The sequence below is a fragment of the Aspergillus caelatus genome, assembly GCF_009193585.1.
Source record: "Aspergillus caelatus strain CBS 763.97 unplaced genomic scaffold BDV27scaffold_12, whole genome shotgun sequence".
Classification (NCBI taxonomy): Eukaryota; Fungi; Ascomycota; class Eurotiomycetes; order Eurotiales; family Aspergillaceae; genus Aspergillus; species Aspergillus caelatus.
This window is the reverse complement of record NW_022475275.1, coordinates 101,333-228,174: the sequence shown is the minus strand read 5'-3', so window position 1 is coordinate 228,174 and position 126,842 is coordinate 101,333. Positions and strand designations below refer to the sequence as shown.

Below are 126,842 nucleotides of genomic sequence, written 5' to 3'. Positions count from 1 at the left end.
TCTACTCCAAAAAAAAGGGCGGAGATTGAGCACTTACCTTTCCACCCCTCCACCCCTAGATTATCCCATCACCATCCCCCACACCACCTATAGAACCAAAATACACTACCCACGACCCCCAAAGTAACATCCTCACCCAAAACATCCCATCCCCCAAAAGAAAAAAGCTAAACCAATCCACCCAAGATGAAACCAATACAATCCCTTTCTATTCAATTGACTCATCCCATTAACCGTTAGCATCAAAATCTCCTATCCCTCCCACGCAGAAAAATCCCCGATAATCAACGTCCCCACCACCCTTGCTTCGACCTCCTCCACCCCTTCGTAGGTAATGCATAACCCTGTCCTGCCCTACGCTGCACGACTCAAACACAGCCAAAACAGTGAAAGAGAGAGGTGGGGAGAGAGAAAGTAAAACCTCACCGCCAGAGCATGATTTACGTGCCTTACAGCCCAGTGCACATCCATTCCTACAAGATAGAGCATGTGGATCCCAGTGTAACGGTGACTCTTCTTCCCAATAGGGGTTTGGGTGGGGTTGTGTTCCATACTGGGATTCTTGTCAAACCAATACGTTGGTTGAAAAGAGAAGGTGGATCTAGTATGGAGAGTATTAGAAGTATGCGATTGATAGGAGATTTCAAACCCCCGGGGAAATAGAGTTCCAATGTTCCAAGGCCTAGATAGACGAGAATCCTGGAGAAGTGGCTGGGAGAGCCATCATACTGGTATATCCAGACCTGCAGAACCTATACACTAGTAACTACGTACATTCAAAATAGACTTCTGTTAGATGGAACGTTAGCTGACGTTAGGAGATATCTAACGGATATCCTATCTTGGTCAATCAGTCAGTCAGTGTCAACGGGCCCGCATTCTGCATGCCAGGCTGGATTATCCGGCCAACGAGCGGTGGCTTTCATTCGTGGAATGTTCAATGACGATGCGTTCCTGGCCTTATCTCTTGTGGCGTTGACATAGAAGGTATGCATGTTATGGGCGAGGTCGACGTGAATTAGGGCCGTGAGTAGTTTGCATTCTTGGTGATAGACTCTGAACTAAGGAGTAAGGGGGTCGTGGATTACCTGGTTATATTGTCCATCTGATAGCAGTATTCACCATTGACTGGGAGTATATGCTTGCTATAGGGTAAGGATTAGCGTGTAGGGACTGACTAGGACGTTGCAAGGGGGTTTTTGGCCCTGTTGGTAGTCTTGGGATGGGCTTGACTGGAGCTTCTCTGATGCTTGGTAGTGGGGTTAGGGACGCTGAGAAGGATACATTGTTGTCGATGGAGTGGCATTTGTTTAAGTGTTTGTTGATGGTTTGGGCTGGAGAGGAGATAGGGGCGTGATTGATGGGGGCTTGGTTGAGAGCTTTACTCAGGTTGTGTTTTTAACCAGGTTGAGAAAACATTCCGTGGCTGTTTTTTGTCTAGATGTACGGTAGGGGTTCTGGACATGCTGCCTTGGGGCTCAGGGAATTGCCAGGTCTATGGGCTACGGAGGAGGGCATTGTCAATTGTTTGTTATGGTGAATCCATGACAGCCTTGATAGCTCCTAGAATCTGATGTGATATTCCTGTGGGAAGCCATCTGGTTTGTGAAACTGTAAAATAATGGAGGATAACTGTGTTGTCAGAGCAAACGCGTAGTGTCTCGAATAGTTTGGCTATCTCAATATATATATGTAACCAACCAGAACTTTTTCCTAATAGAACATCATGTCAGTATTCACACATGTGTGTGTTTTCATATAAGTACCGCTAGCATGTGTGCCATTCATCCAGAATATCAGCTGGCATTGACTCTAGCTTTGTGCCATAAACTGTCAGACACATCAACAAAGACCACCGGTAAAAGACTACCCCGATAAGATATGTCTCGAAATAACGTAGTAGAGCAGCTATGTTACACGTCTTTTTACGTGAATTACTTAACATCTACTCTATTGTCTGACGGTCATGATCTGTCATATACTTGGCTCCACCCACCAACGTGTGGTGTTTTTTATGGGAGACTAACATTGCCTTATAAACATATACTTCCTGCTCTCAATCTTCGCACAATGGACTATTCAGCACCGGACGATACAATATGCGACATATACCTTTTAAGGAAAATGTTGCACTTCTAGAACACTTTCCCTGCCATCATCACTTGGCACCTGGCTCTCCTGCTCAGCTAACCGGAGCATCTAAGCCTATGTTTGCTGTTCATGGGAAAGTTGCCAGGACAGTCCTACTTAGAAGTGTTTAGGATACCTGACGATATCCCAGCCCAGTGTACTCTTATCATAACAGCAAGTCTTTCTCGGTATATACATATTCGCTGCTTATGGTGCTCAAGGACTCGTTAATGCCACCTTACTCAAAGACTTTCTGTGCTAAGCTGATCCCAGCAGGTTTCCATGCCAAACTGGCTACGATTGTGGCAGAAAATGCCACTGACATCGGATCGAGCGTAACTCAATGCAGAGTTGGGGATACTGTCTACACTAGGCTTCCAGAGTCCTGCCGACACACGTATATGAAGAGCACAATATTGTCCTGTACCCAGCCAGGTAACCGAACGTTTCTCATCCTAGGCCCATGAAGCGGATATATAGCCTGCCCGGAAGATGTTATCCTCTCAAGCTATATACTCATTATGCTCTGCGGATGCAGTGTCGCTCCCTCTGGCCGCTCTAACTTCCCTTCAAGCGCTCCAGAAGTTCCACGGTGATCTATACGACAATACCGTTTTTATCCCTTCCAGTCGTATGTATTTACCTATTCCAACAAAAGAATTATTTTAATATTCTACTTACAGCGAGTGGAACCATGTCATATGCACGCCAACTAGCCAAGAACGTTTTCAAAACAGGGAAACTAATCACTAGAGTCTCCACATCGAAAGCCCCGAAAGTTGAAGAATTGACAGGTGACCCGACAGAAGTATTGTCTGCTAGTGCCTTTTCTCAGCCACAGTTGCTGACCTCACATCTGCAGTTGCTGCTTCTGCGACCGCGTGGATGTATCATCTCGATTTCTACATTGCCGCCTGGTGACCTGCTACGAGTTCGGATCTGATGCATCTATCGCAAATCTCAACAATACGGATCTATGCTTTGGTGGCGCTCAATCTGCAGGATTGCTTCCCTAAAAGGCGAACACGGTTCCAGAATGTTCGTTATGGATTTATTTGGGTGGAGCCAAGCAGGATCTCGATATGCTGAGCAACTCGGTTGAGGAAGGAAAAGTGAGGCCGGTCTTAAAAGATGTTGTTAACTTTTATGGCATTGAGGCGGTTCAACAAAATATCAAGCTGGGTATGATGCCAAAGGGGGGGGGAGGGGGGGGGGAGGACTGGTAAGTCGTTATCAAATGGAGGATTGACAGTGAACCGCGGGAAGAATAGACAAAGTGTCATCTCCTTTTTCCTTAAGCCAGATATGACAGACTTCTCAACTAGTATATCGTACTTATTTTGTAAAATACGGTCAGTACAACTTAGTATTGCCTGTCATACATCAATTTTCAGTTTGGTATTAGAATATATCGAGCAAATTCTACTATTGAGGCGGTACATACAACGGCAAGTTGAAGGCCTGTGCATTGTGATATATAGTGTGGCAAGAAAGAGTTTTTTGTGACCTATTTGTTGCATAGCTTATACAATTTGACAGGTAATTGTTTACACAAGCCAGATATGAGAGACTATCTTAAGTATCGCATTTGGTATATAGTACACATCATCACAAACGTAATCCCTTCACTGAAAGAAGAGTCTCGCTCTTTGCAACTTGTTCAAATCCCGAGTACGGAAAAGAGTTTTCGGTCTCGAACACGGATCCATGCGAGCACATCGATATATTGGGCCACATTGAATATCAAGAAGAAAAGTTACATAACCTGGAAAGATCTTCGATCCTTTCATGATATTCAATGGACGTTGTGCTATACTTAAAAATGTTTATATTGTATCGGCGTTGCTGTAGAAATAGAAACCTTACGCAAAACAGCAGGCGGTGGAGGATTTAAAGCGGTGATCGATTGCTTTTATCAGATAACGCTAACCCAAACCGGTAAGTAACCTTGTCGCAAAATGAATTTTCGTTGGGTCAAACCATCGACATTACATAGTAAATCTTCAAACAACATCAATCTAAACATATTCAAACTCTTCTTTCTTTCGCGCGGTGTCATTGTGTATTTCGAGAGCCTGTGAGGCCTGATCAACTGAACCCACTTTCCCGCTGCAATGGCGCAAAATCAGGCCGGTTCTAAGAAGAGACGCCGCGAGCCAGTCAACGTTGATACCAAGCTGGTGGAAATATATGAAGATCTCGCGAGCGAGAAAGATGAAATCAGATTGAAAGCTGCACAAGCGCTGGTATCGCAATTTACGCCCGACAAGAATGCCACAGATGAGCAAATCCAAAAGACCTTGCGGAGACTCTTCCGCGGCCTCTGCAGTAGCAGAAAAGCTGCGCGCATTGGTTTTTCTATCGCCTTGACTGAGATTCTGTCTCAAGTTCTTTCTAACCCCAGAGAGTCTTCAGAGATTGATATCCCGAAAGTAGTAGGGTTCTGGGAGTCACAGTCTAGCGCTTCCGGAAGTGAGTCGGGCCAGGTATGTATAACGATATTCCTATTCGTGTCCCGTTGCTAATTAAAATATAAAGGAACAAAGAGATCATCATTTTGGACGTCTATTCGGTGCAGAGGCTATTATCAAGTCTGGTATTCTTTTCAAGCCTAACGCACCTTTCTCTGAGTGGACAAAGCTCCTCGATCTGGTCTTTGATCTGGCCAAGAAGAAGCCATGGATCAGGGAAGAATGCGGCTGGATAGTCTACCGCTGTGTCTACGAATTATCTGCTCAGAAAGCCGACGCAAAGTTTGTGGACTCCACTCTTGAGCGCCTTTGCACGAATGATCTGGCACGGACGCCAGAGGGAGTTGCTATTTGGCTAGCAGTCAAGGACTTATTCCCTAAAGTGAAACTTCCTAGTAAAGTATGGAAACATGAAGACCCACTGGACACCAAGGAGAGGAGTCAGCTGGCAAAGGTCATGAAGGAATCCTCTGTGTCCGAGGCCGAAGGTGAAAATAAGGGTAGCAACCCCAAGTCATCGGGCGTGTGGAATTCAAAGCTTCACTTTGCTTGGGATGCTGTGTTGTCCAGGCTCAGCGAAACCTCAGCCAAGGAGAGCAAGTCGAAGTCCTCTCGTCTTAGCTTCGTTGATTTCTGGACAGAGGTTGTCGACAGTAGGTTGTCCTGTTTGCTCCAACAAAGGTACTGGCTCTAACTAGTCTTAAACAGATGGTCTCTTTGCCGCTTCTTCCTCGGACGAGCGTAAATACTGGGGATTCCTCCTCTTCGTCAAGGTGTTGAATGAGAGTCCCTTGCCACTGGCTTCCCTTGTGTTCACAAAGAACCTTGTGAGGTGCCTGACAAACCAGCTCGCTGTTGAGGACCGGTATCTTCACCGTATGGCGACTAAGGCTGCAAAGACTATCCAGACCCGCGTATCAAAGGAACCCGAGTTTGCCGCAGCTTCGATCAATGGTTTGATGGGCTCGGCGGGCTCAGTGAACTTTGACCAAGTTACTAAGACTAAGACGGTGGAGAAGATTGTGGTTGAGGCCAACCTAGATGCACTCAAGCAGATTGTACCCCTCTTCGAAAAGCTCGTCGCATGCCCGGGTACAAGTGACAGCAAAGCTGCTGCCTCGAGCCGCCAGTTCCTTGCTGGCTTGCTTCTGTCCATTGTTAGGTCTCGGGCTTCCGCCAGCGATGAGTCGGAAGAGGGTGCCAAGGAAGTGCTCGAACACATCCTGTTCACTTTCGTGCGATTTGCCTACTTTGTGGAGAAAGACGGTGGAAGCCGTGATCAGACCGCTGCTGAGCCAGCTCTCACCCAGCAGACTCAGGAGCTCTTCCGGAGCAGGATCAACTCTTGCCTGAACAGTCTGATCGCCAACCAGAAGTACGCAACTGATCTCCCTTATGCAGTTGTCCGCAAAATTCGGGATGTAGCCAAATCGGAGGAGTATGGCAAGTTTATCATCGCTATGGATGATACTCTGCAGGACTCAGTGAAGGGCGCATTCAAATCGCTGAAGAAATTGTCAAGCACGGTACGTCAACCCGAAACTCGCTTTTTACCCTGTTTGGAAACCCAGTCTAACAATATACAGGAGAAGAAGGGTGATGCCGCTGGCGTTGATGCGTTCAAGCTACTTTACTCTATGACCATCCTTCAGGTGTACAACGGTGATGCTGATGCTGTTTCCATGCTGGATGAACTGGACTTCTGCTTCTCAAAGATTTTTGGAGACAAGAAGTCTAAGAAGGAAGAGACAGCAGATGCTTCCGATGCGCTTGTGGAAATTCTTTTGAGTTTCGCTTCGAAGCCTTCCCAGCTCTTCCGCCGTATGAGTGAACAAGTCTTCGGTGCTTTTGCCGATAAGATTTCTGAGAATGGACTGGATTCTTTGGTTTCCGTATGTGCTTTGTTCCTTTCCATTCTGATGTTCATCGAAACTAATTATATTATCTCTAGATCTTGGAAGCGAAGGAGAGTCTTGCGGGTCAGCAAGAGATGTTCGAACAGGACGATGAAGGTGAAGAAGACGAGGAAATGATGGATGTTGACGAAGACGACAGTGACGTCGAAGTCGTCGACGCAGAGGGCTCAGATGATGACGACGAAGACGACGAGGAGGAAGGATCCGAGGAGGAAGAAGAAGAAGAAGAAGATGGAAACGATGACGAGGAAGCTATCTTCGAGGCGAAGCTTGCTGAAGCACTCGGGCCGCACCGTGCAAATCAAGACCTGAACGATGACGAGGAGGGCTCAGATGCCGATATGAACGACGACGAGATGGAACAGGTAGACCAGCAGCTCGCTAAGGTGTTCCAGGCACGCCGGGATGCCCTGAGCAAGAACAAAGACAAGAAAGACGCCAAGGGGAACATGGTTAACTTCAAGAACCGTGTTCTTGACCTCCTTGAAATCTACGTCAAGAAGTGCCACTCGAAACTCTTGGCTCTCGACCTCCTTCTCCCCCTTCTACGTCTTACTCGCAAGTCTACCGTCAAACAGATCTCGAACAAGGCCAACTCTGTGCTGCGCGATTACACGAGACTGTGCAAGGGCTCTGCTCTGCCCAAGTTAGAGTCCGTTGAGCCTGCCTGGGAGCTCCTGAACTCGATCCACAAGGAGGCCAGCCACAGCGGCCCGCCCTCGCATGCTTCGGCTTGCAGCCAGGCAAGTCTTCTTATGGTTAAGGTTCTCGTCGCACACGACAAGAATAACATCTCGGGCATCGTGGATGTCTACGCCGAGACCCGAAAGCAGCAGTTCCTCAGCAAGAAATGCCATGTCCAGCCTTCGTTCTTCAGCGAGTGGAGCAACTGGTGTGTTTCCGCCAGCAAGCAGATGAAGAACTGAGCTTTGCCTCCAGACTAGAACATAGATTTCTTTAATGAAAGCACCAACCTTTATGATATTGTAACATATTCCAACATATCCAGAACACAGAATCAAAGGTATCCCAAACATAGACATCGACTACGCAGAAACCAAGCGAACAAGCCATCGTTCGCTCATTAGATTAACCACCAACTCACACACCCAAAACCATCAAAAACCCTGAATATACCGATGATCGCTCGTAACCTCAAGCACATCAAACCTCATCCCGACCTCCAAAGCGCCCTCCCCCCTGGGCGCACAAAGCATCCCAAAACAAGGCTTATACTTCATGCCCTCATCCACCCTCCGATAACTCATAAGCGTATCCCACGGCTGCCTCTTATGCTTCTCCGCCGTATCAGGATCAACATTCGGCACCTGACACCTGGTACACCTCGCCAGGACATCAAACTCCAGCACCTTCCCTTCCCCATCGGCAACCCTAACAACCTTCCACTCATCCTCCACCCAAGGCTCACCCCCCTTAATAATAACATTAGCCCGAAACCGCTCAACCCCAATCGGCTCGACGCCCTTCTCCACAAGCCGAGAATTCAGCTCCGCCATCGACGCCTCTGAAGCAACAAGTACAGGATGCACATCGGGGAAATTCACACTCTGCTCACGACCCAGAAGCCTGGGGTCCCCGTTACCACGCATCACCCTCGGTGTAGGACCCTTATACACGAGACAGACATCACGGCCCAGGAACTCACTAAACGGGCCATTAACCTCAGGCCCGTAGATGTAGGCGTCCGTCTCAATGTCCCAGATCTTGACCTGGCCCAGGGTCGTGTGGGTATCTAGCCACTGAGTGTCTGGGCGGAGGGGGATGCGGACCTCCTTATCAGCAACAACCCCTGTGAATGTGACCACTAGGGACTGGTTGTCGGCGCTGAGAGCGGTGTTGATGAGCGTCATCTGCGGGATTTGGCGGATGGTCAGGAACTCGTGGGTTTTGGCGTCGATGAGCATCCACCGGCGGTCAAACTCGAGGCCTTCCATATGTAGAGTTGTCTTTTCTAGACTGAGGCCGCGGCATGATTTGATGGGGTAGATTCTCAGAGAGGTGATTTCGCTGCTGGGGTGCTTCTTTGTGTGTGTGTTGGGGAGGAGTTTGTATGTGGTGGTTTTGAGCCAGGTTGGGATTTGGGGGTATAAGATGGGGATGGTTAGGAGAGCTAGGATGGTGGTGGCTATTGTGAGGGTTTTGGGGGTGTCTAGGTCTGGCATCTTTTCTTTTTCCTTTTCTTTTTGTTTGCTTTTAGGCTGATCTTTTATATGGGGTTTTGAGTTTGGGATGCTGTAGATAGACTACGCTCGCAGTCTTTTTATTATAGTGTTGCAAAAATGACCCGAGTTTAGTTATGGAGACGGATGAGTAAGCTTGGGATCCACCTTCCGGTGGATTTGGTTTAGGGCTGATCGCTGTTGTCCCTTATACTTGATCCTTGTTATATGGCACTTTTCCGATAGTGGTTTGGGGTGTTGTCGGTATTTATATCGGATCATGTGTCTCGGGATCTGATGGGTGTCATCGGAAGGCGTTTGGGAACTTTTCCCCGACGGGAAAATCTATACATATACGAATACGCTAGAACCGAGTATCATGCTTGATAGCTGTTTATATTCATCGGTAGTAGTCAGAGGGTAAATAGTGTATCCAAATCCCGATAAACATGTATAAATCAAACCGAAAAGACCGGGGGCAGTAGTCCTTTATAAACAAATGATCACTCGAGAAATCGAGTGACTGCAACTAAAAGCGCATCCGGAACCTAGATAGTGCACCGCGCCATACAAAATGCAAGTATATATATCGTCCAGTGCACATGCTCTTGCTTTGCATAAAGATACCAGCAACCAGCATGCCGCTCTATGCCTGCCCGCTAACCCAGCATGTTACAAGAGCTTTGATCAGTCCAGCCGCAATATCCGTTCCTTTCTCGATGTCCTCGTCGGCGCAAGACCCAGGCACATGAAAGAACACGACGTTCCGGTGCTGACCTTGTTGAAACGCTTGTGCCAGGCTTGTATAAAAGATGAACTCGCAGAGGTAGCGTCCAGCGTCCTCTGATATCCGGACGTCTGCTCCGGGAGATACAAACGACTTCCACGTGCTGAGAAAGTCGTTATTGGGAGGTTGAGGGTTCAGGCTTTTCTGTACTACGTCTGTGGAATCCGCCGCAGGACCAGCTTGGAGTACTGGCGGGAGCTGGTGCTCCCTCCATACCTTCTCTCCATCTTCGTAACCGATTCTGCCTTTGATATCGGACAAATGGTAATAATCTCGATGTGCCTTGGTCTCAATCGAGTAGTACGATCTTGTGGCTGCTATTCCTATATGAACCACGATGTCTGGTCGTCGACCTCCATGGGACTTGACATAATCCTCTAGGATGGCTGGAATGGTTGTTCGCACTGTTGAGTAGGCGACGGGAATGGGAGATGGATGCACATGAATTGAGATCCGACGAGAAGTAGGCCCAGATCCAGACGGCTTCGCCAAAGGAAGGTCAAGCGACTGTGGCAGAGACGAGGCAATCAAATACGAGGCATTGACTACGTTGGTCTTGAATGGCTAGTACGTTGTTAGTATGAAGGTCACATCGGAAGTCAAGACAGTCGAAGGACCCTAAGTCAAGCATAAGACAGATTAACTTACACCAAATCCTGTTACCAGTACTGAGACTTCCTCTGGATCTGTCAAAGATGACGGAACAGGACCAGTTACCTCCGTCTCGGGTACCGGCACGGGTGGGCCAAAGTCTCCCATGACTGGTGGATAGATTAAGGCAAGCTAGGGAATATGCGGTGGGAACAACGCCTCTATAATTATATACACGGTAGCGACTTAAGCCACAATATGAAATAGAGATGAGGGATCAAAGATATTTTAAAGATATCGAAGGAAGCTTCCCCCGCATTACAACCACCGCATGCGGGTCTTGGCATCACGCGATATCGATATCGATAAGGTGATAAGGCACATGACTTCCTACCTCCCTTCATCTTGACCACCAACAAAAGCTTGAAGTATCGACATGCTCTCGACAATTGTGCAATTGATTTGATCCTGTGTGTTATTGCCCTGGGTTGATTGATATGAAATGCTCTCGCGTCGCATGCCTTCTGGCCACCGCCGATTCTGCTCTTCGCTTCCAAGTCCTGACCGACCATTCCCCCCTTGCTTCAGCTGGGTCAAACCGCAGACTGTCCTTGTTCATGGGGCTTTTTAGAAAGTTCAATAGTGAGAATGACTTTTGCTCGATAGTTGAGAATCACCGCTCGCTTGGTTGATACCGCTGGTCTTCCACCCAATTACCTTGCGATTAGGAATCAAGGAAGTAGAGTTAGGCAGGGATCCATCTAAGCGAACAAATCAGGGGGTTTCGGTATGTTATTTCAGAACTGACATACGACCCACTTCTTCCATCCCGAACATCTCAATATTAGATACAACTACTCACGGTGGCTCCTCCTGTCCAAGTACATACAACAATATGGGGCCAGTGTTGAACAGTCCTCTCTTTGAGTTTGAGCATAAATGAGCATTGAATTATGCTGACAACGTCTGAAACCATACGACTAATCCTCCGAGAAACTCCCGCAGCCGATGTGGCGCACTCAAGTATGGAAGACAAACCTGAAGACAACGACATGCCTATTTAGGAAATTCGATTGCCTATCATCATTCTCCGCCCTGGAAGCCACCCCATGAACCAAACAAAGAACCAATTCTTTGCGGGGATGGCCTGTCTGACAAAGTGGTTGATTGACGGTCTCGACCCACCATCGGGGCCCAGCCGAGCCACTGTAGTTCATTGTTCTGTAGTCGAGGTTTCCTCGTCGTATTCAGCGTATCGAATATATCCCCACTTCGGGTGTCACGGATTCCGTGCAGAGGGGGCCATAGAACCAGTCAATTGGAGGGCAGTTGTGCACTTAGTGTGGGTATATAAGGCCACAGCAAAAGCAGCAGTACAGGGGCACATTCTCTGATTGATTGGCACGGGAGGCTATTACAAGATGCCTGTACTTGTTGATTTTCTAGAAAGCCACTACTTCTTCCGAGGTATTGCAGTGGCGTTGACTCTGATATTTGTGTCAAACTTTTACAGAGAACTCGCAGATGGCTTGCCATACCGTAAAATTCCCCTCGTGGGGAGAAGTAGATGGGAACTCTCGAACACAAAGGCCAAAAAGCTCTTCGTCACCTCTGCAAAAGATTTGATGGTGCAAGGATTTAGCCAGGTATGGGATGTGCCTTGCCCTATCCTAGAACGCAGAAAGACAAAAAGAGATTTAGGACACTGACGCTTGAGTTTAGGGTAGAACCGTCTTTCAGGCCATGTTTACTTCTGGTCCGACCATAGTTCTGCACCCTCGTTATGTGAATGAGATGAAAAACCATCCACATTTAGACTTCAGAGAGGCAGTTAGAAAGGTAGCCACCTATATCGGTCGGCAAAGACGAGTACTGACAATCTCAGGCTTTCTTTGGTGCAACCATACCGGGGTTTGAGCCATTCGGCGACCAAACGAGGGAAGAAATTGCTATAGAAGTGATCAATAAAAAACTAACGCATTCGCTCGGTACGGATATGTTGCTGGTTAAGAAATGCTTTTGTTCTCTAATGACTTTGTCTTGTCTTTAGGCCAGTTGACTATCCCCTTGTCAAAGGAAACCGCTGCTGTTTTGACGGACAAGCTACCTGGATCTGACGGTATGTGGTATGGCAGCAAAATTTAGAAAGACACTCACTGATGGCAACTGCTGAACGCTAGAATGGAAGCCCTTTACTTTCGCACAGGAGATCCCGCATATGGTGGCTCGGTTGTCATCGCTGGTGTTTTTGGGAGAGAAGATATGTCGGAATGAAACATGGCTAAATGTATCAGTTAATTACACCATCGACGCGTTCAACGCGGCTCGTGGACTCAGAGACTGGCCGGCAATTGCTCGGCCATTCATACACTGGTTTATGCCATCGATGCAAAAGCTTCGGCACCACAGAAAAGTGGCGGCTGAGATTGTTCAACAAGAGATCATTAAGAGAGACATGATCCGGGAGGGTAAACTGCCAGGGGAGAACCCCCCTAGAGCGCATGCAGATGCCCTAGATTGGTTTCGAGAGGTTGCGGCAGGCCGTCCCTACGATGAAACAGTATCGCAGATTGGTCTTTCTGTGGCGGCAATTCACACGACATCGAATATGCTGACAAATGTGATGTATGATTTGACGGCCCATCCGGAATACATCCAACCATTGAGAGATGAGATCAAGGTCATCGTTGAACAAGACAGCATCCTGAAAAAGACTAGTCTCACTAAGATGAAGTTGATGGACAGTGTCATGAAAGAGAGTCAACGCACAAACCCTGTGTCTATCGGTAAGTGACTTTACAGCCGTCTGTTCGGTTAAACCGCTCGTAGTATTAGCCTACTGACGTGCTTCCCTTCAAATAGCCTTTTTCAATCGCATTGCAACGGAGGCGGTCGTGCTCTCCGACGGTACCTATATTCCCAAAGGTGCCAATGTAGTTGTTTCGGCCCATGTTATGGAAGATGAGTCGATTTATCCCAATGCCAAGGTATATGACGGCTTTCGGTTTTACAACAAACGCCAGGAACCTGGCAACGAGCATCGATACCAGTTCGTCACGACCAGTCCGGAGCACCTCGGTTTCGGTCACGGCATGCATGCATGCCCTGGCCGCTTCTTCGCCAATAACGAGATTAAAATTCTCCTTGTACACCTGCTGATGAAATACGACTGGAAATTTGCCGACCACGTTGACCGGCCCAAGTCGATCGTGCACGGAACTGAGATTATATGCGATCCAACGGTGAAACTACTTTATAAGTCACGCCAGCCAGAGATTGACTTGTCGGCGTTTGGAGAGGGAGCTACTGACTAGTTAATTTCTCCTTTAATTTGCACGTCTGTTCTTGATGTGGCATGAATATCTTCCGTCTTTCCTTAACCGCCGTTTCTCCCCATCGACGGCCAAATGCTGTGCTGCTGGACTGTACAGAAACAATGAAAATAGGGCATTGCTTATAACGGCAAGTAAGGAGTAATCAAGTTTTGCCTCCATCTGCCAATTGTATGCATGTCCTGGACGCATTAGGGCAAGGTCTCCAACAGTTGGGCAACAAAGCACGTAAGGAGCTTTGACACCGAGCACGAGACTAAATGTCGCAACGATCTCATAGAAAAGTAGTTGTTATCGTCGTTCATAAAAGACGCTTGGGGAGTTACTCGACCAACATTATTACCTACTATGATATCTTGCAGATGGTCTATATGTTTTACATCGCATGCACTGTATCCTGCTAAATTGGGCATCGTTAGTCTCGCATATGCGATTCCAACATAGGGTAATTCATGATCCATGGGTAAATCACTGCAGCTGTGGCCATAGTTCTGACTGTAATTATTTAAAAACCTACTGGTGCATTTGCATGAGAGGTAAGGAGCATGCAACATGTTGGGCTGGACACCATTGGCGGCGAGACCCAAAATACAAAGCAACACCGAAAAGGGAAGTAAACAGTACTAGGTTCTGCATTGTTTATATCGACGCGTAGTCCCGAGTTTATAACAAGTGTCATAGAACTATGGTAACAGGCCGGGTGGATTCGAGCTAAATGGAAGCTATCTCTCGCCTATGGATACACTATGGAGCCGTAGACCTCCATTTACTAAAATTAACACCCATTCCCGTCCCCCAAGATTCACACGAGGCCACCGAGGTATTGGGGGGTTGATATTATTAGCATATTCCGGTGGACTTTTCACCTAGTTCCTGCATAGGATTTAAGCGATGGAAGTATGGACTCCATCCCCAGCCTCCTGGATTTCGGAGGTTCTTTTTTTGGAGATAGAAAGAGGAGAACCATTGTTTATATGGTCCATGCTTTTTTAGTCGATGGAGAAGTGGTTGATAGTGCCGATTCTGCTCAGGAACAGAAGCCTACTAAGGTTAGCCGCCTCAGGTAACCTCCCGCTAACGACTTAACTACTTTTGGGATGAAATTAGTTCATGTAACCCGTTGGTAAATTCCAGGGTACAAGTGGACCACGGGAGAAGGTTCAACTATAATTCATTGGACGGGAGCCTGAGAATATACAGTAATGTTACCAAACGCGCGAGCTACGCGCGAGTGACGCGTTGGCACGCGACACCCCACCTTCCACGCGTTTGGAGCCCGTGGGCCTCGGAAATCGATGGGCGATAAGCCGAAAAAAAAAAAGACACCCCAGATTCATATTACCGAGGATGTTTGGATGGGTTTCTATAACCTGATCACTAGTATCAATTGCTAAGGATTATATGGTTTCTGTCGAAAAAGCCAGTGTAGCCTAAAAAAAAAAAAAAAAAAAAAGAGAGACCTAAGATCACTATTCCGTAACTTATCGGCAAATGTCAATGCTTTCGCGCCGTCTTCGTTAGGGACAACGGCATCTACTGCCCTTGACCCTTATTTCAACCTCTTACACTACAGGACATTTTCGGCACCCTTTGGTGAACCTCGTGCTTCCGGAGGGCGGATCCAAAACGTCTCAATCCGGCGGCGAGGCGGTTAGTCGCGTCTGTCCATCCTCCTAATGCCGGGTGTGGTAAGACTAATGCAAGCCCAGTCTCTGTTGGTTTGTTTGTGACGGTGGTGGAGTACGCTTCTGCATGAGACTGGAGTTCGAGATTTCCAAAACCACTTGGAATCTCTTATGACACTGGCACGAACCACTCACCGTGTCTCTCCGAAATTCCTGGCCCGAAAATTTCTCCCAGCCACCGACTTTGATCACACGGTTTTTCTGAAATTTAAGTTTTCCTTTCTTTTTCTTTCCCCCCGGCTGTTCTTGGGGGAGAGCTCTTGTAGAAAACTTCTCCGAGGACTGGATGTAGATCAGTTGACGTTGTGTGAAAATTTGGATGTGATGATCTGATAACTATACGCACACGTCGGTCACATCAATAGGGTTCCATGACAGTGTGATTTTCCATGCATTCCCCCAATGGGAACGAGGTGTAATAAAAAAGACTAATAATTACTCCTGATCGGTGAACTGATTCGCCAGCAGTGGTGGTAGTGGACATCCCCCCGTATGTACCTTTCTACCACCTTACAGTTGGGGAGAAATACCACGCAATTGTAGACTCAGAGGAGAGGGAGCGAAAGTAAGAATAAATTTTTTTTTTTTTAAAAAAAAAATTAAAACCAGGATCAAATCAAGACCAGTGTAACCATACTAGACGTTCAAGCGGGCAATGTATTTATTATGATCCAGTTCGTGCAGCATAACTTGAGGCCATAACTGACTGCGGATGATTTGTTCGATGGAATGGTTGGGCAACGCGGTGAGGCGGTTGAATATGACCCGCCAGTTACTACTACTAGGTGCTTCTGACTCTTACCACTAGTACTAGGGGTACTGATGCTTGCTTGTTAATTTGTGAGTGGAGGACGTCCGCGTTTTTAGAAACTGGAGGAGATTCTTCTATGCAGCTTTCGAGATATTAAACTAAATGATGGTTTTTCCACTTTGATCTACTTTTTTTTTTCCTTGGGTCAACCTGCATTTGCCATCGAGGGGGGAAAAGTAAAATTAAAGAAAATAACAAAATCGAAGACGATGGCAAAAAAAAAAAAAGAAAAAGAGAAAGAACTGGAGAGTCAGATGGCGGACTTGAGCAGTAACAATTCTCCGCATTCCACAAAACCAAGGCATCATTCGTTATTTATTTGGAAATTTCCCCATTCCGCGCATTGTGATTTGCTCGATGGCAAAAGATCTCTCTCTGCATAAATTTAATAACCAGAAGGTCCCTAGTTGAAGATATCTTGTTCACATTAATAACATACATCATCGGTATCTTGGATGGATACTGACTTAGGGACGTCACATCAATACTGTACACTGTACACAGTACTTCGACGTTTCCAAATAATTAATTAGCATCAACGCCAGCTAATTACCTCTGGAACTAAGGCTGTTAGTGCTTGACGTGGTTCCTTTTCCGATCCTGACTCGGGCTCCGTTGAGTGGAGACCGTTGCAAAAGCAAAGCCAAAGAACACTCTTGCGCACCGCCAGATTCTGCGCGCTGTCCCGGCGCCTTAGGCTTTGGGGGACCAACGGCCTTAGGCGTTCCCCCCTCTGTGTGATCCTCCCGTCCCGTCCTCGTTCCCTTTCCTGCCTCCCTTTCCTGTCCCGTTTTCTCCCTCGCTTCCTCGTGCACAACCATTTGTTGCTTCTTCCTTTTTATTTTTCCTTGATTTATTTTTTTTTGGCCTACGAGCGCGTGGCTCGTAGATTCCGTCCCTTTCAATTTCCTTGTCGTTTCTTTTGTGTTGGTCTGGCGTTTTGTGTGTCAATGACGGGTTTGCCTTCTCTATAGTCCCCGGCTATCTTCAGGTACCAATGAAGCGCGGGAGCTCCTAGATGTGATCACAAGTCAAGATTATATCGCATCGCGTCGACATTCACACAAATACGATCGCTTGCTATCCTTCCGACCACTCACACCTTGACGAGTTTGATTTCCTTGTTTGTTTTCCGCATACTTGTTACGATTTAACGAAACGAATCCCTCCCCGAAATTACGCGCCTGGTCAACCTGCCTCAAGTTTGACCAAAGAAGCTGCACCATTGACGAAAACCAATATATTTCCTTCTAAAAAACCCCTTATTGTCTCTTACGAACTACTAGTGGACTGCTAGGATAGGAATTTCGGGTGCGCATTCAATTGGGCTAAAGAGCGTGTGCGACATTGGATCGAAAGTCCGCGCTTCCCTTGACGCCGAAGATTATACCTCTCAGGACGTGCGAAAGCTTTAAAAGAAGCGAAATGATATTGGCATAGGAAAATTGGAACTGATACAACCGAATCAACCGAGAATTTTTAATCATCGCTACCCCGGCTTGATTCTATACCGGTGAGAGATATAACGGGAACGCCGCACATCATGACTCACCGACGGCAAGGTCTTTCTCGCACCTTGCCGAAAGACTTCACTTTTCCTTCAATAGGGGAGCCCAGGACTCCGGAACGCAACTCAATCCAGCTGGACGTTCCGCCGCCGCCCCCGCGCCATTCCAGTTGCCGCTTGCGCAGGCCCCGCGTGCGCTCAGGGACAGATGTCTTTGCGCAGGCTGAATACGATCGCAATATTTTCCACCCTAACCCATCCGATATCCCGCTGCCATCTATTGAATTTTCTTCTTCTCACGATGCGACAGACCCTGAGGCATGTCTATCCATACCCACGAGCAATGACCGCTTCTTGGCCCCTCCGCGGGATCGTGTAGCGTTAAAGACCCCACCTGCCCAGATCCGCGCGGCCCCAGTCGATCAATCTACAGGATACTGGTCTACGGATGATCCTCAAACTATAGGAGAGACCATCGAACGCCCTGGCTCCGCCTGTTCTGATTCTTCAGTTTCATCAATTGAAACATTTGCCTCCCGGCGCTCAGTGGGTGGAAGCTGTACAAGCATGGAAAGCGACAGTTTTGACCCATTTTTCCTTGAAATCCAGCCAAAACACGTGGAATCAACTCCAGTGCCCAAGTTCCGGCGGAACAAACCCCCGACTCGAGAACGATGGACAAGGGATATGGACAATCACTTATGGAATACGTATCAGATTTACCTCCAGGATCCTACAATCACCCCCTTCAAAATGACGCCGGGAAGCATCCCGCCCTTGGGGGTCACTCACCGAGTAGCGCGAGAGGCAAAGAAGACGTGGGAAAGAATGCGTTACAGACTGACCAAACAGCTTCCTTCCACATCGCAACAATATGCGAGCGGTAACTCAACACCAACTCCAAAAACTGACACCCCAAAGAATATATGGCCCAGATCGGAGGCGTCGACCAGGAGGAGATTAAAATATTTGTGCAAGAGGAAATTCTGTATCGCGCCGCATTACCAAAGACTGATGATGTCCCGAAGCCCGACACCCGCCTTGGATATGGTTTCTCACTCATCACGAGAATCGTCCCAAGCAGAGGTCCCCACAAGTAGCTCAGCAGTTTACGCCACGCGCGATCTAGGCATATCTCTTGTCTCCAGCTCAGTTCCTGGGCCCTTAACGCAGCTGGCGATGGAGGAACCACCCAGTAATAATAGTGGCGAATGGTTCAGTCAACCTGTACCGTGTAACGCTCCTCATGGCACGGTGGACCCATTCGCAAATAGACCGTTTAGCTTTGATGAACGGGAGATGGCACCTCGACTGGGATCTCCGTTTACCTATCACACGTGGGGTCCTAATAACTCGAAAAAACGAGTCCAACGCCATACGCCTAGAGCTCGAAGAGAAACAATTCATGTTACAGGCTCTCGGTTGCGGTCACCTCCCCGTATGGACTTATTGGCAAATGCGGACAACCGTAATATTGCTCGCGATTCAATGGCAACCGCAGAATCTCCGAGTGATGAAGAAACACGACAAAACTTGGAGGAGCTTTTCCGACAAGGAAAACTCAACGACATTGGCCAGCGTCGCATACGAATTCGAAACCGTGGAGCCACGATGAGTTCGGTTAATTCTGGTGGCCTTAACCAGCTCTTTTCCCCGCCATCGTCTTCATCTAAAAATGATGAGAGCCATCGCGAGGAAAAGCCCGCTCCTCACCTGCGGAACCTTAGCGGGGAAGCCATCAAACGACTTGGCTCACCTTTCAAGATCGACCCACCTAAACGAGCCGGCGATTCACCGGCCAGGTTTATCAGGCATGCGCCTTCCCGTTCAGAGCCATTCGCACGTGGGCTTCTGCCTCAGGCCAGACAGACAACTCAGGTTGGCGGACAGGGAACGTCGAATACCCTGCCATACGATCCGACTGAGCCTGGTCTATCGGATGCAGAGCGGATCCGGAGACAGATTTTGAACATGTCTTACTCAAGACAATAAGCCTGGTATTGCTTTGCCCCAGCGCAATCGGCTGTTTAAGAGCATGTCTTGATGAGTCTGTTTTGATTATCGTGTCGACTTCGAATTACTCCTTGACTAATGACCTGGACGATCTTAAGTGACTTGGCTTTTGTAGACCAAGCGAAATAATGACAGAAATGGCATTAACGACTAATGATATTGAAAGACAAAAACGAAACAAAAAAAGAACAACATTCTCCTGCTCTCACAATCTAAGACAAACAACGACACAGAACGATAATAAAAAAAAAGAAAAAAGAAAAAAGCCAAAAAACCAAAACCATGACAACTTCGAGATTACCTTCGATATCTGGGCAGTCCAACGATGCAAGCCCTAACCCACTTTGATGTCGGATTTCGTGACAAGTGCAATGTGTTCAGAAAAGCTTCGTTATGCTTCTTCAAAGCAGGACACAGATGTGCGAGTTAACTTTGGCCGATTATTCAACCGAGTCGACAGAACTTCACAGTTTTCCTTTCCATTTTCTTTTGAGTTCGAACATCAACTACTCTCTTTTTTTCTCTTTACTATCTCTCATCAGCATCGGATATCGAACGACCCAATGTACGGCCGCCTTGGATAGCATGCATGCTCCATGCTGCATTATCAACATTCTCCGGTCTCGTTTCATTGGGGTTCCACCGAACATGCAGTCATACACTCTCTGAATTTCCTTTTCTCCAAACCGACCAATTCACTCTCTTCAACACACAAGATACATCGACAGAATACAGGCTACATCAACCAAAAATCAAAAAAGAAATAAAAACAAAAATCACCCACCCACGTCTATCTTTGAACCGTCTTCATCTTTCCCCATTCCCTCTATCTCCCATTGGAAACCCCTCCACCAACATTTGCAAAAATCATCACGCCGTTTGTTTTGTCTTATGATGAGCAGTGTTGCATCTTTTCTCTCAGCATGCGTGATGATTGGAATGGAGAGACGCCGATATTGATTGAAACGACATAGACGAAACGACCATGATGCTGCTGAGTGACGAAAGCGTTTTTACGGCCTTGTGCAGCGTTCAGTTCAGTCCCAGTCTGATTGATTTACACTAAGCTGTTTTTTTTTCAGTTGAACCTTTTTCTTTTTTTCTCTTTTCTTTTCTTTACATTCTCATTTATCTTTTAACATGCATTGCATTCAACTTAACCAACCTATTTGACTTACTCAATCATCTCGAGAAAATCAGATAACATCTTAAACAAAGCCAATCTCTTGATTACTTTTCTCTCGCCCGTCTTTGAAAGAATCACATTACATTTAGCCTCTTTCTGCAGTTCCCATTTTTATTTCCATTTTCATTCAACTCTTTTGCATCTAGGATTCTTTAGATGAACTGAACCGAACCAGACGTTTTGATATGATGACATGAGGGATGAGCCGATGTCTTGAAGTACCTGAGCGTTTGATATCTGAAATGAGATCACTCTTTTACAATCTTCTTTTTCTTGGTACCGTTGCTCTTTTTAAGTAATTGTAATTTGGTAGATATTTTGTAGTGTTTCTTGTATCTTTTTACTTTTTACCTTGTGTTGGAAGGAAGTTGAGAAAGTGGAGCTGAGTTACGGTTAGTGGTTTGCTGAGATTTCACTAGTGAACTATAACTCCCACGACACCCAGCCAAACACAGGCAGAGCCCATGGTCCAACAAACTACAAGGACTTCCTCAAGCCAGACTATACCTCGGGGTCTCTGTCCGCTATAGATATATGAAATTGAAAGTAATATGATGGTGGTGGGATGAGAGTATAAGGATACCGGAGCTTCGGTACTTCAGCCGAACTGAATGTCGGTTCTAGTATGAATATAGCACCTTTGCTCTCTTTATCCTTTCGGGAATTCTATATATCAACACAAAGATCAGCTCTTGGATCCTCGCTCTAATGATCCTGATCAGATGAGGACGATACTCTGTCTCTCCAGCGTTTGAAAATGAGACATTTCCAGCTCCCAGATATGACCTACCCGTCGGTACGTGTGTTCCTGGCCCTGGACGGGGACTAGGGGCTAGACCGATACCGCCCCTAGGATCACTGGTGAAAAGAGGGTTACACCACACCACTTGCAATGATTGGCTCTCGGCCTCGACACCAAATTCCATCTGTCCATACCACTTATTCACCGTGTCGTGGGGACCGCGAAGGTAATAATACGAGGCAGCCGAGTGGTAGTCAAGAATCGCCTGTCAGGATTTGGGCAGTCATATGCAATTCTGCCGTTGCGATCTGGCCGAAGGGATCTCGAGTCAAATGCGTGATCCTCCAGCCGCCAATAACGGTAGCAGTCTCGTCGGATACATCGCGAGATGACGCCTTGGCCTTGTAAAAATTGATCGTTCCCATCATCGACGCCCAGGACCAAGTAGGAGCAACGTACGTGGTATGTCGCGAGGTTGAGAAGCGGGTGTCATTCATGTGTCTGCCGGGTGCCCATGCGATGCTCCTCCGCAGGTCAGCAGCCCACATGCCCGCCACATAGTCGCAGTGGACATATCCATGCACGATGTGAGCGAGGCCACTGAGGGCGGGGAACGTGTCCTCGTATTTGGTCAGACTGCGAGAGGTGTAATCCCGAACGGTGTTTAACCACGAGGCGTAGACCTCATGAGTATCTAGTACCTGGATGCGGTCGAGGATTCGGAGGTTATGTCCGGAGTGGCCCTCAGAAAGTTCACTGGAGATATCCCTCGTTGGCCAGCCTTCCGATGCTTTGAACGCGCGACACTCCCAAAGAACCTGCGATGGAGTGTACCACAAGACCAGGTGACTGATGGTGAAGCCTTTGTAGGCTTGAGGAACCACACGAGGCTGAGTTCGTCAATTCCAGCATCCAAAACAGAAGTGATCTACCCGGGCGCAATCTAGAAATTCTTACTTCTTTAGTGGATGCTTTCGCAACTGCACTTTTCAGTCCTTATATCGGTGCTGTTTCTGCCTTCTCGGCGTACTAGTATGAAGGGTGGGGGTGGATGATAGGTTGATTGATTTATACCCCCCGCGCTAGAACGTCCCTTCCATCCACTCACGCGTGATTACTGCTAGTTGACATATTCCCACATACTAAGCTATAGATTACTATAATATTATTAGATTAGTAGAATTGAAGTAAACATAAAATAAACTAGTTTGTTATACGTGACTTCATGCAAGGGCAGCAAGGCAAGAGTTTAATCATGAAACCTTGAATACTGAGTAATGTGCAAATATGCAGCTGAAAATGCGAGAACGAACATTAAAAGGTATGTAACAATGACCAGAAAGAAGTTAGGTACAAGACAAGGAAAAAGACATCAACCAAAACGCCAACGCTGGAGTGGAAACCAAGGGGGGTATAGAGAATCATGAAGCAATCGTGAGAAAGTAGATACAACGGGTGAGAGACAGGCAGGTCAAGCTGAAGCAGATCAAGACCTTTCTAGCTTCTTCTTTCTCTCGTTAAAGATAGCCTCGAGCTTTCGGAGCTGGAGACCCAGGCCTTTCTTTTCCGCGTTGGCGACCAGCCAGGCTTCCATTTTCTCTCGGACGTATCTCATGGAGTTGACAACGGGGAGGATAGGCGAAGTGGGCGTGTTCTCATCGAACAGAGTTGCGGCGGGGTTGTTGTTGCCTTCAAGTTCTATCTGAACCCATCGCTCTGCACTAGGGTTTAGAAGCAGATCGAAGACATCGGTCCAGATCTCCCGCTCCCAGTACCGTTTTAAGGATTCTCGGATTCGATACGTTCTAGGCCCATTGGGAGATGCACCTTCACTTTGACGGAGAGGGGATGACTCGATGTACTTCCCGAAAAGCATGACATGGACGGTGCCGGCAAGCCCATAGAGATCGATTTGGTGAGTCCATGGCCGCATCTCCTGAATCTCGTTACACTCATGTTTTCTGGCCTCCCAGTCGGCAACAAATTGAACGGATGGCTGGAAAGCGTGCATGTCTATGCCACGACCGAAGTCGATAAGAGAAAGGCCCTTGTTGCCCCAGCCGTATGATCCGCGAGGGGAATAATGCACTTCGCGTGGATCATATGCGTTCTGATCGCCAAGATCGATGAGTGATGGATGTTCTGCTTTCTCTTCGAGCCGCACAAGGCAATTATCGGCTTTGATGTCGCCATGCAGTATACCACATGAGTGAAGTGCCTCCACGGTGCGGAATAACTCCACGGTAAAAAACATAGCAAGGACCTCATCTAAGCCTCCTTCGCCGTGGCCGCCACCTATGACTTGCTCATTTCGGACAAGATTGACAAGATCCAGCAGGGTTCCTTGGCTGCGATAGTCTTCGACAAGGATGCTTTCCCTCTTATACACATGCATCTCGTGAGCATCGATGATACTGTCCGCCGCGCGCGACAAACTGGGTCGTTGGTTCAGGCGGTCATGCGCAGTCCGGATCATGTAAAATTCCCATGGGCTTGGAGGGCCGACTTCCATCTTAATAGCTTCAAAGCCATAGCGAGGCTTGCGTCGTGTTGATTTGTTACTGTTGGTCAGCTGCGAGCCTCCACTGTTACTATCTTCGGATTCGTCGTCAGAATCGGCGGGCAAGCTGTCGATACTCTCCGCTAGGTATACTGGGGCAAATGCACCGGCTCCAAGCTCCCGCCGGATGATATAGCTTCTTTCCGCACCAGGAAGCTCAAGGATGGGCAATTCAAATGACGCTTCGTCACCACTTCGGGAACGCTTTGGCTGAGCCTTCATAAATTTCTGAATGTCAGAGGCATAATGGGCATCCGTCTCCATATGACCGTGATATCCTGCGTATGACGCAAGTGGTGGGTGCAAGGCTGAGAGAATTGTGTTCCGGATGGCTTTGTCCGTAGGATTGCATTGTGCGTCCTGGATGATCGGTCCCTGTCGATGTTTACGGCCGAAAGGAGAGGCTGATTTAACACTAGACAATGCTTTCTTTGCAGTCGGACTCAGCGCAACGTCTTCAGGCAAACCAATCGTAGTATCTCCTTGACGAGGTGTTCCATCGATCAGTGGGGTCGACAGAAGATCTGCCATCTGAGGCTTGGACGGAGTCTTCGCATTGTACAAGTGGTTCCTAGCTGCTGTCAGGGATGCGAGGGAATACTCAGTTTGTTCTACGATGGGGGTCATGAAGGGCAAGCGATTCTGGGCAACTATCGCTGGATCTCGGTATGGGCCGCATGGTGGATTGTAATCGTCAGGCATTTCTGGGATAAACCTTTGTCGATTTTGGTTATCTTCAAAATCATCGCCGTCGATGCTGTCCCTCTCATCTGTGGGGCGTTGCGACACCGACTCCAGGCCCGGGGAGCGAAGACCGGCCAAATCGTCGGCAGCGGAGAACTGAGTCCATTCACCGTCCACAACACTTTCAGCTCGAGTGTTATCGTCAAAACCATCCCCAACGGTTTCATCAAGGGGCCTGTGAAACGTATTGTCGTCATCACCGAAGTCGCTCGAAGCAGCCGATATGTGACCAGTTACGGTACTCTCCCCAGCGCTTGTGTAGTCATCGTCATCGAAGTCGCTACTTTCGGCTGCCTCCGTCTCTGCCTTGAGTGGCTGGTTGAAAATACTGTAGATTTCGTCCGTTGCTGCGCGAGTATGAATCGTCATGGTTGGCTCGGCTGTGCTCTTGCGACGAATTTTGCCCCCCGTCGGAGAGTCGAACTTCATTTTGACTACGCGAACGATCAGTATTACCACAATATGCAGGAATTGGGCCTATGCAAAGCAGTCTTACCCGTCTGTGTCTCCTGTTTAACTTCACGAAGCTTCAACTTTCGTGCTTTACCAGCCTTTGCCTCATGGTGGGCATCTGATTCCGGAGCTTGCTGCTGCGCCGAAATATCTGCTTCCTTGATAGTCAACTTCTCATTGAACTCATCAGGTAGTGCTCGGGCTGATCCAATTCCAACTGAGTTTTCATTGCCCGATATCTGCCTCAAAGGCTCTTTCTGTGGTCGCCATTTCTTGTCCATCCAGCCACGGCGCATGGCTCGCAGCTCCTCAAAGCTGACTTCAATATTGGGGTTTTTATAATCTGGGTATACTGCCTCAAGATTGACGAAAACACGCTCTCGTCTTCCTGTACGCGGGTTTACCGCTTCCCTTACACGATGCTCTGGAACATGCTTTGATTGCATTGACTCTTTCAACTGTGAATTTTGATTTGACTGCATACACATAATCGTAAACCAAGCCGGGTTCATGCCACCAATTAGTCCTGTGATCGTAAATATATGGAATATAAAAACAAAATTTAGAAAATCGTTACTTACCTCATCCCTGAAAATGGTCATCTTCTCCTTCGGAGCAGGCTTCTTTCCAGCCTTCAAAGTCTCTCCCGCCCATGGTTTCGCTTCCACCTTGTTCTCCTTCCGGCGGTCACTCATTGACCCAATACTATCCCATCCCTTGGTCTGTCCAGAGACAGCAGGCTGGCTTGCCGAGTCGGCATCAGAGAAAATGGCCATTTTGGGTTTACCAGATTTGGTCTTCGGCGCTGCAGCAGCTGGGGCCGTTCGTTGTGCCTGGGGATCCGGTGAGGGGGCTGCTGCCGAAGCAAAGGGGTCCACCTTGGCAGCCAGTGCCGGTCGAACTGCGGGTAATGCAGGAGATGAGGGTCCATTATCTTGTGTTCGTTGTTCATAGCGTTGTTGGAATTCACGATACTTCCGAACCAGCCGTTCAACAGGGCGGGCCTCCCGGTCGACACCAAGTCTATACACTTCATCCGCCTGCGTCCATCGTCCCGCGCCTTCGAGCCAGGCGGCGAATTCCTCATAGAATAGCGCGAGTCCTTCTCCGATCTGATGCCGTGCCAGGAATGCAAATGTTTCTCTTGGCGAGTCGGAGAAAAGTCGGATGTAATGGACCCATAACCGAAGGTAACGAGGATCGTTCTTATAGTGAGGCGAAGTCAGGAAGGATTTCACTGCCCGTTCCAGTAATGGGAGAAGACCTGATTCAGGAGTAGCCTGTGAGGAAGGGTATGCGTCCAATGTCCATTTTACATAACGGTCGTAAATATCGAGCGGGTCGTCTGACTCTCCTATTGCCTGCAGTTCTGCTTCATAGTCTTGCCTGATGGCATCGTTGACAGTCCTCGTGTCGTTCGGTGATGGGGAATATAGTTTGTCTTCGGGGCCTTTTGGCGAAAAGATGCGGGCCAGCTCCCTTGCTGAGCGACCACCGGGCAAGGACTGAATGTTCTCTTTCTGATTCTCGATGATATCGAAGTCGACGATCTCTTCTTGGGCCGCCATGGCGGCGAGATGTGCTGATTATATTGCGTCCAAGCGCGAATTGCCGAGTATGTTTTCGAGAAACTGATTGATAAAATCCGAAGATCGCTAGATGAAGGTCGCTGTCGAAGATTTGTTGTAGGGTCGTGGATGGTGATTGTCGTCAGGGATTTGCGGAGGGATCGAAAACGAGCGGAGATTCTTTTTCTTGAGTTTATCGATAAACAGCATCCCTCCCGTTGTCCCGGTAACCGGTCACGTGGGCGTTATGCCATATGAGGCAATATTGGCTCCAGGAACTGCCGACAAGACAGTCTCGACCTTATGGATACCTGGGGGCATTTGGTGTGATATTTAGATAAAAGCTTGATGTTCTAAGTCTCATCCGTAGACCACCGCATCAACCATGTACCTGAAATATGTGTTGTACCTTTGATACGTGGCTCTAGTAAGCATTGTAGCTAACACAGGTCACTGATTCCCAAAGACCTTTTGTATGTAGACGCATTTTACGTCTCTGATATCCAAAACAAGATGCTACTTTGGGGCACTCAATATTTTCCTAGTGTAGCGACCTATTAGGGCCCTTAATTATCAGTGCGGCTTGCGGCGGTCACCCGGTACGCTACGCGCAAACGCGTCATTAAAACCGGCAGAATCATCTCTCGTTCATTAACACCTCCCCAGCAAGGTCGAGATATTCCACCAGCTCCTTGACGTCAAGGGAATTAAAAGCTACTTTGGATAGTAGCGCATACCAAACAACGCTGCTATGCCTCCCCGTGGATCCCGTAAAGCAGCGACTAGTGCTGTCTCTCAATCGCCACCACGCTCGCCTCAAAGCCCTGGAGCTAATAAACGAAAGATTGAGGGCAACCACGAGCCGAAATCCCCGTTAAGGAGATCGAAACGCGTCAAATCAACAGAAGCTCTAGGAAATCCGCCTTCGCCGGCGAAAGAAAAGGTTACTTCCAGAGGACGAAAGACGCAGAAGAGTGCGCCAAAAAGCAACGAGGAGGGTGCAGTTCTCTCCGTCAAAGAAGAGGCCGAGGAGGAAGTAAAGGTCAACGTCAAGGCAGAGCTTGATCAGGGAGGTGCGACAAAGCATGAAGAAGCAGATGTAAAGACGGCAGTGACAGGAACAGTTTCAAAGAAAAGAAAAACGAAGAAGGAAAAAGAATTAGAGATGGTACCCTTGAGGGCCAGGACACAGGGGCTGCGCATGTGCGTAGGGGCCCATGTTAGTGCAGCCAAAGGCGTCTTCAATGCCATCAACAACAGCATGCACATTGGCGGCAACGCATTTGCCTTGTTCCTGAAGTCGCAAAGGAAATGGGACAACCCACCTCTGCAAGATGACCACAGAGATAATTTCCGCCGTTTATGCATAGAAAACAAATATGACGCTGCAAAGCATATCCTCCCTCACGGCTCATATCTCGTCAACCTGGCCCAAGAAGATAAAGCCAAGGCGAAGCAAGCCTACGATTCCTTCCTGGATGACCTTCGTCGCTGTGAAGCACTCGGCATCAACCTATACAACTTCCAGTAAGTACATACCAACCGATCTTAATTACGTTTCCGTCACCCTGAAGCTAACTGAGCAAACAGCCCAGGAAGTGCAAACCAGAGCAATTTCTCCGATGCCTTATCACGACTGGCTAAAGCACTTACAAATGCCCTTGCCGCTACGTCAACAGTCACGCCTGTTCTTGAGACGATGTGCGGCCACGGAACCACGATCGGTGGCAAGCTGACTGAATTCCGTGATCTCCTCGCCATGATTCCACAAGAGTATCATCCTCGCATCGGAATCTGCATTGATACCTGCCACAGCTTCGCAGCAGGATATGACCTTGCTTCGCCCGAAGGATTCAAAGCCTTTATGAAAGAGTTCGAAGATGTGATTGGTCTGCAGCATCTCCGTGCTCTTCACTTAAACGACTCCAAAGCACCACGGGGTAGCAAACGTGATCTTCATGCAAACATCGGGACAGGATTCTTGGGCCTCCGGGCTTTTCACAATGTCATGAACGAACCCCGCTTCGAGGGACTGCCTATGGTCCTTGAGACGCCTATCGATCGACCAGTGTCCTCCATATCTAAGGGTTCCGCGCAAAAGGGTGGCGAAGAAGACAGCGATAGCGCAGCCGACACTTTGAAAAACAAGAAGAAACAGCCGAAAAAACCAGCTAGTGCAAAGGAGCCTACGGTCGCTGATCCCTCCGTCTGGGCCCGGGAGATTGAACTCCTCGAATCCCTGATCGGGATGGACCCCGAAAGTCCAGAATTTCGTGCCCTTGAAGCTCAATTAGCTGAAGAAGGATGCGAAATGCGAGAGAAACAGCAGGAGCAATACGAACGGAAATTAGAGGCCGTGGAGAAAAAGAAAACAAAGAGTCCCGGGAAGAAAAGCCAGAAAACGTTGATGGAAATGATGAACGGAGCAGGAAAGAAGGGCAAAGCAAACAAGGTTTCGAATGATGACAGTGAAGATGAGGGATGTCAAAGTCACACCGAGTAGCGGTGGGCAACAATTTATAATCGTCACAATCTGAAGCACAAATGGTGTCCATTACATATCTACAAATGTATTTATACTCAGCTTGGTGACTCTTAAGGTGCAATGGCACGTGATATAGCTCCATCGGTTTCTGAATCAGATTAATGCAAACTACCAACTACAGATGCAGCAGCCTGCAGAATCCATTAATGAAGTTTTGTCATTCAGGATAACTTAGTTCCTGAATTGTAATTGAAGTGGGTATTGTGTATGAAGAACTCAAAGCCACAAAACTGGGGCCCAAATGCTAAAAAGACGTAGATACACCTCCTATTTCGATGGAAGACACGGTAAACATGGTATCACACAAATCGCTGTCTATATGAGTGACTCTGCCAATATATGCGAGACTCCCTGGGCACTTCAAGGCAATCCTTCTTGAAGTGTTTCATTTGATATAAAAGATATGAGAGCGCCATGCCTCGATATCGCACTTGGAAATTCTGAATCCAAGCGATTATATCGGTCCCTCGACCTATTCGTTCTGATTTGATCGGGCCGAACCCTAAAACAACCAGATGAAACCTGGGCATGGAGGGAAAGCGCAAGTGCGGGACGAACCATAGCCGTGGCGTCCAGCACAATGGAATATAGAAGAACCGCTAAAACGAGGTAGCAGCCCAGCCTAACGCCTCTCGCGAGAGGATGCTCTTTCAGGCGACGATTGAAGCTGACTTCCCGTACCGAGGCTTCGTCCCGCTTTCTGTAGTTCGGATTCGGCAGACACCACGACCGGTGGCGCTGACTTCAAGGGAGATGGGGCAGACACTCGTGGCGAGTACACTTTATCTTGGTCACTTAAGTTAGCGGTAGAAATGGTAAGCCCTTGTGTGCTGCTGCTGGCACCGCTGGCTCGAACGCGGAATGACCGCCGACCAAGAATCGAATCATCAGCAGGCGTAATGTTGACATTTTGATCGCCACGTGTATCCGACGAAGCGCGTAGCATACTTGTTTCCGGATTTGCAACGCGGTGATATCCTCCGCGACCTCGGGAGGGATCCGAGTCTTCTGTTTCCGAGTCCGACTCTAGCTCAGGCTCCCACGTGCCCTTCCGAGCTTCGGCACGCATCTTGGAAATCTTCATATAATTGTAGGAACCGATACTGCTGATGGTAATGACCAGACCCACAATATTTATGAGTGTGAGCTGGTCATGGAATACCACACCTGCAGCGCTTATCGTGACCACTTCTTTGAAGATACCACAGATGCTCAATGTGACGACTGATGAGCGCTTGAGAAGCGCAAATTCTGATGAGATCATACAAAACGCCAGGATACCAGGGAATATGAGGAGAAAGGTCGCAAGCATGCCACCATGAGCGTCACTGAGAGCGACGAAGCCCGTAACAATCTGAGATGGGCCTTCCACGGCCAGCGCGATAGTGATCAAGGAGATAAACATGACGGGAGTAAGGAAAAAGAGGGTAGAGAAAGGGTTAGCCGTAGCCGGATGCCGCAGCAAAAGGATTTGTGTCAAGCCCCATCGGAAGCCCGAGAAGAAAGCGGATGCGATGACTAGCAGGAATCCAAGAATGTTGAAAGCAGTCTCGCCTGCGACCATCATGACGACACCGATAGTCATTGTAGCAATGATGACGATCAACCTGGCCGACGGAGTTTCTAGGCGGAAGAGGAAAGCAAATAGTAGGACGAAAGCTAGAGCAGATGATTTACACATAGTAAGGAACGTGAGAGAGATGAATTTCAACGACATATTGCCCAGGCCAATATCAAGGGAAGTTGCTGCACCGCAAGGAACGAGACGTGTGAAATAGAATGCTTTCGATACGACACTATTCTCGGACCCATCTTGCTGCCTCATCGGTGATCCGGAAGGCGATGACGCGGGCGCCCGCGGGCGCAGCGAAGGAATCAAGTATAGGATGAAGGATGATAGTGAGAACTGAACGAGCATGTGTAAACTGGTGGTAAATAACGGAAAGGGAAAGACGACATCATCCTCGGAAAACATCCATTTATTGTACTGCAACACACATTGCCACGGTCAGTTGTGTCACGTTCCTTGAATGCTATCTTATGTCCCAGGGACACCAGGGTACTCACGATTGATATCGCCAACGAAAAGAAATACCACATCAGAATCAACCCTGCGTTGACCAACAGTCTCCTCATCACGTTTCGATCCGCCAATCCAACCGAGAACACATCGCTCTGGGAACCCTTGACTCCGGCGATCCGAGCATCCAACTGTCTCCGTTGCTTTCTTCGCCGCCGTCGCTGGCGTCTCTGTTTTGCAGTCAGACCGGTCTCTTCATCATCTTGGAGGTCGTCCTCGGAGCTCTCAGCGATCGACGAGAGGTCGGACACGTCTGCGTCCTCGGCGGCTTTCTGTTCTTCCCGTTTATAGCTGACAGAGTCGCCATTGGTGCGCGGGTTATCGTCCCTCTGCTCGGTCGGGCCTACCTGTGACGGGCCCCCGGTACCCGTGAGCACTGAGCTCCGCCGGCGATGGTGATTTCCCGAGGGAGAGAGACCCATCCTGGAATGCTAGCTTGTTGAAAGAGGGGGAGGGTCTTCAGGGGGGGAGGGAAGAGTTCAAGGAAAGTGGTTAGAGGAGGGGGAAAAAAAAGAAAGTTTTCGCTAGAATGTAAATGACTCCATCAGTGGTAGATCAACGTGAAATATACACTCGTGGTCCAACGTTCAATTGTCGCAGCAACTGAGGATGGACACGGAAGGGGAGCACACGAAGTCCGGAAAGGAACGAGGAGAATCGGTGAGGAAATCAACAGGACTAGCCCGGATAGGTGTCAAAGGAGATGAAACTGAGAGAAAAGGGAACTAATGAAAGGAGGGAGGGACAGGAAAGGAAAGGAAAGGAATTCAAGACAAAAGGAGCAAGAAAGGCCCGTGGAGCAGCATGCAAGGGCGAGAGAAAGAAGCATAAGATGGGTAGTAGTAGCAAGCAGAAGCAGCAGCAGTAGTAGCAGCAGCAACAGCAATAGCCCAGCAGCGCAAAACAGCCTTTCAGACGCGATGGAAAAAGGAAAAACAAAAAAAAAAAAAAATAAGTATGTATATGTATTGTAAGGAGCGTCAATTTTCATGGAAATTTCGGGGTTTGGGGAAACAAAAAGGAAGGGAGTTGCAGTGGTTTTGGTCGATTTGCAGGGTCAGCCGTCAGTTTAGTTTTGGTTTTTGAAGAGAGCAAAGCAGTGACACTAGACCCGAACTAGACCTGCTCTCCTGAAATTTTAATGAAAATTATTCCTGTCGGCATTGTTGGTATGAAATGCTAGACTAGTATGATGACTTATTGACTTATCGCTGAATCCACTTAATCTTACTCTCCACCACCGCCACCACCGATAAATGCGAATACGAACCAGAACGTCCGTCTTGAATTTGAGTCCACTGCACTAACACTTTAGCAAACCTGATCCAGTAATCTAAACAACAACTTCAAACAGGGGTCATGTTTTGTAAGTATGTATAGAAATAATAATAATAAGTAACAATCACAATAAAAATAAAAAAAATAAAAAATAAAAAACAAATATACATAAGTAAGAAGAGGGGGTTAAACAAACTACTTGTAAACTATACAACAAACTTCATACTAGACTAATTTTGATAGTGATCAGTGATCACACACATCCTTCAGGGTCTTCTCTGGTATCGTGCTCTTGGACCTCTCATCTTCCGGGAATCCTCGTCTGTTGGAAGCGGGGGTTGCAGATATCTGGGTCCCTAATTTAATTTGGTTTTTTTTGGTCCCTTTCCGGACGATCCGGGGTCGTCCATTTATTGTTACTTATGCCGGTGCCTTAAGAAGAGATGTCCACGGACTGTTGATCCCACGATTGGTTAGGCCAGCGACCGAAGGTTCAACGAAAGGTCGAACTATTGGAGTGGGTGAATCAGATACACCATATTTTTTTTTGTTGTTGTTGTTGTTGTTGCAAGTGACCTTTCAATCCTTCCGCCAACTCATGATTTCTCATTAGGCATCAGTTTTGGCCTGAACTCCATTTCGTTGCACACCGACTTCTTGGCTTCGAAGAACCGGCTCAATTTCTTTAGTTCCATTTTGGTCCCGTCCCGATGGACAATGTCTGTGATTCGCCACAGGGAAAACACCCACTGGGTTCCAGACAATGACATATGATCGGTACGATCTTCCAGACTCCCATGCTTTGGACATATCGGACCCGAGGGTCGATGGTTGATGATGTTGTGATTCCATCACCACGGGGACATCGTCAGCAAGGATAACCATCATCATGTCATTGTACATGCGTCCCCAGGTATCCTACCCGCTGGTGTCATAGTTTGCCATGGTCGCCCTTGCATTCGCCGAAAGGGAGTATGATGCATTCTATCGCAACAACTTGTACATTTCTCATAAATTGCCATTTATCGTCAATCGAAACCACTCTAAAACGCAAGCTAAGGGGGACGAGGCCGTGGTAAACATGCATTCCCGTGTCCCCTGTTAGCAAGGAATGTACCTTGGATCACATTTGCTAACCTTGTCTTTGACTTTCATGCCGTTCCCCGGTTCGCTTGCCCGAAAGACAAAAGGAAACACGGCGCACTTCTCCAGATCGCAAGCTTAAGCAAGCAGCAGTGCTGACCTCATTCGACCTGTCAAGTGATGACAATGGTTTTGTTGAGACTTCAGGTCATCTGCCTTTTTGCCCAAGAGAACTGCTCGGCAGCCGATGTGCAGGCGAAAAAAATAATAATAAAAAAAATAATAAAATCAAATCAAATCATATAAAACTAAATTGATAGGTCAATAAACCAGTGGCCGGCCACTTCAATACTTAAACTGCAACATCCTGTTAAGATTGGGACGAGTATGGGCAATAGCCTTCCCTCCCGCCTTTCCTCCCGGGTATAGTCCTGGCAACTATACTGCATGGGCTAAGCTCGGTGGCAAAGTGAGTACATAATATTGCAAACAACTCATGTTGGAAGAGAAACTAGCAATTATCAATGAGCCGGATATACCAAGGTACCTCCGGTATAAATCAATGCGGAACAGGGCTACAAAGGGCCAGTGTTCGTCTCCCCGGGCTTTTATAAGACATACATACCCCTTAACACACCTTAACAGAAGCTTAAATGCAACGTGTGTCCCACGGTCAATGCCGGCGAATTAATGTGAACTCACATGTTAAATCCATAAAATCACCACTTGCAGTACCATATACTCTTCGGAAGAACATGGATAGCCGTTAAAGCTGGCACTACGAATATAGTCGTCGACGGTTACTTTCTCCAACCTTCAAGCCAGTAGTACTATTATTATTAGTAGTAGTAGTAGACGTACCAAACACAAAACCAGAACAACTAAGTTCCCCAGAAACCATAACAGCATCCCACAACACCCATAAAAACCTAGTCCATGCGATCAAGGAAAACCCCTGAGCACAAGATAATCCAATATCACAAGCCCCAGTACACCCTATTATACTATGTAAAACCGAACCCCGGAATAAACGACACGCCAAATCCCTACACAAACGAAAAACCAGCATAGAATCACTACAGACCACAACCGCCAACCTAGGGCTGGCTAGTACCGGAGTAATAAAAGAATACACCATCTAAAACCCCCCATGACCCTCCCTCCTCAAAACAAACACACCCAGAATAGCACCTTACCTAGATTTCCCTCGTCCCTGTCCTACCTCTCTGTAATAGTACAGCTTGCCAGAAACCCATCTACTTAATGTTGAGGGTAGTTTCCATGGACAGACAAACAGGTAACACGCTGTCGGCACTCAGGCTCCATGCATGCATTAGCGTGGACTTTAGTGTCTTCATAGGGTGAGCTGCAGGGGGGCGTGTGAAGATCATGGTGATCGTGGGGTGACTTTGTTTTAGTTTTATGGTTGGGGTTTATTATATCACTTCTACTTTTATGTTATAATTCCTTAGGGAGGTTTGGATGATTGTTTGGGGGTTTTTTTTACTAGTGTTTTTTGCTTCTAATCTCCCTTGATAGGGTTAAATTTAGCAGGATTGACTCAAATGCCTATGGTCGTAGGTTGGAACAAAAAAGAAAAAAAAAAAAAAATGCAAAGTCGGTCATCTCATTCATAAAGATCTGTTTCTAAGAGTAAATCTAATGGATAAGCCAAACCATATGTTAAGGCTCCAATCCAACACCATCTCATCGTATCAGATACTACACACTCCCGGGCTGCAGACATACAGGACACATACAGGAGGCAGCCTTGTATCCCAACACCGGCAACCCCCGCACATTCTCTCAGTTAAATAACAAAGTATTCCCTACTTCGTTTATATCACGTGTACCTTCCTCGTGGTTCCTTCAAAATAAAAGAAAAAAAAAAAAAAAAAAAAGTGGCTCCGCACAACCATTAGTATGCTTCACATGGAGGGGTACGTATGCATTCCCTCTGCCGCGGTAGTCCCCTTTCCCGGTGTGGCGCTCATGGGTAGTTTCATCCCCTGCGACTTATATGGAAAGGGGTCCCTTCAGTTTGGCAGTTGGTTTGAAGCGTTATATTCAACCGCCCTTCCGTGGTCCAGCAGCTCCAGGCCCTGGAGATGGGTTTGGGTTGGTAGATGCCTTTGCGGAAACCGACCGCGAGAAAGCATTGGCTGTACCAATCGTCGCACTGGCGTTACGCAGCTCGATCTTCTTACGTTCCATTTCAAGCTACTTGTAATTAGCGTTTCCTTCGTAAGATATTCAGCGAAAGGAGTAAAAGAGCGTCACATACCACCTTGCGCACTCTAGCAAGAGCAGCCGTGTCACCCGCCACCAATGGCTGACAGTCGTCCACAAGGTACGGCGCGGCGATTGACACCGCATCGGCCACAATTATGCTTGTTCCATCCCACCTTGTGGGCATTGTGCGGCTAAATGCATCAAACAGATCCTGAGCTTCGCGAGTAACTCCCTTGCCACGCTTCGCCTCACCCTCTTGCAGTTTACCCACTGCATTAGCCTCTCGGGTCTTCAAAGCCCGAATGTCGAGCGCATGCACAGATGGCACGGCATCAGCGAAAGAAGGTCCCTCCGCACTGTTGGATGATGGAGCAAGCGAGAGAAGTTGGAAGGACTGTATACGCGAGATCGGGATGATGCGATAATCAGCTGCGGTCTGCTTGGTGTCGGCGGCAGTGTTAATAGCAACAAGGTTCGTGATTGGGCATGCCGTAAACAAAGTTCCCTCAATCGTCGTGGAGACCGGGGCGGTAGTGATGCGAACGCTGTTAAGATAACAATAGAGTTAGCACCAACAAGCGATGATCATTTTGTCGTGTACGAGCGTTTTCTGTTCAGAGGGCATCGTGTCCTTTGAAAAGTCGCCGTAGCAGACAGAAGTTTAAAGCAAGTAGCTGCTTACCGTGCACCAATTGCACCGCTCAAGGCGACCTCCAAAGGAACCATAGATCCGGCCATTCCCTGACCTGTGGCACTAGAAGCTCCTTGCGATGACGCTCTCACTCCGGCACCGTGACGCTTTTTCTCTGCCATAAGCCACCCTCTCAGACTAAGCAATTTTCAAGCTTTGTCACTTGGGATGAAAGGGAGATTCAGATCCCGCTTATGCAAGAGTGCAGCTGAATTGCTTCTCGGAAGGCAACGAAAGATCGCCTTGGACAATCAGCCCAGCAGGGAGAATACACTACACCAGGCGATTTTTGCAGTTGTAGCAGGCAACAATTTCCCGGCCGCGGGGTTATAAGCTACTGACTGTCGATTCGCAGTAACAACAGGAGCTGGTGCCCCAATTAAGCAAGGTGGGACGTAGCCGGAAGCTGGGAACCTGATAAAAGGAGCGACGGAAGCAACACGGAAGGAGAAAAGAAGCCTGTCGACAAGGGTATGGCCAAACAGACGAGGATATTGTCTCAGACTGCTGGCGCGTAGTCTAAGAGAGGTGTGGTAGTGCTCCGTCAAAGGATGCCAGCTAACCCACTAACGATAAGTTGGGTGAGGTCGACGTTCAGGTGCACAACCAATCAATCCCAATTCGGCTTAGTCCGGGCGGAGACTACCGTGACGACGGCCTGCCCTCATCAGTCTTCAGACTTTAGTACTAGAGAGGGGCTGCAAGTCGCCCTTTGATTTCTACATTGAAGTCAATACTTCTTACTCTTCTTAACCTAACAGAATCAGCTATCCGTTGCGCTATCCATCATGAACAATATCAGAACATATTCATTCAATCCGTTTCCATCAGTAAATAGCGGACTAAAACATTTAAATACAGGGTGATGAACCGATTTCTTTTTTAATTTATCATAATCATTCTATGTGATGCGGGAGCCCGACAAGCCCTCGCACTTTTGCCTTATCCTATTACCATCTCGGTCCAGGGTAGAGTTTCACGTCCAGCGCAGTGTCGTATCCTCGTTTAATTTAAGCAATGTAGGTAGAGGCGGACACGTTACCACCGCGTCCAGTCCAGTTAACGTGGATGTCCTTGCCCTCAGGGTAGGTCTCGCTGGCGTGCTCGGGCTTGACGCGGAAGGTGTGGGCACCGAAGTAGTCACGCTGAGCCTGCAGCAGGTTGGCGGGGAGGTCCCGAGTGCGGTATCCGTCGTAGAAGCTGAGAGCAGTGCTGAAAGCAGGAGTAGGGATACCCCAGAGAGCACCCTTGCTGACAACGTTTCTCCAGCCATTCTGGGCCTTGGCGATGGCTTCGTTGAAGAACTTGTCGAAGAGGAGGTTCTCAAGGTCGGGGTTCTGGCGGTAGGCGTTGGTGATGTCCTTCAGGAAGACAGAGCGGATGATACAGCCACCACGCCACATAAGGGCGATGGAAGGCTTGTTAAGCTTCCAGCCGTACTCCTTGGCAGCCTAGATTTTAAATAAGTAACTGCCAAAACTAATGTTACGTGAGTCAGGTTAAAGTGGACTTACCTCCTGCATGAGCATGAAGCCCTGGGCATAGGAGATGATCTTAGAAGCATAAAGGGCCTGCTCCAGGTCATCGATGAAAGCCTGCTTGTCACCGGTGAACTGAGGAGTGGGGCCTGGGAGAAGGCCGCTAGCGCGGACACGTTCGTCCTTAATGGCACTGAGGCAACGAGAGAAGACAGCCTCGCCGATCAGGGTGACAGGCATACCAAGGTCAAGAGCGTTGATGGCGGTCCACTTGCCAGTTCCCTTCTGACCGGCCTTGTCAAGGATCTTCTCAACGAGAGGAGTGCCGTCGTCGTCGTTGAAGCGAAGGACATCGCGGGTAATTTCGATCAAGAAGGAGTCCAAGACACCCTTGTTCCACTGGGCGAAGACTTCGGCGATTTCGCTGACAGGCATGCCAACACCACGCTTGAGAATATCATAGGCCTAAAGACAGTGCATGTTAGGGTCTGTGTCTGATAGAAGAGTAGTTCTGACTCTAAGATGACGTACCTCGCAGATCAGCTGCATGTCACCATACTCGATACCGTTGTGGACCATCTTGACGTAGTGGCCGGCACCCTCATCACCGACCCAGTCGCAGCAAGCCTCGCCGTCGCTCTTGGCGGCAATACTCTGGAAGATATCCTTGATGTGAGGCCAGGCCTGCTCGTTACCACCGGGCATGAGAGAGGGGCCGTAACGGGCACCCTCCTCACCACCAGAGACACCGCTGCCGACGAAGCGGATGCCCTTCTCGGCAAGGTACTTGGTACGGCGGTTGCTGTCGGGGAAGTGGGAGTTACCACCATCAATGATGATATCGCCCTCCTCAAGGTGGGGCAGGAGAGACTCAATGAACTGGTCGACGGGCTTTCCAGCCATAACCAGGAGCATGATACGACGGGGACGCTTCAGCTTGGCGCAGAACTCCTCAATGGAGTGAGCACCGACAATGTTCTTTTTACCTGAATAGTAGTCAGCTTGGCTAATCTTTCTAACAACTAATCGGTGAGTTTGGGATCCCACCCTTGGCCTCATTGTCAAGGAAGCGGTCAACCTTGGAAGTTGTGCGGTTGTAAGCGCAAACAGTGAAACCGTGATCGGCGACGTTCATGATCAGGTTCTGACCCATGACGGCCAAACCGATCAGACCGAAGTCAGCACTAGGAAGAGGGCGCGCCGGTGCGCCGACATTGATGCCGGCCAAGCGGGCGCTGAAGTCAGTGGGTAAATTCTTCTGTCAATGAATGGGCAAAGACAAGGCAGAAATGGGGAGAATAATAAAATAGGGTAAGATAAGAGGGAATTGTATGAAGATGGATGCAATCCCATATCAGGCTATGACATTGGGAGAGAACCAGAACGTCATCTGATCGATTGTCGCAAAGCTATCAATCGTCTTGGACCATGGTTCATAACCCCCAAGTTCCCACGCCAAATGCGTGAGGGTTGTTGCGAAGGAGGGCGACGCCCACCATAAACGGGGAGGACGATATCGGAAGTGCAGCAGGGAGGGGGATGGTCGTGATGACCTCAAGGATACTTACACTGCCTGGTCAGCCATTATGAGAGAGTGGGGAGGACTTTTCCTGAGGGGGTATTAAGGAAATAGTATGTATAGCAGTATCAATATGACTGCCCCAAAGAAGGTAGATGGAAGGATGAAGATATAGGTAAGAGAAAGAGGAAAGGAAGAAAGGAGAGAGAAGAGACGGAAGAAAAGGGAGAAGCAGTTCGAAGATGTCAGACCCGAAAAGGCTTACGGAGCAACTCTTCCGTCATTCGGTGGGACAGAAGAGGGCGAAAGGCGGGGCAGTAGAAGACCATGAGGAGCAGAGTCGTCCGGTCCGGTGAAATAGTTGGTACTTAGTATACATGGGAATCCCACGGAATGCGAATGATTGATTTTCAAACAATATTGGCTTTAGAATGATTATTTTAGATTGTCTACAATGCCTATTCTATGTCAATTGTGTCCCTTCGATATAATGCCTTCAAAGAAAAATTATTTACAGCCAGTGACGCATACATAACTTTTTTTTTTTTTTAACGGTACAGTAGCTTGCTTCGGAGATGACGGAGCATTGCAGCTGTACCGATGGCGGGGCACATGGAGGGGCAGAAGCGCTGCTGCAGTGAAAGGAAAAGCAACAAAAACCGCCGCAGCGAATGTCCAGGGTCGCCAAAAAAAAAAAAAAAAAAAATCAGGTACCTTCGGTGAAGCAGATTCGGGCACGGATCAAATCATTGTCCGCCCTTCTACACCAACCATCGTCCCCTCCGGAATTTTGTCTCTTCGGGCTTTATCTATCGGCAATCAATGTGTACCCCCGTAGATAAACACTCCCTCCCATTAGCCGTGGGATAATTTAATGAGCTTACGGGATTATTATCCCACTCTCAGGACCGTCTGATCACATTAATGGTCGGCTATTGCCTTGCCGAAAGAGGAATAGGGTGGGGGTGCAAATCCGTTGGGGCTGATGAGACAATGACGCTTTTGTGAAAAAAAAATGCTGACAAAGACACTGTGGCTGCACATGTGTGGCTAAGGAACATTATTTCTCCGTAGATAACTCTATCTCTACGGCAAGCAGGACGGACCACTTGGGCCTTTTTTTCCACTCCAACGCCTAAAACAAGCCTTCTTCCCTGTTAACATCTTGATCAAGATCTGGGTGGCCAACTTCATTTTCGAATCCATATCGGAACAATCCCCATCCTTGATAACACAAACCATACATCTTGTTCTTTATACGTCAGCCACTTATTTGATTGCCCTTCTGCTCAACTCCATACCTCGAAGGGAACTTCAATACTCCCATCGCCTCAACCACCCCGTGAAGTCGCAATACCATCCAGTAATACCTCAAACATCAAATATTCCCCCTTCGGGTCACCGACCTTCCGTCTACATTTGAACTCAGGACCCTTTTCAGGCGTGACGTCTGGCGTGAGACTGCTACGTCAGTCAAGCCCTGAAGGTACGTGTCTGGCTAATTTGCATACGGCGCATCACATCCATCGTCTCTATTCGAACTCTCCATTCATCATGTCCTTTCCGCCACCTCCAGGTCTGAAGCAAGCACCGTCTTCGCTGCCACCGCGGCCACCAAATACAGCATCCCCTTCCCCTGCATCGTTTCAGCCCGCATACTCGGCTGCGCCATCGTATTCGTCCGCAGGGACCAGCAATGGATATGGCAGCAGCGGGCCTCGGACAGGCTACAATGCTTTCACAGCATTTGCGCCACGCTCCGTAGCTTCTAGTCAACCTTACCGTACCAGCAGCCCCGTCGTATCTGCTCCACCAGCCGCCTCAGCCGGATACTCCACCCCCACTACGGCAGGCTACGGTAGCTACTATTCGCAGCCACAACAAACATACCAAAGCGGAGCCTCGTACTATGGCTCTGCCCAGTATAATGAAAACACATATGGTCCGTCCGTGCCTCGGATTCAGAATCCCTTCTCCGCTCCGGGAGCTGACCAAGCAAACAATTATGGTATGCGCGGGAAGAACTTTGGGCGCAATGAGTCTGGTTTAGATCCGGAGACAGAAGCACAGATTGCACAGTGGCAAAGTGCCTATGCGAACAGAGACGAAACACAGGCGACGAGCAAGGTTCCTGGCCGCCGAGACGGATACACGGTGTCCGGCGCCGGCTCCGGGGTCAATACCCCCTCCGGCACCGCTACAGCAGCTACCACTCCGGCACCCGTTACAGGCCAGGCCGAGCCACAGACGACCGTTGCTCGGGCTGGTGGTGGCCAGACCTGGACCGACTCAACTCTTTTGGAATGGGACCCCGCACATTTCCGTCTTTTTGTAGGAAACCTTGCCGGCGAAGTCACGGACGATTCGTTGCTGAAGGCGTTTGCGAAGTACACGTCCGTCCAGAAAGCCCGGGTGATCCGCGACAAACGCACTCAGAAGAGCAAAGGGTATGGGTTCGTCAGTTTCAGTGACGGAGATGACTATTTCAAAGCCGCGAGGGAAATGCAAGGGAAGTATATTGGGTCCCATCCTGTCCTACTCCGCCGTGCCACTACTGAGGTCCGTCCGGTGGCTAACGCAAAGAATGGTAAAAAGCACGGCGGTGGGGGTGGCTCGGGAGGCAGCCACGGTGGAGGAAAAGTTAAGCATGATGGAATTAGAAAGCCTGGAAAGACCAAGGGTGGGCTTAAAATCATCGGATAGTGCGCAGGTATTTAGATTGTATTCGTACGCTGAGCGTTCTTAACATAAAATTATAATGATACACATTTGAGTCCTTTATACTAGTATCAAATGGTCAACTCCTGAAAATCAACATGCAGCATAAAATCCATCTCATTATCTCATCAAAGAAATCTGATATATCTCAAATCTAACAAACATATGATACAATTCCATCAATCCACCTAGAAAATATGCACATCCTAAAATCATGTCAACGTATCCCAAAATTGATATATAACCACAGAACAAGAACAATATGAACACCAATACGTACTTTTCCAACAAAAGCCACCGACAACGGAAAGCAACATGAAAGGAATACCCAAAAGTCATATAAACTCATATCAAACCATAAGACATAACCATAAACATAAACATAATCAGCATAAGAGTTCCTCGCATCGCAGTTCGTGATCCCATAATCAAAACCCATCTGTCCCCGATATTTATAGGTCGTATGTATAGCGTAGCGTAGCATAATAGAGAAAGTTCGATCGGCAGTATCCGCGATGAATTAAGGGTAGTGGGAGAAAAGCAATCCATAGCGGCTCGGGGGGGTTGGAATGCGTGTTCCGGTGGGGGGAGGGGGGGGCATGGAGTCAATAGCCCGAGTCGGGTCGTCCCGAGGTATGAATGAACAGTTGCGACATCGTGCGTCGTCAGATAAAAGTTGAGTAAAAATTCAGAGTTCGGAAATTTTTTATCGCAAACTATCCTCCTTCTTCTGCACTTTCTTCATCGACGGCTCTCTTCTTCGAGAAGAACGAGACGTGGTTTTGCATGGCGTAGATTCCGAAGCCGGCGATGGCGAGGATGAGGAAAAGGATGATGATGATGAGTGCGATGGCGTCGTTCTTTTTCATTTTGGTGGACCGTAGATATATTTAATTATTTGTCTCGCAATTGAAGACTAGAATAAAGCCCGTCGGAATTAAGATCGCTGGGATAAAGAAGAACAGGTGAAGATCGGAACCAAAAGACCGATGGTAAATAGTTCGATCTATGCAATCGGGTTATCGATAGATGAGTTGGTGGGGTGAATTGATTTTCTCGAAATCCCCAGAAGCATTCCAAGGGATATCAGAGGAAGAAAGGAATGGAATGTATGGGAGCCTTCAGTATAAGAGGGGAAAACGAGGTAGCACGACGTGGCCCAGCCATGTTGATTTCAGTCCTTGTGGTGGTGGCTGGACGGATTGGAAATTAGTTTAGTATCTTGGATGGATCTCTCCATTAGTTGGAGGATTAGAGTGAGTGGGTCGATAAGCACGTGCTGATTGGGTATCTGATACATAAGCTGTCGGGCTAATTATTAGGGGGCCCAGGTACCAGGGACTTGCTTGGTCCCAGCCTCCAGATTTTTGCCCTAACACGGGATGAGAACTTGCTTCGGCTTACTGAGTTGGCCCCATCATAGCGCCTGTTTACCCTGTTTTGTGGTCAATGGGCCGACTTTTATCTAAAGTTAGTAGCTCGCTCGAGTGTCGATCTTCGTTAGATCGTGTACCATTTTGCCTGGAGATTTGAAGTTGTCATGGGTCCAGGTGAAGTGGAAGCCTTCAACAACCAGAACCATTCGATGGTTTTTCAAGCCGGCTCTCTTGCATGCCCTATAATATCAACCATCGACTACATATCATCAATTAGTCTAACTACTCATTACAGTATTTCTGTATAATGATGTGTCTACACAGCAGAGAATATATGATCCTAACTTAATTATATATATCTTCAGCGTCTGCTCTAGTTGTTCTTTTATAGGCTATACTAATACGGAGTAACTGTGGGTGACGGTGGAAAGACCATACCAGTTGTGCGTGGTCTTTCCACGCTGTGCATTGCTGCCTTACACAGTTAGATTTGACAATATCTAGTTTGTCTTAGTTTATATTTGCTTCGAAGCAGGGATCAATACTCTGTCTATTAACACTGTTGAGGGTCGATACGTGTGGGCCACTCTTTAAACGAGTGCACAATTAAGTAAAAGAACTAACAGCATATTGCATTGAATTGCCAAACAAAAATGATCCCCAGTACGAAACGCAGAGCGCATTAAAAGCGATAGACAGCAAATTTCACGGTCAGTTCGCCAAAATGACAGAAATACCAAGGCTCACTTAAACAAAACGCGTAATGGTGCGAAAGCCCTGGTCGTTGATAACTATATCGCCTTCTGCCCCCGTAGGCTGCCGATTAAACATGGCTCTGAAAGGGATTACAAGAGGTCCTCCTGTAATCGATGTCGGCGTGATGATTACTTCCTGAATACAGAAGGCGAGTTGGCTGTTCGCCTGCTGCCGGACAAGGGGGGGCATCTGGTTGGGTTGTTGGCGTAGCTGATGGATTGCTTGCCTTGTAACGGGCCTTGGAATGCTTGGAGGCGCGAGTTGCCATTTTTGGAACTTGATTTTCCTAGTGGGTGCGTTTATTGAGAGGAGAATAACTATTCTGGTGTCCCCAGAGGAATTTTGAAACCACCAAGTGGCGTCTCGCTGAAGCTTTGCCAAAGACTCTGAAACACCCGTTTCTATCACGAGCGACGGCCAGCCATTGAACTGGCCACCCAGGGGCTGGCGGTTGGGAGGGTAAAAACAGTCGTCCGGCTGTTTACCATGGGTAGTAACAGCGCCAGGTGTCGTAACTGTATGTCCCCAAACAAGATCGCTGTCTGCCACCCCCATTCGAATGCACTGCCGGTCGATGTAGTGGTCCACACTAGATGTGGTCAGATCATATGGAATAGATGGGACTACTTTGATAAGTCCCGTTGTCCCAATCCACATAAACCGAAACGCGATGCCCGACAGGCAGTCGGGGTCATTGCTCAGCTTGTCAATGGCGGCTTGTGACATGGCCCTGATAAGGAGCCATTGATTTCCTTGCCAATCATTCTGCTCCAACTGCCCATAGATAAATTTCACCGCGCTCTGCAATTGCTCTAGGGTGGAGTATGATGAAAATGACCGGAGCTGGTAGCCTTGTGGCAAGCCAGCCCCAAGGTCGTACCTATCACTGATCACAGTAGGGGATGTCCCGCTTAGGGTACGCTGATGAGTTTGACTCGTAGCCGGCTCTGACAAAGCATCAGTACCGTAGGTAGCCATTGTTGCGGAATTAAGTCAAGAGTTGAGTGAGAGTAAACTGAGAGTAAACTGAGAGTAAACTGAGAGTAAACTGAGAGTAAACTGAGAGTAAACTGAGAGTAAACTGAGAGTAAACTGAGGAGAAGTACTGTGAATCGAGGTCCAACAAAGTAGGTGTGATGCTATTGAGAAAGAAATGTACAAGAGGCAGATATGAAGATCCAAAAGGTACGTATGGAGTAGGGAAGTAGGGCAAGTCGTAAAAGAGAGGCCACGGGTATATTTACATTTGAAGGGCTATATTCACATACCATTCTCCATTGTTGGATCAACAAGAATATGCAGCGGATTGGATTAAGATTGAAACGTGAATCCTGTAGGTTGTTCTCTACAGAGTAGATTAAGTGCCTTAGTAGGTAGTCGTCAACCCCAAATCATACATGCGCAATGATGTAGTAGTAGTAGTAATGTTTATTATGGTTCAGGGCCGGATAAAATAATTATCCTATGTCAAGGCAAGCGATCCTAAAGAAACTCATGAATGACTACTGCCTAAAAGAGGTTAAAGGTCATAAGTAAGCTGATATCTAGCATGTCGTCGGTCAAGGCGATCGTAATCCTGCAAGTTAAATGCGTGCGACAAGCCCTTCACCCGACGAATACGCCTTCATATAAGTCTATTGACTACATTCAAGTAGAAGTACGGTTAGCTCTAGATCTAGATAAGGTATAATTTCGGTATTAACATGCAACTGAGAATTTACTTTGTAAACTTTCAAAAGTTTACCCCGTAACTCTATGCCCTTAGGAAATGTATTCTAGGCCCGATCCACCTATAACGGGGAATTGTCGGAGCTTTCGTGCCCACAGCAAACTGTCGAACCCGTGGTTGGCTTCTAGAAAAGCTGCAGTGGTGACCTTAATTCCTTATCCAACAGGGAAAGTGGGTCCGAGAAACACGATATCGTCCACCCTGAATGCCGTTTGCGATCCGCACAGCAAGAGCCTAATTGACCCCAAGTGGCCAATCCTCGTATTTGTCTAGATTATCAGGGGCTAGTATGTACGATATTATACGAAGGAGGCCATATCTGCGGAATTTTACTCGAATCCAGCCTTTCTTGCTAGCCCAGCGTGCGTCTGTCTTCTACGCTTGATGCTGCCCTGCGAAAAGAATGCAGCCATTATTAGTCTGCCAAACAGCCGTGCAATATGGCTCCCCTGGCAGGCGATCGCAAATCAGTCCTGGAGGGAACATGGGCCCTTGCTGCGGTAGCGATGGTGGTTATGGTCCTTCGGGTTGTGGCGAAACTAAAGCTTCACCACTTCGGGGGAGATGATTGTGCAATGATTACAGCTCTGGTAAGAATAGCATCTCAAGGATTTTGTACGTGGTAAAAACAGACGAGTGGATTCGGCTAACTATTTAAATCTCATATAACAGCTCCTTGCACTCGTCGCATCCATCCTTTTCAGCGTTGCTGTCCTCGTCTACGGCTTCGGTGATGGCTTGGATACGCACAGCCACTCGGACCAGGTCAATGCCTTGAAATACTATGCCATTTTGCATGTTTTCGGTATAGCCAGTACCTGTATGGGCCGAGTGGCATTCATCCTCTACCTGCTGCCTATTCTCTCGACGACGAAGATCTCTAAGATCATCTTGCGAGGGCTTCTGGCACTGCAGGTGGTGAACTTCGTTGCAATTGTACTGCTCCTCACACAGTGTCGCGATATACGAGGCATATGGGATCCCATGTTTGAGGGAAGAACAGAGTGCATGGATAATTACGTTCAAATCTATTATGGATACTTCCAATGCTGTAAGTCATTCATCTCGAATTCCCGCCGGTTTCTTCAAGAAACTCAGAAGAAATCTAGCCTGCAACGGTTTAACCGATTTGATCCTCTCCGTCTACCCATCCTATATCTTTTGGAATCTTAAACTACGACGCCGGGTCAAGATCAGCTTAGTTATTCTAACAAGTCTGGGTTTGATGTAAGTAAGGATCTGATCTGTGGTGGAGGCATTCATCAATCCTTGAAACTTGAAAGTAAAAATACCTACTTCAAAGCTCACCACAAATAGCGCCATGGTGGCAACCATACTGAAAGCCACGTATCTCGAGCAGATCATTACCTGGGGCAGCACAGCGCGCGCCATCGACCTCACATGTTGGGCGATGATCGAAAGCTATCTCGTCATCATCACCGCGTCAATTCCCTGTCTGCGGTCGTTTATTATTTCCTCCGCGCGACAGCTCTTCGCCAGCGACCATTCCGGTACCTTCCACCTTACCTCGTCATCTAGAAAAAGAGGTACTGCTCGCCGACTGCATTCGAGACGACCAGGGCATAAAATGAAGTCCGAGGCTACCCAGCCAAACCCTGAGGCCTCGGGTAGTACGCAGAATTTCTTTGGCGAGACGCCAATCGAGGAGATCGAGTTGGGTAGCAAGACGTCGGAGAATATTCATGAGAGCTTGGATGCACCGGAAAGGCCTAGAGGCGGGATCGCTAAAAGCGTGAGCGTTTCTGTTACTTGGGATGGGGACCACGATAGAGTGGATATTAGGAGGTGATTTTGAAAGGCCTTTCCTATGTAAAATAAGTTGACGAAGCCTGGTATCTTTGAGATGAGATCTTATGATACAAATACCTTCAAAGAACTGAACTACCCTATTCAAACAAGAAGAATAAAAAAAAAAGCGGCTTTATATTCATAATTTGCGCCACTGAAAACAACATATACAAATTCGCTCACTATATACAACCACGACGATATCAAATCACTGTCCCATCGTAGACTTGAACAATTCCACCCGTTCCTTCATCTTCTGAATATTCTCATGACCCGCCACTGCAGCCGCCTCATAAGCTAATCGATAAGTATGAATCGCCTCAGTAAATAACGGCCGAACATCACGCCAACCAGTCACGGCCCTCAACTTCTCCGACCCCGTCCACTGCGGGAAATCAATCAAAGCCGGAGGCCACAGATTCTCAGCCGGCGCCACCGACTCAGAATCAACATACTTCACTCCAGCAGTGATACCAAACTCAGCAACCAGGTTCTTAGCAATCTCATCGACGGTCTCGTATCTTCGCGAGGAGATATTAAAGATCTCCCCCTCTACCTCCTCTCGACGCGGATGCTCCGCAATAGTAACATAGGCATCTCCACAATCGTCAACATGAAGCGCATGATAAATCGAGCTAGGAGGCACGGGTATCAACAACGGTTGCTTCGCATCAGCACTCTGGGCTGCAGCCTCGAAGAATCCTTGGTAGTAGCTCGCCGATCTACCGTATACGTTCGTCGGTCGGACGACAACAGGGGAGAAAACATCCCTGTGTTCGAGGAACTTCAACGAGTGATATGTTCTATCGGCGAGGAGACCCGGGGGGTTAAGAGGGCTTTCTTCAGTATGAGGTGCTAACGCAACGTCCCCATCATAATGGGGTCCTATGCCGTAGTCTTTGCACCCAGATGAAAATATGACAATCGGGCGGACACCGTTCGCAGAACTAGCTGTGGCCAAGGTTCGCAGGAGATGAACTGTGTTGGTGTAGTGCGGGATGTAGTCGTTGATGTTTTCTGTGGTGGAGATGATGGCGTCTAGTGTTTTGGGAAGTGCGTTGCGGATGGTTTCGTGTGAAGCGGTGTCGTCGATGCTGCCGATTACGGGGATGATTTCTTCCACGGCGAGGGATGTTGCTGTGGTCTTGGATCGGATGAGTCCGTATGTGATCCATCCGGCTCGGACGAAGGCGCGGGCTACGGCATTGCCGATGTAGCCGTTGGCGCCGGTGATGAGGACTTTGGGCATGGTTGATTGGGGGGTTCTTTTTGTGTTGTCTAATTGGGAATATGGTTATGGATGTGTTGTTGAAGGGATATTGTAATGTGAGTCTCTTATAGATGTGAAAATGGTGGTGTATTAGAAATCTAAGTGGGCGCTGGTTACAAATCAATGGTCAGCGATTGATTTATTGAATGCTGGGGTTGGGGCCAAAATGATTGTTATGACACACATTTATATACTCTGGTAACAGATGGATATGGGAATTACTAGCAAGAAACTCATTGAATCTATTTATAAATGCGCTGGTAATATGCGCTTATGAATGTTTTGTGCTACTTATTCACCTCTCACCTTATGTTGTTTACAATTGGCTCTAGCAGTAATATAGTACTCTTCCTCCAAGCCCTAACCGTCGCCTTATGTATCCTCCCATAACTACCTAAGTTAAAGCCCTAATGAGATATATATCTTTAGTTGAACCCATCCTTGATATAGAGCTATTAGTACATTTTACTATAATTATGCCATATAATACATTAGACAGGCTTCGAGCATGATAAAAACAAAGAGAAATGATCCGAACCATTTTACGCCTGTACCCCCCTTTTGGCTTTCCTTGTACTAAACCACTTCTTGATATCCCTTATGCCATGCAGATAAAGCCACGAGAACACATAAACAGCAGCAAAGTTAAACATGACAAATGCCCAAAAGATACCCTGTTATAAGTAGAAGCATCAGCTTAACTGGAAGCTAATAGAGAATGATCAAGTGGAAGTAAGGAAATTTTAGACTTACATAGTCTCTCCACTTGTGAGAGTAATATATATTGAAGCTTTCGGCAGCCTTGTAAATAACTCAGTATATGTGACATTTAATAAAAGAACTCGAGAGAAAGGGACCCAACTTACAAAAGTATCGCCATCCGAGTACGGACAGTAGGAGCAAAGTCCATTGCCCGCATCCTGTACGTAACCTCCAGCTTGCTGCGCAAAGGGACCGGCATAACTTTGGCAGGTCTCTCCTGGCGGCGGACTGAACTGTGACTCTTCTCTCGAGACGCATCGCAACGGGACATTATGGGTTACAACTCCGAGAAACCCTTCCAGGAGGTAGTGGAACGGGGTGAGCCAGTACATCCAGGACCGCCAGAAGTGGATCAAAGCCCTGTATGGGACAACAACTCCGCAGAAGGATACGACAAATATAAAGAAACAAGGTACGAGGAGGGAGGCGAAGAGTTCGTTAGGGGCAAGGGCAGCAATAAACTGGCCGAACCCCACATAGAACATCTCAAATAGCATTAGAAGCATCCAGACATAGCCCGAAGAGAATGAGTCTCGGGGGAACCAGACGCCCCAGTACCTGTTATCTGAATGAGTGCCCGTATACTTTTTGGCTAGGAATTGGAATGCCATGCGTACCAGCAATTGAAGTAAATAGAGCCGGCAACGATTGAATACGGCAGTTCGGGGAGAATAGCACTAGTTACAAATGCAACCCATGAGTATATCTTGGAATTTGCCTCGCGAGACTCGTATAGATTCCGGAAATGGAGGAACCGCGGCTGCAGTTGCTGGATTAGCGGTGGCGCTATGGTGAGCGTCATAAATATAGAAAACAGTCGAGATTGCATGTCAATGTAGCTGTTTCCTAAATGCCAGAAAGTGAAAGTATTGAATAAACCAGTGAATATGTGTAAAAGGAATTTTCCCTATTGAGATGGTTAGAAACTCGTAGAGGGAGAGTCTTGGAGTCTGCATACGAGATTGTATTCAGGAGATCTCCAATAAGCAACAAAGGCACGTTTTGTTACTGCTACGATCTGTACCCTGATGGGCATAGCATACTCGCGGCGGTCGTCATCATTGTCTCCCTCACTTTTATTCCGGCGTGATTGAATGATGCTCTCAATTTCCTCTGTCAATTGCTTGTTCTCAGAGCTTTTGGCCCAGACTTCGGACCAATCTTGGCCTTCATAATCAGGATTTCCGGCACCGATGACCTCAAGCATGTACTAAGAGGTGTGTCAGTTCGAACAATATTTATCTCGTGACAGATCATTGGGTACAGTACCTCTGCAGGATTCGCGTGGGGTGGACACTTCTTGCCTCCGTTCCGCTCGAAGTAACTAATGAGCTTGCTGGAATCTTGCCCCAGTTCGCCATTATAGACAACCTTGCCCCCACTTTGCAGCAGTAATAGGTCGTCAAAGTGCTCGAACAACACAGCAGAAGGCTGGTGAATTGTACAAAGAATTGCCTGACCAGCGTCTGCAAGCCGTCGAAGGAAGCGCACAATATTGAAGGCGGCCAGAGAATCAAGACCAGAGGTTGGCTCGTCCAGGAAGAGTAATAACTGCGGTTTACTTGCTAGTTCAACGGCTATTGTCAGTCTCTTACGCTGTTCTTCACTCAGTCCGATGCCCCCAGAGCCAACGGTAGCTCCTGCAATTGATCTCATTTCTAAGAGGTCGAGAATTTTCTCGCAGTAGTCATTTTTCTCGTGAATGGGTACCTCCTTAGGTTGGCGAAGAAGCGCTGAAAACCGCAAGGATTCTCTCACGGTAGCTGTAGGCTCATGAATATCCATCTGCTCGGCAAACCCAGTTGCTCTTTGGAAGCTTCTTGGAAGAGGCCTGAGAAAGCGAGTTAGAGAAACAAAGAAGCAGAGAAGCAATATATATAGTACTCACCTCCCATCAACTAAGAACTCACCAGTAACGACACCAAAGTTTATTCGTTGTGCCAATGTGTTGAGAAGTGTAGTCTTCCTATTCAATATCGAATTAGTTAGTAACTTCCTCGTACTGTCTTGATGAAAAACATATAACTGACCCTGCCCCAGAAGCGCCCACTAGAGCTGTAAGGCGACCAGGCTTGACATAGCCCTGCACATCTTGCAAAAGCTGTTTCTCTCCACCTTTGTATGGGATCGTATAGTTCACGTTTCTCCAAGTAAATATTGATGTACTCCGAGCAATGCCTGTGACCTCTCCAGAGCCCTCTGACGTAGATTCATTCATGTTACCGCCAACGCCCTTCTCCTTATTCCCAGTTTCCACGTCCTCTGGCAGTTCCTTATTCTCGAGGGCTCGTTTCACAGTTTCTGGCTCCTCGCCTCTTTTGAAAATAGTGGCGGCACTACCCCCTTTGTTGGGCTTTTGAAGCTCCATTCCAAGCATGGTCAATGCAATGAACAGAGCTAACCACGCGATTATGATACCGAAGTTGCGCCACAAATGAGACCTACTGTATGTAAATGCGCTCTTGATATAATTGGAGCCTCTAACAATTAGTTGGTTGACATCACTCCCTTGAATGGCGCAGGTTTGGTGTCCAGATGCTGCATTCGGGCCATCCGGTACAATGCTCGGTGGCTCACATTGAATGTCCAAATTATAGAATTCGTTTGACATAATCCCTTCAAAAGCATATTGTACGGGATTAATCCAGATAAGCCATTTCAGCCATGGGTGCATTTTCCAAGGTGGTATAAGATAGCCTAAAGCAAAGTAGTCAGATAGTTGCTTAGAAGCACAATCCTTGCTAGTCTTACCTGTATAGACGATGAGTGCTTGGATAGCAACACCAGTAACACGAGTGGCTTTTAATATCAGTAAGCATCCTTCTTTATCGAAATAAGGAGAAGAGCTTCTAGCATACCAATGTCAAGGGAACCGCATAATGCTCCTATAGTGCGAAAGAAGGAGTACATAGTCATCGTCAGGGTGAATATGAACAGAAAATTGATGAAGAACTGAGAAGCGGTTCTTGAAAGGTTGGCCATGCTAGACAAACGGTTAGTAACCTAGCCATGTGAGTATCCTCGAGTTCAATTGGACGCACAAATATACAATTAGCTCAAACAGCGTAACTTGGACGAATATTATGGGAATATCAACGATCACCTGTGCCAGAGCGAAAGCAGAAGGTCGATAGAAAGAGCTGAGTCTGTCAGCATTTTGCTAGAATCGAAAGACATCCTTTATACATACAAGCTTTTGTGTTTTAGAATAACTGGCCGGGTATCGAAAAACGACGTTAGTTCGGCCATCGCAAGTAGAGCATTAAAGAGTAAAACATAAAACATCACACCCCCTCTTGTGAAAACGCCGGCACTAGATTGAAAATCAGCTGCATATATACATCAAGAAAAAACATATATCATACTAACTGACCTTGTCTGGGGCAAATCATAAAACAATGAGCCAGTTATGAGGGCTTGTCCGGTCAAGATCACCCATTTACCTATTAGGGTCGTCTTGTCGCCATACATGATGAGAAATTGACGATGCGTTAGAATAGCAACCTGGTGGTAGAATGAAACAGTGTAGTTTTTCTTCTCCGATTCTTTCCTGGCAGCTTCGCGTTCCTCTTTATGAGACTCTAGTTCTTCCTCGAAACCTTCATTGTCAGCTAGGGTGGCCTTATAGACATCACTCTTGCGGTAGATATTCCGAAACTCTTCTGCAGTTCGAGGGATACGGTCTTCCCATCCCTGTCGGACACGACGAGCTTGTGGGTCAGTGACCGATAACAAAAAGTCTGGGGTCGTCCACCTAGGGGCGCACTCGAACCCCAGGCTCTCAAAATAGTGGCGGGCAGACTCAGCACGGCCGTAGTAGACACATTTGCCTTCTTCTATGAAGATCACCTTATCGAAGAGTTTGTATAGATTCTCAGAAGCTTGATAAAGAGCGACAAGTGTGGAGACGTGTGCCATATCAGTCAGGCTTCTCAAGCTTTGCACATACTCCAGTGCTGTACTTGCGTCGAGTCCCTTCGTTGAATTATCCCAAGACTGGGTGGATGCGCGAGTCACCATTGCCTCTGCAATAGAGACACGCTTTTTTTCACCTCCAGAAATTCCACGGATTAGCTCGTTGCCCACCTTTGTGTCAAGGGCATGCTCAATCCAGAATAGCTTAGCAATGGCAGATAAGAATGTCTCCTGATACTCCTTTCGAGACTCCCCGGGGAGGCGTGATTTCTTATCTGGAGTCCGAGTCTTCAAAGCGAATAACAAAGTATCCCGTACCGTCAAGGTTGGGTAGTGAAGATCATCCTCGGGATTGTAGAGCACTGAAGAATCTGAGTGGTCTATTCATCCAGAGGTCCAAACTGGGGAGAGTTACGACATACCCTCAGAGCGGTACTTATCCGCCATTGTTTGAGCATCAGTACCCCCATAGCGTACGTCACCTTTGACGCTTTTGTACCCTGATCTTTGGTTCCCAATCGCTTTTAAAAAAGTTGAGCACCCAGAGCCGGGCCGGCCAAGAACCAGCAGCATTTCCCCAGGCCGCACGCAACCCTGTCAAAGAATACGTGAGATCTCTATTGCCCGGCCACCATACTAGTGACTTACTGTAAAATCATCTATGATAGTCCGCAATGGAGGTTTATTCCTGCCACGAGTTAAAAGGCTCTTGATCTTTCGAGGCAAAGCAAGGAGTATCTCGGAGTTCGTTGGTTGAATGGCAGCACCCTAAAAAGTATCAGAGCTTTGCGTTTGCTTCAGCGTAATAGTGAGAAACTGCTTACAAGTCCAACACCCTTCACAGTTAGGTGCTTCCATACGACCCCAAGATGCCTCGTCTTTTCTTCGTCGGAGTTACTCTTCCTCTCATGACCAAACATTCGCGAAACAAGTTTCATGATCTGAGTCATATCCTCGGTCTCCCCTTCTGTATTTTCCCCAGATCCGCCGGTACGTCGCCGAGAGAGTACACGCACGATCTCGTCTTCAGTGAGGCGTCTGTTCAACGATCCTGGCTGACTTGACTTTTCGGTCTCATTGAACTCTGCATTCTGGGCTGGGCTTGAATCTGAAGGTATACTAGAGCTGGAGGCTGACACAGATGACAGATCAGAGGCAGTATCTCGAGATAGGTGTCCTTCTTGCTGCACGTCCATCGTGACGTTGCTATTGATGGTATTCTTATGTCAAAATTGATCTTCTATCATTGAGGTTAATTCTGACACTCGTAACAATATGTGCCGAGTCCAAAGAATAATGGGATAATCAATGGTAAAAATTAGTTTTGGGTGATATTAATAACCGTGCATGGAACCATAGAAAGTGACGAGAAATGGTATGTATATGATAAAAGGGAACTGAGATTGTACCAAATTGAAACTAGAGAAATTGAGACTAAATACGTCAGAATATTGTATGGAGACAAGTATTACGCATGGTGTATATCAGATGTGGAATGAAAACCTGCCTCAATGTCTTCATTTTTTTTCCTTTTTCTTTTTTCCATTTTTTATAGTGGCTCTTTGATCGCTTGGTGTAGTATATGACAGGTGCGGATGTAATGCTAATATCCATCCGATGTGACAGCAGAGCAATCGGACGTTCCGAAGCCCGAGTTTCCGAGCCAGGGTTGAACGTGGGAAGGAAGTTCAATTGCGAGGAGGTTCAAGGACCTTAGTCCATGGTTGTTGATCACTATGAAGTCATTGTCCCTCGATGGCGAATGTTCCTTGGGTTCCCGACTCGGTCTTAAATCGGTGGTTTTCCTTTATTCCCGATTCCGGTCGTAAAGCGATCGAGAACATTTCTAATTCAATCATGACCTGCTATGCGCATTTGAATGACATTTTTATAGATCAATGCATACGAAGGTCCCTTTCACCTGACCATTTTGAGCATGATTCCGAATGTCCGACTTCGAAGAACAATCGCCGGAAATGCAGCTCCGCCTGGGTAGGCAACTGTCGTCGTTCTCGCCGTTATCGAGAGACTGTTGATCACTGCATCACTCCATCCGTATGTCATATTGGGAGGAATCCCAAACCTCATTCGGGATAATGGCAGATATCTATCTATCTATGGTCAAAGCATGTGAAATGTATTATTGAGAAAGCCACATCGGGTGAAGATTACCGAGTAAGGACTCACCTTTCATGGCTACAAGCATCAAATCCCACGGTATGACTCCTGATGCTACCAGGTAATTAACCCCACCAACCAAAGGCTCGTTGAATAACCTCGTACGCCAGTAGTGGCTTGTAGTGACGAGTTTATGGACAGTTCTCGGGGATGCTAGCCTGAGGTGTACTACATAGTCAGGTAGACTCAGAGCCTAGACGTACGGCATTTATAATACTTGTGACGCAAGTGAGAAGAACTTCCGTAATGGCAAAACCCGCCAGAAGCCTCCAGAAGTGGAATATCTAGGGTATGCAATGACGATGCTCGCGGGCTCACAGACTAGCTGGATGGTCATAACCTCGATAGCTGCTCCATCGTGTTATAGCTCTCCTTCTTGGTACATTGTTTCCTCATCTATCAAGGGGACTCACAATGATACCCTAAATATGACCATTTTAGGTTTAATCTATCTTTGTTAGGAAAACTCACAATCAGGTTCCAAAGGTCTTAGTAGCTGGACCTAAACTAACGCACGAATATTTTAAGGTTGAAGGAAAGATGACTCTAATGATTTACCTATAGTTACAAGTTGAATGATGAGGTAGAAGCGGAGAATACCATACAGCCTGAATTTTCGCTTGGTCGGTCACTTCCCTAAAGTGAAGTGGGCGTGGAAGCTGCCAATTGCCATTGAATCAAGTATATATCTCCTTATCTCAAGCAGCGGGCTTCACAGTGTCTGACTGTCCTTCTAGTAATGAGATGTCTTGCCTTGCCAGTGATTCATCTCTTAGATATAAATTCTATTCATGTTTGCCCGTGCTGTTGCAAAGGGAAGGAGTAGATGTATGGGTTATCAACGTCCGATTTAGAATCTTAAGAAAATCTGGCTTAACTGTGCAGGATAGTATGGTTGTATTGGAACTGTATTGGATGAGTTCACATATACGGACAGTCACATTATAGTTACACATTAACTTGATGAAGTTGAGAAGATGTACAAGAAAATATTCCAAAAATCCAATCTGACCAGGTTGCAGTCATACTATTTTATTTACTGGACTATATGTCGAGCCCCATAACACTACACCCACAATGTTCTGGCAAAGATTTCGTAGATACCTCGATTGGGAAGGCAGCAACAAACTTTTGGAATGTGCTGGTAACAATGAAAGCATTCATTTTTGTGACTGCAAATGGCGCGCGTGAGAAAAGTATACAGAGGAGGGTGTGTGAATATGCTATGGCTATCCGAAATACCCAACTTACGGGCCGGAGGATGATGGTGGAGGGGTAGGACCCGAAGGCCCAGTGAGATTAGAAACTGTGAGGGATTGCTGAGGATTCCAGGGCTTGGAGACTCCAGTAGGCTGACTTGTTGACGGGCTATTGGATCCTTCAGGAGCGGCCCCTGAATGATGACCATTCATCAGACGAGGGCGCTTGGCCTGAGGCCCTGCATTAGGACTTCGGGTGACATCATGTGGTAAGTATGGAGAAGTCTGTTGGCTAGAAGATGCAGATGGCCCCCCTGTCTGGATGGGTGACGGGGCAGGTGGGCTCATAGCCGCTGGGGGTTGCAGTATTCTTGACCTGGACATGCTTCCCGAGTCATCACCAACACGTTTGCTATCCGCAGTCCCATAATCATCCAAGACGGGACTAAAGTGTCCCACACCGACACGGCCCATGCTCTTGTCGTGCATCACCACGCGCTTCCACTTCGCCACCACACTATCATAGTCCCAGCGGGAGGAATCGGGGCTGATCTTGCTTTCTTTGGTGTCCAAATCTCGGGCTACATCCCGAGGTAGAGGTAACGTGTCTGGAGGAAAGAGAGCGAACTCCCTTGGCCATTGACATGAGCCTAATCTTTCTACTTGGGCACGAAGCTGATTTGCTTCTTGTTGCACCCGCGCTAGCTGGTCATCCAATGACTTGCGCTTTTCCATCTCCCGGGCGAAAGCTCGAGTAATCTCGAGCTGCCATGCATCTCGCCTAGTGTCAGAAGGGAGCGAAGCCCAATGCTTGAATGCCAACTCTAGATGCCGCAGACTGATATCTTCATGCTGTTGCGCACTTCGGGCGATCATGTTCGCATCCAGACCAATACTTGGCCTCCCCGACTGGGAATTGCTCATAGAGTCGGTAGAAAGTTGATCTGACTGCCACTGATCGATCTTAGCACGGAGAGCCTGGCGAATGATCTCAACATGTTCTACACCAGGAGGCTGGAGCGGGAAGGAAGAAGGCGACGGGAACGGGCTAGTCGCGAATAAGCTTGGAGGCGGGGGTAGCAGTTGCAGACAGAGTGAAGGAAACGTTTGCGACTGAATATCAAAGTCGAATGGCGACAATCGAGGGCGCATTCTTGAACTGTTATCCGTATAATTGGTCAGTGTATCGATACGCAGCAGGGCAACTGGAAAAGCCCATGGCAAGCAGCGCCATGGAGTGGAAAACGTACGTCGCAGCCTTGATATTGTCCAGTACTTCCCGCAAAGCCAGCTCCAGCGCCCTCATCGTATCAGGATTGTTAGCGCTAGCGCCTCTGCTCGCATAATCAGGGAGGGGCTTAGGGGCCCGAGTTTGCGAAGCGGAATACCGTGATGTGTTGGAAACATCGTGCGACTGACTAGGGTTTGGAATATCGTTGATGACACCAGTCGCATGCCAGGTGGGGGTGTTAAACATCATTCTAACACCATCGCGTGGCTTCGCACCTGAGTCACTCGCATACGGATCCAACTGGCCTTTCCCTATGATTCGTTCAGGAGTGTCCCGTTTGCCAGACGAGGTGCGAGCCTGTCGTCGAGTGATGCCGCTTCGAATGCGCCGGATTTCCTCGACATCATGAACACCGTCTGGTTTCTTCTTGAAGAGGAACTGGTCGAGGTGACGGCCTAGGGAAGACGAGGTAAATGCCTGGTGACAATATTGACACTTCCGATCTTTGGCAGCTGCATTCTTTGCAGCACCCGACTGCGCGTTATCATCGGCCCCAGCAGAGCCTTCCGGGGTATCTGTCGGACGATTAGACACGCTTTCTTCCATGTTTCACAAAGGACGCTATGGTTGTGGCTGCAGGTAAATGTAGAATCGCGGTGGGACGGAGCGAGACGCGTTCACGAAACAAAGGATAAATCGCCTTCCAACAGTATTACCCAGTTCAAGGCATGACAAGAATCAAGCATGCGTAGACGCTGGCGGTGAAGAGGCTATGGGGTAGATTATTAGAATGCAAGGGACTCGGCAAGCCACAGTATCATCGAATGGTAGAGTGGGCAGAGAGGAGAAGAGGAGACCGACCAAAGGGAGAGGAGAGAAATAACGAGGGAACGTGACGATCAACCGACCGCCAAGCTTTTGTTGTGGGGGACATTTATTTCAGCCTCTTATTTCTCCGATTAAGACAAGCTCCTTCCTGACCACCACTTGGAACGATAGAGAGCATGGTTTGAGCGTTTTCTTTCAATGAAAACAGATTTATGAGATATACAATACTCTCCCCCCTTGCATCGGGGTGTAACAACTAAGCATACAAAGCAATGCGGAAGCTAGTCGTGACTAGTCACCCCGATGGCACTAACCACAATACTCGACCAACAGAGGCAGATAGAAAACTCAAGGTATAATAGATTTATTAATTCAAGCTTAATCAGGCTAAGATGATGGATAGTATTGAAAATACTACTGGTATAGACATTGAAAATCCCACCAGCATCATTAATACCTCTTTTACTATCACAATGTGTCCTCACGCATTCATCGAGCACTAGACCAACAGATTCGCCAAAGCTAACTATGCCACTTAGCTCTGGCTGATTTCGGACTGCAAGCTCACCTCTTGGCTGATGTAGTCTGCTAAAGTCAACATCTTTTCCTCCTCCAGTCGTCGCCCAACTAATTGAAGACCGGCAGGAGCACCATCGTAAGCTTCAGGATCATCTATCTAGATGTTAGTAAGTCCGGAACATGTCAACTTATGCGAAAAGAGCTCACATTGTTCATGGACAATCTTGTCCACCTCACTCAGGAAACCGTTCTTCGGTTGAGGCAAATCAACCTTTTTGTCTGCATGGGTTACCGGGAACACGACGCTCGTGTAGTCCAAGAGGTTAACGAACGCGGTATACCCAACATGGGCATACTTATGGGGCATCACTGCAGCGTGTGGCGCACATGGGCAGATCACACCATCGACAGGGCGCCCGGTACCGGTTATCTCAGCCGTACTGTTCCAGTAATCCATGTAAAGTTTTTGATATTGCCGCTTTTCCACATTGAGTGCAGCGATTTCTAAGGCACTCATGTGTGGGATTCCCTCCCCCACAATGCATTGGAGAGATTTTGGCTCTCCTGACAATCCAAGATGGTGTGCTATGTCTGCTCCGCCATCAGCCACGCAAACCCTACCCTACTATGGTCAATATCACTGACGTTAGGTAAACGAGAAAGATTAGGAACTTACAAATATGTCTATGCCAACTTGGTGGGCAGGGGGTTTCCACTCGATCACCTATGATATATGTCAATATATACATCTTAGTATACACCTTGACCTTCCAGGCTTTGCGTTACCTTATGGCCCAATCGCTTCAAAGTTTGTTCGACAATCTCGACAGCCCTCGCTATTGGTGGATGAGGTTGGACCATGCCATCGTGGCGCATAATAGCAAATGCAAGAGAAGGAGAACTGTCAGCTGATTTCCTTATCAGCGCTCGAGTCCTTTCTTCAATATCCGTCCTCCAGGGCAGCTCCAGCACAAGTGGATCATGGTACCATGGCTGCTGACTGAGAACAGACTTGAACAGTAGTGTCAGAGAACGTGCGGTAGTTGCAAGTGGTCCAACGACCGATAAAATCAAATTTTGGCCGTCAATTGAGTTTGCAGCGCCCTCATAGGGCATTCTCCCGGACGATGGACGAATCCCAAAAAGTCCGTTGAACACAGCTGGGATACGTATGCTCCCGCCGATATCAGTTCCAAAGCCACCGGGTGATCCTTTCAAAGCGATTAGTGCCCCTTCACCACCCGAGCTACCTCCACTGGATAGCAGTCGGTTGTTAGGATTCCACGTATACGAGATGATGTTGTTGACAGTTTCACCTGCCATCAAGGTTGCAGGCACGCTCGTCTTGCAGTACAATACTCCTCCTAGATTCCGAAGTTCCTTGACGAGTTCACTCTCGAATGTGGCCCGCCTCGAATCACCCTTCTTGCCTTGAAACGTTCCGATCCATCCTACGTAGCCCATCGTCGTCTCGACACCTTTAACATGGAATTGATCCTTCAAACTGATAGGCAGACCATGCAGCGGTCCGATCGGCTTCTTATGCTCTGCATAGTATGCATCGAGTCTCTTTGCGTCCTCGATTGCGGCGTCGAAAAATACTTCATGCAGACAGTTCACCTACAGTAACCATTGAGTACCGTATCAGACACAGTGAGAACCGACATGAAAACATACAAGCTGGTGTGCAAGTGCAGCCCTGTGACAAAACGCCTCGGTCACTTCAACAGCAGTCCAACTGCCAGAAGTTGTCTGCTCCGTAATTCCCACTGCATCAGTCTCGGTTATCTCTATTTCTCGTGGAGTCAAGAACTGTTGAATATAGGCGCCAGTCACATCACGAAGTTCATCCGCCGGGGGGGTAGGATTTTGAAATCTCCACTTGGCAGGAATCGCCCCCAAGATGGATCGGCGTTTGAGGTCCCCCAACTGTTCATAAGTAGTGTTAGTCATAGCTACTAAGCTAGTGGGGGGATCAATTATGGGGAAGGTAGGAGGAATACGATGTTGCGCTATGAAACACATCAAAGGAAGCTTTATAAAGATCAGGGGGTACTTGCCTATTTATAATATTCGTCTTATCGCCCTAATGCACTGTTACGACGGCAAATGGGGTACCTACCAGGTCCTAGGAGGGGACGGTGCAACGCCGTTGCTGTTCTGAGCTAATTTGATGGTGGGGTTGCGGGGCGGATTCGTATCATTTATTGATTCAGCGCCTCTGTTGAGATGCAGTGATACAGGTTGAGTTATCTGTTACGCAAAGCACATTACACGCTTTAAGAGCAATTGATGTTCTGCTTCTCTGCCGGTGTCGGGCTTGGCTAAAACTGCGGTTATTGATTCCGTTTTGTTATGGACCTCGGTTAATCGATCTCAAGCCATATTTGTCCTGGACTATCATGGATGCGCTTGTATACAAATATCTAAATAAACGTAAAGTCTGAATGCAACAACACCAACGATGACCAAATTCCGTTGTATATGTAAGCGAACCCACCTGAACGTACCAAACTAATTCATTGAACAGCTACCAAAGATGCCCATCATCCAACAACCGGAACATCTGATGATTCTCATAGAACCAGTCTCCCAGCTCCATCCCCATTAAGTCCATTCCCATATTATTATTCAAATCGGTCTGTGCGGGCGCGGGAGCGTACATACTGGGCCCGTACCCAGACATCTGTGTCAATAGCTGCTGGCCACTATTGACCCATGGGTTAGACAAACCAGCCTCGGACACACTGTGTAAATCTCCAGGGACAGAAGAAGCCTGGCCCGGGTTCATTGATGATGACTGAAGAAGCATGCTAGACCCTATGGAATTAGAATTTGCAAAATGAGCACCCATGCTGTTGCTGCTTGGTACATTCATTCGTACTCCGGGAGTGCTGGCCTTCACCTCTACATATTTTCTCGCCACGTCATATAGGGCTCGAAAAAGGCGGACCTGATTTCTGGAAATTTTGTAGGTTACTGTGGAACGAACTGACTGGAGTACCTCGACAAAAGCGCCGAGACACTTAAGGTCGTCGGGCTCAGATGTCTCGACGATGTAGCAGAAAAGGACTATAAAAGGAAAGAAAGGAAATTGGAGTAGGGTCCTGGTCAAATAAGTTAGCAGGTTAGTTCATTTGCCATTGGTGGGTAACAAATGACTAACCAGTTGATGTACATTTCCAGAAAACTCTCATCCCAAGGGCAACTGAGGATGAGGGCAACACATTTTTCATGCTCTTTGAGGGCTTCTCGTGCTGTAGCTATGCATTCATCACAGAAGGCAGTTCCCGATGGTTTCTCAGGAGGGATTGCTCGATAGATGAGTGATAGTAGAGATAGATTCCAGACCCTATCTGAACGCTGAATAATCTCGTGGAGATCGTCTCCAATAGCACGGCGTCTTTCGTTGTTGTATCTTCTCTAAAATAATCTATTAGTCTGGACAACTAGATCATGATCAAGCCTCCGAATTCAGCATAGGTATAACTCTCGCATATTATAATGGTGGGGTAGAAACGCCAGAGCTTACCTCTAATTCATCTTCAGAATCCATAAGTTTCTTTACCCCGGTCGCCAGAGCCCTTGCACGGGAGATTCTGATATCTACCGGCTGCATCAGAGCACTAGGGCTATAAATATCGTCGTATGTCTTTCCCTGGATTTTAGCTAAATCAATCCACTTAGGCACTAATAGAGACTCCGTACTCTGCTCGAGAGTTATTCGCGGTATCGTGATGTCTTCGTCTCGAAAAGTTGACGATCGACCCAGTCGTAAGCACAACGATTTTTCCGTGAGAAACACGGCCCAAAATAGGCGAATCTTTTGGTTCTTAGTTCCTGGGTCGTCAGTGCTTAGAGCGTGGGCGCTATGAAGACCGAGCGTTTGAGATAGATGAGATGCTGTAGTAATGAAACTCCATGCTACTGATGGCTTGGCCATTTGGAGACAGTATGTTGCCTTGGGGCAAATTTAGCACATGCTACCTATTGGACTAAGGGAAATGAGGTTAAGGGTATGGGCGAAAAGTTCCATAAGCTTACAGCAACATTCATAGCAAAGACAACATCAATGGTGACTGGCATATGGAATGGGAGATTTGACAAAACTGTCTCGAGATTATCCCGGCACCGCATAGCCTGGTCCATATAGTTCCCCTTAACTATTTGATCTACAAACAGGCCAGCACACTCGCAGTAAAGCCAGTAAAGGCCTCCGTTGACTATGATCATATCAGCATCTGTGGCTGGGCCAGGGGAGTAGACTCTTAAGAAGTAATCGTTGAACTGCGAAATAGATATCAGTTCGATAAGCCAGAAACACTGAACTCTAGGTTGCTCTATCAGTGTTATAGTGAGTTAGTAAAAGGTGCAAGCATTATCAAGATAAAGGGTTGCACCTTTGGCCATCCGTAAACACGCAAGAGTCATTTCAACTGGGGGCATAGTAAGATGCCTTATACTGGAACCATGAGGTATTGGTTTGGCATGTGGGTAAAGATTTTCAAGAGTGTCCCTTTGCTGTTTCTGGTCATCGATTATACCATGTAGCGTATCAAGAATCGAGGTCATCTCCTGCGCGATCTGGGGAGAGTTTGTGCTGCTAACCGCGTCTTGGAGATATCTCGTGGCAAAAATGGCGTGGGCAGACAGCGATGATCCGCCTTCATATTCGGGTTTGGAGGCTACAGTAGAGCTCCTCAAGTCATTTTTGACTTGAGGATGAGACACTGGTATTGATGGACAAGTATCCGGCCCCCGTTCACCCACAGGAGATGGTTCGATAATCGCAGGCTGATGGGAGCCCGACGGGATGAATGAAGCATTGCTCAACGTGGCCACCTTTTGGCTGAGCTCATCCAGCTTCTGTACCATGTATTCCATTCTTTGCTCACTTATTGATACTGAGTGAGTGCTCACAAGAGATCCGGTTATATGGCGGAATACTCACTACTGGGCAGAAATCAATACCCTTTGCCTTTTTTCTCTAGGTTTATAGCGCCCTGAGTACATACATCGAGTCTTTGCACGAATGCATTGTGAACAGGGTGTCGAGCGATCACAGCGAATCTAGAAAATGAAAGGAAGTACCTGAGTGGCATAATTCTACAGCTTTAGGGAATATGGCGCCGCCTACCTTGCGCTGTCGACAGCGGTTACACTAGCATGGGTCAACAAGCGATCTGATGAAGGTTGTACGGAAAAACAATGCAGGAGTAAATTCGTACAGCTCGTGCCTGGCACTCTAGTGGTCTTTCATGCCCTTCTTTCTGGGGTTTATCCAGAGTGGAGGTGTCATCAGTCACGGAGTCATCGGTATCCCCCTCCATCTGTGCGGAAGTAATAGAACTCGGAGTAAAAGGCTTTCGGAGAAGCTATTGGTAGTATAATGGGGAGTGTAGAAATAGTCCTAAGTGGAGTGCACATAGGAGTTGGCCTGCTAGGGGGAGATTGAGAACGGACTATTCAATGAAGCCTGGACTCGAAGTAAACAGGACTTGCCTCGGATTGGTTAGTAGGTCGGGTTTGCGGGATGCCAAGGACCCGTACTCCGATGTCCGGAAACGGGCTCTTGGCATCCCGCAAGTCCGTCTGGCAGCCTTATCATGGTGGTTCTTAGAGAGCACGGAGTATATCCATGCTGTAGATCTTACCATTGTGTCCACCTGCCAGTTCAGCCACTGTAGCACCTTCTTGGTTGGATATGACGATTGGTGAGGACATCCCTTATTCCTCCATTGTGGCCATTTCTTTTGGCTTTTTGATCCGGCAAATTAGTTTACTATGCTTAGTGTCACAGTCAAAGATGACTGCGTCGATCTGATTCATACTATAGGAGGAGTATATATAAGCCTATACAGCCCCTGGAGCTCTCAGTAGTGATGTGTACATAAGAAATTCAAATGAACTTCTTTTCATTCACTATGGTTATTCGCTCATAAAAAACGTTTCTTTGTCTATTCATATAACTACACAGGTATCTGTTCAGCCATGACCGATTCATCAGCAATGGAGAAACCAGCTGCTGGTTCCTCGAAATCTTCAGTCAAAGATAACCAAATTCAACATGAAGACACACAAGGTCACTCCACATTCAAAAGTTTTCTGGTATGACATGAGCACTTCCTTATCACTGGTCACACATGCCTTGACTGAACATGATTTATAGAGGGTCTTCGCATTCGGCCGACCCATTGATTATGTCCTCGCATCGATCAGCTTACTTGCTTCGATTGGCTCAGGCGTCGCCTTGGCCATGGTAAACCTCGTGTTGGGCAAGTTCATGACACTTCTGAGTGGTTCCACCTTAGGCACTAGTTTGCCAGGCAACTTTATGTCTCAAGTCAGCAAATTCTCGTGAGACTCAAATGTCCCTGATACGGAAGAGACTTCTCCTACTCCGAACTAACGGATACTGTTTATTTGCAGATTATACTTTGTCTATATCGGGATAGCCAGGCTTGGTTGTACCTACATCTACTCCTCGCTCCTTACATACGTAGCCTACCACTTGACTAGAAACATTCGATACAAATACCTTCGTGCGGCCTTCAGCCAAGAAACCGGATACTTTGATCAAGGGACTGGCGGCTCAATATCAACGCAAGCCACATCCAATGGCAAGTTGATTCATTCTGGAATTTCAGAGAAACTAGGAATCTTTATCCAGGCAATTGCAACGTTCATAGCAGCTTTTATCATTGCCTTTGTCAGCCATTGGAAGTTGACATTGATCATCTGCTGCATCGTTCCGGCTCTGATTGTCATTGGTGGGGGTTTTTCGTTCGCTGATGCTGGATATGAGACGAATATTCTTAAAGTCAACGCGCAGGCAGCTTCATATGCTGAAAATATTCTCAGTGGTGTTCGAGCTGTCCACGCGTTCAGTCTTCGACCCAGGATCACGCACAAGTATGGACAATACTTACAAAGGGTGTTTACAATTGGAATGAAGAAAAATCCAATTTATGGCGTCATGTTTGGCTCTGAATACTTTATCATATATGCTGGAATGGGTTTAGCATTTTGGCAAGGCATTCATATGCTCGCCCGAGGGAATATCCCGGATATTGGTACTGTCTTCACGTATGTCAGACTTCATCTCTCTTTTCCCAACTTTGATCAAACAGACAATTTATGATCTTCTGCTAACGCACGAAAGTGTCCTTTTTTCCGTGGTTATTGCGGCGAGTACCATTACGTCCATTGCGCCTCATACAGTAACGTTCACACGTGCGGCTAGTGCGGCTGCAGAACTATTTGCTTTGATTGACAGGGAATCTGAGATCAACCCCCTCGATGAATCCGGGGATAAGCCGCAAGATACATATGGTGTGATAAACATCGATAACATTACGTTCAATTATCCCAACCGTCCAAACGTTTGTGTATTAGAGGACTTTTCCCTTCATGTCCCGGCAGGGAAGGTCACCGCGCTTGTCGTAAGTTTCCCATATCCTCTTGGTATACGAACCGGGAGTGTGCTAATCCTTACGGCAAAACAAGGGTGCTAGTGGGTCTGGGAAAAGTACAATCATAGGGCTTCTAGAGCGATGGTATAAGCCGTTGGCCGGTTCAATAAAGTTAGATGGGAGAGATATCGCGCAGTTGAATCTAAGATGGCTTCGCACAAACGTCCGGCTTGTGCAACAGGTGACTAGCAGCCTTGTGCGTCAAGCAAATTTAAGGCACGGCTAATGTTATTAAGGAACCGGTCCTCTTCAACGGAAGCGTTTTCGATAACATTACGAATGGCCTTATTGGTACACCATGGGAGACAGCTTCATATGAAGAGCAGCGCAAACGTGTGGAAGACGCAGCTAAGCTTGCATTTGCACACGACTTCATCATGAACCTTCCGAATGGCTACGATTCGCCAATTGGTGAAAGAGGAGGCCTTTTATCAGGTGGGCAGAAACAAAGAATTGCCATTGCACGCAGCATTATCTCTGAGCCAAAGATCCTCCTCTTGGATGAAGCTACTAGCGCTCTGGATCCACACGCCGAAGGTATAGTACAGCAGGCTTTAGATCGTGCTTCCAAGAACCGAACGACTATAGTAATTGCGCACAAATTGGCAACTATCCGCAACGCGGACAATATCGTCGTGATGTCAAAAGGGAGAATTGTCGAGCAAGGTCAGCATAGCGAGCTAGTTGCCAGGGGTGGTGCATATGCGAGTCTAGTCAAGGCACAAGATCTATCAGCAACACGATCGGCAGATGATGAGGAGCAAAGCACTGAAGACGAGACACCTGATAAAGAGGCTGAGCCGGTCCAGTCACTTGCTCGGTATCAAACGGCCGAGGCACGGCAGCTGACAATGCTCCAGCATCGCGAAGACTTTGGACTATACAAAAGGAGGGGCATTCTTCGCAGCATAGCCAAGCTGGTCATCAGCACACCCAATCTGAGGTTCTGGTACTTCCTCACTATAATATGTTGCGTGGCAGGAGGTAAACATATGCCCATTCCACTATTGTCCGTTAAACTAACTCTCTTTTAGCTGCTATTTTTCCGGGGCAGGCGCTACTCCTAGCTAATGTTATGGACATATTCTCTGCCCCAAATATGGTTGACCGCGGAAACTTCATTGCTCTGATGTATTTTGTAATGTCGCTTGGTTGTTTCGTTGTTTACTTTGGTCTAGGCTGGGCCACAAATATTATTGCGCAGGTACGGCATCATCTGCTTTGAACATGGCATTCTCACTAACTCGAGCCACCAGACTTTCAACAAGATTTTCCGCCACGACCTTTTGAACTCCATGCTCAAACAAGACCTCCGGTTCTTTGACCGACCTGAAAACACAGTCGGTGCATTAACAAGTCGGCTTGATTCGCACCCACAAGCGATTTTAGAGCTCATGGGTTTTAACATTTCCCTCATCGTTCTCGCGGCAATCAACGTACTTGCGTCTAGCGTACTCTCTCTAGCTATCGCCTGGAAGCTAGGTGTAATGGGTGTCTTTGTTGGGCTACCGCCTATGCTAGTAGCAGGCTATGCGCGTATCCGCCTCGAAACCAAGATGGATACAGATATGGGAAAGAGGTTCTCTCAGAGCGCTTCGATGGCGTCGGAGGCGGTACTTTCTATCCGAACAGTCTCCTCGCTCGCTATGGAGAAGAATATCTTGGAGAGATACACCAACGAACTAGATCAGGCAATTCAAACATCGATTCGTCCTCTGTTCAGTATGATGGTGTGGTTCTCCCTGACTCAGTCTATTGAGTATTTTATACTTGCATTAGGGTTTTGGTTTGCTTCCTTTTTATATACCTTCTTTTGTTGTCTCCAGTTCTTGAGCTTAAACTGACCATGATTCTAGGTGGGGTTCCAAGTTGATCCATGACGGAGACATCACGTTTTACCAGTTCATCGTCTCTTTCATGGGTGTATACTTCTCTGGTCAGGCTGCTGGCCAACTATTCAGCTTCTCGAGCAGTTTCACGAAAGCTAATGAAGCGGCAAACTACTATTTCTGGTTAACAGAACTCTCTCCTATGATCCAAGAAACAAAAGAAAACCTCAGCAATGGACCCCCAAACAAATGTCAGGCGATTGATTTCCAAGATATCCAGTTTTCCTATCCTCTAGCACCAGATACCCGCGTTCTGAAGGGTGTGTCTTTTAACGTACGTATGCCGTCTGTCACTTCTATTCTTTCACCACCACACAGAACTAACATTGTTATGACATTTCAGATCCGAAAAGGCCAATTTGTAGCTCTTGTGGGTGCCTCCGGCTGTGGTAAAAGCACGATGATCTCGCTGCTAGAACGCTTCTACGACCCAACGCAAGGCACCATTAGAGTCGACACTTCCCCGCTGAACAGCATGAATCCAATTTTATACAGACAACAGGTCGCCCTTGTGCAACAGGAACCGACGTTATTTCCGGGGACCATCTTGGAGAACATCTCGTATGGATTGGACATTGCACCATCTGAATCAGCTAGTGCTCCAAGCTCCGAGGTCGAAAATGCTTGCCGGGCAGCAAATGTATGGGACTTTATCAGCTCCTTGCCGGACGGACTCCAGACACCCTGCGGAACGAGCGGTAGCCAGCTTTCCGGTGGACAACGACAGAGGGTTGCGATTGCAAGAGCCTTGATCAGGAATCCTCGGGTGATACTCTTAGATGAGGCGACAAGTGCGCTTGATACAGAATCAGAAAGAGTTGTGCAGGGGGCATTGATGCAAGCTGCGACAAGTGGGGAGAGGATTACAGTCGCTGTCGCTCATCGGCTTTCGACGGTTCGTGAGGCAGACTGTATCTTCGTGTTTTTGGGTGGCAGGATTGTTGAGTGTGGTAGACATGGTGAGTTGGTTGAGAAAGGTGGTATTTATGCAAAGATGTGTGAGGCGCAGAGCTTGGATTCGGCGGCATAGGCTTTCCTTTATAGTTAATCTCGTCTTATAGATCCTTTGATATTTCTTTTCTAATATTTTCTTGTAATATTTTGCTTTCATATAGGATGATGCGAAGCTAATTATCTTTTTTTGAGTTGATATAATGACACAAGCATCATGCAGATAACTGTTGGCTCCACAATATTCTGATACTTTTTTCTAAACAACATTTACTATTGGCTTGCGTCTCCGCTATCAAGTTGTTCTATAACCATGGCAAAGCTTCACAAGAACCATTCGCACCCAACCATCTGCGAACGTAACCACCAAGGATTCACATTTTCGCTGTCTTTCTATATGCTGTTCGAGGCTGCCGCTTAGCGAAAATCTTTGCGGTGCTAATTAAGACAATAGTCAACGCTTGGTGCAAAAACGGATCGTGTGCCATATGTGCGTATCAGGTCAATAACCTTCGAATATATACAGTAGAAACTGCTGTGTTAAATCTTTTGTGTTTGGGGAATTATTATGCTAACTTGAGACCATGCTTCTTCTTTCCTTGTGGCCATACCCATTCGTGACAATAGTTAAGTGTGGATGCCTGTGACCGTCATTTGTCGAACGTTCAGATTAACTCTCTTGCCTGACATCCAACCCTTCCACGTGTCAAACTTTGAAGTGCCTGCATCATCATCAGCGCACGATGGCCAATCTGCCAGCCATTCTGGGCATGTTCCTGGAACTATCTTGGGCACAGCATGCCATGCAAAGCGTGACGTGCCGTCCATATACACAGCATCCCCGGAGCGAAGTCGAATAATTTCACAGCCCTTCCCATCGTCATGACTAATAAGGAACAGGCCATCACAACCAAAACTGACACTGATTAAGCCGACATCGCATTCTTCACTGACATCCCGATGAGGGCTCAACGTATCTCCCGGCGAGTAGACATTCAAAATAGCTGCTTGTGCTTCCGTTTGTGGGAATGCTGCATGTAGTACACTTGCAACATCTTCTGGGAATGCTGGCGGGCGCTCCGCCGGATACTCTTTGGTAGTCCAATTATACTGGCCGCCCAGAGTTGCCCATCGGAGCTTCTTATTTAGAATTTGTTGAACAGTCAATGGCTTGTGTACGCCTGAATCCTTGGGGTAAACCACACGAGCCGGATCATCTTCGAAGAATGACAGGACGCCATTGCCTTCTGAGCCATTACCCGCCGACGACGTCGATGTTCCACTTTCAATGGGGGCATTTTCCGTTTCGCCCGGATAGGTGATGTTGTAGTGTAGATGAAGGTTTGTTTGATGCTCCTTGTTAGACAAGTCTCTATGTAATAAACGAGACAACAGCTCTACTTGTACCGCCGGAGGGAGCAATGACGGGATCATTTGCAAACCTACCATTTGTTAGGAGCCGATTCCGCTATGACTTGACAAAGACAATAGGGCATGGTGCTGACCAGAGACAGACTGATGTGTATATACTGGGATATCCTTATGCAGAGTATCATCATCCTTTTGACTTTCTCCGTATGCACGGACAAGTTGGTGGAACACTGGCTGCAGATGCTCACCTGGCATCCATTGTGCGAGAGAGATGTCACTTGGAAGCTTATCGGTATTTAGAGCTTGGAGATCAATAATCTTATGATCCAAATCTATATCCGATAGTGTGGCTTTTTGGATCTCTTTATAGCGGTGACGGATGGCCTCTGGCGGGCGTTCATGGGCATTGAGTTCTTTAATATGAGCCATAGCGGGAGATAAGTATGATACTCGGTGAATCAGTTCACTGTATGTAACATCAGTCCCAGTATATTAGTGCGAACTCTATCCTCGACTTGCGACCGATAATTCCATATGCAAAATTTCGGTGTCTATTGGAAGATATGAGGATTTCTCGTTTGCCTGGAAATGTAATTTATGTATGCATATCTACATCCACAATAAAAACTCAAAAAAAAAAAAAAAAAAAAAAAAGGAAAGTTGGAAGGTACTCACCGCCTTGAGACGCGGGTTTGTTTACGGTTGTTGATATCATTTTGACCGCCTTCGCTCCCCACCACAGAACGGGCATGAAAAGACTCCAGTGAAGTGACCCATCGATTTGACAACGCAAGTTTTTCGGAATTGGCTAGTCAAAACTCTTAAAAGCTCGAGATTGGAGCTTAGTCGGCGATCAGTCTGCACTTCCCGTAGCTGTTGATCACTCTCCCTTGAACCGACACGCAGCTACTTGACGCCAACCAGAAAACCCCCCGTTATTGTTGTGCTTCTCGCTTCTTCCCCGGGCAACACAACGCTGTCGTTTTGCAGTGCATTTCTGCGTACTGCCCCGCGCTCCGGTGGCTCAGGAGAGACGATTGACTTAATATCCTTCGCCTGAACCAAGCCTGTAACATTATCCTTCAAAAATCACGTAGTCACCATGGAGAATTACCAGAAGATCGAGAAAATCGGAGAGGGTAAGGTTCCGAAGAATGGCCCTAGGCTCTGCAGCCCTTGACCACCCCTTTTTTCAAACAGTTGAGGCTCTTCAGTGGCTAATGCGTATCCTTCTCACTAGGAACCTACGGTGTTGTCTACAAGGCCCGTGAGCTCACACATCCTAACCGCATTGTCGCCTTGAAGAAGATTCGGTTGGAGGCAGAAGATGAAGGCGTTCCAAGCACGGCCATCCGTGAGATCTCCTTGTTGAAGGAAATGAGCGACCCCAACATTGTACGACTCCTCAATATTGTCCATGCAGATGGCCACAAACTGTACCTCGTTTTTGAATTCCTGGACCTGGACCTCAAGAAATACATGGAGGCCCTCCCTGTAAGCGAAGGTGGACGTGGCAAAGCACTCCCGGATGGCTCTGCACTAAGCAAGAGTATGGGACTGGGGGATGCCATGGTCAAGAAATTCATGGCCCAGTTGATTGAGGGAATTCGCTATTGCCACAGCCACCGTATCTTGCATCGGGATCTCAAGCCTCAGAACCTCTTGATCGACCGTGACGGCAACCTGAAATTGGCAGACTTTGGACTGGCGAGAGCTTTCGGTGTTCCTTTGAGAACATACACCCATGAGGTATTTACATTGGAAACTAGTTGCTCTAGTTCTACATTGGCATTGACCCTTCAATCTTAGGTTGTAACATTGTGGTATCGCTCTCCCGAAATCCTCTTGGGTGGACGTCAGTACTCTACTGGTGTTGACATGTGGTCTTGTGGAGCTATCTTTGCAGAGATGTGCACTCGGAAGCCGCTTTTCCCTGGAGACTCTGAAATCGATGAAATCTTCAAGATTTTCCGGTATGTTGACCCACTTGTCGAAGACACGAAAAAGAGAGAAGGGAAAAATAAAAGGACGTTATGATCTCTGACTGCTTTTCACTACACAGACTCCTTGGTACACCGGATGAAATTGCCTGGCCTGGCGTCACCTCCTTCCCCGACTTTAAGCCGACCTTCCCCAAGTGGAAGCGTGAAGAAACCCGCGCACTCGTTCCTGGCTTAGAAGAGAACGGCCTTGATCTCCTAGACGCCCTTCTCGAATACGATCCAGCACGGCGTATCTCTGCTAAGCAGGCCTGCATGCATCCATACTTCCAGAACGGTAGCTCTTACTATTCCGGTCGCACCCGCAGGCACTAAGAGAGACCCTCATGATGTGTAATGTGTCCGTGGGCGGCTGCGGCAGACTCAGTGGTGCTATCCGTGTAGCGTAACAGCGCTCCTACTGCCTCCCTTCCAAATATCTTCGACGCTCTTATGCTTTTTTTCTTCTTTTATTCATTTTTCCTTTTAATTTCATATCTTCCTTTTCCGACTGGTTTGCGGTTTATTAAATGTCTTCTACTCCTTTGTTCATGGCGTTAATCATGGTGCGATGACCGGCAGGAAAGAGATTAGGTTACTGGATATTGCAAGGAGTGTTGTTGTCTTGATGTATGCATACATACCCATTCATAAATCTTTTATATATTGTGTAAGTTTCAAGGGGTACAGCAAGAAGGATCGTAACTACTCCGTACCACGTGCTGGATCACGGGTTTAGGGTGCTTTTTGGTGTGCCCAGCGCGATCCAAGCAATTGGCCAGTAAGATAATCTTCGCTCAGCCTCAACGATTCCTTCGCCTTGGCCTAATTTTCTTCTGAAGGCCTGTGTGGATTTTCCCGAGTGGGGAAATCAAGAATTAACTCAAGTGTCACTTTCAACATCCCAATAGTCCCATCGCTTATCACTATACTAACTAGGTTAGTGATGAATCATGGCCCAATAACATCAATTATCACTGTGCTTTTAGCTCTACTAGACCGACTGCTAACGTTTGGTTAACGGAGGTTTGCAGAATTACACAGCCTCTAAGTGAATTCTGGTCTGGGCCTGTCGACCAGCCCAGCCAGACCAGACTCGCCAACATTGAATTGTTGGCTGTGTTCTTACTCTGAAAACAACGTAGTCATTTCCCTGCATATGCACCTGTTATTTTGCCACTCATATTACATGGACTTTAATATACGCTTACCCCGGTATGAAATTAGTGAACATGTTACAGTCGAGCATGGAGGTTCGGCGGCCTGCAGAGTCCGTTCAGCTGCCATGCTTTGATAAGTACGGCGATACCTCCTATTTTGAGCATGCCAAATGGGGGCCAAATGCAATACTCGGGGATCCCGTTAGCAAGGGCTGTCAGCCCGTTGACTCAAACGGTTTAGAAAGCGTTCGGCATAAGCGCAGCTTGCATATCATTCGCTTATACTCCGAATCGCTGAACTAAAGAAGACAAGCTAAACCCTGCCATTGCGTACAAGGCGTCCCGGGCTAAAATTTAGGCTGTATATCATGCGGCACCCCGATTGGCTCACTTTTCATTCTGTATTAAAAGGTGTGTGACGAGAGAGGTCCAGTCCACCAACTTTATCAGTCTGATTCGCTCAGCCTCAGGTTTCGACACGAGGTGGCCGTGTGAAGCCTTTGTTTCAAGGCTATCATTAGATTGTGCCTTGGTTTTTTTTCTTTTTCCTTTTTACTTGAATTCTGAGCTGGGAAAAAAAAAAAAAAAAAAAAAAACCTCTCGCTTCGACGTATAAAAGCCCCTCAGCTGTATCGGTGACTCTCGATGCTGCGACCCAGTCTCAAACTCATCACCACCCCACTTGAGGCCATTAACCAGTAGGCCCAGATAAGGCTCGCAAAAATGGATCACGACGACGATCTTACCGACATGGTTTTCACTCCACCACTCTCAACACGCTCAGGGGGTCGAAAGCGAAGGGCAAGCCAAACGCCGCAGGAAACCCTGCGACAATTTTGGAACCAGTTCAACTCCAAATTCCCAGGAAGAGTCTATACTGTACTGCCCGACAATCCCTATGCACGAACCAAGGCAGAAAGGGTACCGAAAGGTGTTATCCAGGGACAAGATGCGGGCAAGTCCTATGAGGAAGCCCGGAAGGAATGTCGACGAGCCGTCGATCGCATTGTGAAAGAGTGCGAGCGACTGAACCAAAAATATACAGACCCGCATTTCGACATAGAAGTTGATCTCAAGTCGGGAAAGAGGAACTGCTTGGATACGCTCGAGGAGGGAAATATGGAGATGCGTCCCAGGGGTGTGAAGAGAGTGACAGTAAGTTATGCAGCACATGCCGCTGCGATCAAAAGATAGCCATGATCTGACATGTGGTTTTAGGAAATCTTTGAGAAGCCACGGTTCTTCGTCAATGGACCAACTGCTTCCGACGTGCGCCAGGGTCGCGACGGTGACTGTTGGTTCATGGCTGCCCTCTGCACAATGGGCAATAAACAGGGTTTGATTGAGCAGATTTGTGTAGCCCGGGATGAGAAGATCGGTGTCTATGGATTCGTCTTCTATCGAGGTATGTGATATCTTGTGCCAATCTTCTGCTGATACAAAGGACACTTACACTTTCCAGATGGTGAATGGCAACAATGTATCGTGGACGACAAATTGTACTTGCGAGCGGCCGACTACGATGAATCCGTCGATGAGCGGCCGATCTGGGACGACATCAATCGGGCTGATACAGAAGAAGAGTATCGCAAGGTCTGGCAGACTGGATCGCGAGCTTTGTACTTCGCTCGGTGTGTAGATGAGAACGAAACTTGGCTGCCATTGCTTGAAAAAGCTTATGCAAAAGCCCATGGCGATTTTTCGGCCATAGAAGGTGGTTTTGTAGGGTCAGTGTTGCTACTACCCAAGGATTCTATTGGCAACTAACATTGTATAGGGAGGCTATTGAAGACTTAACTGGTGGTGTTACTTCCGAGATCCTGTCGAGCAGCATCCTAGACAAAGATAGATTCTGGAAGGAAGAGCTCATGAAAGTCAACAAAGAATTCCTTTTTGGTTGTGGTACCGGCTTGTACTCTAACTGGCTGGACCCGAAGTATCGAGGCCCTCCAAGAGACAGAAAGGGTATATCCGAGAACCATTCATACTCGATTATGGACGCAAAAGAAATCGATGGAGAGCGCTTGCTTCGTCTAAGGTATGTCTATCCGAGAATGTGACACTGCATCACTAGCTGATCAATCCAGGAACCCTTGGGGTAAGAAAGAATGGACTGGCGCATGGAGCGACGGGTCAGAGCAATGGACACCGGAGTGGATGGAAAAACTAGGACATAAATTCGGCAACGATGGTGTATGGCTCCTCGGATCTGGTTTACTACGAGATACAGGCTAACAACAGATGTCACAGTTCTTCTGGATCTCCTATAATGACCTTCTCAAGAAATATCAGCACTTCGACCGTACCCGTCTGTTTGGACCAGAATGGTCGATCGCACAGCAGTGGACTACCGTGAATGTGCCATGGTCTGCCGACTACCACAGCACTAAATTTATGGTGAATGTGACCAAGGCAGGCCCAGTAGTCCTCGTCCTCTCCCAGGTAAGCTCCTGCACCCAGGTTGCATTGGCACGCATGACTTGGGAGAAACCCCACTAACCTAAAAAAAAAAGTTGGACTCGCGCTATTTCAGGGGGCTAGCTGGTGAATACGGCTTCGTCCTCAAGTTCCGGGTGCAAAAGGAAGGCGAAGATGACTACATGGTGCGCAGCCAAAGCAGCCACTTGATCTGTCGATCCGTGAATGCAGAAGTTGATCTCGAGCCTGGCCGCTACCATGTATTGATGAAGGTCACGGCATACAGAAACGGCGAGATGGAATCGACTGAGGAAGCGGTAAGCCGCTTAGCACCGATCAAACGAGAAAAACTAGTCCAGATCGGTCTCTCCTACGACCTGGCGCATGCCAAAGGCATGGTAGCCGAGACGGAGGATGAGAGGCGAACACGCGAGGAGATAGACCAACGTCGCAAGGCAGTAGAAAGACAGAAACAGATCGAGGCCACCAGAAAGAAGTTGCAAAAAGAATGGATTCGGCAGCAGAAGATGACCGCTCGGAAACAAAGAATGGCTGAGAGGCTTTCTGCCAAAAGCCACAGCAACGCCGTTAGAAACAAAGCCATCGAGCAGATTCTCACTGACGGTCCAGTACAGTCTCCGGTAGAATTGGGTAACGGCTCAGGTGATGGCTTTGGTTCGAAGCATACAAGGAATGGAAGCGTGCCAATCATACAGTGCAACGGTGTTCATGTTTCCGAAGCCGAGATCACCGGGAAAGGACAGTCGGTACAGTCGACTTTAGACTCTACGTACTCCAGTCTTTCATCATACCATGAAGATTTGGACATGTTGGAAGGATTCGAGTTTGACCCTGACCTTGATATGCCCCCTGAAGAGCCAGCAGAGCCGAAGCCTGCACACTTGACATCCAATGGCTGTCTGGAGGAGATCACCAGTGACCCTTGGAATGCTGTATGTGTCGTGGGCTTGCGGGTCTACTCCAAAGATCCGCAGTTGTCACTCGAGGTAGTCCGTTCCATGTCTGAGGGTGATACCGGTGCGGCGCTTGATATGGACGATCCCCTGAAGAGTGCCTCCTTTAGTCGACTGGAAGCTAACTAATTTTATGATCTTGAACACGTCTTGGTTAATAAAAATAGCGGCTTTTCTCTGGTGTCTTAGCGATTGATAACAATAGTGTTTTATAAGTACAAGCATAATGTGGATATAATTTAATTTTTGGTTCATTCATCCATTCATTATTCATCTCATTGCCATATTTTATCATTACTATTCTAATAGCATCAGCGTGTCATGAAACCAGGCGTTCAACTCCGCATACCTAAATACAACTTCAAACCTGTTAAAACAAATATAGCACAGAAGAAGCCCTGCAAAAGGCTTGGATAGCAAGACGAAAAGAAAAAGTGGGAGAAAAAAAAAAAAAAAAAAGAAGTCCCTCTGCACACTTTTTATCATAGTCTGGCCGTTGCTAAGATGCCTGGATTATTCTTGAATTCGGGGCTTTTAACCGTGCCCTGCATGGGGGCCAAGTCACGTTCCTCAAGAGCACCTGGCTCGCCAGGCTCAGGTTTGAAACCATCATATACTCCAGCCAGGAACTGCATAAAAGCTTCCAGATACTGGACAATTCTCTCTTCGGGTACACCCCTCAGCACCTCTGACAGGATACCGGGTGCGTAGTAGGGAAGAATGGCAGTGCCATCTTGAATGCCATTTACACTCAGTCCCTGCACCAGATCCGTCTTTATAGAAGATGGCAAAGTCGAAATAGCGTTCTGAAACTGCTCTGCTTTTTCCTTAGTCTCCACTCGCCCCATGCAAAGAAGTCGAAGAAGTGCACGCTGTTCCAAGATTTTAGTAGATAGTGAAGCGAACCCATCGGCCTTCAGAATATCAGCACGGTAAGCCAAATAGCTATCGTAACATTCTGGCCAGTCTGGGTTTTCCATCGCGCGATATTCATCCAAGAGCTCAATTGCCTTCATATAGTGACTGAATATCGGCTGCGTCATCACAATGCACCCGCGCGGGTCACTATGCGCAGCAGCCCCTCCCACATCCAGCAATGTTACCATGGCTTTGATATTGAATGCATCCTGGAGCTTCTGGCCATTATCCAGAGCAAGCATGCTGTGCGGGACTGTTTCCCCCTGGACTATTTGTGAAATATCAAGTTTCGAGCCGATCCTCAGGCTCTGGATGATATTATGTTTCTTGGTTTGATCTGTGATGCTTTCCAACGCAGGCACTAATCCCTTCTCCGCGGCCTTGAGCAACACTTCTCCATGGTTCTTTTCCGGGATTCCCACGCTCTGGGCAAGAGCTTTATCCTTCCCGATATCGTCAATTGCAATGGCAACAATAAGAGCGTATATATCCTCTGGGGTAGGCAATCCACGGCAAAAGAACTTCCGCAACTTTTTGAAAGAGTCCTCTTCAAGCTTCCCGTTATCTTGACCGCTTGTGAAAGTGTCATAGTCGCCCGCCAGGATCCATTTGATGGCCAACATGCTGGTTAGTGTTCGATTCACTTCGTGGAAATCCTTCCCGAAGACTTTCTGTGATGGTGTCCCATCCCAATTCCTCGTTGCACCGGATTCCACGGTGGGACTTGCATTCTTTAGATGATTGAGCTCCGTCTTAAAGGCGTTCTTGAAAAGTCCAAGAACCTCATCATCTGATTTGGTGATAAATTGGTTGTTTTTAACAATATCAACAAGAGTCTCCTGTGGGTCGACCATATTGGACAACAATATCTTGAGACAATAAATCTATCACTGCATGAATTAGTAAGAAAAAAAAAAAACTGGGCTCAGCGCCACGATAAATAGATGGATTTTTGCACGGGGCCGCGTTTGTGAGAAGAGGCTGAGTGTTATACTAAAGAGAGGGTCATTGCCCAGCCGGGCTGGGGGGGCCTAGCGGTATTTTAAACAAAAACAAATGAATAAATTTGAAGGTGAAGAATTTACAAAGTTCGAGGAAAAATTCTAAGTGAGAATTGGCAAGGGCAAGGGAGACTGAGCGACAGCATTCTTGGATGATAGAATATTAGAATACATAAAGAGCTGCATAATTTAATCCCGATTATTACTAAGGTAATCCATTATTTCTATTCTGGACTACAACGAGCGTTTCGAAACATCCCGCCATTTTATCCTCTTGCCGTTGTTGGAAAGTTCCCGCAACCGTCTGAACTTTTACCTTTTGTATACGAGCATACTTGCGCATTGCTTTGAAAACACCTCTGATAACCCCTTTGCCTGTCACACGACAGACTCATCTTTCGGCCAGACTACAAGAGCACAAGGCTCGTCTCGTTTTCATATCTCAAGTCATTCAATTCCTGTCGGTAATAACGAATACATATCCCTGAAGTAAGCAAACCTAGGCGTCATCAATAACCTGAAACTAACCAAATACAAACACCATCCTCACCAGTAATCATCCATCTATGTACCACCAGGTCCTTTATTCAAGGACCCCTAGTCCGACACCACACCATAAAACCACCGAAACTGCTAAGTTAAACCCAACACCAACCCCCAGAAAGAATCCTAACACTACCTACCCAACCTCTCGGCTTCGACAGGAATCCTGCAGAGCCTCCAGCCCGTGCGTTTAGGCATCCTATCCTAGGCACCCACATCGGCGGGTCTCTGACATTCATGCTAGCGCTTACAGAAGCAAAGCCGATCAATGCAGTAGCAGCGGCTCTCGAAGCCGGCCTTTGATTGGACAGCGCTAGACGAGTACTACTACTAGTATTAACTTCGCCCGCTCAATCAACATCAATGACCACCGCCACAGTTGTTACCATGGCGAAGAACCCTCTATCCACAGGGTTTGCTCACGTTGCTTTACGTGCGAAAAGGGGAGGTTTTCTTTGTTTCTTTGTTTCTTTGTTTTTTGTTAACTCCGAAACGGTGTTTTGATGTATTTGTGTCACCGCTTCTCTTTCTTCGGTCGCCTGGGAAGGATGTTCTGGAATTATTGTCTTCGGAGTCTCTTACTAGGCGAGAGTATCCGGTTCCTGGGTTGAGATGGGGGGGGACAATCTAAGTTGAGAGATGCTGCTGACTCTCAGAGAGTTGTGGATATTGATGGATGGCAATGACGATATGGCAATGAACGGGCCATTTTACGAATACGAGCTAAGAGCCCCGTGCCCAACCTAATTGTGAGCACGATACGGAGCTGAATACTCTCCCCACCGTTGTCGAAAGACCGCTTTCGCGATAGCCACCGGGTGGTTTAGACTACCGCGGAAGCCGTGCGAGGTGACTTCTACTTCGCCGCAGTCGACCCACTAAAAACCTACAAGTGACTCTACCGTGGATACGGTTTTCGGTTCGCGAAGGTATACATGCCATTGCCTCTTCCAGAAGGAAGTGGGTGCGGTGATATTAAGCCAAGACGAACTGCGCCGCATCTATGACGCTCGATCCTGTGTCAACAGGCTCATGAGATGGTCAATGCGTCCTGTATGCTTCTGGGGTCACAAGGAAGGCTTCGCTTTGGTGAGGAGTGAGTTACGCTGTGTCAGGTCCCTCCTGGGACGTGGTCAGCCTCTGGTCAGAGCGGTGGTAGGGAATGGGTGGATGATATGTTACGTTGCGGAACGGGGTGATCAACGAACCAAATAATACTCCGAAAAACCAGGAAGTGAGATCAAAGGTCCCCCAAAGATGGGGATGATACAGTAAAAACAAGATGACAAGAAAGGAAAACAAGCAAAAAGAAATCAGAATGCTCCCACGCGGATTTGAACCGCGGACCTCATGATTACTAGTCATGCGCTCTACCAACTGAGCCATAGGAGCTGTTCTTGAAAGACTTTTTTTATGAAGCATATATGATCTACCATGCGTGAGATGTGAATATCAAGAGGACAAGTTAATCCTATCCTATCAGATTGATTGGGAAAGCAGAAGGTGCGCGGAAATACAATGCGCTTCTATACGGCCTGCGACTCATTAAAATCAAGAAAAAGGTTTGAGGACATGTTAACACATATTAATTTCTATCTTATAATGTCTATAAAGAAGACCCCCCGAAAGCGTTCCCATTTGGAGTATCCCACCAGGGCTCAATATCGGAAAGACTGGGCAATGCAGGGTCCTCCCCGAAGGTATTGACATTGCCAAGTTGGGAGAAACTACTATCTCCAAAATTGCCCGAAAGCAACTGTAGGTCAGAATTACGAATCCAATCGAACTCCCCAGGCACCCCAATTGGCTGAGTCGCGTCGAGAGGATGCTGCCCAGAGGGTTGTTGCGGTTGGTTAGGAACGGTGGCAGTAGCCTGTGATGTCGCTGTCGCAGAGACTGGGTAGTTGATCTGGCTTCTCGGGGCTGTGATTCGTGTTTTTTTCCTGGAAGCATCTGCGTCCGAGCCAAGGCCTACTAGATGCTGCGATGATGGACGGTTGCTTATTTGGCGCTTCAGAGCTGAACCTGACCTGCGCATATGGGCCTGCCACCTTCGTTGGAGACTGACTAGGAAGTCACGGGTCCGTTTGGCATTCTCGAACGACTGGCCCAGTTCGTCCAATGCACGGAAACAAAGATTCAGATAAGCAACCATTTCCGCATTGTTATTGGGGTTGTCACTGGGACTTCTGCCAGAAGTGGAAGTGTTTGAAATTGTGACGTAAAGGAGCATCAAAGCCGCGCTGAATATGATGGCCACAACTTGGTTGTTCATGCGACGGAATGTATAGAACTTCTCGTAGATATGGAGCAGCCGTGCGATTGCCGTCGAAGACTCGATACACATTCGCCTAGCATGGTGATAGCCTGGTCCCTGGCGAGGAGCCCGCGGCTGGATGTAACTTTTCGAAACCCAAGGTCGGTGCGTGAAAATCACGATTTGGTGATATTGCATACTGCATTCGAGTCAGCTTATCCGTTTGATTGATTTTCCTATTCTGACAGAACACATAGACATACTGGAGCATGAGGAGCTGGGGGAGTTGAGGAATTGTATCGTTCTCGAGGTTAATATCCAGAATAGACGGCAGATTTGCTTTCCAGGCAAACAAGTCATCTGTTACCCTATGGCACAACCTTTGGAGGTCATGCCGAGGGATATCGGAGCAACCATACCTGCACCGCATTAGTACACGTGATGGAAAATGATAGCATTAAGCCATGCTTTCAGAAAATTGAGCGCTCACAATATATGACCAACAGGTGAGATTATCTCCCATAGAACGGCAAATTGTCTGCTGATCAATTCATTTGGATTCCTTAAACCGTGCTTTAGGATGTCTGATTTCGTTGGAAGTCCATAAGGATACCATGTGCTTTCTTTCTCTGCGCCTAGATCGGACGCAAGCTTCGGGACGGTGATGTCTCCTGCATTCATTCGAAATGGCCTTCCTAAATAGAAGCCCCAGAAACTATAGCGATGTCAGGCCTTTGAGATACATCACCACGGGTTCAACCAAACATACTGATCGGCAGTGTAACTTCCCCAGAACGCTATTCGCCGCACATCAGCCTCAAAGGCACCTATTTCTCCTTTCTCAACATAGGGTGTCATGTCAATGTGTAGTCCAAGGTCGAACGCGAGCCTTGTGGACATCCCTAAACCAGTATCAGCGTCATATGCCTCCAATCCTCAGCATTTACTACATACCACTATACAGCCACCCACGAGCATCACGGTTCGCAGAACCTTCGTGGCAACTCAGAATTACAAGTGCCTGTACTGTAGCAACACAGGGAGAGTCCAGCTCAATCTCTAGAAGAGCTTTCGCCCTGTCTGCGAAGAATTCTGACAAAGATTTAGGAAAGGTGATGAAGGTAGGATGATATCTTGCTTCAAAAGCGCTTCCAATAGCACACCTAGCTTTTCGTTAGTCCGTATACCGCATGGTGTCTAGCATGAAACATACATCGCATTCGTAAGAACTTCCGAATAGAATGGCGTGTCATCATACTCGTTCCTCCACTTCGATCTAGCAATCATATACATATCTTTATCAACCACATAAGTGCTTGTATTCTGCCAAGTGAAATACAGCTCCACAAGATGGTCTTCAAGTGCTTGGTCAACGGGCTGTCCAACTCGTAAATGATTCAGGATATCCTGTCCATCATGCCGGACTGTGCGCGCATCAGGACGTTGGCGCTGTTGGGTCGCAGAAACATCTACCAGGTTGAGGTTCGACGTCGCTCCATAAAAGCGTAAGTGACCATCGCCCGCGATTTTTAGGGTACCAATGCGATTCGAAATTTGCTCGATAACGTCTTTCTCCGCCTCGTCTTCGTCGCCGCTGTCTGATTCATACTCTCTCTCGTGACGGGCTTGCCTGAGCAGCTCTCCGGGCTGCTGCTGCATATCCGGGGTCAACTGCAGGCTTTCCGGACTAAGACTGTTTTCCTGCGAAAGACTGGTGCCGTCATTTAAATTGGCATAGATCGTGTCCAAACTCTCTGCCGTTGGAAGTGTAAAACTCCAATTCGCAGGAACATAATGGCTTGTAGGAATGGAATTAATCCCGAACGAATTCACTGTTTCTCGGCCTTTCTCAGCCGAAGGAACGAGCTTTTGATTAGACAACGCATTCTGTGGCGGTGAAGGAATCTCTGGGGGACGCCCATTTGTATCCGGCAAAGCTGAAGGGCTGCTGTGCGCCGGTGAATGCGCAACAACTTTTTGCGGAATAGAGATCATTTCATTAGATACGCTCGTTTCTCTTTTCTTCGCTAGCCCGCGGGGAATCTGTAGCGTATCCAAAACTCTGTTGACCCCCGCCTCATCCTCGGGTTTCATTGGGGGCGGTTCCAGCCCATGGTCATAAATGAACTGACACAGTTGATCTATTCTAGCAGAGAACAGCTCTGTGGCAGCACGAAGAGATACCCTGAAGTAAAGCTAGTCAGCGCCTGTCTGCTGTGCGCGAGCGTAGATCACAAGCTTTGCCTGCCTTCTCGGGAACGCGAGATCTGCTGTACTCAAGACACGATATGCATTTCCAGATTGACCAGCAGTAGACACTAGATGAGCTAAACATACTTCCGTTTGTCATCGCCGTGTTGGTATTTACAGTCTTTGCCTTTCCTCTCACAGTTATGGCAATGTGGAGTAGCTCCGTCGCACTGGTAAAGAGCCGTCAGTTGGGAAAAATACAATATAGGTCATGTGATGATCGATGAAAGCATCTCGAACAAAATCGCCCACGTACCCTGATCTTGCTCTCCCGGCAAGGAACACATGCCGTAGTGACATGTTTGCGAGGCGCCCTCTTGGGCTTCTCTGAATCAGGCTCCATCGCACAGGTTTAGTGTGGCGGGAAGCGTGGGGGAGACGAAATTCTCTCCGGTTTTTTAGAAACAACCGGGGCGGCTAATTCACAAAACGAAGAGAGAAAGCATGGGTCAGCCGACATCTACAAAGGATGGCTTAGCAGAATACATGTCCATAGCAAGATTTGCGAGAATGATGAAGTTGCTCAGCATGGCAGCGCAAAAAAGCTGTTGGGTCCCTGGGGGTGTGGTTCCTGGGGAAGTCTGGAAACGATAGGAGCTGATGGCTTCTGACTGGGCGGGGAGCTGCCCCACTTTCACCCCAGAGTGCCCTATGAGACTCGTCGCAACACTCATCACTATCCACCTGAGGTAAATTTTCCCGCTCTCAGGTGATCCATTGCAGTTCCTACTTTCAATGGACATTGATATTGACATATAGAAATAGCTACACATATGCTCCCATTATACTAACATTGATAATATATATTACTAGCTAAAAGTACCATGCACTCGACGGTAGCCGCGATACCTAAATCAGTAGAGAGCTCAAGAGCTATCTGACATTTACCAATTGCTGGTGCGCTTGAGTGCCTCGTTCTGAATCACTTCGATCCAGTACCCATCAGGGTCCAGTACAAAGGCAACGTTCTTCATCCGACCGTCAGTCAAACGCTTCTTCCAGTTAACTTTCAGTGATTCGAAGCGCTCGCAGGCGGTATTGAGATCGTCAACAGAAACGCCTACAGCAAGTATGGCAGTGTCAGTGGTTAGGGCTCTTCCAGCTTCATGACGGCATCGGCAAAGAGTAGGTCACTTACAAATATGGCCGAAACCTTGTGGCTCAGCGTTGCCATTGTGGTAGACAGGTCCTTCTTGCTTCTCCGTTCCATAGTTCCAGGTGAGCTCGAGCAAACCTTCCCACTCGGCCACGGGGTTCTTAGCATCCTCCTGCACTTTGGGGTTCCCCGCAGCGTATCCCAAGAAATAGAGATTGAAGCCTGCATCCTTGTTCTCGGAGGTTCGCAAAAGGGTCATGCCCATGACTTCTTGGTAGAATTTCAAACTTGTCTCTGCGCACTTCACGCGGAGCATGCTGTGGTTGAGTCGGTAGTTGGCAGTATCTGTCGTCGTACCCACATCCTCATTATGACGACGGATAATCTCGACCCAGTAACCATCAGGATCCTTAGCGAAGGCAATGTGCTTCATGCGACCATCAGTGAGCTTCTTCTGGAAAGGATAGCCAGCATCTTCAATTCTCTTGCAGGCCGATTCGATATTGTCAACAGAGATGGCAATGTGACCAAAGCCGCGATGAGGTTCCGTGTTGCCGTTGGCTACGCTGTAATTGGGGTCATTCTCTGTGCCATAGTTGTGGGTGAGCTCCAGAACAGCGTTGCGGTCCGTCCAGTGACGGTCACCCTGCAGGGACTTCGGGCCGTTGTATGCGAGGAAGTAGAGGGAAAACTTGTTATCAGGGAAATCGAGTTGTTGAATTTGAGTAAGTCCGAGGAACTTATAGAATTCCACTTGGGTAGGAGATTTGGTAAGCACGATTATTTTAAGCCAGCAATGACGCCATGATGCAGAGGTACTCACAGGACTTCTTCGGGTCCTTCACCCGGATCATAGTGTCTGTTCAAGCACCATTGTCAGCATTTTATTCGCATTCCATTGAATTGGAAACCAACTAACGATTGAGCTTATACTTGGAAGTATCCGTCGCCATGGTTGCGATATATCGATTGGTTCCTGTATCGATTTGTAAGTAGCTGACAAGGTGGCCAGTGGGGTAAATCTTAGCCTAAGCTTTTGCTTGGAGGCCGACCTGATGGGATAGAAAACCTTAGGTTGAGGACCCTGGTAGAGGATGTGCAAAACGAAGGAAGAGCACGAAAAGCAAACATAGGGACAGGAGGGGTAAGAGGGGGGGGAAAAAAAATAGGTGTGGTGTTACTATTGCTTAGTGAGCGGCGTGAGGGGAGAGAACTTGAAGTGGAAAAGGTGGAGACACCCTATGACGCTATGGCACTCCATCGAGTATTGCCTTCGAACGATAGGAACTTACAGCAAAGTACTCTTAGATTAAGGTATGTATGAAAAGAATATATCAGAACCTGTCAATGTACTTATTCACTAAACTTACGATCGTTCTTTGGTTGAGAGTGAAAGAAATGATAATGTACCTGAATGCACCTCATCTATACAATTTCACGTGAGATATAGAGCAATCAATCACTAGAGGCTAAGTAGCTAACCTACTACTAACCCAGTCAAGCGAATACGGCCCCGTAAGTGGTCCAGCGATTTATGCCTTCTGTTTATTTAGCCTACTACTTATTGGGCATCAAGTCCTCAGCCTCTAGATGTGACCTAGCGTATACATCAGAAGATCTACAGGACTATGATGGTTTATATAATATTAGATGTCTCTTAAGACACGCATCAGGGCAAGGCCCTAAATCCCCTCGTATAACTGCAAGTTGCAGTCCCCCAAGTAGAATAGGTTCGAGACCATAGCGCAAATATATAATATTATAACAAATGAGTATGACTCAAACAGCCCGGTGATACGAATTGATCTTCGCATTATGGGACTGAGACGCTGCTAAATTTGGACTCCCCGTGGGGTTTAATAGCTACACAGTAATTGCTAGTATAATATTCGAGATTTGATTGACAAACACTTGTATGTAAATCGAGCTGGAGAACCAAAGGGCTATACCCGTTTGGGTAAGTCAAATCAGCAGAAAAGGCGGTGGCCTGATAGGGAAGGGGACAACACCCAATCGGGTGATGACATGGGCGTTCATTCATCCATTCATTCCTCTTGCTTTGCTCTTCAACTACTAGTAGTATACATACTATCTGATCCCCTACTTCTGTCGGAGTTTACCTCGAAGTATCTACATCTAGTCTGCCGCATTTGCCGGCGATAATCTGATCAAATTGCGGCTTCGGATTACTCGTCCAAGTGCTGGTCCTCTTCCTCCATCAAGGTTTGTCCGCTATTCTTTGTTGATTTCCCTAAATTTCCCCCCCAACGATCTTCGTCTGCTTAGATCACACGCGACTGGCGTGGATTCCGTTGCTTGCTTTTTCTGTGGCCTTGTCCAACTGCATCTCGCATTCTTCCTTGCCTGCCCAACCCGGCCTGCATGCCCCACGGGCTACTTTCCCCACGTTTTAGAGATCAATGTTGATCAACTCGTGCCTACAATGGATTGCGCGGCATTGGGTCTAGTCATGGAATGGGACCGTCAGCCCATTTTCTGTCTTCATTCCCTCCTCGAACTTAACCATTTTTGTGCCCCCTGATCGTGTGGTGCGCTATACACCGTCTAAGATTAGATTCCCTCTTCCTACCTTTTAAGACTATCATCCCCCATGCCCCTGCGCTTCTAGATTCTTCTAAACCACTTTGGTTGCACCACTTGTCCCGCTATCACTGGACGCAAATGGCTGAGTATCAACTTTCAGTTCGATTTGGTTATTCCTCTAAGGAATCCGCTGCTCTCTACGAAGCAGAACACTGTCCATATTGGGCACAGAGCCCGGTCAAGTACGCCCAAAACCTCTTAGAGTACTCAGACGAGCCGATTGAGTACGATCATCACGACAGTGACTACTCAGACAACTGCTTCTTCTTCCCTGAAGACTGTTCTTGGTCACCCCCTCGTGACTGGATCCTAGAAAACGAAGAGTCCGACGACGATATCTCAAATAGCGAGGACCACGACACCATGATTCCCGGTCTTCCCGATATCAAAATGCTCGACGCGGAGGCCCTCAGCGACTTGCTAGAGGATAACCTCTCGCCCCCGGAGATCACCACGATTCTGTACGGTATATCGTGATCGCTTTACTACCCCCACTATTGTGCTAATGGGCTGTCATTCATGTAGAGTATTTGGCACTAATGGTGCCATATTTGCGTACGCCTCATCTCTTCCATCCCGGCAGCTGCGGAATCTGAGCGCAACATACGGAGCCGCTTACACAGCCTACGCAAAGAACGCTTCAAGTGGTAACCTAACAGGTGTAAATCCTGCAAGTCACCCATCATCATATGTGACAGCCCAGTCCGTCACTCTCGGCGACGTAGGGTCCATCGTCTTCGAACTCGACGAGCTTGTCGCCGTAGTCACCAGAATAGCGGATAAAGTACTCCTTGCCGCCGTTGGACCGTCCAAACTGGAGCCCGAGGGAGAGACGGGCCCTTCAAATGGTGCGCAGAATGGCTCCATAAACCCCAGTGCGGACGAGTTCCCCCTGCATGAGCCTAGAACAGGCGCCAACGGTACCTCCACCAACCAAACTCCCACCAACGGAACCCCCAACAATATCAGCCGAACTCACAGCGAGGCCAATATGCAATCAGATGCGCAACTTGAAGCGCAGTATGAAATCGACCGAAGCAACGACCTCGCGCGATTGGCAAGCCTAAATCTGTCGTCCTCGCCGTCCATTCTGCTCGCTCTAGAGTCCAAATCTGCAGCGTTAGGCAAATTCCTCAGTCAGAAATTGGAGGATCTTGAGAGCCCTGAGGACTTCTAGGCCTATGCCACAATCGCTCTTTTCCTCGCCTAACCCTTCTTCTTCTTCTTCTTCTTCTTCTTTTTTTTTTTTCAAATTGTTCTATATTGCTTTTCTTCATGAGCCGTATGAGCTTCTTGTTATTTAGCCTATGATTCCATTTTTGATCGATACTCCCGTCTCGAAGCGTGTTGTCATTCAACCTCGTGATTTATGAAGGCCGTGTTCGATTATTTGTTTGGACAGAGCAGAAATTGTGTACTGAGAACTACTCAACTTAGTGGACCCAGCAAGCATGTTCGACCAATTGATTATTATGAACAAATTAAAATTTTTACAGCAAGAAAGGTATTTAGGTACCAAACCTATAGCAATTGGCCAAGTGGTTAATAGGTTAGACGAGAACAATAGCGTTTTGAAAAGAAGGTATATCGCTAAATCTCTGCTTTCAAGAAGGAAAGATATTATAGCAACCATTATAGGCAAATTGTCCAAGTTGGATATAGAAAAGTAATGAAGTGACTTATGCTTTGTCGCCGGTAGTGGCGGTTCCGCCCGGAGCAGTATGGAAGTGTCCACTGGCCGTGCTAGCGGTTCGAGACACTGCAGGGGGGGAGACAGGGGATTGAGCAGTTGCCTCGCTTGCAGCTGGCTGTGCAGGTTGCGCGGCCTGGGTTGCGCTCTCAGGGGCTGTGGCCTGAGTTGCGCTTTGGGGAGCCGTAGCCTCAGCGGGGCTCGTGGCCTGGGCGGGGCTCGTTGCCTCATTTGCCTTCTCACTGTAAGCGGGGGGATTGGTGACGGCAGGGCTTGCAGGCTGGGAGGATGTGGGGGCGGCGGCAACAGCGGCAGCGGTATGCACCGGGCCACGAGTGCAGTCCTTAATGACGGTCCACCATTTTTCGGCGTCGTTGGCAGTGTGTGCTTTGAAGTTCAGTTCAGTGGTGGTGTGGAAGGCGTTGCCGACTTTGCTGCCCGAGACATCCTTGCCTTTCACGCTAAACTTGACGCCGTCGATCGCGCCAATGACACAGTCGGGAAGGTATAGGGATAGCTCTGGAGCCGGATCGCGGCGGAAGTCGTCGTCATCCTTGAACTCATGGAGGTACCGCGCAGGGGTGACAACGTAGTAGCCAGAGCTATAGCCCTTAAGCATGGCACGGGACTTGCGTTCCAAGGACCCTTCGATCAGTGCCTTGGTTGCACGATGATCCATGTTGGGGAAAGTGATGTTGGAGAGGGTCCTCGGGGGTGCGTCCGGGTTGATCAGGACATCGTCATTCTTCGTGATGAAGTTGACCCACTCGAAGTCAGGAGGGATCTTCTGAGCGGAACCCAGCATATCCTGATACATAGTGCCCTGATGCTCGAGCTGGCCAGAGACGATCTGGACGAACTGTTCCATGGCCCCCTGAACGGTCTGCAGAACATGGGCCTCGAACTGCTGGAAGTTATTCTGTACAGCAATGATATCCTTGCGGTTGTTGTTCTCCTCGATGATTTGCTTGTTGAGACGATGGTTGACACCCCGGCGCAAGATGTAAGGGTCGTGGTACTGTTCGAGTTTGTTTCCTGCGGCAGCATCCATGGATGCGGTTTGTTGCGCAAGGAGCTCAATGTGCTTCTGGGTGACAGATCGGGCCTTGTCCACAGCCTTTGCGCTCTTGGAAGCACCACTGGCAAGCTCCTTCGACTTGGCCTTGATTTCCTTATGAAGACGCTCCAAGGTTGGAGACACAGTTCCCTTCAAGTTCTTCTCCGTCTCGAGGTACATATTCACCATTCCCTGTCAAGGCATTAATGGCGAGGGCAACATTGGGAGGGGCGGAACAGATTATACCTGAGTATTAGCGCGGATGTTCTCAAACATGGAAGCCACGCCACCAGCGTTTTGGGAAAAGTGGTGGCCTTCCCTCAGCGGCTCACTGACGGTCTGTCGTGACAACCTTCGTTAACTAATCTGGACATATGGGTATATCGATAGATGATCGAAAGGGCGCCTACACACCTTGAGAACTTTCTCATAGTCCTTCGAATGTGACTTCTGTACCTTCGAAGTCACAGTGACATAGTCCTCCAGATAACCACACATATGCTTCAAAGCGCGCAAGCGCTCGTTGAGCAGGTTTGTAGTCTACCGAAACTTGAACGTTAACATTTGTCCACGGATAGAATGGCAATGTAGCATAACTAGGCGTACCTCGCTGCTATCCGAGTCCGGGATGGCCTCATCATCACTCATGGAGGCTCGGCGGTCCGGAGCAATGGAACTCGTGAGGGTCGACGACCGATGAGGGAGCTTCTGGTCCACGGGACTGGTTGGGGTAGACATGGTTGTGGGGTGAATGTGCGATGCACGATGTCTGCAGAAGTTGTGTGGCAGAACTATTCAGCAGCAGGATAAATAATGGAAGTAAATGTCACTGTGGAGGAGCCGGAACCGCCAATGAATTTAGTCGAGACTATAGGTACCGTTATTCGTCAGTGGCTCCATTTTTCGATTCCGTCAAAGTGAGGGGAGGAGTGGGTCACGCGTATTCCGCAAAAGTGAAGAAGGTGGGAGATTGAAGCGTTAGACACTTACCAAGTCTAGGAAATCCAGCTGGAGAGAGACCGGGTTCGGATCGCCAGGATATCCCGTAGAGAAAAAAGAAAAGGAAAGAAGGAAAGGGGATAGATAGGAGGGAGGACGTGAAGGACTTATTAGGTGGAAGAAAAAAGATCGACGGTCGCCAACGATGAAGTCACCGACCGCTTCCTTAGCGTTTTTTACCCCTCAGCTCAATCTACTCACAATCTAGTCCACCTAACCGGTGGGATGCTCGTCCCCAGGTACACAAGTCACATCATGGGGAATTTTTTGGTTCCCAGAAATTCTAATTACCTTGTTTTGACCCAATTGATTTGATCAGGACTCTTGATCTCATCGTCTCTTTCTGTCATGATAATACTCTCTAGAATGTCTAGAGTTTGGGCATACAGGCTGAAAAAAAAAAAAAAAAAAAAAAAGAGTCAATTAGCACAAAATGTATCACACGTAACTAATCACATCGAGGGAACCAACGAATGGAAACTGCTTAAGGTCGAGATTCGAACGACGCCGATGTGTGGCTCGAACGGTCTTCGTGGATCGGACTATCCGAAAGCAGACAAAGCGCAAGGCTCAGCCACATTTCGGTGGCAAGAGCTGGAGGAACTATTGGGGATCTTTCTGCATGAGTTCTCCACTCTAGTCAACACATGGTATGATTAGGAAATATATTCTCGAGTACATAGTAAATCTAAGGTTTAGCTATGTTTAGCTTTGAAAAGAAGGATAGATATATATTACCATCACGGCTCTGATGCTATCCTACAAGTATCGAGAGGAAAATGATAGGTATCAAGTGTTTGTAAAAAGTCGCCATAACTCATGCTTGTCATCGGCCTGAGCCGTCCCATACCCTGTAAACCCAAACCATCTATGTAGTATAAACGCCGGTGAACAAATCCATACCGTCCCACCTCTATAGATATATGAAAAGAGAAAAATGGAAGCACCCAGAAGCACCCAATACCCGGTCTAATATAGATACAAAACGAAGTGAGGTACGCGCTTTTCTTCTATCGTGAAATCAGGAGAGTCTCTGAAATGTAGCGCCTCTCAGCGTCCAGCGCCGACAGTACCGTAATCATCATGAATGCACATGGCCGAAGAATTTAAAGTTCCCCTCCGATATGCAGTTGGAGCGGCCTCTGTCCTGAATCTAGACACGGGCTCGGGCCTGAACCAGTCGCAGTCTCCGGTCCTCATCATCGTGGCTAGAGGAACGAGAGTGACCAAGGCCCGGCCGGTGATGAAGAATGTCCAGGGAAGGGAAGAGTTGGCTAGATCCGCGTCCAACATTTCGGATATGGGCTTGCTGAGGTGACTGGAGAGGAGGCGGGACGGGAATGTCTTCCGCAACGACAGCATCATAATCCGGCAACTCAAAATCATGTGGACGGACAGTTGTACGAACTGCGGTCGAATAACTCGGGACACGGCTCAGAGTCTCCACTTCCGCATACTGAGGATGGAACGGGGTGGCCATTCCAGATGGAACATGCTCATGGTCAACTTCATCAGAGGGTCGCCGCGAGAGCACCGGGCTCGAAGGGCTGTGAGAATTAGAACCCGATGATGGTCCAAAGTAATCTGCAGGAACTCCTAAGCGCCGGTGTTCGCTGTCGTTCTGAGGCTCATGATCGGTGGGCGACGGCTGATGGGGTCGAGTGATATTGAGGTTGGAGAGATTTGATAGACGGCTGTGTAGCGCAGAAGCGGAGATGTCGGTGTTTGTCAGAGCATTCATAGAAGCAAGGTTTTCAGCAGAGAGGTTGCGGCTTAGAGTGCCAAATGGTGTGCCGGGGCCACTTCCAGGTCCCGGAGTACGGTAACCATTAGGGTCAAGCTCGCTATACAACTGGTCAAACTGATGCTCGCCGTACAACGGGGGCGCCTGCTGAGCAATATCGTTGATTGCCCGTTGAGCGGATTGTGGAGTCTGGTCGATTAGGTTATTATTCTCGTCGATCGCAAGGTTTGGAGAGATAAATATCGACACAGGAAGCGTAGCTCGCAGCTGCAATCAAACTGTCAGAACGGTCGTTATGGCGAATGAGTAGGGAATGACATACCTCGCTAATGTGACCATCTGGATTCATTAATTGAACGCGAAACTTCAGCTTATGCCTGACCTTGATGCCCTTCGTATCTGTATCTTGCAGACACCGTGTCAGAGTTTTAGGGAGGTCCAAATAACGCGAGAATTGATAGCCCTCTGCCACTTCATCGATTATTTCCAAGGCGTTATCGTGATCCAGCTCATATTCGTCGTTCAAGATGGTGCGCGTGTTCTTGTATGTGTTGCGAATAGTGTCAGGATCTTCAGGGTTGAGGGTGAGATCATGGCTCTCGATAAGTTGAGAGACAATCTGTCCGATTGTGAGACCTTTGAGTAGTGGGATAAGTTTGAAGTCAATTCGGATGCTGGTCCCAAAAATAACCGCTTTTGTAGGAGTGCTTATCGAGTACTCGATCTTGTTGGGCCAAATATTCTCCACCGACTGGAGAAATGAAGGTTAGCAATTCCGCATGGAATGATGCGCAGGAGAAATTTCGCTCACCATAGCATGAGCAAGTTCGAGAGCACTAGGTTCCAATGTCCGAATGATACGCAATGGCTTCCGGACAACAATATCCTTCGCATATTTGCGTCCTATTTCAGCTTTGAATCGGTAGGTAATATAGGTATCGCTGAGACCCTCGATACTTTCTGGCATATTGCCCTCTAGAACGAGATTGAAGGGATATTCATAGTTGCCGGCAGGCAAAAGTTCTGCTTTGCCTTTACCTGAGTCTCTGAATTTCCATGTCTTTTCATAGATTACTCGTTCCCTCCACGATTTCCTACCACCTCCGGCAGAACTGGATGGCAGATGCCAGCTGAATGCATCGGTCAGTCACCGGAATCTACCTGTAAAATCCGGAAAATGCCTCTTACCAAACACGGGATATACCAGTGAGGTGAAGCCGAATATGCTTAATCGACAACGGCTCTGATAAGCAAAGAAGAAGCTTTCCACTCAAGTGTGCACTGGCAGCTTCTTGTTCTCCACCGCGAAAAACAATATAATCTTCATCAAGACTGTGGACAAGAAACAATGGATGTTAGTCAATTCCGACATGGTACTCGGGTTTCCGGAAATGTTTGCGGCGGGATGTAACGCACCGGATATCGAAGTACTTCGCATGACTTGCACTGCCCCCACCACTGAAAAAACTTAGGGCCATGGCGTTTCTACTAACAGCCGCAAATAAGCAGCTGCCAGGAGATAGTGAAGATCAGGAGAAACTCGAAAGGCCGGTGCTTGAAAAATAAGAAAGAGAGGAAAATGTGGGAGGACTGAAAAGAAAAGCACCAGGAAGGTCGGTTGTTAAAAAAAAAAAAAAAAAAAAAAAGAAAGGCAAAAAAAAAACCTATGACACAAGATAACGGAAGGTTTTTCTTTTGGTGCAGTTAGTATGGAGCCTGCGACTGATCGACCGGTCACTGTCCAGATTTACCAACAACAGGTCCCACCAAGGAGAGATAAATTGTTCGACAGTGGGGGCACAGGAGCCGTTTCCGTCACCCTCGAAAAATTGGGCTTCGGAGTTTCCTCTCTTTTGGCCCGGAGTGGCGACTAAGATGAGTCTTTAGGTTGGGAGATGATGCGATCTTTTTAAGTCGGGGTGACTAAGCTGGTCGATAAAGATAGAAAAAAGAACGGTAGGATAGATGAGAGAGTAAGAGAGGAGATTGTATGCTATACTTCAACGACGGTCAGTTTTTACTGGGATAAAGGCATTGACAATCAAATTTATGTAAGAGAGAGAGAGAGAGAGAGAGAGAGAGATAGTCGGTATCAGAAGAATATATTTAAAGCATCGCGCGGGACCAAATGAAAGTGTGCTTGCTATAGAGAGAGTATGTTATAGCAGGAGGTGAGATTGGAGGGAACTAAAAGCAGGAACAAGGGAGCCCGGAGGGGCGGTAAGACGAATACGTTACATCACCAAACATACCGGAGAATTTGTGGTGGACACAGGGTCCCAGCTGTCAATGATACCTGGTAAGGGATGGTATGAAAACAATGCGTTCGTGACAAGGTCTTTTCAGGATAAAGGCCGAAAAAAAACTAGAAGTTAGGCGAGATAGCCGGCGGTATTTATTTAGATGGCCTTTGGTACTCCTATCTCCTGCAAGTCATTAGCATGAAAGGTTATGACTCTTCACCTTTCTGGGATCGCCGGGTTTTTAGTACCAAGACTCGGAAGGTTATCCTCATGCTAGTAAGATCGGCCGTAGGGCGGCAGTCGGCTTAGCCGGTGTGGGCTATCACAAGGGAAACCCTTCGGGAACAACTATAGGAGGAATAATCGGAGGTGCGCTTGCATGATTTTGCTAAAGTCTTTAATTTAATTTCCCATGTCCCGCAGGTACCTACGTACAGTACAACTATTACCAATAAGTTTCATCAGGTTATCATCAGCGACAGTGGGAATTCTAACATACACACCCCTACAGCGGGTAGCATGCAGCATGCAGGGCGTTTTACACAGCATCTGCCGAGTAATTTAGTCCTTCTCAGCTCCAAAGTGATAGTGGGATGATATTCGTCATGACTCTCATATGTGTGATCACAACCACTTGACGATCTGCTCATCCAACGCCTGAACTCTATAACTAAGGTACTTTTGCAAGGGAATCTTCGTGTGAAAATTGATATCCGATCAATTTTGAACACGCTACAACTGCAGCGGATTTGCGGTGGCCTGATATTCCGCTACCCAACCATAACACAGCTGTCAGCGACTCAGTACGGCACTGATAAGAGGCTATTGAAATAAATCCTACATGGAAAAGTAGGGGTGAGATTTTTCTTTTTTCTTTTTTTTTTTTATTAAAAAAATTTTTTTTTTTGAAATAAATAAATAAAAAATTTACCAGCTTTTACACTTTGTTTATTATTGTAGCACAGGAAGAAGCTCATAAAGTGAAATCTAAGCTCGAACCAAGATTTGTGAACATGAGAACCTATCTTTGTACAACTACATTTGGGTTCCGTCGCTCCACCAGGGGAATTCTAGGCCAGTCGACACATCATGGATCTTCGAGTCAAAGAGATCATCCAATTTGACGCACACTCGAAAATCCGATGATCAATCTTATAATCATTGATCTTTCAACATTAGTTCTGTATTACAGTGTCTCGGACAATCAAGTTGGTGATCACGTAATGGTTTGTATAAATAGTTGATTATGCTCATTCACAAGCATCATCACAATCATACATTTACGGTTCGAGGTAGGACCAAGGAGATTAAACTCAATATATTCCCTGTGGTCTGTATCAGTACCACGGGGGCTACGCATATGTATCATACGACAATGGAGCATAATCATGAACAGCCTCATGATACCGGAAGTAGAAAACCATGTGCGAGCATGACAGTTGTTTGAGAAAACATGTTCTACGGAGTATACGGAGTACACCGCCTGCAGAGGGATGCTGTCTACTTAGTACTAGCAGTACGTATTATGATCCACGTGTCATGCCCTTTGCGCGATATCCAGAAACCTCCGCGGCCATTCAGAGAGAAGTTCTGGAAACTGCAGAATACAAATAAGGTAATTACCTATACCAAGGTAGTACTACTAGTACCAGGTATAGTCGTAGTAAGTGACATTAACCTTATAATACGGGGTACCCAAACCAGACAGCAGAATAGGTATGTACCTAAAAAGGTCGGGCAGTCTCGGGAGATCTTCGCATGTGATCGGGAAATCTCGCACTTCTATCGGCAGCGCAACCCGATTCTTCAATACAAGTACTGGTAATCAAATACCCATTATAACTCTTGGTCATCATACAATATTCCTACCTCGGATCCTCGATGTGAACGTTTTGGAAAAAAACAAAGTCATTCTCCAGGTCCCTACAAGGGTAATACATCACGTTCGTGAAGTTGATTACTGCCTCGTAATGGTGACGCTGATCTAAAAAAGAAGCTCTCGGGCCGCTCTTCTTCGAACACTTACCAAATGCCTAGACCACTCGATAGGGACCGTCCTGACGCAAGCCATGATATCACAGTTGAGCTTACGTCGCAAGAGATCCTCTTTTAGGATCTTTTCTTTATTTAATTTTTTTATCCTTGTTCGTGTCCCACACCTACACAAGGATGGTAAGTAAAGAGCTTTTGCTATGAAAGGGTTTGCACCTTCCCAAAGTGAACATGCCGTCGATCATCAGGCTACCGTCCAGGATCATATTCGGTGAGCCATGTTCCAGAACAGAAAAGATTCCAGGGTCGACATGCAGCTTTAAGCGGTGATCACATCATCCGAGCCAGCGAAGTTAGTGGTGTGGGTCGGATCAGAACGCTAATCACGCGCTAAATTGTCACAGATAACTGTTTCAATGACCAAGGCACGGCGTACCGACTATTAGGGTATGGCTTGCGAGCAGGTCTTAAGGTTGGTGTCACTGCTCTCACAAGCCTCTCTTCGACTGTCTCTGGAAGCATAGGCAAAGAAAGGCCAGCCAGTAACATGAAGTATTCTTTCCTTGCATACTTGGAAGAGGGGCAATTCCCATTATCCATGCTATTAGACGTATTACAGGTTAATGGCATTTCGGATGCTGTTGCAATGTAGCCGAATGGCCACAGCGGTTTGTTTCACGATCCTGTATTACTATAGGTAGATGAAGATCTTCGGAGTACACAATGCCGACGGCTTCGTCAAGTCCATCGGCATGCCGAGCAAATTTTCTGGGACAAGCTGGGCAACCCGGTGTCTCTATCAGGCATAGTCCTGCCAAGTCGTAAAAGAGCCCGAATCTGATATCAAGAATGTTGCATCGCAGGGCCGCCACTTTGACTCACTCACCAGCAGAGCTTGAAAGCTATTGGAAAATGAATTCGGTGAAAATCGCTTACGCAAATGTCTCTCACCATTGCAGTCAATTTATTCAAGGCATGCGAACGACGTACCCCACTACAACTTTCATGAAACAAAGAGTAACATGCCAGACTCGACCTCGCCAAGCAGATTTGCCAGGTACACGAATACAGATAGGTTCCATATCGATACCCACTTTCTCGGAGCTGCCCGTCTGCCCGTCATTTGCTGCCGTTGAAGAAAATTTTGACCGCTACCTTGAGGCTAGAAAAAGTTTCCTGCTATCTATGGAGACTTCGTTTCCGCAGCGGACGGTTACCGATGGTTCCACCGAGATAATAATATCAGTCGGATAACCGTATCCCGTACCAACGGAGTACTCTCATAATACAATTGGAGTTTTGACCTTGGCGCAATTTCCCCTATCTGCTAGGTCCCGATTGCGACATGGCGAGGGGAAGCTAAGCCAATGATTTTTCCCCTTTGGCACACGTTGGCACACGTTTATTCTTTTACCCGAACTCTGATTTTTTACCCGAACAATAAGAACAGCAAGAATATTAATCTCCAGATACGCAGATCTCTCTATCCTTACCTATACCACGTGCGCATATAATGAATGCCGCCACAATTTAACATCCGGGTAGGGCATGATCGTATTCGATAACTTCGGGATCATTAGACGCTTAGCCCTGTGGTTACGGCAACTTAAGTCTTCCCCGCGTGAGAGTACATCGAGGAGCAATTCTTAAGGTCGCCTGGGGTCTACTCCTAGTTTCAGTATAGGATAAACCGTCAAATAAGTCAAACTGACTTAACCTACGGAGTAAACTCGTACGTCAAAAACTGGCATGACAGTCGTACTAGTATCCCACACTATGTGAAAGCTAAGGGAATAGGATTTTGCCGGGATTTCTATACTGCGGCAATGACCTCATAGAACAGCTTAAACGCTTTGAACATTGATAAGTATTTTCCGGGATGTAGTGCCCACGAGACTGCCAAGTGAATAGTCCGCCGTCGGTGGCTGAGGCACAATATATCAACGTCGTAAGTCCAGGATATACCTTGTTGAATCCCTTCTATATCAATCAATCTTTATCCATGGAAACCCAAACGCTCTAATGTGACAACTTTCTCGTTGTGCAATATCCCAGGCCACTGCTTCCCGCACTCGCCACCATTGCTTCAAGATTGGACCAAAGGCGCCATATTAATACCTCACCAGGACCGGGATCAAGAAACAGCTTGCTATAAGCATATACCAATCCCCAGTCCATTGAGGTATTTAAAAACAAGTCACCGCCGGAGTCCGTAGTGGTGATCGTCACCGTTGGGCTGCGCCTCTAAACATGGACTGTGAAGGTTAGTATATGCCAACCCTGAATTATAATCTCGCACACCCCAACTATCTGTAGGTTTGAGATGAGATCGAGGCAGCACAGCCCATAGGTGTTTGCCCTATAGGCTAAAATTTACAGCTTCGGACGCAAAGATCGTTGAATCAGCCTAGTCTAGACTCTATCTACTTGCGAGAAGAGTCAACTAGGTATATATCAGCCCACAGCGCTCTGACAAATCAAGTCTTGTAGGAGTTTAGTGTAGTGTAGAGGATACGGTATCCACTGATCAAGATCTCTTGACTCCATTCCCTTTCTCCACATCCATCTGCCAATCCCGGGTACATACCATAGCCCCGCTTTCTTGAGACGTATATTGAGGAGCGAGAAAGATATTGATACAGTTATTGACGACGAACATGTATAAACAAAGTGAGGGGAACAGAAGTAATGAAACAATAGTAAGAAGCACAAGCATTTATGCCTAGATGTATATGATGGAAGTAGCGGTCACGCGGCAGAAGGCAAAACGATGCATATGTAAAGGTAAGTTTGACACCGGCGACAACAGAAACACCTCACCACCGACCCCAAGAATATTATAATCATGAGTATAATCACAGCAGAATGAGAGCAAAGTCCTGGAAATTCAACAAGGAGAACCGATGTAGAAGTGTGAAAAAACACAACGCTGTAAAAAGACGACGATATAAATGGCACAACGCACGCGGTATCGATCTCGAACCAGCAAGGTGATCCACGGCATGGTGATTATCTTTGACGGACTATATTGCGTATCGAAATGGATGAAAGGCAGCGACGATAAGAAGACTTGATCGACTCAGAAAATCCATCCCAGTATCACCCATAATGCCAGACCAATGGCAATGACGATCCCGGCTACTTTCAAAACAGCGACGGTATCGCCTTGACGTGCCATACGGGTCAAGCGGCTGGCGCTGCCTGTCAGGCTTGTTGACAGGGAGGAGAAGACCTGATTCTGTATTCGGTATTAGTTAAATTTATCTATTGGTAGAGTTGAACGATGTTGAGTATAGACGCGAAATCGGTCAAAAAAACTGGTAGGGTGGCGACATACCGAGTGGTCTAGAGTGTCTTGATCTCGAGCATTATCGTGGATATCGATGGTTACGGATTTCAGAGCCGAAACTTTCGACGAAAGGGAGTTCAGGAGGGCGTTATTTTGTCTGTAAGCGGATTATCAGTAAGTCAGTCCTTACATCTGCTTTTCGTGGGCTGCCCATGAGATGCTGGAGAAAGGAGCGTCGTACTGTTCACGTTCGTAGGCGTCTCCCATCTTGTCAGATATGATTCTGCTTTCTTGTAGGTTCAAATTTATTGTCTGTCACTGGTCGATTGGCCAGTAAATCAGAGTTGAAGGAGCAAATATCGGTGAGAATTTGATTAAGTTGAGGAATATATGAAGTCGATTGAGGTACGTTGAGACGAGGACTGTACAGCCACAACAGACCAGTAGCGATGATGGCGAGGCCCGTGTGGAGATTAGATGTCGCTCATCACGTGATAATATCTCCACAATATCTACTCCGTACTCCATACATCTATGAGAAACCGCACAATTTCGTACTCAGGTTGCAATGATATACGTAGTAGATTCTATACAGTACCTTAGCCCTCATCATTTTAACTTTCAGAGTACCACCAAATCTACTGTGTACCATGCCACCATGTACCGATCCAAGAGTAAATCAACTCTCGGGTATTGGGAAGGGGACAAGCCATAATCTCCTTGAACATGCAGCATGATAAGCTGTCGGTTCACTGAAACATCTGAATTGAAAGAATAGAAATGTATAATAAAGGTGTCAAAGCAACCAGAAGTGAGAATGAATCGAGAACCCCAGACGCTATGCAAACAAATCAAGGAAAATTTGCCAATCCAAGGCAATATGATTTGCCAAGCACTATCTGGCATCACAAAATACCGCCAGGTGCAAGGTGTGTTATATAGGGATGAGACGGAGCAGTATGTAAGAGTGTAAGCAGACAGCGGTGGAATCATATGATCTCATCACTGGGTATGCAATATGATTGGTGCCTTCGTTATCCTTTGAAACAGCGAAAGGCATGTACAAGAGGTAATGAGGAAGACGTAATCAGTGTATAATGTTGTGGAGGGACGAGGGCTGCCAAAGCAGGGGTATTTAAATGTGCTGTAGAAGAAATAAGGTAAGGGACAGGATACTCCTCTTTCCTGTCACCACATATCATCATCGTCATCATCTAGCTGGACATCATCACCGAATGTCGAGTTTCCATACTGGTAATGTCCGGGGCCGTACGCATGCCCGTTTTCATAGCCATTTTTGCTACCACGCGTATGTTGTCGATAAGAATCATGGGAGTCATCACCATATTCGTACATTTGAGGATCATCGTAGGAACTATCGCTGTAGTGTTGCATCTGGGCCTATACACTAGGTCAACGGGTGCATAGCTATAGAGTAAATAACACTAACCTCTTGATATTGCTGATATCCTGAGTAGTCATCCTGTTGGTCCTTTGTCTTCTGATGTCTCTGCGATGCCGAGGAAGCGAGCATTAGGGGATGCATCTGTTGTACCTTGGCCAGGTACGAATACATGAAGTTGCTGAGCAGAACCTGTGAGTACAACGCGCGCCGAGGATTCGCAAGTTTGATGTGGGCCATTCTATAGATAGCCCTCTCTTCCAGAATGGTGAAACGGGTCCAAGGATAATCAACATCAGGCCGAAGTTCCCGCGGTGGCGGGTCAGGAGACAAGGTCCGAGATGAGCTTTTCTTATGATGGCTATCGTTGCTGCTTTTTTTCTTGCCACCTCCAAATAATGAAGAGAACAGGCCGGACTCCTTCTCTTTCTTCGACTCTCCCGAAGTCCTTCGAACATGGTCCTTTCGACGTTCTTCTTCCAATTTAGGATCGAGCCGGTCCAAGACAAGGCTCTCACGACCACGTTGCCCTGAGTCGTTAGACGGGAGAACGTTCGCTGTCTCATGGACTTTATCAACTAGTTTGGCTTTGATCTTCTTAGCGTCGCTCTCCTTGTCCTTTTTCTTTTCTTTATCCTTGTCCTTATCTTTCTCCTCGCTGCCTAACAGCCAGTGCCAGCTTGACTTGCGGCTACCTTCTGACTCCTTCTTATCCTTCGATTTCTTCGTTTCCGGCTTGCGTTCCTCTGACAAGGTAGGAATGAACGAAAGACTATCTGTCCGGGTGCTATTGCCCGGCAGAGCCTGAGGACTGTTAGCGAAATCACTAAGGGTACTCGCGCTGTCCTTGCTATGCACGCGGTTGTGTAGTGACCATTTGCTGGAACTTTGATCGTAATTCCCTGATCCCTTGGCGGGAGAAGCCGATGACGAAGGGGAGTCCTGAGTGTGTCCGCGTCCAGAGGTGACATTTGAAAGTGAGGTTGGGGTCATAGGTGCTGCGCTAGTTTCCGGCGGAGGGGTCTCAATAATCTCTGGAATCTTTTGTTCTGTAGCTGGGATGTTCAACGTTGACCGCCCGTTTGAGCTGAGGCGCGAGTGCCACTGACGTGTCTGCGAGGATACATTCGTTTTGCTCCCGGTTTCCACCGTTGAAGACTCACTTGGCCGGTCGTTTCCAGACTGCGGCTGGTCCAATACAGATTCAAGCACGGAGCTGGTTGTTTCGTTAGACAGCGATGCTCCGGATTGAGTGGGTATCCCCGAGGCCTGATCTCGGGCTATGTTGGGAGTGGGATCGGTTGACACTCGGGCGAGACCCGAGGTCGTCTGTTCACCAAAGGAATTGGCAGATGATGATACACCCTCCTTCACATCGGAGGCTTTCGCGAATCGCTTGGAATAGGGGAGCTTTTCACCCTTCTTTAAGCTTCCTGCCTTTCTGTATTGCGTCCTCGTGGATCGTCTAAGACTGTGACCTGGGGGTGCAGGCGGAAGGATTGGCTTGTCTTCGTCTGCCGTGATTCCCAGGTTCTGAATTTCATTTAACAAAGTAACAGGACCCGTACTTCGCGGCTTAGAGTTATCCACCAAGGTTTCCAATTCTTGTAGATTAGGGGTCAGAGGATCTCTTCTTGACTGAGACCGTTTTCGCTCTAACCGTTCTGCCCCATCCGTATAGCCATGAGAATTGTCGATTTGTCTAGACAACATAGACCTTTTCCGCCTAAGACCGCCGGCTGACCCTTGGCGTTCCGGTCCTAGGGAGTTGAAATCGCCAGATCTCCGCTTTATTTGCTCCGTCTTACTTTCGAGGAATGATTTGAACTCCTTAGGGGCTAACTCCGGATGCAGCCGTGCAGGAACCCAAAATAATCGGGCAGCGTCATTTTCGTCCGCGGAGGGGGAGGGTGGTACGGAAAAATCGGAGTTGAAGCTCGGAAGGTCAGGGTCACCCGTGGCAGCTACATCCATGGACATTCGTCGGATGGCGGCTAGATTGTTAAGTTCTTGAGCCACAGCAGCAGGGTCAGATTCGTAGTCAATATCGTTTAGGGGGAAAGAGGTGGTGGCGGTGTCTGTTGATCCAGGAGATGTGGTTGAGCTAGGTGATGCCGGACTGCTACTTTCCCTATCCAAAGAAGCGGCCCCATCAATGGGCGGCCGGGACTGTCCGTTCACGGGATGATGATTGTTGACTGCATTTAAATGGTTCTGCAACTGTATTGACTGCGGCGAGGTAGGGGATGCAGCGCCAGCAAGATTTGGAGGAATTATTGAGATCGATTCACTCAAAGGGGAGGAAATATAGCTGAGGCGCTGGGAGTTCCTTCTGTCGTAATCATCGTCATACATATGACCAATGGCCTCCGTGACATGGTGACTTGGGTCACTAATCGACAGGTGGGACGCATGGCCTTTCCGCGTTGTGTATCCTCCGCCAGCCTCTGAGGGACTCGGTGTAGCCTTAATGGTCAAAAATAAGTTAGTCCAAGTAGAGCTCTCATATGCAACCCGCAAGGTTCTGGATTGCCTGACAACCCATGATCAGCCATACAACCTTGCCTTTAGACACAGTTCTATGGCAAGGACGAAAGGAGTGGTTGGGTGGATTTCTTTCGGGTGTGGAAAAAAAAAAAAAAATAGAAGGCTAGCGAACTGTAAGGGTCATGTCGACTAACGCACCTGCATGAGAGCGGTTTGACCGGAAACCTAGGAGGACGACGACCCGAAATTGACGGAGGACCGAAGGGCGATAGGATACTCGCCTCGTGGAGAGGAGGTCACTGTACCACCAGGGCGGGAGAAACTTGAAAATAAAAGGATGTTCATGGAATCATGGAAGCGGGGAAGAAGCGTCGACGGAGAGGAACAAACACCAGTGTGTCGGAGACGAGAGGATGCGGATAAGGGTTAGGCATCCGGCGACTTTGGGGCTTGTCGCAGAGTTTCTAGAACAAAGAGGCGAGTTTGAGGGAGGTCGGAGAGAAGAAGGGGGATATTAAGCCGACGTAAGAAGGAGGCTGAAGAAAGTTTCTAGTGGTGAATGTTGGATCAACTGTAATCGGGTTGGGGAAATGGTGGATGAGGATGGGAAATAACAATTCGGGGGGTTGTTCGAGGAGAAAGCCGTTTGGTTGGTTGGCTGGACTTTGGACGGCTGGCTGGCGGGCGGCGAAGGAAAAAGCAGACTTGCAGTTGCTTCACTTCCACTTAGTTTGTGTGTAGGAACAACGGTTCGGTCCAGATTTAGAGTCGGTGATCGGGGGTTTAATGATTATTACTCCATATTATACACTAACCCTCATACCCTTCAGATCTTTTTTTAGGGGGTAGGTCAGTTGCTCTTCTTTTTTTTCCTTTTTTTTCTTTAATTTTTTCTTATTTATTTCTTGCTGTTTGAGCTAGGTCACACCGGTCTGGTTTTTATCCATAAGTGCAAAAAGAATAGATTGATTGATTTGATCAGGTTGAATTAGGAGAGTTACTAGGTATGCTATCTCTTATTATAATCATATCCTTGACTGTCAACGACAGCGCTTAGTCACATTTCTTTGCTCCACTGTTTTTCAATGGGACGATCAGAGTGGTCCTGTTTGGCCGATAGGCGATCGTTGATCAGCATGTCCCCCGTGCCTGATAACAAGTAATAGGATTCGATTTCCGAATGGATCTGTTTTCAATTTGATTCAGACTATTGTTCTCGAGAATGGAATTTTATGTTTGATCTTTCTCGCTGCGTCCGTTCATTCTTAGTAATTCTGCTTAGCTCTGTTTCTCGGTGGGAGCGTCTCTCACGTGTCCCTTAGCAAAAGTATATAAAATCCGCAACTTAATCTAACCTCTGATGTCCACTCGAGCAGCCAAGCCACAAGGATATGTATGCTAAGGGAAATCAACATCCATTCCTCGGTAGTTCCGGACATGCTGACTAGTGGTGAGGTTTCCTGTCTGCCTCCCCCTTTTAGATATGTCTTTGTTCTTTTTTATTTCTTCGAATTTGCTTTTGGTTCTCCTAAGAAAATGTTATTTATCTAATTAAGACCGTGATCAGGTCTGATGTTCTAATAGGGCCCTATGTATTGTACTATGATACATACATATTTTTTTTTGAAGATATTTTCCCACCTGTCTTCCCCAGCCATGTAAGGAGATAGTGGATAATCGTATAATCAAGGAACCACAGTGGCTCCGTGACAAGGATGATTGGACACCTGATTGAATTCATGCGCTCACGATCCTACTTAATTACTACTAAGTATATCATTGTCCTGAAAGCTCATGTGTTCGCAAAGAATATATGCTGGGCTGGAGGTCCGTCCACCATCTCCATTAACAAGCCATCATCGGGAATGTCGCCATGCCTTTCTCAGCCTTGTTGACCTCTGACAACCAAGAAAAGCATTAGCTAGCCACCTCTTTACATTTTACTAGTATTACTTGGCGGGTCTCGTGCCTCGAGTCCGTGACCTTCATTGGCTGAGAGCGTCTGATGACTTCGGTGGAATTTATGGCTGACGGGCCCTGCCCCGTAGATAATACATAGACGCGAGGTATGGTTGGAATGCGATATCGCTTAATCCGTCTAAACTATTCCTAGGAATGTACACGCACGTTTTGCGCAAAATGTCCGCTGAAGACTTTTCGCCCTGCCGGTGACGACACTCTATGACTCGAGTTTGGTGGTCACAAGTGGGCGGTCCCTTCTTTGTTTCATCCCTTCCTTTGAGGGGAGTCAATAAACTGGGCACCGCGCAGCTAACTCTCACAAGCGAGGAGAAGAGAAGGGAAACGAAAGGTGAGCCGAAACAAAATGATGTAATCCACGAATGATATAAACAGCGCGGAGGGGAAATTTTCATTCTAAAACCAAACCTGCAAGCCAAATCCACACTTCGAAACGCATGCACAAGGATAATGGAAACTATAAACACCTGGGGAAAGAAACAAGGAACATGGCACGACAAAAAAGCGAAAAATGGAAAAGAAAAAGAATATAGACAAACAGACAGGGAAGTCCTGCAAAATCCAGATATACAAAACATCTCCGTGGTTTCCTTATGGGTTCATCCCGGACACGCCGTTCAAGCCACTTCGTGTAAAGACAACACCATCGCTTACACTAGAAAGCTGAAACAAGAATTTCCGGTCCAAATCGGGTATGATACGACTTGCAGAATGGACCGAAACGCACTCGGTTCGATTGTGAATCATAAAACGACGAAAAGATTCTAGGAAGAAAAGCGGGCTTGATTTCTTGGTTCGTTAGAATTCGTTGCGCATTAGCCAGGGGTTGGCAGTAAGATTTCTAGGCCGTGTCGACATAGTTCCTAAGAACAGTTCATTAGTCCAAAGACCTGAGCTAACTGGGAAAAAGTTTCCTTACGCAGGGAATATGCCAACCCGATCTCCGATGCGCCCCGTCCACCAGTCTTCCTTCTTCTCGGTGCGTTTGACGATAGTGATGATGTCGCCTTTCTTGAAGCCCAGATCCCCTTCTTGATCGGCATCGAAGGTGTAAAGGGCAATCGCTTGGTCTTGGCGCAGAGACGGGGCTTGTCCTGTCCGTTGCCCGAAAACAGGCTTGGGTGCCGTGGGTCGGCTGGGCTTGTGGTCAGAATAAACATAGTCCTCCTCGAACGGTGCTGTGTTACTTCGGCTGCGGCTGTATGTGTCAAATGTATCATTGCGAGGGCTACGAGTGGTCGATGAGCGGCTCAACCCCCCAGCAGGCCGGTCGTATACATCATCGGCCCATGTGTTTGCGCGGCGGGGTCGGTCCCGGTACTCGTAGGTATCCACATCATTGGCACCTGTGCGGTCACGTCGAAGACCCTGTCCATACGCATCTCCCCGTCGTCCTTCCCACACCACGTCATCATGATGGTCGTCGTAAATGGGTATGTCATTGTACATCGCATCGCCATTTCTCGCGTTACCATAAAATGCGCGGGAATTTAGTACACGCATGAGGGGATCCGCGCTTGGGGGTGGTCTAATAGTCCCACTGAGTAATTGCCGTGCTGACACTCGGCTATTGTAGAGCTTCTCGTTCGCATCCTTCCGTTCCACTAGCATGCTTCCCTCCAAGCTGATACCTGCGAAGAGACCCTTCGTCTTGGAGTAAGAGAAGACTGCGGCCACGCCTTTTGTGCTTGCCGCTCCGGCAGCCTCTGCATTGCGTCCCACCGGTCCTGCGGCGAGCGAAACGTTACCACCGAGAGTTAGTGTTCCCACCTGAGAAAACGTTCGGACAGCAGCGGCATCGTTGAGAATGAAGACGAAGTCAGTTAATTCGAATCCAATCTGACCTCCAAATCCGGCACCTGCGGTTGCGATAGCCGAGGGAGCAGACCAGGAGCCATCCGCCAAGCGGGCAACAACAACGCCCGAGCCAAATCGAGCGGAGCCTAGGAAACCGGCCTTGAGAACGGTGAGAACCGCAAGCCCCTAGCAAACCAGTGGTCAGCTTCCGACGCTACTTAATCCACAAGCTGTAACTAAGTGTTTTGTGAGATCGTTCTTTACCTTAGCACCTGCTAGGATTTCAGGAGGAATGATTTTATCAGGACCAAAAGCTTGTCGAGGATCGATAAACGAGGCAAGAATTTTACCAGCCTTTCTACACTCGCCTGTTGTGTAGAAACAACGTTAGTATAGGACTCTAAAGCCCCCCCTCTATGTGTAGTGCGGGGAAACTTTGGCGGGTAGTGAAATGAACCTACTATTCAAAGATGAAGGCAAGGGATTGTGAATCCCGAGAGGCATTTTGACTGTGCTCGCTAGGACCTGAAGGGTAAAGTTGGTAGGAGGATTGGAGGAGGTTCTAGGAGACGACTGCGCCGGAGAAGTTGATAGCAGGATATTCTGCGGAGTCCGTTCGCGTTCGGATGGGGAGATGACCGAGAGGTGGACCTGACTAAGTGACAGGTTCGCAGTAACTAAAATAAGGTCGAGATTTCCGCAGTCCCGGTTGTAAGTGAGTGGTGGGAAAACACATACGCCGCAGTAAAGGATAGATGAAGAAGAGACTTTTACAAAATTCTTAGGTAAGAAAATGGTGAATTTCTTTTCAGGTTAATCAATTATCCATAGCTCAAGTGATCAATAGTTTTCGGAGGAGAGCAAGTTCCGCAAGCAGCCTACCGCGGTATGTTTAGATTGGTAACTGAGTGGCTGGGTCGTTCTATCAATCGTTTGTAAACGTAAACCCCAGATTATAGTACCAACATAGTCATACGTTTCATACAGTCACAATATGATTGAAGCTATTCTTCTATTGATAAACTTTGGAACTAGCCATATCGTCGTCCTTTTCACGTTAATGATACATTAATGATTGATTCCAGCGAATGGTTGAAACCTGAGGCTGCAACACGGCACAGCCACCGCCGAACCTCCGAGGATCACCGCAATAGCAACTGAATACCGAAAGAGCTTTGTCCAACCATCTGAGTCTCCGTTTTCCGATTACGGTGCTGCATTGACGTTTCATGAAGAATGCGTCTGGCAATGATTTGAAAAAGGCGTTTCCAATTGCCTTCCTTTGTTCAAGATGGCTACAGGTGCGATAAAACTGTCAACTACACAAGTTGGGGTCACGGGCGACACTGACTCTTTCCAGTGCGAATTTGTGTTTGTGGAGATGAGGGCACTGGAAAGTCCAGTCTCATCACATCACTTGTGAAAGGGGTCTTTGTGACAAATAAGATCCAGCCAATTTTGCCCCAGATCACGATTCCTCCCACGATCGGAACCCCCGAGAATGTTACTACAACTACAGTGGTGGACACTTCTGCTCTCCCTCAAGAGCGGAGCAATTTAGCAAGGGAGATCCGGAAATCGAACGTGATTTTGCTTGTATATTCAGATCATTATAGCTATGAACGCGTGGCGCTGTTCTGGCTTCCATACTTTCGCTCTTTGGGAGTCAATGTACCCGTGGTACTGTGCGCCAACAAGTCCGATCTCGCCGCGGATCATAGTGAAGCACAAGTTATTGAGGAAGAGATGTTACCGTTGATGGCAGAATTCAAGGAAATCGACTCATGCATTCGGACAAGCGCGCGAGAACACCGCAATGTGAACGAAGCTTTCTTTCTCTGTCAAAAGGCGGTCACTCACCCAATTGCGCCTTTATTCGACTCCAAGGAGTCGGCTCTGAAACCGGCAGCCGTCGCGGCATTACAACGGATTTTCTACCTCAGCGATAAGGACCGTGATGGTTATTTATCTGATAGGGAGCTCGAGGATTTCCAGATGAGATGCTTCGAAAAGCCTTTGAGTGAGGAAGACTTGGTGCATATAAAGGAAACCATTCAGAAGACACATCCAACCTCAGTGACCCCTTCTGGTATTGATTGCCGGGGGTTTATCCATCTTAACAAAATGTATGCCGAGAAAGGGCGCCATGAAACCGTCTGGATTATACTGCGGGCTTTCCAGTACACAGACAATCTCTCGCTTCAAGAAAGCTTTCTCCATCCTAGATTTGAGGTCCCACCGTACGCGTCTGCCGAGCTTTCCCCGGAAGGATATCGATTTTTCGTGAATCTCTTCCTTCTCTCAGACAAGGATAACGATGGGGGATTGAACGACGCCGAATTGGCGTCATTATTTGCGCCAACCCCGGGCTTACCCGCTGCATGGGCAGACGGTTCATTCCCATCTTCTACTGTTCGGAATGAAGCTGGTCATGTTACACTTCAGGGCTGGCTTGCACAATGGAGTATGACTACATTTACATCGCCAAAAACGACCTTGGAGTATCTGGCATATCTTGGATTTGAATCATCCGACAGAAGCAATCCTTCTACAACGGCTGCATTAAAAGTAACGCGGCCGCGAAAGCGAAGAAAGCGCCCTGGGAGGGTGGGTCGTAATGTTGTACTTGGTCATGTCCTTGGGCCTCCCGGCTCAGGCAAGTCTGCGCTTCTCGACGCCTTCCTTGCGCGCGGCTTCAGCACTACATATCATCCTACAATTCAACCCCGCACTGCGGTCAACACAGTGGAACTTCCAGGGGGTAAACAATGTTACCTGATTCTGGACGAGTTGGGTGAGCTAGAGCCTGCCATACTAGAAAATCAGGTGAAGCTGTTGGACCAGTGTGACGTGATTGTGTACACTTACGACTCCTCGGATCCCGATTCATTTGCGTATATCCCTGACCTGCGATCCAAATACCCTCACCTTGAGGAGCTTCCAAGTGTGTTTGTTGCTCTTAAGGCTGATCTCGATCGGACAACCCAACGGGCTGAGTATCAACCGCACGAATATACTGCGATGCTAAATATGCCCAGCTCACCTCTTCATGTTAGTGTGACTTGGAGCTCAATGCAAGAGGTCTTTGTCCATATCGCTGAAGCCGCTATGGAGCCCAGTACGGCATTTCCACGGAGTGAGGAAGATGTTGAGGGTAAATGGATGGCCTGGGGAATTGCGCTGGGCGCTGTTGTCTGTGCTGGAGCAGCCGCGGTGATGATTTGGCGACGGGTGAGTGGAAGTGGAACTTGAGGGTGATATCCTTGTTATTATGGCGCTGTATGTAAGATACCCAAGGCATTCATTCAATCGGCGATGATTGGGCAGAGAAATGACTTTTTATGTTCAGAGGGAAAGGAAAAAGTTGCATCTGTATACCGTCCGAGTTATGACATTATTCCTCGTAGTATTATCATTATAAACTTGTCCCCTTACTTTGGTCGAAATGCCAAAGCGACTTTTGTTCTGACAGCGCCGATCTAGGATCCTTAGAATGTGTTTTGTTAGGCTACTGTACGGAGTAGACAAAGCGGAGAAAGATATGGAAATACAGATAATCATTGGAACAGTAGTTGGGAAGCCCCACGGATCCGCCTCGTGCACGCGAGAAAGCGGCGGCCAACCCCAGAAAAGCTTCTCCTCACGAACGCCCTTTGGCCGTCCCCTCCCTTTGTCGCTCTCCGCTTTCCTCTATTTCCCTCCTGAGGGCTTCGTGTTTTCTCCGGTTCCGTAACATAGGCAGTTCTTTCTCCTGTTTCCCGGCCGTTGTTGACTATTTAATCCCGATAGCTTTTCTGTGCTCCCAGCTGCAGACGGAACTCCGGTCGTTTCTCCGCCCATCGTTGCTAGGTTGAACTGCTGCTCACCACTCCCCGGCAGCCCCGGACACCTATCATCAATTGAGGGCAGGCGTTAGAGGGTCTTCTTGTGTTTTTTTTTTTTTTTCTTTTCTCTTTTTGGAATATTGTGCATTGCCTCATCGGTTCTTATCAACTAATTTCAAGTCTCCAAATCACGCCACCTTGGGCAGCACCATTCGGGGTGCCGCTCTTGGGGGAAAATTCACCACAGAATTGCGTGACTAGCCCTATCGCAGCTGCCATTGTCTCGCAAGTGATTCATTTGCATTAGCTGATTTGTGGTTAGCATCACGATAGCAACCATGTTGTAAGGCTCACCCTCCGAGGCCCATGATCTATACTCTCCCTCTTATCTGTCTCTCTGTTGAACGTGTTGATTGGTTGGCACGTGGCTTGTCGCTGCAGCAGTTTGCTTTAGCTTTGTTTTTTACACTGTTATTTAGCCATATAAGCTTTAATTTTGTTGCGCTTCTCCTTAGATGACGGCATTGTTGCGACGTTTGTCTTGCTGACTTCGAACCAGCGTCCTACCCCCGCCTCCGCCTCGCTATACCGTACCGGTTGCATACGCAGCTGGTGCGTCGAATGGCATGGCGGTTCCAGTTGTGGAGACCAACAACATAATTAGCCATCCGGAGGGTGGTTGTCCACTGCAGGTCGGAGAAGGTGTGTTTGCGACATGGCGCAAAGTCCCTCATGCGCATCGAAGCCCCACTATCACCGAGCTTTGGATCATGCTAATGCTGGTTTTGCGACAGGGACTTACCACCTCAAAGATGACTTGCACCTCGCAACACCTCCTCCACATCCTTCCGAGGCCCCCGTCGTAAATCCTAACCCTCTTGCGACTGTCCCAACTCCGCCAACATCCGGCGTCAAGCTGTCGCTGGTTAGTGTTGGCCAACGAAACAAGATTCCTGTGTTTACCTCGAAAGAGAAAGTGACTGCGCCGCCATTCGCAGATGGCAACCCTGCTTTAGCGGCCGTCCCTACGAAGGATGGCTTGAAAAGACGCAAGCCCAAGAATAACATCATAAAGAGCAGTTCGTCATTTGTCTCGCGGGTTATCACTCATGAGGCTTCTTCCAAACGACTCAATGATCGGAACCCTGACGGCCTGTTCGCCTTCGCTAATATCAATCGGGCATTCCAGTGGTTGGATCTTAGCTCAAAAAACAAAGAGGAACCTCTGGCGAAAATCCTCTTCACCAAAGCGCACATGTTGACACATGATATCAATGAGCTAACAAAAAGCTCTTCTCATATCGACATTGCTATGGGCTCTTCGGCTGGCGACATAATCTGGTACGAGCCTATCTCGCAGAAGTATGCACGGATCAATAAGAATGGAGTTGTCAGCAATTCTCCAGTAACTCATATCAAATGGATTCCTGGGTCAGAGAATATGTTCATGGCTGCGCATGCAAATGGACAGTTGGTCGTATATGATAAGGAGAAGGAAGATGCGCTTTTCACGCCTGAACTTAGCAATCATTCGGCAGAGACGATGAAAGCATCTAGTCGACTACCGTTGCAGGTGCTGAAATCAGTAAACTCCAGGAACCAGAAGACTAACCCGGTTGCATTATGGAAACTTGCCAATCAGAAGATCTCCCAGTTTGCCTTCTCTCCCGATCAAAGGCATCTGGCCGTGGTTCTAGAGGATGGATCGCTACGCGTGATGGACTATCTTAAAGAAGAGTATGTTTTACGGTCTTGGCGCTTTCTGTTCCGTTTCAGTTTGGGCAGATGGTGAGTGATGAACGGCCAGCTAACAAATTGGATAGGGTCCTAGACATTTTCCGTAGTTACTATGGAGGTTTGATATGCGTTTGCTGGTCACCTGACGGCAAATACATTGTGACGGGTGGCCAAGATGATCTGGTGACGATATGGTCATTTCCGGAGCGCAAGATCGTCGCACGATGCCAAGGGCACAATTCTTGGGTCTCTACCGTTGCATTCGACCCATGGCGTTGTGACGAGAGGACATACCGGTTTGGGAGTGTTGGGGATGATTGCAGGCTGCTACTATGGGATTTCAGTGTGGGCATGCTGCATCGCCCTAGAGCTGTACGTTACCCCCCTAAGATTTTCTTGCTAGGGGCCTGGAATTAACTCATTACACCGTAATAGCATCAAGCTACTGCCCGGCAGCGGACCAGCATGATTGCAAGCAATACACAGCACTTCAATCGCCACAGAGCCGACAGCGCAAGCAACCGGATGAGGTCGGATTCCCAACGAACTGCAGACACTTACAATGATTATGACTCTGCTGTCCGTCATCCGGTAGAACCTAGGGCCCGGACAGCCCTATTACCACCTATAATGGTACGTTGTCATAGCGATTCTCACCATATTCATTAGACTGCATATCAAGCGGATGAGAACTAATCGGTAAATAGTCAAAAATCGTCGGGGATGACCCTATCTGCTGGTTGGGATTCCAAGAAGACTCGATCATGACCTCTTCTCTTGAAGGTATGGATGCTTTTCGTACGTCAATTCAACATAGCAGCAGCTGACATAGCTGAAGGTCACATTCGCACCTGGGATCGCCCACGAGAAGGTATCAATGATAGTTACAATGGTAACACCTCGTCGCCTGCGATCAGTACCAGTGCCGCCGGGTCTGGGTCGGGCATAGCAGACTCGGCCATGGGCTCATTGTAGCCGTTCACTCCTGTTGTGCGAGCCAATGTTGTCTGTATATATGTACACTTGTAACTAGATATACCCATTTGAACGTGACCTATAGCTTCTTTGAATATCACCTAATAGTAGGGGTCAAGGAAAGTTAATTTAACGAGCCTTTATGATTAATGTACAATACTGTATGCTACTAGTAATAATAGTAATAATATAACTTCCTCATACATACTCCTCAGTACCTGTTGTATTTAGATATCATTTTAATGCAGTTGTACATACTTACTCCGTCTCGGAGTAGAGATCGGACTAAAACTGTATTCGGACTACATCTATTCCGATAAGCTACTTTATCTTTCTAAGGTTCCTTCCATCCACTTCCTATTCTTTCCTCACACACTTTCGTGTTCCCTTAATACTTCCGGGGAAACAGCTCTCTACGCAATGGACCGAGTTTCGAAGGGCAATACGTTAAGGAAGAATGGAAGATTAACCTCCTGTGAGCCGTGTCGCATGTCGAAGATTAGATGTGATCATAGAAGACCTATATGTAAAAGATGCGAGACCCGACGCCTCAGCAAGAAGGTGAGAATGACATCCCAATTTAGAAAGTGATGGATTTCTGACGCAACCATAGTGCTATTACCATCCAGCTCCTATGACAAAGCCAATCAAAGTCCCTGCGGGCGAGCCCGATGTTGCTACTCGCAGAAGTATCAACCAAGATATCGATTCTTCCCTCACCAGTGACCTCACTGAGGTACCACCATTAAGCTGTACTTACCTAGGGTCAACAAGCTTCCTGTCAGTTTTCCGTGACACGCAACCAGGCTTGCCTCCAAACCCCATACCGCATGCAGTCTTACGAGGGCGATGGAGCCGTGATCATACGTATGTGGCATCGCGTCTGGTTCAGCTACTGTCGGCCTTTGAGCTCTGCGAAGAGTTGCTTATAGGTCACTATGAGCGATGCCCGTGTACTATCATCCCGCTGCAACTCATTCTACAGCCCCTCAAAATGGCCAGGACCTACTTGGAAACAGGCGGCTGGGGCAAGGATCTGCAGTATGAAGAGATATATTCTAAGATTACACGGAATACTGCCGGGCCGTTTCCTGATCCTCGTAGTCCCTCAAGCCCAGGGGATTTTTACACTCTATTCAGCGGCGCAAACCTGAGATGGGAGTTCATAGGCATCGTATTTTCCTTCGCAGGGTTAGGCGCATTAAGTAGCGAAAGAAAGCTGTTCAAAATCAATGGTCAAGGGTCGATGTCTGCCAATGCATTTGCAGAAGAAATGACTGCAGCAAGTACCATGTGCATCGAGATATGCAAGCAACTTGATAAAGTTAATGACTTGATGCTATGGTTATATGTAATACATAGCGCGCTCGCTTCAGATATTTTTGGAGAAACAAGTATTGTTTTCAGGGAATGGAAAACCTTAGACCAGAGCTAACAACGCGACTAGGCCATCGAAACTATGAGCTGCTTGGCGATCTGGTGTCCCATGTTTATGCCCTGGGTCTACATCGCTTCCAGTCATCCGACAATGACGTTCCTTTCTACATCTCCGAGACTCGAAAGAGGATTTTCGGTGTTGCATACCGTTGGGACAAGAATTCGGCTACCCTTTTTGGTAGGCCTCCTCGCCTCCCTTACCACTACTGCGAGACAGGTCTCCCATTAGACATAGACGATGACTCAATACTTCACCAAAAACCTCTTGAACCACTATTGCAGCAACTGGGTTCCGATGGGTGGAATACCACAGGCGTCAGCAATGGCACACTTCGCCATGCAACGCTACTCAGGCTGCGCTTCATGATATCCGTACTTAGTGAACAGGTTTTAGAACTGTCACTAGGACGAAGAACCCCAGATTTTACCGAGAAGCTTCGGTATAGCTGCAAGAATATCTTTTGACATAGCCAATGCTGACATCTTAGTAGAACAACCTACGAACAGTGCCAGCAAATGTGGTCACAAATACCCCAAGAGTATCACTATAGCGCAGACTCCTGGGGGAGGCTAAGTCCCCGTTCATGCGTTTCAATTATACTCGTTTATTTGGAATACCTGTATACGGTGTTTCAAGTAGAGCGGATCCGCTGTCGCGAAAATGAGGACTATACGAAGGATCTCCTTGACACATCAATGAAAGTAATTTCCGTGGTCAACGATCTTATGAAACATCGCGAGCAGGCAGGCAAAAATATTATCAAGAGTTTCTTCTGCATCGTGAGTTCTGCTTTGCCACTTGTCCAACCAATGGCTAACTAACCTCTACGCCGTAGCTTCTTTTCAATGCCCTTCCGACTGCAGGCGCCCTCGCCACAGAAGTACATCGGTGCACTATCGCAGAAATTCCCCTACCCTGCTCTGCATCCCGCTCCGAGATCATCCGTAAACTAAGCGTCTTCGTCTCATGGCTTGGTAGCGCTGATCCTTCTATAAGCCACACTCATCGAACCTGCGTGGATATCAACAAAGCTATAACGAAATTGCTGGATGACACTTTGAATTATCGGCCTTCGTGCCGATCTGCAGAGCAAACGCTAGACCCTATCCAGGACCACGAACCATTAGAAGAAAGTTCTTCTGGCTCCGTGATGCCTTGGGCAAATGCTGAGGACCTACCAGACTTGGCGACTTTCGGCACTAGCGCTGACTTCCTCAGCTGGTTGGATGACCTGGGATTTGGATCTACCTTACCTGAGTTTTTTGTATAAGAATTTTCCTAGGCTGGGTTTCTGAAACTATCTCACAGCTTAGGATGGGGACATTAAGGTTGATATTTATTGAAGATTATATGCCCAAACAGACTTTATCTGTATATATCACAGGCATATGATGTTGGTATAAATAATTCAACATGTAAACTCAAAACTATACAACTCAATGTATGGTTCTCCGAGGGCCTACCGTATACTATCGAAAATTGCCAGTATCAATCTCATTATCTATGGATTATCAAGCGAATGGCCCTAAAAGTCAGAGTTCGACATGTACATATATTGTATGTATGCACTATATGCAAAGACTACTACTACGAGTAGTAAACTCAATGCGACCGGATGCCTGCACGAAGAATGCGGCGTTCCCTCCCCCCACCCCCTTGCATATTTATTGCTTCCGCCATGAACATCACCTATGATACGTCCAATTCGGGCAACGATAAGACCGAGAGTAACAAAACCAGGCGAATAAGAATTATCTAATGATTAATGCTAAGGGGGAAAAAAATGAAAGGAGACGCATAATAAAAATAAAGTTCATTAATAAGTTGCGTACATACATAAAACTTGTTATTTCATGAACCGTGAAGCTAGCGCATGATGAAAAAGATAGACAGGAAAAGAAAGTTGAGAGCAAAAAGAAGTAATACTACCTCATAGCGTCAATTCCAAGTTTGTACACGTTCCGTTCTCGTATCGGGTCCGAATCTGCGATTTACAGCGCCAGGGCGAAAAGGCTGAGCATCAGTGAGCCGGCAGCGGGGATCGTAAGTGCTGCAGAGCCGCCAGTCGATTCGGTCGGAGCAGCGGAGGTGCTGGAAGCGGAGTTCGTGGCAGTAGAGGCTGTTATTGGGAAACGGACTGTGTCAGCAAACCCCATTTGGTTGCAAACCATGACGTACTCACCCTTGTTCACGGAGGCGGAGGGGGCAACGGTGCTAGATGACGGAGAGTATGGCGCACGGGATGATGATGGTGAAGGTTTAGAGGTGCTGAGGGTGCTGTGGATGATGCAGGGACGGGAAGTGGTTTTTGTTTTGATTGTGGTGCTGGTGCTGGAGCGGGTGCATGGTGTTTTGGTGATTTTAGTACTGAAATATTGCTTACATGGCTTGGGGGGGTCAGCGACAGCCGTCACATTGAAGATCTGCGACTGGGCCAGGATGCCGGTGTTCTTCTTGGAGTTGGATACGAAATTGAACTGGTATCCGGTGCTAATTGGAGGGTGAGGATTAGTATTCACGCTCAAGATTGTGAGGAGCATAGGAATTCTAGGTCCGGCTCTTGGGATGGACACACCCTGTCTCAATGTCCCAGATCTTGTCAATAGTGTATTTGCCGTCCGAGGTCTTGATATCCTTGGCGATCTCTTTCTCGGAGGAGGTTTGGTTCTTGAGGACGATGTTGACTTGCTCGGGGTCCGAGCTATCAGAGGCAATTCAAGTCAGTGGTTCCATTGCTTCGCCTGTTGGGGTTGGCCCAACGGAGTACATACGGGACAGTGGTCCATTTGATGGTGTAAGGCTTGCTGAAGTCAACCTTGTCCCCGTTCTGAGGGGAAGTGATGGTGACAGCTAGATATCACGATTAGCACGTTGCTTCCAAGCTTGCAGTAGAAGTGAGAATCACATACCGAGCGAAGAGGCCGCATAGGCAACAATTGAAGCGATCTGGAAGAAACGCATTGTGATGATATTAGGAGGCAGAAGTAAATAGAAAAAAATGTAAAGGGTATCACAAGACAAGCGATTTGAATCAACTAAAGAAACTAAAGTGCAGAGGTATAATATATTTTGTGATATAAAAAATGTTGCACGCTGAAGGACAAAACACTGACTTTATATAACGATTCAAGCACACCGCAAAGGAAACCCATGAGAAGGTCAATTACCAAATCCTGACTTCAGGATTTGATCCCTCATCTTCCTCCTTCTCTCCTGTAGTCTCCTTTGGGACTGACCGATAGGAAGTAAGCTTCACTACGAAGTATTTTGGGGCACGATGAGTACGGCACGTCGCAAGCAAAGACTAGGGTCCAGCGTGCGTTGGATTTGACGCGAGGGGCACAGATGATCTGTCTTTCCCAACCTTCTCACTTTTTCCTATCTAGGGCGGAATCCAAGGCTCATGAAGCTCTTGACACAAACTATTGGCTTGTTTGTAATAGTGCCTGCAGCCTAAATTACTACACTCTTTTTCTTTCTGTATCCCTCCCCTCTACTTACGACACAATCTCAGGCCCCCCAGTGTTTACTGGTCGGGGTCCTGTGCTCGCAGGGATACGACCCCTTCCAAGGAAGAAGCTGAATAACTAATAGCAGTCATGAAATTTGTACCCTGTTGAGATCATAGCGTAGTTACACGCTATAGAATAGCCTTGTTTCGCTTTGCGATCGCCGACCGGAGATTGAAACGAGTCAAACAACACGCCGAAGGAGACTTTGATGATCGCTGGAGATTATTTATCGACTTGTTGATAATGCGACAATTTTTTGCAGATCCCGCATTGCTGCAAGTACTGACAGATCTTAGTATGAACGAAACCTGCTATACCTACACTGGATGTTCTATGGGCTACTAATCTCTACAGGCAGAAGATCTTAAGAAAACAACAATGATAACGATTACTATTGTTCAGTTTTTGTCTGGCCAAAAGAAAAGAGAAAAAAGAAAACAGCAAAAAATAAAATAAAAATAAAAAATAAAAATAAAAAAATAAACAGATAAACAGATAAAAACAAAAGTGCTGTATAACCCGAACTGTACCCTCACCGCCGAATGGGGTGTTTGGAGGTGTATGTACACTTGGCGTATTATTAAATCTTCTATTACCTACAACGGCAAGTCCACTTCCAACAAATCTAGAAAGGTTCATTCTAAGTCTTGATAGCTACAGCCATTGACTTTTGTGACGGGCACCGAGCGCATGAACCAAACCATACACATCATCTGCGACCAATGCCAATGCGATATGTCCAAAGTGATCTCCCAACTTAGCTTTCGGCTATCGACTTTTTAACCTTCGAGCTATCCTTAGTTGAAAATGCACATCGACATCCAGCACGCCATCCAAGTCACCGCAACTTCTTGAACTCTGCATGTTTATCCAGACGCATTTCGGATGTGAGAAGCCTGAAGCAATTCTTAGTCAAAGAAAAGCGAGGTTCGCAGGTCCTCTCGGCGTGATTCTTACCAGGTTCTGCTGCATCTTGAGCTTCTTGCGGTGTATCTCGTCACATTTCAGATGACATGCTTATCAGCTATGGTCTATTATTAGTAATACATGCTCATCAAGTCACCAGGCTTCCAGTATAGATAGTATCTTTCTGTGCTTACGACTACATTCAGATACGACGACTTCAATATACGTGAAGAGCTCTTGCACACGGTCCAGGGACGCGCAATATGCTGACTCAAAAGCTCTAACTCTCTGCCGCGCTTTGTGTTATCTGATTTTCTTTTCCCTTTTCCTTATTCTTTTTCTTATCTTTCTCGAGCCACGCAGCTAGGGGGCTTGTGCATAGAATGGCCGCGACGCTTTGGGCGTTGGTGAGCTGTGCTCATAGCGAGCAGCTAAGACTGAGGGTGACGGTTTGATAGGAAGCTCACTGGTGCTGAGATACTATAGACTATTTGGATGAGGAGGGCACCCATAATCTATTTAATTGGCTAAGGAGCCAGAGGCACTTGTCCGAAGAGAGCCCACGCAAGATAACATACAATAACTGATTAGACCGAAGGTGAGTTTCTAGAACCTAAAAGTATGGAAATTCGATCATTCCCTGGTGAACTATCTGGTTGCCTTGACGGAATTTATCGTTGGCCAGAGAAGAGAAGAGACAAGACAAGGAAGCTAAGAAGCTGACATAGATCACCATCTTCGCCTATAGATCTCAAGGTTCGTCGTCCTGTCTCAGCAGTCCAAAGACAAGGAAACCAGAACAAGCATTATATGACTTTTGATATGTTCCCTCATGCTATTCGCTAAATGACACTTCAATTTCGGACAAATATCCATTTGATGACGACCGTTTTCCCGGCGATTAGCATTCTGGTTACACAGGAGTATGCCAGTCGGAGAATCCTTCAAATTTAGATGCCGAGGTTGTTGGAACAATCTAACTTTTATGAAAAAGCCCGATAAAGGGGTTAAGGTAAAAAGGAAGGGGAGCACATATCGAAAACCCCTCGTATCAAGTTTCTATTGTTCAACGGATGACGAATTGCTACACATCGGGGCCAAAGTAGGGCCGTTGGCTTTCATGGTGGAAGGTTGTCTTCGTCGCCTTTGGAATGTGTAACGATATACGTTCTCCAGAATTTTATTTTCGGCTGAAAATCCCGAGCCATTGTGTGATTGAAGACGTGGACAAACACACGAGTATCGAAAGCCCTAGTTGTGGCACACGTACATCAGCACAAGTGGCTTACGGTTGTGAGAGGATAAGCATATTTCGTTTAACATTAATCAAGTATTCCGCTCAATCTTTTTCATTTGACCTTCAACTAGATTACCTTACGAATATAGCCCTTGGATTCTATTTGCTCGATCGTCATGTTCGTTGGAGTCGGCGCTTGTCCAGACTTTTAACCTTTGGGTTGCTGTGAGAGGCGAAACAGAAACGATGCAGAAAACAGACAGCAAGCATACCATCCATTTCACAGAAAAGAGGTTACCAGCTACGAATTATCCCAGAAAGATTTTGATTCGTAATAGTGAGGTTGCGTATGCCTGTTTCCCACCGTGACGCAAAAAGCCTGGATTAGGTCACCTTCATACATATAAACAGAGCAGTTGCTCCCGTCTGATATTCTTCGCGCAATCTTCATACCGTGAGATTTAAGTCTATCTCCAGGGTGTATACCATCTTCTTTATCTCTTAAACCTGTATCACCAGGAACCCCAGTGTTTAACCAGGCATTGATACTGTGTCTATACCCCTAACTCCTAAAATGAGGGTCCAAAGCATCGCTCTCTTCCTCGGTCTATGCACCGCAGCCTTCGCAGTCCCTCATAAGCCCCAGAACAAAAGAGGTATGTGGAAGAACTGGCAAGAGTCATCAATTACTACTGTAACGCCGACGCCGACGCCCACACCCCGGCCGACTCCCAGGCCGACGCCCACTACACCTCCGGGCGACGACGATGATTCTGGGGAGTTTCCCTTCCCATGGCCCACCGAGTGGCCACCAATCTTCGATGGCTTCCCGGAAATCGGGGGCAATGACGATTCAAGCTCCGACAATGTGCCTGATGCCAATGATAAATCTATGTCTGGGACTCCAGACGTCAAGGGCGACGAGCGTCCTTCGAAGAGCTCGAAGTAGCCGGGTAGGGTCTATGCTCGCGGGCTTTATTTTACTCGCCCGACGGAGGATTTTTTGTGCGGCTGTCGTGTCCTGTGTTGAGGGTTTAGAAGTTGATGGAAGATGATGGTGGGATCAGGAAGGCCTGTCTATTTAGTCATTGATTGGAATACGGTTACTCTGAGTGCATGTCGTGCGTACCTTAGCAGATTCATGGACACTATTCTTTCGTTGGTGCCCTTACTGGGTTATCCCGCATACTAAACCTATAACTATGCGGTTTATCATGGAGGACTAGTTACAAGTGTGTCACACAGAGCTGTGGCTAAGCACTTAATCATAATGCGACTATTAGAGGAACCAAAAATACTTGCCATCTACCTCACGCTTTGTCTATACAGGTTACCTCTGAGCTCTAATACTTTCATGGCTAAAGACCTGGGACCCTTTCCTCCAGATCCATGGATAACTGTTTTATCCACATGCGGTCTCTCCGCACTTCGATGTAGCCCACATGGTGAAATATCTTGGTACTGGGGTCGTTTTTGTATCCCGGACAGTTTGTCCGACGGCGCCATGGTTTGCCTGGGATTTTAAACCAGTCCTTCTGTTTCCCGCGGACTGTGAAGGATTGCGCAAATAATGAAGTCCAACAACAGACCAATTTTGTCCTCTTCTCTGTTTTTTTCTTCCTTGATATTGTAATAGAATCTAGGATTGTCTTGTGTCATTCGAAGGGTAGATGCAGCTCAAGCAATAGTCATAAGGGAGCAGGGCGACTTGACTGCAGTAGGTCGCGGTCAAAGGTTGTGAAGGTCAGAACTTGCGGCGGTTGGAATCGGGACATGAAGGGTCAGCGTATAACTAGTATAGACTCTTGGACGCTGAATCAGTGCTGTCCTAGAATGCGTACGTACTGAATCATGCCCGGCGAAACTATTCTATGCAGTCAGCCAGGCAAGATCCAATCGTTTAGGGCTATCGGCATTTATCCAGGGTTGGGGCGGAGACCCTCCACCTCTCCCCTCATTTACCCCCATGGTAGTAAATCACCCCGGACAGGGCCCACCGAGGTAATTAAGCCCGCGAGTCTTGTTTAGCATGGAGTTTTCGTATCAATACTCTGCGGAATTTAGCTCGGGCTGCAATGGCCCGAGCAGATGGCCGCGTGCAGCTCAGAAGAGTAGAATTGGAAGTTGGGTGTTGCGGGGAGAGAGACGGTGGAATGCCGGTCATGGATTTAGTGCTCTAGTACTTATTGTGAACGCTGCACCATCGAATGAATCGAGCTGCGTGCGACACAGCCTGCTTTTACCATGGCATCGAAACCCCCCGCCTCCGAAATCCACCGTGTCATTGACCTCCTTATTGACAACCTCATAAACATTCGCGACGACACGGGCCAATTTCTCCTGCATCTGAAAGATGGCCGCACCATCCAGGCAAAATGCTGGAACGGCTGGGAATGGACCCATGGCATCGGACTGTACGGTGTATGAAAGTTCTACGAGATAACGGGCCAAGCCAAGTACCTTAAAATTATCGAGGACTGGTTTGCTGAGCGCTTTTACCGAAGGCGGCACTACCAAGAATATTAACACGATGTCTGCCTTCCTGACTCTTGCCTATGTCTATGAAAAGACAGGTAATCTTACCTATTTCCCCTGGCTCGATGCATGGGGCGAATGGGCGATGCACGAGTTGCCACGCACCAAGTACGGTGGTATGCAGCATATCACCTACGTCGCAGAGAATGACCAGGAACTCTGGGATGATACACTTATGATGACTGTGATGCCGCTTGCTAAAATGGGAAAACTCCTTAATCGACCCGAATATATTGCTGAGGCAAAGCGACAATGTCTTATCCACGTAAAGTATCTCTTCGACACAAAAACTGGTCTCTTCTTCCACGGCTGGCGATTCGAGAGTGATGGACATAAGAACGGGGGGCACAATTTTGCGGATGCACGGTGGGCACGCGGGAATAGTTGGTGCACCATCGTTATCCCAGAGATCCTCGAATTGCTGGAACTAGAGCCGAGTGATCCTATTCGGATCCATCTCTGTAATACACTTGAGGCGCAGTGCGAAGCACTGCAGCGGTCCCAATCTATATCGGGCGCTTGGCATACGCTTATCGATCACCCGGACTCGTACCTAGAGGCATCGGCGACTGCTGGATTTGCGTATGGTATTCTGAAAGCTGTGCGGAGGCAGTACATTGGGTCGCAGTACCGGGCCATGGGAGAGAAGGCTATCAGCTCTGTGCTGAAAGATGTAGATGAAAAGGGAGAGCTCCAGAACACTAGTTTTGGTACGCCCATGGGCCATGATCTTCAGTTTTACAAGGATATCCCTCTTACTGCCATGCCGTACGGCCAGGCCATGGCCAGGCCATGGCAATTATGGCTCTGGGGGAGTATCTATGGACCTACCTATAGCCGACTATTGAATTGAGACTCGATCTGAATGTGTTTGAACAGTATAACTTCCACTGATCCGACGAAGTCAGACCGTCAGTGTCGAAGACTCATGAACGTAAAGTTATGAATAATTATATTGAACTGAGCTTGAGCAGTCTTGCCGTAACGCCAAAACTAACTGAAAATTTATGGCCAGAGACCTTAGCAATGCGATCTGATTACAAAATGTCTAAGTAGCATCGTCGAGGACAAGGCATCCGATATGTCTTAAGACCAGTTAACTGCCGTTAGATCAAATGCAAACAAAAGCTTCGCCCACATCATGACTACCATCTTGTACCATACCTCTACACCTTGTAAGCTTGTGACTCTGGGACTAATAGTTTATTGCGGTGTTCAAACCTTTATCAAGGAACTCTGGGGG

General features: G+C 47.5%; 39 protein-coding genes and 1 non-coding gene across 40 annotated transcripts; 14 read left to right on the top strand and 26 right to left on the bottom strand.

Annotated features, from left to right (window-relative positions):
* Positions 1-181: 181 nt before the first annotated feature.
* On the bottom strand, positions 182-652 carry BDV27DRAFT_120977 (uncharacterized protein). The gene has a single exon (XM_032065250.1). The coding sequence runs from the start codon at positions 550-552 to the stop codon at positions 355-357; it is 198 nt and encodes a 65-aa protein (XP_031932517.1). The 5' UTR covers positions 553-652; the 3' UTR covers positions 182-354.
* Positions 653-4,028: 3,376 nt separating this feature from the next.
* On the top strand, positions 4,029-7,539 carry BDV27DRAFT_165603 (DNA-directed DNA polymerase POL5). The gene is made up of 5 exons (XM_032073978.1): positions 4,029-4,616; positions 4,669-5,254; positions 5,310-6,127; positions 6,188-6,493; positions 6,553-7,539. Exons 1-5 carry the CDS (start codon positions 4,245-4,247, stop codon positions 7,441-7,443), a joined length of 2,973 nt encoding a protein of 990 aa, XP_031932516.1. The 5' UTR covers positions 4,029-4,244; the 3' UTR covers positions 7,444-7,539.
* Positions 7,487-8,788, bottom strand: BDV27DRAFT_120973 (MOSC domain-containing protein). The gene has a single exon (XM_032065249.1). It carries the CDS (start codon positions 8,698-8,700, stop codon positions 7,636-7,638), a length of 1,065 nt encoding a protein of 354 aa, XP_031932515.1. The 5' UTR covers positions 8,701-8,788; the 3' UTR covers positions 7,487-7,635.
* Positions 8,789-9,074: 286 nt separating this feature from the next.
* Positions 9,075-10,336, bottom strand: BDV27DRAFT_120972 (putative pyroglutamyl peptidase type I). The gene is made up of 2 exons (XM_032065248.1): positions 10,133-10,336; positions 9,075-10,048 (listed from the first exon to the last, which is right to left on the bottom strand). Exons 1-2 carry the CDS (start codon positions 10,241-10,243, stop codon positions 9,344-9,346), a joined length of 816 nt encoding a protein of 271 aa, XP_031932514.1. The 5' UTR covers positions 10,244-10,336; the 3' UTR covers positions 9,075-9,343.
* Positions 10,337-11,496: 1,160 nt separating this feature from the next.
* BDV27DRAFT_141269 (cytochrome P450) lies at positions 11,497-13,389 on the top strand (the record flags this gene model as incomplete). The annotated part of the gene is made up of 6 exons (XM_032069789.1): positions 11,497-11,721; positions 11,798-11,914; positions 11,961-12,063; positions 12,126-12,194; positions 12,256-12,861; positions 12,938-13,389. 6 exons carry the CDS (start codon positions 11,497-11,499, stop codon positions 13,387-13,389), a joined length of 1,572 nt encoding a protein of 523 aa, XP_031932513.1.
* A 3,898-nt stretch (positions 13,390-17,287) lies between these two features.
* BDV27DRAFT_9750 (uncharacterized protein) lies at positions 17,288-19,707 on the top strand. The gene has a single exon (XM_032078104.1). The coding sequence runs from the start codon at positions 17,447-17,449 to the stop codon at positions 19,400-19,402; it is 1,956 nt and encodes a 651-aa protein (XP_031932512.1). The 5' UTR covers positions 17,288-17,446; the 3' UTR covers positions 19,403-19,707.
* A 1,399-nt stretch (positions 19,708-21,106) lies between these two features.
* BDV27DRAFT_120965 (uncharacterized protein) lies at positions 21,107-22,444 on the bottom strand. Its single transcript, XM_032065247.1, has 2 exons — positions 21,345-22,444; positions 21,107-21,275 (listed from the first exon to the last, which is right to left on the bottom strand). The coding sequence occupies exon 1, from the start codon at positions 21,897-21,899 to the stop codon at positions 21,606-21,608; it is 294 nt and encodes a 97-aa protein (XP_031932511.1). The 5' UTR covers positions 21,900-22,444; the 3' UTR covers positions 21,107-21,275; positions 21,345-21,605.
* Positions 22,445-22,578: 134 nt separating this feature from the next.
* On the bottom strand, positions 22,579-26,814 carry BDV27DRAFT_9728 (putative checkpoint protein kinase (SldA)). Its single transcript, XM_032078093.1, has 3 exons — positions 25,690-26,814; positions 25,152-25,584; positions 22,579-25,089 (listed from the first exon to the last, which is right to left on the bottom strand). The coding sequence occupies exons 1-3, from the start codon at positions 26,674-26,676 to the stop codon at positions 22,838-22,840; spliced, it is 3,672 nt and encodes a 1,223-aa protein (XP_031932510.1). The 5' UTR covers positions 26,677-26,814; the 3' UTR covers positions 22,579-22,837.
* A 267-nt stretch (positions 26,815-27,081) lies between these two features.
* On the top strand, positions 27,082-29,352 carry BDV27DRAFT_120959 (DNA-(apurinic or apyrimidinic site) lyase APN1). Its single transcript, XM_032065246.1, has 2 exons — positions 27,082-28,203; positions 28,267-29,352. Exons 1-2 carry the CDS (start codon positions 27,428-27,430, stop codon positions 29,177-29,179), a joined length of 1,689 nt encoding a protein of 562 aa, XP_031932509.1. The 5' UTR covers positions 27,082-27,427; the 3' UTR covers positions 29,180-29,352.
* Positions 29,353-29,368: 16 nt separating this feature from the next.
* On the bottom strand, positions 29,369-32,288 carry BDV27DRAFT_120958 (putative nucleotide-sugar transporter). Its single transcript, XM_032065245.1, has 2 exons — positions 31,289-32,288; positions 29,369-31,208 (listed from the first exon to the last, which is right to left on the bottom strand). The coding sequence occupies exons 1-2, from the start codon at positions 31,721-31,723 to the stop codon at positions 29,844-29,846; spliced, it is 1,800 nt and encodes a 599-aa protein (XP_031932508.1). The 5' UTR covers positions 31,724-32,288; the 3' UTR covers positions 29,369-29,843.
* Positions 32,289-35,547: 3,259 nt separating this feature from the next.
* Positions 35,548-37,135, bottom strand: BDV27DRAFT_120952 (anticodon-binding domain-containing protein). Its single transcript, XM_032065244.1, has 3 exons — positions 36,577-37,135; positions 35,947-36,439; positions 35,548-35,882 (listed from the first exon to the last, which is right to left on the bottom strand). The coding sequence occupies exons 1-3, from the start codon at positions 36,705-36,707 to the stop codon at positions 35,730-35,732; spliced, it is 777 nt and encodes a 258-aa protein (XP_031932507.1). The 5' UTR covers positions 36,708-37,135; the 3' UTR covers positions 35,548-35,729.
* A 239-nt stretch (positions 37,136-37,374) lies between these two features.
* On the bottom strand, positions 37,375-39,861 carry BDV27DRAFT_120950 (NADP(+)-dependent, decarboxylating phosphogluconate dehydrogenase). Its single transcript, XM_032065243.1, has 5 exons — positions 39,632-39,861; positions 39,111-39,247; positions 38,595-39,049; positions 38,100-38,528; positions 37,375-38,036 (listed from the first exon to the last, which is right to left on the bottom strand). The coding sequence occupies exons 1-5, from the start codon at positions 39,646-39,648 to the stop codon at positions 37,596-37,598; spliced, it is 1,479 nt and encodes a 492-aa protein (XP_031932506.1). The 5' UTR covers positions 39,649-39,861; the 3' UTR covers positions 37,375-37,595.
* An 895-nt stretch (positions 39,862-40,756) lies between these two features.
* BDV27DRAFT_120948 (RNP domain protein) lies at positions 40,757-42,363 on the top strand. Its single transcript, XM_032065242.1, has one exon. The coding sequence runs from the start codon at positions 41,137-41,139 to the stop codon at positions 42,283-42,285; it is 1,149 nt and encodes a 382-aa protein (XP_031932505.1). The 5' UTR covers positions 40,757-41,136; the 3' UTR covers positions 42,286-42,363.
* Positions 42,323-43,478, bottom strand: BDV27DRAFT_120946 (uncharacterized protein). Its single transcript, XM_032065241.1, has one exon. The coding sequence runs from the start codon at positions 42,782-42,784 to the stop codon at positions 42,518-42,520; it is 267 nt and encodes an 88-aa protein (XP_031932504.1). The 5' UTR covers positions 42,785-43,478; the 3' UTR covers positions 42,323-42,517.
* A 945-nt stretch (positions 43,479-44,423) lies between these two features.
* Positions 44,424-45,410, bottom strand: BDV27DRAFT_165594 (uncharacterized protein; the record flags this gene model as incomplete). Its single annotated transcript, XM_032073977.1, has 1 exon — positions 44,424-45,410. One exon carries the CDS (start codon positions 45,408-45,410, stop codon positions 44,424-44,426), a length of 987 nt encoding a protein of 328 aa, XP_031932503.1.
* A 1,191-nt stretch (positions 45,411-46,601) lies between these two features.
* On the top strand, positions 46,602-47,971 carry BDV27DRAFT_153101 (uncharacterized protein; the record flags this gene model as incomplete). Its single annotated transcript, XM_032071712.1, has 4 exons — positions 46,602-46,751; positions 46,834-47,212; positions 47,271-47,388; positions 47,479-47,971. 4 exons carry the CDS (start codon positions 46,602-46,604, stop codon positions 47,969-47,971), a joined length of 1,140 nt encoding a protein of 379 aa, XP_031932502.1.
* A 207-nt stretch (positions 47,972-48,178) lies between these two features.
* On the bottom strand, positions 48,179-49,219 carry BDV27DRAFT_165593 (NAD-dependent epimerase/dehydratase family protein; the record flags this gene model as incomplete). The annotated part of the gene is made up of 1 exon (XM_032073976.1): positions 48,179-49,219. One exon carries the CDS (start codon positions 49,217-49,219, stop codon positions 48,179-48,181), a length of 1,041 nt encoding a protein of 346 aa, XP_031932501.1.
* Positions 49,220-49,782: 563 nt separating this feature from the next.
* BDV27DRAFT_165592 (putative ABC transporter) lies at positions 49,783-55,113 on the bottom strand (the record flags this gene model as incomplete). The annotated part of the gene is made up of 16 exons (XM_032073975.1): positions 49,783-49,914; positions 49,994-50,041; positions 50,107-50,560; positions 50,620-50,909; positions 50,961-51,212; positions 51,272-51,833; positions 51,891-51,968; positions 52,033-52,699; positions 52,754-52,801; positions 52,861-52,985; positions 53,044-53,142; positions 53,193-53,315; positions 53,376-54,279; positions 54,340-54,511; positions 54,566-54,685; positions 54,742-55,113. The coding sequence occupies 16 exons, from the start codon at positions 55,111-55,113 to the stop codon at positions 49,783-49,785; spliced, it is 4,446 nt and encodes a 1,481-aa protein (XP_031932500.1).
* Positions 55,114-55,126: 13 nt separating this feature from the next.
* BDV27DRAFT_120938 (uncharacterized protein) lies at positions 55,127-55,577 on the bottom strand. The gene is made up of 2 exons (XM_032065240.1): positions 55,425-55,577; positions 55,127-55,351 (listed from the first exon to the last, which is right to left on the bottom strand). The coding sequence occupies exons 1-2, from the start codon at positions 55,529-55,531 to the stop codon at positions 55,252-55,254; spliced, it is 207 nt and encodes a 68-aa protein (XP_031932499.1). The 5' UTR covers positions 55,532-55,577; the 3' UTR covers positions 55,127-55,251.
* A 1,765-nt stretch (positions 55,578-57,342) lies between these two features.
* Positions 57,343-61,825, bottom strand: BDV27DRAFT_141259 (amidase signature domain-containing protein; the record flags this gene model as incomplete). The annotated part of the gene is made up of 8 exons (XM_032069788.1): positions 57,343-58,453; positions 58,545-59,100; position 59,280; positions 59,922-60,025; positions 60,080-60,494; positions 60,549-60,596; positions 60,659-61,492; positions 61,550-61,825. 8 exons carry the CDS (start codon positions 61,823-61,825, stop codon positions 57,343-57,345), a joined length of 3,345 nt encoding a protein of 1,114 aa, XP_031932498.1.
* Positions 61,826-62,402: 577 nt separating this feature from the next.
* BDV27DRAFT_141258 (fungal specific transcription factor domain-containing protein) lies at positions 62,403-64,303 on the bottom strand (the record flags this gene model as incomplete). Its single annotated transcript, XM_032069787.1, has 5 exons — positions 62,403-62,979; positions 63,039-63,295; positions 63,405-63,833; positions 63,917-64,212; positions 64,273-64,303. The coding sequence occupies 5 exons, from the start codon at positions 64,301-64,303 to the stop codon at positions 62,403-62,405; spliced, it is 1,590 nt and encodes a 529-aa protein (XP_031932497.1).
* A 466-nt stretch (positions 64,304-64,769) lies between these two features.
* On the bottom strand, positions 64,770-65,304 carry BDV27DRAFT_9631 (Zn(II)2Cys6 transcription factor domain-containing protein). Its single transcript, XM_032078066.1, has 3 exons — positions 65,101-65,304; positions 65,010-65,033; positions 64,770-64,942 (listed from the first exon to the last, which is right to left on the bottom strand). Exons 1-3 carry the CDS (start codon positions 65,200-65,202, stop codon positions 64,823-64,825), a joined length of 246 nt encoding a protein of 81 aa, XP_031932496.1. The 5' UTR covers positions 65,203-65,304; the 3' UTR covers positions 64,770-64,822.
* An 851-nt stretch (positions 65,305-66,155) lies between these two features.
* BDV27DRAFT_165589 (ABC transporter ATP-binding protein) lies at positions 66,156-70,263 on the top strand (the record flags this gene model as incomplete). Its single annotated transcript, XM_032073974.1, has 8 exons — positions 66,156-66,229; positions 66,302-66,958; positions 67,035-67,314; positions 67,379-67,525; positions 67,581-68,328; positions 68,379-68,475; positions 68,549-69,130; positions 69,201-70,263. 8 exons carry the CDS (start codon positions 66,156-66,158, stop codon positions 70,261-70,263), a joined length of 3,648 nt encoding a protein of 1,215 aa, XP_031932495.1.
* Positions 70,264-70,644: 381 nt separating this feature from the next.
* alkB (oxidoreductase, 2OG-Fe(II) oxygenase family) lies at positions 70,645-72,169 on the bottom strand. The gene is made up of 2 exons (XM_032078061.1): positions 71,690-72,169; positions 70,645-71,626 (listed from the first exon to the last, which is right to left on the bottom strand). Exons 1-2 carry the CDS (start codon positions 71,982-71,984, stop codon positions 70,812-70,814), a joined length of 1,110 nt encoding a protein of 369 aa, XP_031932494.1. The 5' UTR covers positions 71,985-72,169; the 3' UTR covers positions 70,645-70,811.
* A 144-nt stretch (positions 72,170-72,313) lies between these two features.
* Positions 72,314-74,204, top strand: nimX (cyclin-dependent serine/threonine-protein kinase CDC28). Its single transcript, XM_032065239.1, has 4 exons — positions 72,314-72,694; positions 72,796-73,304; positions 73,365-73,528; positions 73,618-74,204. The coding sequence occupies exons 1-4, from the start codon at positions 72,658-72,660 to the stop codon at positions 73,868-73,870; spliced, it is 963 nt and encodes a 320-aa protein (XP_031932493.1). The 5' UTR covers positions 72,314-72,657; the 3' UTR covers positions 73,871-74,204.
* A 1,064-nt stretch (positions 74,205-75,268) lies between these two features.
* Positions 75,269-78,441, top strand: BDV27DRAFT_120916 (calpain-like protein; the record flags this gene model as incomplete). Its single annotated transcript, XM_032065238.1, has 7 exons — positions 75,269-75,849; positions 75,913-76,099; positions 76,157-76,421; positions 76,472-76,732; positions 76,782-76,887; positions 76,945-77,136; positions 77,208-78,441. Coding segments are annotated over exons 1-7 (2,447 nt in total), but the record flags the coding sequence as incomplete, so codon positions are not given.
* A 127-nt stretch (positions 78,442-78,568) lies between these two features.
* BDV27DRAFT_165588 (uncharacterized protein) lies at positions 78,569-79,858 on the bottom strand (the record flags this gene model as incomplete). Its single annotated transcript, XM_032073973.1, has 1 exon — positions 78,569-79,858. One exon carries the CDS (start codon positions 79,856-79,858, stop codon positions 78,569-78,571), a length of 1,290 nt encoding a protein of 429 aa, XP_031932491.1.
* Positions 79,859-81,867: 2,009 nt separating this feature from the next.
* On the bottom strand, positions 81,868-81,940 carry BDV27DRAFT_t26. The gene has a single exon. It is a non-coding gene; the product is annotated as a tRNA-Thr (tRNA).
* A 214-nt stretch (positions 81,941-82,154) lies between these two features.
* On the bottom strand, positions 82,155-85,398 carry BDV27DRAFT_153090 (transcription factor domain-containing protein; the record flags this gene model as incomplete). The annotated part of the gene is made up of 8 exons (XM_032071711.1): positions 82,155-83,004; positions 83,057-83,224; positions 83,296-83,520; positions 83,575-83,707; positions 83,760-83,968; positions 84,019-84,990; positions 85,143-85,225; positions 85,312-85,398. 8 exons carry the CDS (start codon positions 85,396-85,398, stop codon positions 82,155-82,157), a joined length of 2,727 nt encoding a protein of 908 aa, XP_031932490.1.
* Positions 85,399-85,813: 415 nt separating this feature from the next.
* BDV27DRAFT_120906 (lactoylglutathione lyase GLO1) lies at positions 85,814-87,340 on the bottom strand. The gene is made up of 5 exons (XM_032065237.1): positions 87,221-87,340; positions 87,071-87,127; positions 86,975-87,010; positions 86,194-86,904; positions 85,814-86,115 (listed from the first exon to the last, which is right to left on the bottom strand). The coding sequence occupies exons 2-5, from the start codon at positions 87,102-87,104 to the stop codon at positions 85,940-85,942; spliced, it is 957 nt and encodes a 318-aa protein (XP_031932489.1). The 5' UTR covers positions 87,105-87,127; positions 87,221-87,340; the 3' UTR covers positions 85,814-85,939.
* Positions 87,341-88,249: 909 nt separating this feature from the next.
* Positions 88,250-89,991, top strand: BDV27DRAFT_120904 (uncharacterized protein). The gene is made up of 2 exons (XM_032065236.1): positions 88,250-89,216; positions 89,281-89,991. Exons 1-2 carry the CDS (start codon positions 88,834-88,836, stop codon positions 89,930-89,932), a joined length of 1,035 nt encoding a protein of 344 aa, XP_031932488.1. The 5' UTR covers positions 88,250-88,833; the 3' UTR covers positions 89,933-89,991.
* On the bottom strand, positions 89,973-92,897 carry BDV27DRAFT_120902 (PH domain protein). Its single transcript, XM_032065235.1, has 5 exons — positions 92,493-92,897; positions 92,109-92,370; positions 91,917-92,042; positions 91,749-91,841; positions 89,973-91,694 (listed from the first exon to the last, which is right to left on the bottom strand). The coding sequence occupies exons 2-5, from the start codon at positions 92,238-92,240 to the stop codon at positions 90,435-90,437; spliced, it is 1,611 nt and encodes a 536-aa protein (XP_031932487.1). The 5' UTR covers positions 92,241-92,370; positions 92,493-92,897; the 3' UTR covers positions 89,973-90,434.
* A 298-nt stretch (positions 92,898-93,195) lies between these two features.
* On the bottom strand, positions 93,196-95,890 carry BDV27DRAFT_120900 (arrestin family protein). Its single transcript, XM_032065234.1, has 5 exons — positions 95,662-95,890; positions 95,434-95,577; positions 95,057-95,375; positions 94,568-94,996; positions 93,196-94,512 (listed from the first exon to the last, which is right to left on the bottom strand). Exons 1-5 carry the CDS (start codon positions 95,721-95,723, stop codon positions 93,655-93,657), a joined length of 1,812 nt encoding a protein of 603 aa, XP_031932486.1. The 5' UTR covers positions 95,724-95,890; the 3' UTR covers positions 93,196-93,654.
* Positions 95,891-102,859: 6,969 nt separating this feature from the next.
* Positions 102,860-106,017, bottom strand: BDV27DRAFT_9387 (putative telomere silencing protein Zds1). The gene is made up of 3 exons (XM_032077998.1): positions 105,857-106,017; positions 103,220-105,637; positions 102,860-103,170 (listed from the first exon to the last, which is right to left on the bottom strand). The coding sequence occupies exons 1-3, from the start codon at positions 105,860-105,862 to the stop codon at positions 102,958-102,960; spliced, it is 2,637 nt and encodes an 878-aa protein (XP_031932485.1). The 5' UTR covers positions 105,863-106,017; the 3' UTR covers positions 102,860-102,957.
* A 2,330-nt stretch (positions 106,018-108,347) lies between these two features.
* On the bottom strand, positions 108,348-110,262 carry BDV27DRAFT_9368 (SYLF and SH3 domain-containing protein). The gene is made up of 4 exons (XM_032077996.1): positions 109,897-110,262; positions 109,700-109,803; positions 108,558-109,621; positions 108,348-108,501 (listed from the first exon to the last, which is right to left on the bottom strand). Exons 1-4 carry the CDS (start codon positions 109,937-109,939, stop codon positions 108,480-108,482), a joined length of 1,233 nt encoding a protein of 410 aa, XP_031932484.1. The 5' UTR covers positions 109,940-110,262; the 3' UTR covers positions 108,348-108,479.
* A 114-nt stretch (positions 110,263-110,376) lies between these two features.
* gem1 (ERMES complex Ca(2+)-binding regulatory GTPase GEM1) lies at positions 110,377-113,361 on the top strand. Its single transcript, XM_032065233.1, has 4 exons — positions 110,377-110,733; positions 110,793-112,805; positions 112,871-112,922; positions 112,987-113,361. Exons 1-2 carry the CDS (start codon positions 110,727-110,729, stop codon positions 112,685-112,687), a joined length of 1,902 nt encoding a protein of 633 aa, XP_031932483.1. The 5' UTR covers positions 110,377-110,726; the 3' UTR covers positions 112,688-112,805; positions 112,871-112,922; positions 112,987-113,361.
* A 613-nt stretch (positions 113,362-113,974) lies between these two features.
* BDV27DRAFT_165582 (uncharacterized protein) lies at positions 113,975-118,703 on the top strand (the record flags this gene model as incomplete). The annotated part of the gene is made up of 15 exons (XM_032073972.1): positions 113,975-114,996; positions 115,104-115,368; positions 115,432-115,629; positions 115,704-115,779; positions 115,814-115,967; positions 116,030-116,084; positions 116,220-116,221; positions 116,381-116,446; positions 116,505-116,532; positions 116,585-117,012; positions 117,076-117,365; positions 117,419-117,586; positions 117,803-117,848; positions 117,900-118,188; positions 118,245-118,703. 15 exons carry the CDS (start codon positions 113,975-113,977, stop codon positions 118,677-118,679), a joined length of 3,522 nt encoding a protein of 1,173 aa, XP_031932482.1. The 3' UTR covers positions 118,680-118,703.
* Positions 118,704-119,247: 544 nt separating this feature from the next.
* On the bottom strand, positions 119,248-120,470 carry BDV27DRAFT_120870 (GPI anchored serine-threonine rich family protein). Its single transcript, XM_032065232.1, has 5 exons — positions 120,319-120,470; positions 120,181-120,259; positions 119,985-120,110; positions 119,793-119,899; positions 119,248-119,528 (listed from the first exon to the last, which is right to left on the bottom strand). Exons 1-5 carry the CDS (start codon positions 120,368-120,370, stop codon positions 119,401-119,403), a joined length of 492 nt encoding a protein of 163 aa, XP_031932481.1. The 5' UTR covers positions 120,371-120,470; the 3' UTR covers positions 119,248-119,400.
* Positions 120,471-123,638: 3,168 nt separating this feature from the next.
* On the top strand, positions 123,639-124,013 carry BDV27DRAFT_153079 (uncharacterized protein; the record flags this gene model as incomplete). The annotated part of the gene is made up of 1 exon (XM_032071710.1): positions 123,639-124,013. The coding sequence occupies one exon, from the start codon at positions 123,639-123,641 to the stop codon at positions 124,011-124,013; it is 375 nt and encodes a 124-aa protein (XP_031932480.1).
* Positions 124,014-125,308: 1,295 nt separating this feature from the next.
* On the top strand, positions 125,309-126,545 carry BDV27DRAFT_141245 (glycoside hydrolase family 88/105 protein; the record flags this gene model as incomplete). Its single annotated transcript, XM_032069786.1, has 3 exons — positions 125,309-125,478; positions 125,555-126,367; positions 126,479-126,545. 3 exons carry the CDS (start codon positions 125,309-125,311, stop codon positions 126,543-126,545), a joined length of 1,050 nt encoding a protein of 349 aa, XP_031932479.1.
* Between the last annotated feature and the right edge of the window lie 297 nt (positions 126,546-126,842).

What these genes read in the sequence shown, in the direction of transcription:
- BDV27DRAFT_120870 (XM_032065232.1), bottom strand. Translation starts at nt 120,370, where the DNA reads ATGCGTTTCTTCCAGATCGCTTCAATTGTTGCCTATGCGGCCTCTTCG. An exon ending in ATCAAATGGACCACTGTCCC is followed by an intron (nt 120,111 to 120,180) that starts GTATGTACTCCG and finishes TGCCTCTGATAG; the next exon opens with CTCGGACCCCGAGCAAGTCA. An exon ending in CGCTGACCCCCCCAAGCCAT is followed by an intron (nt 119,529 to 119,792) that starts GTAAGCAATATT and finishes TCCCAATAACAG; the next exon opens with CCTCTACTGCCACGAACTCC.
- BDV27DRAFT_120952 (XM_032065244.1), bottom strand. Translation starts at nt 36,707, where the DNA reads ATGGCAGAGAAAAAGCGTCACGGTGCCGGAGTGAGAGCGTCATCGCAA. An exon ending in AGCGGTGCAATTGGTGCACG is followed by an intron (nt 36,440 to 36,576) that starts GTAAGCAGCTAC and finishes TTATCTTAACAG; the next exon opens with CGTTCGCATCACTACCGCCC. An exon ending in TTGCTAGAGTGCGCAAGGTG is followed by an intron (nt 35,883 to 35,946) that starts GTATGTGACGCT and finishes AATTACAAGTAG; the next exon opens with CTTGAAATGGAACGTAAGAA.
- BDV27DRAFT_120950 (XM_032065243.1), bottom strand. An exon ending in ACATGCAGCTGATCTGCGAG is followed by an intron (nt 38,529 to 38,594) that starts GTACGTCATCTT and finishes CACTGTCTTTAG; the next exon opens with GCCTATGATATTCTCAAGCG. An exon ending in GCTTCATGCTCATGCAGGAG is followed by an intron (nt 38,037 to 38,099) that starts GTAAGTCCACTT and finishes TTTAAAATCTAG; the next exon opens with GCTGCCAAGGAGTACGGCTG.
- BDV27DRAFT_120900 (XM_032065234.1), bottom strand. Translation starts at nt 95,723, where the DNA reads ATGGCCCTAAGTTTTTTCAGTGGTGGGGGCAGTGCAAGTCATGCGAAG. An exon ending in GCGAAGTACTTCGATATCCG is followed by an intron (nt 95,578 to 95,661) that starts GTGCGTTACATC and finishes TCTTGTCCACAG; the next exon opens with TCTTGATGAAGATTATATTG. An exon ending in TCGAACTTGCTCATGCTATG is followed by an intron (nt 94,997 to 95,056) that starts GTGAGCGAAATT and finishes TCATTTCTCCAG; the next exon opens with TCGGTGGAGAATATTTGGCC.
- BDV27DRAFT_120973 (XM_032065249.1), bottom strand. Translation starts at nt 8,700, where the DNA reads ATGCCAGACCTAGACACCCCCAAAACCCTCACAATAGCCACCACCATC.
- BDV27DRAFT_120904 (XM_032065236.1), top strand. Translation starts at nt 88,834, where the DNA reads ATGGCTGAGTATCAACTTTCAGTTCGATTTGGTTATTCCTCTAAGGAA. An exon ending in CCGGAGATCACCACGATTCT is followed by an intron (nt 89,217 to 89,280) that starts GTACGGTATATC and finishes TCATTCATGTAG; the next exon opens with AGTATTTGGCACTAATGGTG.
- alkB (XM_032078061.1), bottom strand. Translation starts at nt 71,984, where the DNA reads ATGGCTCATATTAAAGAACTCAATGCCCATGAACGCCCGCCAGAGGCC. An exon ending in TACACATCAGTCTGTCTCTG is followed by an intron (nt 71,627 to 71,689) that starts GTCAGCACCATG and finishes AACAAATGGTAG; the next exon opens with GTTTGCAAATGATCCCGTCA.
- BDV27DRAFT_120948 (XM_032065242.1), top strand. Translation starts at nt 41,137, where the DNA reads ATGTCCTTTCCGCCACCTCCAGGTCTGAAGCAAGCACCGTCTTCGCTG.
- BDV27DRAFT_120965 (XM_032065247.1), bottom strand. Translation starts at nt 21,899, where the DNA reads ATGTGGGCTGCTGACCTGCGGAGGAGCATCGCATGGGCACCCGGCAGA.
- BDV27DRAFT_120959 (XM_032065246.1), top strand. Translation starts at nt 27,428, where the DNA reads ATGCCTCCCCGTGGATCCCGTAAAGCAGCGACTAGTGCTGTCTCTCAA. An exon ending in ATCAACCTATACAACTTCCA is followed by an intron (nt 28,204 to 28,266) that starts GTAAGTACATAC and finishes CTGAGCAAACAG; the next exon opens with CCCAGGAAGTGCAAACCAGA.
- BDV27DRAFT_9368 (XM_032077996.1), bottom strand. Translation starts at nt 109,939, where the DNA reads ATGCCTCTCGGGATTCACAATCCCTTGCCTTCATCTTTGAATA. An exon ending in AAATCCTAGCAGGTGCTAAG is followed by an intron (nt 109,622 to 109,699) that starts GTAAAGAACGAT and finishes CTGGTTTGCTAG; the next exon opens with GGGCTTGCGGTTCTCACCGT. An exon ending in CGGGTTGGCATATTCCCTGC is followed by an intron (nt 108,502 to 108,557) that starts GTAAGGAAACTT and finishes AACTGTTCTTAG; the next exon opens with GAACTATGTCGACACGGCCT.
- BDV27DRAFT_9387 (XM_032077998.1), bottom strand. An exon ending in GATATCAGCAATATCAAGAG is followed by an intron (nt 103,171 to 103,219) that starts GTTAGTGTTATT and finishes CCTAGTGTATAG; the next exon opens with GCCCAGATGCAACACTACAG.
- BDV27DRAFT_120938 (XM_032065240.1), bottom strand. Translation starts at nt 55,531, where the DNA reads ATGGATATTAGCATTACATCCGCACCTGTCATATACTACACCAAGCGA. An exon ending in AAAAAAATGAAGACATTGAG is followed by an intron (nt 55,352 to 55,424) that starts GCAGGTTTTCAT and finishes TGACGTATTTAG; the next exon opens with TCTCAATTTCTCTAGTTTCA.
- BDV27DRAFT_120906 (XM_032065237.1), bottom strand. Translation starts at nt 87,104, where the DNA reads ATGGCGACGGATACTTCCAAGTATAAGCTCAATC. An exon ending in TTCCAAGTATAAGCTCAATC is followed by an intron (nt 87,011 to 87,070) that starts GTTAGTTGGTTT and finishes GTGCTTGAACAG; the next exon opens with ACACTATGATCCGGGTGAAG. An exon ending in ACAAGGTTTCGGCCATATTT is followed by an intron (nt 86,116 to 86,193) that starts GTAAGTGACCTA and finishes TACTTGCTGTAG; the next exon opens with GCGTTTCTGTTGACGATCTC.
- BDV27DRAFT_9631 (XM_032078066.1), bottom strand. Translation starts at nt 65,202, where the DNA reads ATGGAGGGGGATACCGATGACTCCGTGACTGATGACACCTCCACTCTG. An exon ending in TAGAGTGCCAGGCACGAGCT is followed by an intron (nt 65,034 to 65,100) that starts GTACGAATTTAC and finishes GACCCATGCTAG; the next exon opens with TGTAACCGCTGTCGACAGCG. An exon ending in ACCGCTGTCGACAGCGCAAG is followed by an intron (nt 64,943 to 65,009) that starts GTAGGCGGCGCC and finishes TTCATTTTCTAG; the next exon opens with ATTCGCTGTGATCGCTCGAC.
- nimX (XM_032065239.1), top strand. Translation starts at nt 72,658, where the DNA reads ATGGAGAATTACCAGAAGATCGAGAAAATCGGAGAGG. An exon ending in GATCGAGAAAATCGGAGAGG is followed by an intron (nt 72,695 to 72,795) that starts GTAAGGTTCCGA and finishes CCTTCTCACTAG; the next exon opens with GAACCTACGGTGTTGTCTAC. An exon ending in TGAGAACATACACCCATGAG is followed by an intron (nt 73,305 to 73,364) that starts GTATTTACATTG and finishes CTTCAATCTTAG; the next exon opens with GTTGTAACATTGTGGTATCG.
- BDV27DRAFT_9728 (XM_032078093.1), bottom strand. Translation starts at nt 26,676, where the DNA reads ATGGCGGCCCAAGAAGAGATCGTCGACTTCGATATCATCGAGAATCAG. An exon ending in TGACCATTTTCAGGGATGAG is followed by an intron (nt 25,585 to 25,689) that starts GTAAGTAACGAT and finishes ATGTGTATGCAG; the next exon opens with TCAAATCAAAATTCACAGTT. An exon ending in TAAACAGGAGACACAGACGG is followed by an intron (nt 25,090 to 25,151) that starts GTAAGACTGCTT and finishes TCGTTCGCGTAG; the next exon opens with TCAAAATGAAGTTCGACTCT.
- BDV27DRAFT_120972 (XM_032065248.1), bottom strand. Translation starts at nt 10,243, where the DNA reads ATGGGAGACTTTGGCCCACCCGTGCCGGTACCCGAGACGGAGGTAACT. An exon ending in TACTGGTAACAGGATTTGGT is followed by an intron (nt 10,049 to 10,132) that starts GTAAGTTAATCT and finishes ACAACGTACTAG; the next exon opens with CCATTCAAGACCAACGTAGT.
- BDV27DRAFT_120902 (XM_032065235.1), bottom strand. Translation starts at nt 92,240, where the DNA reads ATGTCTACCCCAACCAGTCCCGTGGACCAGAAGCTCCCTCATCGGTCG. An exon ending in ACTATGAGAAAGTTCTCAAG is followed by an intron (nt 91,842 to 91,916) that starts GTGTGTAGGCGC and finishes TTGTCACGACAG; the next exon opens with ACCGTCAGTGAGCCGCTGAG. An exon ending in ACATCCGCGCTAATACTCAG is followed by an intron (nt 91,695 to 91,748) that starts GTATAATCTGTT and finishes ATGCCTTGACAG; the next exon opens with GGAATGGTGAATATGTACCT.
- BDV27DRAFT_120977 (XM_032065250.1), bottom strand. Translation starts at nt 552, where the DNA reads ATGGAACACAACCCCACCCAAACCCCTATTGGGAAGAAGAGTCACCGT.
- BDV27DRAFT_120958 (XM_032065245.1), bottom strand. Translation starts at nt 31,723, where the DNA reads ATGGGTCTCTCTCCCTCGGGAAATCACCATCGCCGGCGGAGCTCAGTG. An exon ending in TTTCGTTGGCGATATCAATC is followed by an intron (nt 31,209 to 31,288) that starts GTGAGTACCCTG and finishes TGTGTGTTGCAG; the next exon opens with TACAATAAATGGATGTTTTC.
- BDV27DRAFT_165603 (XM_032073978.1), top strand. Translation starts at nt 4,245, where the DNA reads ATGGCGCAAAATCAGGCCGGTTCTAAGAAGAGACGCCGCGAGCCAGTC. An exon ending in CCGGAAGTGAGTCGGGCCAG is followed by an intron (nt 4,617 to 4,668) that starts GTATGTATAACG and finishes TAAAATATAAAG; the next exon opens with GAACAAAGAGATCATCATTT. An exon ending in GACTGGATTCTTTGGTTTCC is followed by an intron (nt 6,494 to 6,552) that starts GTATGTGCTTTG and finishes TATTATCTCTAG; the next exon opens with ATCTTGGAAGCGAAGGAGAG.
- BDV27DRAFT_120946 (XM_032065241.1), bottom strand. Translation starts at nt 42,784, where the DNA reads ATGCTACGCTACGCTATACATACGACCTATAAATATCGGGGACAGATG.
- BDV27DRAFT_9750 (XM_032078104.1), top strand. Translation starts at nt 17,447, where the DNA reads ATGACTCACCGACGGCAAGGTCTTTCTCGCACCTTGCCGAAAGACTTC.